At 35.7% G+C, this 106,786-nt stretch overlaps 2 protein-coding genes across 5 annotated transcripts in view; both read right to left on the minus strand.

The window, feature by feature from the left end:
• LOC149776504 (uncharacterized) overlaps window positions 1–11,511 on the minus strand; it is a 50,058-nt gene extending 38,547 nt beyond the window's left edge. Inside the window, exon 1 of the mRNA XM_089940936.1 lies at window positions 11,391–11,511. Coding sequence (XP_089797062.1) covers window positions 11,391–11,472 — 82 coding nt within the window. The 5' untranslated portion in view covers window positions 11,473–11,511. The remainder of the gene's footprint in view (window positions 1–11,390) is intronic.
• A 27,266-nt stretch (window positions 11,512–38,777) lies between these two features.
• Window positions 38,778–99,112, minus strand: LOC149776505 (uncharacterized). 4 transcript variants are annotated; one of them, XM_089940937.1, is made up of 13 exons: window positions 98,976–99,112; window positions 86,919–87,194; window positions 83,783–83,878; window positions 75,563–75,934; window positions 72,491–72,687; window positions 69,480–69,627; window positions 59,237–59,512; window positions 55,614–55,709; window positions 52,906–53,277; window positions 49,306–49,508; window positions 48,590–48,737; window positions 42,118–42,199; window positions 38,778–40,872 (listed from the first exon to the last, which is right to left on the minus strand). In XM_089940937.1, exons 1-13 carry the CDS (start codon window positions 99,025–99,027, stop codon window positions 40,809–40,811), a joined length of 2,382 nt encoding a protein of 793 aa, XP_089797063.1. In that variant the 5' UTR covers window positions 99,028–99,112; the 3' UTR covers window positions 38,778–40,808. The 4 variants fall into 4 exon arrangements, 3 of the variants coding, with proteins under 3 accessions (XP_089797063.1, XP_089797065.1, XP_089797064.1); XR_016416052.1 differs by lacking the exon at window positions 48,590–48,737; XM_089940939.1 differs by lacking the exons at window positions 48,590–48,737; window positions 49,306–49,508.
• Window positions 99,113–106,786: the final 7,674 nt, after the last annotated feature.

Raw genomic sequence — 106,786 nt, forward strand, 5'->3', positions numbered from 1 at the left:
TCCCAACCATGAAAAAAACTTTGATCTTTCAAACTGAATTTTAAAAGTGTGTTATGTGACACGCACTTAGTCCATGATGCATTAATACATTTGTTTACCAATATCCTTCAGAATTTGTGAGCTACAGGTTAGGCAGAACAATATTGATCTATGATCCAATCCGTGATGAAAAGACCATGAAACTTAATGATACATTCAGAAGTTATAATTTAAACATAAGTTTGATTAAACTATCGTCAATGACTTACAGTTACAGGCGTAATATACAACGTGAGGTAACTTCGCAAACGAATTTAATCTTGCTGTTAGGACGATGTTATTGATATAATAGGTGCGTGATACACCTTCAAGCTTTGAGTTTACGGTGAAAACATTTCATTCTATGATCTTTATATAAAAAAAATCAGTGAGAGTTGGGACGCACAACAATTTATATCGAACTGAGGAACTGAGAACTGAGACCTGAAACCTGACCTTACAGACAGGCCCATGAAAATGACAAGTGACAACATCACATTTTGGTATACGTCTATACCAGATTGTATGTCTATTACTGTATTGAAACGTTTGCAAGTTACAGATCCAAACAAATATTGTAATATCTTCCTCTGAAATGAGAACAATGAAGGTGGCAAATCGTACACCCTCATCTTACATATATGCAAACGTTTACCAACTTTCAAAACACTACTTCTATGAAATTCAGAGTTACAAACAGGAAACTAAATCTGACCTTAACCTTCACGAACATTCTCTTTTAACCTTCTGGAACACATTCTATTGTTCCGACGTGTACAATTACATAATATTATTCAGCCAATAGATTAATTTAAGTATACCTTTGAAAATAATAATTTTCTGGAAGATCCTCAGGAGGGTCTGTGCTGGAAATGTATCTAATTTGTTTCCTCATGTCCCTAAACCAATATATACTAGGAAGGTGTGGATCCCAACAGTTTTCTAGCTATGACTCAATGACAAATCTACTACATATACCGGTATGTCTAGTTCTGTCTCACGTGCTTGAGAACCGTATATGATTATTGACTGGGGATCTCAACAGTTTCCAAGTTGTGACCCAGGTGATATATACCCCCTGGGCAAGACAAGAGAGTATAACCTAAAATCCCAATGTACATGTTACAGGCCTGGTCTTGAATACATACAAACCAACATTTAGACTGGAACACACAATACTTCAATATTTTTGGTTTAATACAATGACCATCCGATACAATGGTTCCGTCCAAGAGTCATCAATAAAATTTTAAAAAGACTGTGTAGATCTAAAGACTACTCCCATTCAGATCGCAAAGTTTTAAGTCTGTCTTTGATGGTGTTGACGATAACTACATGACTAATGGAGGGACATACAGACAGGTAGACAATCAGGAGGACTTAATCCTCACCTTGTTAAAAGACGCATGGGGATCAAAGGCACGGTTATTTTTAGAAGCTTCTCTACTACATAAATTTTAAAAAAAACTTAGCTTTCGTGTTCGCTGTTTGATTCGCAATGTCGAAAAATTAAGCTCATGTTCAATCTAATAGGGTTCGTCGGAGAATCTCTGTATGCCGTCACAGTTAAGCGCATGCAAAGCTCTGGTTGGCAGAACCACGAAGGAAGGAGACGAAATATGATGCAAATGTATTATCAAATGAAGCGCATGCTAGCTACATGAGAAAGTTAAATGGCATTAAAGATCACAAATGAATGCCTGTACTGTATAAACTCAAGTCAAAATAGATACAATTTTGTCCTGTTTGGTTCCTGTAATTTATATTTTTTGCATGGTGATATTTTCTGAGTGCTTCTTGGTATTTAGTTCCAAACCATGTTATTCTTCTTTTTCTTGATACACATATGATTGCTATTAATTATTACAGAGAATTCTGAAGCAGGCTCATTAAATAATGATGATAGAGATAACATAATAGATGTGTTGCATTATGCGCATCAGGAGACTTCTTTATTATCTATTCCTGTTTATCGGTTTTAATAATTTTTAATAAAATAATATTTTTAATTTTCTTGTTATCTCCGTTTTTGTGTGTTGTTAGCAAAAGGTAAAATTTGCTTAGTTTCTTGGTAGCAACTAAAACTAGTAATTAATAACGAGTGACCAACGGAAAAACGTCGGTCTAGTTCATGTATGCAAGAATTGTTTTCATATTTTAGAGAGTTTCTAGAAACAACGGAATAGTCAATAATGTTCCATTTAGTATAATAAGATTACATTTTTTTACATATTCCTATCAGCATTTTCACAGTGGTATTAATTTCCTGATCTAATGACACTCGTTTCTTATTCAATTTATACTCGTCGAGAATTTTCGCTGTATCATTGAGAAAAAAACTTAACGTAATCGCCACCAAAATTGAGGTGTTTAAGAAGGAACGTTTATCAAATATTTTTCATGAGTTCTGAAATTAAAATCTCTTATTAAAAACATATGTATATTAGAAGTACACGTGATAGTAATTTAGGATCCAAACGTATCCATTTAATCCTTAGAATAAAACCTCGAATCTGATAGGGGAACATAGAAATATCCAAAATAAAGGTCACCGTTAGTTTCAGAACCAGTTTGATCGACTTTAAAACAAAGTATGGAGTCAGACTGAATGATATGCATAGAAGAAGATATATACAATTCTTTCGGCAACATAATAGTTAGTCATCGAATATCGAATAGGCTTATTGTCTTTGACCATCTCTATAAAGCTGAAAACTGCATTTAAAGACGGCCAAACTTCAACGTACGTAGGAATTTCCTCGTCTAAAAATAGAGCTTGACTACGCCAAGATGAGCACGTCACAATTCAAACTGGTAATCAACGGCACGAGTGTGAATGTTGATGCTTTCACATTAATTTATGCGATAATAAAAAACATTTTACTGGTGTTGCGGGCGGGATGAAATAGATCTAATTCATATTAATGTGGTCTCCCTTACTAATAGCAGTTTAATATGCATTTTTAAAGCAGCGGATAAAGCAAATAGTTTGTTGTCTAATAATTTCATGGGGTTATCTCAAAGCATTATGGATTAAAAGTGTAAGGTGCAACGAATCCTTCCTCTCTCTCTTTCTGGCTGGTAAACTAAAATCATAAAAGGATGTTTATTTATACAGCACATAAACATAATCATCTCAAATTCAGACACGCAAATTTAATGTGAACAAGTGAAGCTTTTTAATGCGATTCTTCATAAATAAGACACAAGGATCCACAAATATGCAGTATATGGATCTACTGACATAGATGGACAAATTGAATCCCGTACACCATCAACTTAATGGCATGATATTACAAGCAGAAATATTTTGAACGGGTTGTAACTCTTGACTCTTTCCAAACGGGTAAAGACAATTATGAAGGGGTCAACCAGATATACTTTATAAGAACCAAATATGACTCAATAGGCTTAGATTGAAATAATAGCAAAACATTAGTAATCTGCAGGTTCGACTTGGTTTAGAGAATTTTCTCATTTCTCAAAAACAACGTTACTATAATCATTATGTTTATCAGCATAAGAAAAAACCAGCATTATCGTCTCAAGACACAGTTCTGTAATGATAAAGGTCACCAACGGTTGAAAAAAAAAAATCGCCAAATGAGCAAGAAACGAAACTCCGACTGCCATTTCGCTAGTTGTATATATTGCACACCATTAAGTATTGTTACCAGTCGTTCTAAGCGGTTCAAATATTTTATTTCTTAAACCGTACCAACGCGATCTATTTATCATTGGATCAGGCGTGCATTCATATATGTCTATCTTAACTATACGTCTTCAACAATTTCTTTACGTCAAATTCGATGTAATGAGTCCTTTTTTAAATTTTTTTTTAACGATTATATACTGCTTGCTTGATCAGTTTTGATGGACAGCTTTAACCTTTGGTGAAATCTGAAAATATAAATTAGAAACCGAAAACATGTTGCATATAAATAACTGTATATGATCAAACAAAGCAAAATACTAATAAAGTACTTAAGTAGTAACTCTAATTAAAGTACTTCCGTTTGTTTGTATCCTGTTTCTTAACATAGACTTGTGTCCGTAACAGTCTATTTTTTAACATAAAGGAACTGCTTTTTGTTCCAGCGTTGGTAATTCTTGTTCTGTATATTGCTTCGAAACTCCGCAGTCTTCTGTTTTGGGCATTTCCCAGTATATCGCTGAATGTTTCGGTTGCCTTCGATAGCAGTACGAGGTTACAATGTATAGCCGCTGCTAGTTCTTGCTGTAAATCAGTAAAAGTAAATACTAGCCCCAAATCATGGTAGCTTCGCAAAAAATGCGCTCTAGTAAATGGATGACTCACGACACGTGGGTTGGTATGCTTGCACTTCCTCTGACAAAATTAACATGCAACGGTCACATTGGGGCGTAATATGTCAGAGAGGTCGGGTGAAGTTGCCCCAAAGGAGATACAATTTCAAAACCCCTAACATGCACTACTACCCTGGACTCTCCTGTATGTCGCTTCCTTTTGGGGCAGTGTCTTGAGATCTCCATGTTGATTTCATCTTTGATCAGGAATTTTTAAAAAATAACACAAGAATGTAAACTATGATCAAGTTAGCTTTTTGTATTAAATATCTTTGCTGATTCCGTCATACACTCTGCACATAAAGGACATTAAAACTTATTGTTCAAATAGTCTGAGTTCAAATTGGGCTTGCAAACGGTCTTGGAAACATTCTATAGATTATTAACTATTCATATCGGTCAGTTTAGCAAGTAATAGAACATTGAGATCGCAATCCTGTAGGTAAACGCCACTTCAAATTCCTTACTCCTTTATAGACAAACAAGCAAGGCCAGGAAATTCGCTTATCGTATATCATAAAGGATTTGCATTGGTGATGCCAGATTGGATAGTGCAGCTGCAGCGAAATATGGACAAAAGTTGAAGGTAAAAGAACAACCCTTTTCTGACCCGAACATAAATATTCCGATATAAATATATTCCGTCAACCTTCAAAGTTTTTGCTTTGAATATAAAAGGTACTGGATTATCCATGGGACGCTTCATAGACGGTAACTAATATATGGATGAAGGGGCGGGGTGAGGATGTGTATGCAATAAGCCATTTTCCAGTTACCAGCTGGACAATATAGAAGTGTAACCTCTCTTTGCCAGTGGTGGGGCGGTATTTTTTTTTTTTTTTACATTCATGTTATTAGTTTGTTATACTGTAAAATGTCTTCATACTGTACCGATGTCAAATATATATCAACCCTTGACACTGTAGATTTCCCTTATATAAAAGAGACGAACATTTTACATTATTTTGAAAGGGCAACAAATACTGTCAATTTGTTTACAAGAACCATTGTTTTGGTCAATGGACAATATTTGACTCACTTTATGTGAAAGGAAATAAATCATGTGGTACAAAATCTGTTCATATAAAGCTTTATGAATATGGTTAGATGAGCATTGAAGATTACGTATTTAGAGGCAATGGGAGTTAAGGACTGCAGGACCCAGGGGCATATAACAAATACAGACCGAGATTGATCTGTGGGAGGATTCAAATTCGCAAACCACTCATTGTGAAATTTGTCACCATGATCTATAGTGTATGGACCAACGATACCAAACATCATGCTAACAGTGAACATATTCTATTACATATGCGCGCAGTCAACTTTTTAAGTATGACTAATACTATCTATTATGGAGCATTTAGTCAATTGGATCGTAAGTTAACCTACCTTTCATAGACAAGAAATTAGAGAAAAAACATGTACGACAAAGAAGCAAAATATCTGCATATTCGGATAAAAAAGATAACTTAAAATGACGCTAATTAATTTGATGATTTTTTTTTTGTATGCACATTTAAAATGTTATATTTCCAAAATGACAATGATATATACAGTGTTGGCTTCGCAATGCTCGGTTGCACAGTCCCCCTCATGTGTGTTCGGATTTTGCATTTTGTGAACGCATATTAGGCTAACTCTGGTATGCAGGAATGTGAGATTTAGAGATGATTGCTGCTAAAGAATACAAGAATAATTTTTGTAACTCAATATTACTTGATCATTATATTGTGGTGTCATCGTTATTCCGTCATTTGCTAATTATATGGCTTGCCATCTCTGGGAAAGAATTGTAATTGTGACTTTTTTCTCATATTAAATAATAAATAAGATGCGGAAAGCACTAAAAGCGGTATGACCCGATTTCAATGCTTTGGCCTTTATAAATAATACACTTATCCCCACGATGCATCCGCATATCAAGTTAATCTATTCTGCACGCAGTAGTGTACAAGACAACGTATTTTACACATAGTTTAATACAGGTCACTGGATCGCAATATATAAAACCTAATTTGTACTGAAGGGCATAATATTGTTCTTGAACCATCGTTATCTTCAACCGTTTCTTCCGTGTTTTTTAAAAGTTGTTTTCTTGTTGATATTCAGTATTATAACTGCGATCAAATACTTCTGATATGCATTTAGCATATCTGTATAGATGTAAAAAAAAAAAAAAAAACACGACTAAAGTATACGAAATCTCTCGGCTGTTCCGAACATTAATGAGCATTCCGGTGATGCAATTTTGTGACCTTAGAGATGGTACAGGTGAAACAATGGCTAATCAGCCTTGTTGTGAATTTTTATGCCTGAATTAAGTAATGTTTGAAGTAAACTAGTTTCGAAAATGGACCGACATTTCCATCCCTCAGAAATTCAGCCATACTACTGTCATGGAATGGTGTAAATGTTGTTCATTAAATACATGTACTCGGGTTGCATTTTATTTGGCTGTACAACGATACCCGAGGGTGATTATATATATGGTCTATTGTATTTCGAAATCGTGAGTACGATTCGTCCTATGCCACACGTGCAAGGTGCTTTCGATACGGCAAAACGAAAAGTCTAAAGGTATAAATACGTTACTGCATGTAAAGGGTCTTTACAATACTAATGGTTTTGTCAGCAAGCGGCCTGCGTAAAGGATTCGCACAACTCCAGCTGTAGGGGTAGGTAATTTTTCGGTTTTAAGTGATAACTAGTGTATTACCATATTTATCTTTGCATGTTTGTTATAGTTTTCTTTATACAGCATAATGCGTACATTTTTTTTTTATTCTTGTTGCAACGTAGTACAGGATTTATATTGGTAATGTAAAGCTACATTTTTTTTTAAAGAATTGTTTACTATAGTCTTATCGAGCAGGGTTAGGTTTACTATCGAACTTACCATTTTGTAATTGCCATAATATAATCTTTATAACTTACCATGTATGACGTCCTTACGTTATTATGTCTGTATCAAGTTTAGTACACTGTATCGGGTATATTTTCAGCTGTTCTGAGGGTAGGAATACCCGGGGTGTCCGGTGTTGTCTGAGTGTAGAAACGTCCGTCTGTCCGGAACGTTTAAAGTGCCGGAGTGTCTAATGTTTAGTGTCCGGAGTGTCTAATGTCAAGAGTGACTAAGGTGACCCAGCCGTAGAGCCGTCAATGGACCAGGGTGTCCGGAGGGTCTAATGTTCCGAGTGATCATAGTATTCCGAGGGTCCGGAGTTTGTAGCAGTTGTGAAATTGATTCGTAGGAGCTGTGGAGCGGATATGGTGCACGGGTAACGGAGTGTATCTCCATACATGTATTTTATTAGCTGTATGCTAATTTTGAGTTAGCAAGACCCAGTGTATCATTCAGGACTGGAAAGATAGATGGTATATCCGTTCTTGTGTTTAGCAACATAATTTCGCTACCTGAGCGAATACACTTTTACTATGAGTAAAAAGCTTACATCGTTACTATTTGAGTGAACTATATTCATCTTTCCATTATTGAATCATTTGTGAATCATTTATCCTGTGGTTTTTTTGTGTTACTGAACTAATGTATTCGTATTTTTGTTTCCATCTTTGAATCTGTGCGTTTTATGTTAAATAAATCCAATATTTGGATTATAAATACGCACACATCTATATAATCTACTGCTCATATAAATCACAATAAACCATATATATGTGTCGTCAAAACGTGTTCTGTTGTGAATCCGAAATATCCCACCCGGTTATCTTGTTACAACTACTTTGAGGCCTTGTCGAACAAACTCAGTGATTTTGACATCTACGAATCAGATGACTTCTCTGACGTGTAAGACGATATCAACATACTTATGAATAGGAACTAAAAGGTGCAGTCTTTTGTATGTTTTACGATTTAAATTTCAAACACGAGTTCAGTTTCATTTTTAGTTGCACATCATATGAATTTGATTGTTTATTTATATAGAAAGGTATCCATTTTATCGTGTTTGGGTTGGAGTGGGGTGAGGCCATGCGTACAGTAATATGTCGAATATTCATTACGGTTGCTAATAAAAGTGCAGGCCATATAATTCAGTGTTAGTTTAGACTTACATTTAAGTATATAGCAGGTTTCTAAGTCAGTGTGTAAAATTGTGTTTTGTGTCCGTGTGCAGAAACGTGAGATATATCTGTATGTCTTTTTTGTCTAAGTGGCATTCGTCATTTGTAATATAGTCCATGCCATGCACCCTGTTAAGTGCCTCAGACAATGACATCATTTTTTCCATTATATATTCTTGTGTTATAACTTGCTAAAGAAACCACCAACCATTCTGCAACCAAAATGTCTTCTTTTATTGCACTTTAACAATCTGGTTCAAACAAGTCATCCTCATAAAATGGGACATTCACATTATCTTTAACAGATGTGCTGCCATTGTAGTATAACCTATGCATTAGTCATTCCTTGATCAATCACTTCTGACTTTTGTGGTTTCTGTTAGTTCGTGCTGACTTGGAAGGGGATTATCTATTGTCAGGAAGTGGATCCAGTCGAAATGAAAGCTCTAGAAGTGTCGAAACACTGCTTCATCAGTGTATCTTAGACGGCACAAATCAGCAATTTTTGTTAGTTTTATTTTAGTTCGTTATTGTTTTTTTTTAATATCCAGTCAAACATGATTCTATCAAGTCACTGTTTTGTTTAAAAAATTGTTCCTGTTTCGTGTGTTACCATGCGCTTAAAAGAAATGAATCGGTAGATTCCAGAAGCGTTTAGGCTGGTTTCACACTGGTTTTGCACTTTGTACTGTTGTTCACCAGTTTTTGTTTCATATCTATCTCTATGATAGATAGATAGATAGACAGATAGATAGATAGATAGATAGATTAGATACATAGATAGATTAGATACATAGATAGATAGATAGATAGATTAGATACATAGATAGATAGATACATTAGATACATAGATAGATTAGATACATAGATAGATAGATAGATTAGATAGATAGATAGATTAGATACATAGATAGATACATAGATAGATAGATTAGATACATAGATAGATACATAGATAGATAGATTAGATAGATAGATAGATAGATTAGATACATAGATAGATAGATAGATAGATAGATTAGATACATAGATAGATAGATAGATAGATTAGATACATACATAGATAGATAGATAGATAGATAGATTAGATACATAGATAGATAGATAGATAGATTAGATACATACATAGATAGATAGATAGATAGATAGATAGATTAGATACATAGATAGATAGATAGATAGATTAGATACATACATAGATAGATAGATAGATTAGATACATAGATAGATAGATAGATAGATAGATAGATAGATTAGATACATAGATAGATAGATAGATAGATAGATAGATAGATAGATTAGATACATAGATAGATAGATAGATAGATAGATAGATTAGATACATAGATAGATAGATAGATAGATTAGATACATAGATAGATAGATAGATAGATAGATAGATTAGATACATAGATAGATAGATAGATAGATAGATAGATTAGATACATAGATAGATAGATAGATAGATAGATAGATTAGATACATAGATAGATAGATAGATAGATTAGATACATAGATAGATAGATAGATAGATAGATTAGATACATAGATACATAGATAGATAGATAGATAGATTAGATACATAGATACATAGATAGATAGATAGATAGATTAGATACATAGATAGATAGATAGATAGATAGATAGATAGATTAGATACATAGATAGATAGATAGATAGATTAGATACATAGATAGATAGATAGATAGATAGATAGATTAGATACATAGATAGATAGATAGATAGATTAGATACATAGATAGATAGATAGATAGATAGATAGATTAGATACATAGATACATAGATAGATAGATAGATAGATTAGATACATAGATACATAGATAGATAGATAGATAGATTAGATACATAGATACATAGATAGATAGATAGATAGATTAGATACATAGATACATAGATAGATAGATAGATAGATTAGATACATAGATACATAGATAGATAGATAGATAGATTAGATACATAGATACATAGATAGATAGATAGATAGATTAGATACATAGATACATAGATAGATAGATAGATAGATTAGATACATAGATACATAGATAGATAGATAGATAGATTAGATACATAGATACATAGATAGATAGATAGATAGATTAGATACATAGATACATAGATAGATAGATAGATAGATTAGATACATAGATACATAGATAGATAGATAGATAGATTAGATACATAGATACATAGATAGATAGATAGATAGATTAGATACATAGATACATAGATAGATAGATAGATAGATTAGATACATAGATACATAGATAGATAGATAGATAGATTAGATACATAGATACATAGATAGATAGATAGATAGATTAGATACATAGATACATAGATAGATAGATAGATAGATTAGATACATAGATACATAGATAGATAGATAGATAGATTAGATACATAGATACATAGATAGATAGATAGATAGATTAGATACATAGATACATAGATAGATAGATAGATAGATTAGATACATAGATACATAGATAGATAGATAGATAGATTAGATACATAGATACATAGATAGATAGATAGATAGATTAGATACATAGATAGATAGATAGATAGATAGATTAGATACATAGATAGATAGATAGATAGATAGATTAGATACATAGATAGATAGATAGATAGATAGATTAGATACATAGATAGATAGATAGATAGATAGATTTGATACATAGATAGATAGATAGATTTGATACATAGATAGATAGAAGCAATTAGTTGTAAATCAGAATTGAGAAAGGTTAAGGTTATATTTTTTAGGGAAGATATTTGTTTAGGTCCGCAAACATATTTTAGCTTTCACCACTTATATCGGTACTATTAATACCGTGTGAATATGAATTATATATGCTGAATTAAGCTACGATAAATTATTTATAAATCCATGACCCTTATCTAAGTACATTGTACAATTGTGATAAAGGTCTACTCACCAAATGTTGGAAAGGTCATCAGAAAGAGTAGAAAAGAAATCACGACCGTCATTTTGCTAGTACGAGATACTGCTACAAACATCTGAATGAGACTGAATTCTTGATTTCATGTGACGTGCTGACAAACAATAGCTGCATAGCTGCTCGTGATTTACACCGGATATCAGTATCATTAACTGAACAAGTTTAAGTACAGTATATGATTTAGAATTTTTTTTACTATATATATCCGCTAACTTGAACACAACTCGTCGGGAAAAAATATACACTAAAAATACAATAAAAGCAAACAAAGTTGCGAATGTACTGATAAGTTATTCATCCGAGACAACAAGGTACAGACCTTGAAACGTTTGATGATGCAGAACTAGCTGAGATTCAAAGCCAGTTTTACCTGGATGCTCACAAGAGTAATGGAGATGTGTGCAAAACACCACCATTAAAATGTTTCTAAAGGTTTCTAAATTCGTAACCAATTTGTATAAATATTAAGATTAGTAATCATGTTGAATGCTTTCACGCAAATCGATGTTTTATAACAGCTTTGGCTAAGCTGAAATCCTCCGGTAAGGGCTAACAATGAACACTGCAATACTATGGCAGAATCTGATCTCTCACAAATGAATGAGAGCATATATTGGAGTCGCAATACACTTACATAATTATACGGTAAAGTACAAATTAAGATTGGGGGATGGGGAGAAGACATCGTTCATACGGACAAAAAATACCTTTTATGAATTCAGGATTATACGGCAACGTACAGTACGTTGTCGAAGAGTGGGTTAAGATGGCGTACATACGACATAATTACGTTTTTTTATGGTTCAGGATCCTTCAGCAGGGGCTAAATACGTAATTAATCAAATAGTAAACTGAGCAAATATCATCAATTAAATAAAAAGAGGGGTATAATGTCAGAATATCAAGAGTCAACTTACTGTTTAGCGAAATCGTTTGAGAAATATGTGTCCAGATTATACCCCATTAATGCCTTTTGTGGTAGCGGCCCTTAGATCCGTTCCAATAAAATGTTTGGTATTCTAAACATCAGCTTGGAAAGAATACAGTTGTAACATTCATTAAAACACGTACTAAGTGCTGTATTATTTCAAAAACCTACACAATTACTATATTCATCCACAAGTGTAATGACTCTGACGAGCAGCAGATTTTCGTCTCGAACATGGTAAGTCCGTCAGTTCATTAACAATCAAGCACAAGATTTCAGATGAAGAGAAAGCCCTGATTGGACGAGTTAAATACAGTACACGGGAAAAACCCTCAATTCTGTTTTTCCTGTGCCAATCTGGGTGTAAACGCTCATTATTTCAAATTCTACGGCAAACGAGACTTCTACCACGAGTGTTGAATCTTTTCAAAGTGTGGAAACCACTTCTGATTATTTCGGTTGTAAAATTGATATTCAGTAGCTGTTGTCTGACTTTGAAACTGATATCAAGGAAAATGCATCAAATGTAGCCAATTATAACATTTCTGTTCAGAAGAGATGAAATAAATTGATGTTTAACGGATCAAGGTAGAATCGATGCAGATCAGTTATCAACACATAAATTGTCAATCAGAACACAACTTTTTTTTACTAAGGCTGAATCTCTTAATTGATTGATAAACGGACTAACGGTTATTTAATTGCATATTTTACTGGTTTGTATATATTGCACTGTTAAATCATTTTAAAACTTTACACCTGAGCTTAATTAAAGTTTACTGCTCTGTTTAAGTGAAGCCAGTTTTTTTACTGGTACGCTGCTGAAGAAATTAAAGCTTTGTGGGGTAACACATTCGTTACAGTGTCTTTTGATGCGTCAAAACAGCGTAGGATTGGTCTTTTGTAAATCAGACTTTGTTTCTTGGGAATTGACTTTGTAATTTTAATCGATTCTGCCCCAGAAGCAAACTATGCTTGTATTGGCGTTGAGGAACCCGAAGAGAGATGCTGTTACCCTTATTCCTTACTTTTACCTTATTTATATTTCCCATCACCCCCAACTCGACAGCCAGCCTACATCTCGAAAGCAACTGGGAATATGACATGTACGGAAATATTGTTGTTAAACTATATTCATACGCCACTTCTTTTATTCTTTTGTAATTTTTGTATAAAGTTTGATCACATCTATTTCATCTATTGCGCGCGATATTCTGTTTATTTACTGGTCCGTCGATCTGTCACCTAGTATACTTGGCGTATTATCTTTTCAGGACTTTAAACTAGTACATAAGCGGCGAGTTGCTATTGATGTTAAGTTACTGGGTTGTTGCTTTTATTTCACTTTTAAGTAATCCACGTAGTCTAACTCGACCTTTTTCAAAAATACCGGTGCCAAATAGACAAAACAAATGGTTATTGATCACACAGTACTGATTAACACAAAATGAAAACATTTTTTTGTTTTTTAAAAATGTGTAGACTATGGGTTAATTACAACATTTTGAAAGCAACTATGTTCTACAAATGTTCAACTACAACATACACCATAATAAATGTCTAATGACACCTTATCAGTAATAAATAGGACAAAATGCTGTTAGCGACTACGCTGGAAACTCACCACTTTTACAATAATCCGTTGTACCGGAAGTACGCTTGATCTTCGGTGATAATTAACTGGTATAATGTAGACCGCAAGAGAGCGTATACGGTAGAATGTATAGAAGAAATCCATTATATGAAGGTGTAATCTTCTTAGGAAATAACCCGGACATGAGTAGATAGTCTTTATTTGCTTCAGACAAAACCTACACAAATCAGCTAATTTAAACAATTACATCACACTTTAACTGAGTGGCCCTATCTTAAAGTGAAATGTTGTATAAAGGAACATAACTGTATCTAATGATGAGATATATACAAGTCAATTGTCATTTTTCTTTGCCTTTATTTAGGCACAGAGAAGATTTTATAAAATTTCTGCGATATAACATTTTATGCTGATGTAACAGTTAATTTTCCTTAATTGATTCAGTGTTTTATTAATGTTTAAATAGGTTCAGATTTAGGTTCTACAGGCTAAACTATTTTAAGCTACACTTTATCGATTGCAAACATTAGTCCTAGGTAAGCACGACATGACAAGGTTCTAAAGTCTCCACTTTGAACTAAATTTTCGATTGCCTTACACACACATACATCTTATATTCTATTTAGTCCTAAATCAAAATGGTGCTGGTCTAAAGTACTCGCTTTTACCTATCAATGTCATATCGCCTTCTGTTCTCGTGGGCTCGAGTCTCGTGCTTGGCCATTGTGTGTATGTGTGAAAGCTGCCAGTAGGTTCCTTTGAGCCAGTGGGTCTTTCCAGCTTAGGTTTTCTCACAATCTTCCTCCACCACTTTTCAACATCTTGAGCTTAGACAGAGAGTCAAATATTGAGGCCATCTGCGCCAAAAATATGAAATTAATACAAAATATTTAACATTCAATTAAACCAAGAAAAACAAACTGATATTAAACAGCATGCGTACAAATATTAAAACTCATATAAATCATACAATAAGATCAATATTCAAATGAAACAAACGAGGCACGAACGAAACACGAAAATGTCAAAAAAAACCAACAAAACACAAAAGAAACAATTACATGCGACGCCAAAAAAAAAAAACGATTTCGGAAATAGAACGATCATATCTAAAATAAAATAAACGAAAAATAAAAAACTCTCAAAAGAAACAAACGAAACAATCAATTGTTAAAGGAAACACACAAAAAACAACAACCCACAAATAAAACAATCAAACGCAAAACGAAAGAACGGTATCAAAAATAGTTAGATAAAATCTCAAATAAAACAAACGAAACAGGCAAAGGTCAAAAGATACATGAAACAATGAGACACCAAAAGTAAACAACGGTATAGAAAATAATAAGATATCACAAAAGGAGTAAACGAAACAAACGAAACAGGCAAATGTCAGAATAAACAAACAATACACAAATGAAACAATCAAATGCCAAGAAAACAACGGTATTGAAAATAATACCATCATGGCTCAAATAAAACAAATCGATTACAAACGAAACAGATAATGTCAAAAGAAACAAACAAAACATACTAACGTAATATGAAACTCAGGAACAACTGAAATGAGATAACAGTGATCTGTAAAGGAGAACGTCTTAGACTACTCGGTCATCCGGGGACCCCCCCCCCCAAAATAATTAAACAATTAATTAATGTTATGCATCCATTACAATACTTTTGTTAATTACATCGACGTTATATGAGAATTCGAATACTATCTCATGCCCACTATACAGGAAGATAAAGAAGTTTACCCAGGGTTAGATAAATCTTTATAAAACAAACTTTGAATTAATTCTGTATATACCATAGAGAACGGAGATCAAATGTGAATGCTGAAATAAAACATAGTAATATTTGAGATCAAGGCAGTCTAACCAATTTTCTGTTCTATTTAGAAATGCATCAATGGGAAACAGCTGATTAATCTGTACAGTTATAGTAATGTCTTAAACTAAATGGTTCATTTTATTTGGCAGAAAAGGGAATGAATCGGCAGGCTCCAAAAAGCTTGTTCTCAATAAAAGAATATGATGTTTGTCATTGGATTTACAAAAGAAACATTTTCACAACACTGTCGTATAGTTTTACTGATTGGCTAAAGGATACATATGTACACATTTGGTATTCAAATGTTTTTAAAGCCTGTAAAATAGAACTTATCCGATATTTAAAAAATCGTTTCATTTTGAACCATTTGTACATGTATGCCACAAAAATACCGAATATTAAGAACGTTCAGTATCAAGACTGACAGGTTTCCAGTAGAAACTGGGAGGAGGAAAATTAGGATATATCTGGAAAAAGAAACTGAGAGTTGTACACCTCAAAAGATGTTTTGCTTTACTTTTTAATGTCAATATTTTGGTTAAATATGAAAAGAAAATATAAGTAATGAGCATCTCATAAATGTTAATAATTGAAAATTTAGATTAGATTAAATAAATGTATAGAACTGAAATCATTCTGTTCCAATGTAAACTCTGAGTAGTTGTGTCGATTGCCGTTTTATAACATTTTGTCTTGTACGGCCGTTGTGTTTCCGCTACACCAACACTGTTAATAATTTGCATTTTTACCTAACATGTTATGTCTATGTTATCAAATGAGTTGGAAATAAAATTCAGTTCTGTTAGTTCTCTTATAAGTACTCCATTATTTCTGTATTTTAAATGTGCAAATGACTAAAGGCTTTGTAAAATGATACTAAGAATTCATTTTGTTTTGCAAATTGTGTGTGTGTGTGTGTGTGTGTGTGTGTGAGAGAGAGAGAGAGAGAGAGAGAGAGAGAGAGAGAGAAAGACAGAGACAGAGACAGAGCGACAGAGAATGTGACAGAGAGATCCTAATCCAGTGTACACGCAAGCTACTTGTGTGCTCATTCTTTCGTGTGTATGTTCACCCAATATATTTTGTATATCACTTTGTATTTTAATTAGACTTAAAAGTACAGTTCCTTGTTACCTTTTCTCAAGATGTATTAGTACTCTAAGAAACTAATTGTTAAATTATCCAAAATCGAATTCTCTGTAAGTTTGCAACTTTACGTGGATCAAACTGTAGCAAATTACCGGTTATGTTTGCCAATTTAACATCTATATTAACATTTTTACGTCTTCTCTGAACACAGAAGAAATGAAGGCGTCTTACTGAGATTTTATATCCCACCCCACCCTAAAGCTGATATCTTCATAAATCTTTGAATTTTGTCCATATTTCAATGAATACCTATTTGCACCTCGTTTGTTTTACTTGACTTTTTATCTTATTGTTTTAGTTATTTGGTTTGGCATTTGCATGTTTCTTTCGTGTTCTTTTGTTTCTTTTAGCATTTGTTTCGTGTACCCTCTTTTGTTTCATATCAGTATTGATTTTATTGTCTGAGCTTTAATACTTTTATTTTATAAACATGTTTGTTTTATTTAAAATCTTTTGGTTTATTTTAAAGTTGCTTATTATTTATTTTTTTATGTTTTTGGCGGAGATGGCTTTCCATAGATAAACTAAAAATAACAACAAAACAACCTCAGCATAAATTGATAGTCACCAAATGACTTCTCATGTTGTCTAGTTGTTTACCTGACACGAAAATGGTGCCGAACTGATATATAATATAGCAGCCGCGCCGTGGGTATCTTGATAATTGTTGTCGCTACTCCTCCTGAGTGGATGGTCATATCAACACGGTATTTCAATAAAATACTTCTTATGATGTCTAGATGGTCCTAAATTAAAATGGTGCTGATATGTTCTCAAATATAGCAGACACGGAATCCAGTTTTGAAATACTGTTATAGCTAGTCCTATATGGATGGTTCTTTCAACATGTTGTTTTGACTAAAAGTCCTATTAACGAAAAGCTGGTACTAAATTCAAATGGTGCTGATTTAACCTCCAATATGGCCACTATGGCAGCCATCTTAAAAATCATGGTATAAAAATTCTACTTGAACCGAGTCATACTGACGTGGGGTTTTGAACTTGTACAGTTAATCCTAAATAAAAATGTGCCATAGTGACATCCAATAATCAGTATTGTGTAAACCTATTATTGGCTATATCATGCCAAGGAAATGGGAGCTAATAACATTTCCCAAGAATACGGAAAGGCAGCTGACGTAGGCTGATCTGAATGGGTATTAAACTCGCGACCAAGTCCAACACTGTACCAACTGAGCTACCGTGGCTCCCTTAGCTTTGGTGTTTGATTCCATTCAACCATATGTTAGACCCTGTAGTGGTCGATGAAACCCTACGTACAAAATGGCGTTTCCAGGTGGTCGTGTGATCATAGGCACTTTTACAGATCACTAACATGTCACCTCTGTCTCCGTGGGTTCGAGTGTGGCCTCAGCCAACGTGTTTAAGTGGGAAAGCTTGCCGGTAGTTTCCCACATGTCGGTGGTTCATCTTGGACTCTTCTTCCACCTATAGTGGTCACCATGTACATCGTATCATGTGGTGAAAAATGGCGTTAAACTCACCAAAACTAAAACCAAACGACCAGACTGCCAGTTATGATCATGTAGTATACATAATGATCTATTATTCTTACTCAACAGTACCAAAAATAGATAACACATTTCCTTCCGTACTCCACCATGACGCAGCTTCTTGGCATTTATTCTCAGCTCAGTTTGTACTGAGAAAATTGTAACTGCATTCAGATTGAAATGTGATGTTATATCCTAAACAACAATGCCTTGTTTTTAATTCCTGGCACGGGAGACTATACATATATTTTTTGATTACCTCACTTGATGACAGCAGTTACATTACATTATCTAAAAGTAAAATAGATTCTACTCTCACAAAAGAATTTGTCAGATTTTGATGATGATCAAACAATTAGTATATAAAGCTCATGTCTTAATGGCAGAACAAGCTACCTTCATGACACGGTCATATAAATGCTCCTTATCATAAAAATAATTTAAAATTACGAGTCATCATCACATCTGTATAATGTACTTATTCAATAGCCAACTTTAAATAATGGACTGAAATTGACACTCATCTATTAACTGCAGAAAGTTTTAATTTAAATCAAGTTACCATTGAAACAATATTTTTCAAGTCAGCAGCACACCATACCAATGTTTAGATGAAGATTAAATACAAATCACCTCTGTTGGGAATTCAGAAATGGAGATAACTGATTCTGGGGTAAACTCTCAGAAATATCGCTCTCTTTAGGAACCAGAACTCGAGGACTGCAATGGTCGGGATATATCAGCTAATCTTTGGAAAGGAATAATTAAATTGCTCCCACAAGACATCTCATAGACCAATAAGATAATTCCGCTGACCTGCAGGTAGTAAGTAAATAAAGTCAGTGATAATGACATAACATCCCTAATTAAGTAAAACAGACTAGTTCAGCAAGACAAAACAAATGAAAATAAAAGCAAATAAATCGTCAAAAGAAAACAAAATGCCTGTCAACATTGAATAATTATGACAAACCTGCAGAACAGCTATCAATTTTTACGGCGAGATTTGAGAGACATAGAATATAAAAAAGAGCGACACTAAAGTTCAAATCAGTGACCATTCTGTAAGTAGATAACGCAAAACTAACGGAGATAGAGATAGCTGAATACAGATGTAAACCTTGTCTGTTTTAAATGACTGAACTTATGTATGGCTGCGCTGTTTCAACTAGTGTTCATCCTGTTATTTATACATGGGCATGTAGATATCAGTAGTACGACTTCAGAATTTGTTGACTATCTGAACAAAAGCGTCAAGACAGCAGATTAATACATTAAGCAGAACAATACAAACAAACGAAAAAAATCGCAGAGAAAGAACATAAAAATATCAAACATCTATTCTACAGGAAAAAGCCAAACTCACCTAAAGAGATGGTCCACATGACGATAAATTGTCTTCTCATCTTAGAGCTAACAACATTGATAAAACTGAATAAAAAGTTCATGATATATCAGGAAGAAATATTACTCGTAATCGGAGAGAACATCATTAAATATGTTAATGAAAGTAGTTTGAAACTTTGGGTTGAAGATATGTATGTACCAGGGAAGCAACTGGTTAAAATATTTGATGCCACGAGAAAGTGACCTTTTTCAATACTGTACGATCATAGTCAGTGTTGATGGCAATGATGGCAGTATCAAACTTCATATTGACCAAAATGAATTTTTTAAAAATAAGATTCAAAACAAGTTATACTTTTATAATCCTGTTTCTTCAGTTTTGTGTGCGGAATGCAAATAATTGCCACATGTGTTCATGAGTTAAATGCTCTAATTAAACATTTCTGTAATAAGTAGAATTATAAAATGATAGATACAGGATGCATTTGTGTCCAAGTCTGGATTAGTTCTGGGGCACTCAATGATAAAAGACAGGATGAATTTAGAAAATCAAGGGCTTGTCACTTTCTTCGTGCGTGAAGGGAGATTCTCTCTATACTACTGGACTTCTCCGACAAATCAGATCCACAGATCTGTGTTGATACTGATGGATGATGTTTTTGGTCTGATCTCACCTGTTTATTAAATGTGTAATTTTGCTTCACGCAAATCTTTCCGGAACACTCCTGCGTACAGTTTAGACTCTTACCGGTATTGGGTAATAGCCATATCTAGCACGAAATTCAAAATGGCCACATGACTTAGGGATGTGATATTCGTACATATGGCCACAAAAGGACTCTTCAGCCGTTGATAGCTGAAGAGTCGCGAGAAATCTCGGTACGTGTCTAAAATGTACTCCGATATGTTGCGGACAGGTTTGTCTGCGAGCGTTTCCTCAATTTTATGAATAAGTGATATCAGGCCAACGAATAATCCATCATTATTAGCACAGATTTGGCGGTTAGATTTATCGGACTACTACATGACGATTACGACTTTTGTAAAGGTCAGGGAATCAAAGATCATAGATGCATTGGAACTATGCTAACCGTTATAACCATCATGAGAAATCACGGAGAAGTTTCTATTATTTTGAGCCAGGACACAGTTTGGAACTTTGCCGACACGCAAGCAAAACTTCATGTAATTGGCTTCAATATAGACGTAAGGGAAGAAGCTGCGGAATGTTTCACCCGATCATAAGTATAAAAACATACACAAAGTTTCCAGAATCATTGAAACAAGATATAGTACCATTCTGCATGATAATACCTGTGATAATAAAAATCAGACTATAGAGCCCTACTGGCTGATGAAGTCCATTGAATTACCTTTGGAACAATTCTTTTCATTGCTTCCATCAATCAAGCAGACAATAAGGTGTTAACTGCTACTGAGATAACAACTGAAGGTAATAATGGTTCAAGAGTTTTTAAACAATCCCCTGAAATGAAATTTCATAATCATTATTACAGACACTGTAATGAAGATATCTTGGAGGTAATGTATACCGTGGTTCAAATACTGATAATGAAATTGTTATTTGAAATATTCTATGCCATTTATCTCATGACAATCAAAACTTAGGGAAATTGGACTGATCTAGCCAAATCAGGTCACGCGCTCACAGGTGTTCCGCGCGTTTGTAATTTTTAAAAATTAATCTACAGAGAGACAGTAATTTTAAATCGATGCAAGAAAATTTAAGTTCAATATCATATAAAACTTGTTTAAAAGTTTATTTCCAAATGTCCTCATCACAGGAGGCCCAGCTAAAATGATCCAAATCGGATTCCGCGTTTACTGTGGCCAGTGCTGGGTCAATTCGCAGCCTGACAACTGATACACACAACCCTATTGCAAGAAAACTAATGTCTCTCCCTATTCCTGGAAAGTCTCATTTCATGACACTTATTTACAATGGCACAAAATTATCTCAGGGTTATTTCAACTTTGACATTTTTCCGCTACTTGAACTCCAAGTAACCTTGCCTCTCTATGTCTCTATTATCTCAATTAATAACCAATCAAGCCCCAGCAAGATCATCAAATCCATCGCAGTCTAGCGTTTTATTGTGGACCTAGCCCATACATCAGTGTTAAATGTTACATGTTAGGCTGATATCAACCAGATTCGCTCAGTGATGTGTTGCCATCTTTCAAAATTCACTCTGTTACAATAATATTACACTGAATCTAATTCTGTTCACAAACCAGAATGATATATGAAGCATTAGTGCCTTAGATCTACCAAAGTATAAGTATGTGGACAAGTCAGTTTTTCTGAAGGACACGGGAACTGTACAACATTAAGTATATATTCTAAAGTCAATCAATGCTGATAATTTAAGTGCAATGCACGTTTATTACGACGCACTGAGTCATCTCCGTTAGTCACAAGTGCATTGCCACCTTATGTTCATACTTCACAGTTCAGTGCGACATTGTATCCTGTTTTGTGTAAACAATGCCTGCACCTTTGTTTGGTTGAACATCAGAAATCCCGGACAAAAACATATCCGATGATGGTGAATTAGAGCACAGCGCAACTCCAATAAGATTGTATCTTGGAAAATAATGTGTGTGTGTGTGTGTGTGTGTGTGTGTGATTGTGATGTTTTAGGTAGCTTTAAATTTGTTCATTCATATCGCTACGATGTATGCAGTGTGTCAGTTTATAGTGATGTCTAGCACTGGGGTATCATGCCGCAGACATGTAGCATGATGTCTCACTCAGTCACATTATCCTGACACCAGGCCGACCACTCTTAACACTAACCTCTTATTGCTGAGCGCATAGTGAGGCAGATGTTAGTATCATTTTAACCAATCTAACCACTAGACCATCGGAATGGTATGTTATTGAAAGATACAGCGACGTGTCTTAAGGGCAGGGGTTGTGGAAATTCTGCTGCTCTCAACAGCTTCATAATGCGCGTCACTGTGCTAAACTACACATCAGCTTTACAGATATTAGATATTAGTATCATAACAGACTGTACCATTTCAGTAGAACTATTTTCAGCCTCGATGAGTCTTCTTTTGAAGTCAGCAGTGAAGATGAGCTGAGGATCAATTATGTCATATTGATGTCGGCAGCCTCCTACGAGTGTCTCTATGCATGATATGACATTTACATTTAAGGTAGTAAGATAAAATTGACGAATGTTCGAAATCCCGACTGACTGGGTCAGGATGAAGTTGAAGCCATCGAAGTCAAGAAATCTGCTCTTGAGAAAAGAGAATGTGCAACGTAGAAAAAAGTTCAAGAGATGAAGTGATAACCACTCTGAGTGATCCAATGAAGTTAATATTGTCGTCATTATTAAGCAAGGGGTTTGGTTACATTGGGAAGATGCGAGGGTCAGAAGACTATCTTGGAGTTACATTTGGAGAATTGTTGACCAAAAGATTAGTTTTTTTTATTACGTCAGTGTATATTCTTCTCTCCCTACAGGAACAGACTTCAAGGAATGGGTACTAACTGAGGACACCAAAGTGCAAATGTTTTGAGAGAAAAGCAGATTTAGAACACGTGCTATCATCTGCAATGTAGCTTTTACAAATGGTCTTTATCAGTAGAGTCATTACATAAATGATTGCAGAGATTGCTGCCAGTTTAGATATAACCAGGAAAAAGAAGCATCAAGTGAGAAGCGAACACAGCTTCATCAGCTTTCTGAGAAGCTATGAGATAGAGAAGTAAAATGCCGCACCAAGAGGCATCGGGACAACAGTGCAAGATTGGGAAATACAGGTAGCTGTAAACGGACAGCGGAAGTTCCTGTATGTACATCTATGATACCAACTTCAGCCCTGATATCGTAATGTTGCCAAGAGGCGCGAAGTAGGTGATTTTATTGAAACAAAGATGCCATGGGAGGCTACAATGGAGGGGGCCCATGAGGGGACGCTGTCCAAGGATCAGTCAATTATCCATAATTGGAAAGGGGAGGGATTCCCACCTAAAGACGGAACTATCCAGAGTGCCAGATTCTGTATTCATATATTTTTTATGCAAGTCCCCTTCTAGTTTTTTAAACTTATTTTATTGTCTGAGATGAAGCGTGCCATAGCTACCCGACCCCACCAAAGGGGGAGGGAGGAGGGACAGATTGTCTATGGTAAGAGTGTTTTACATGTGGAACGTTTTAAATATTCATAATGCACCTATAGCTCTTACGACAATTATTTCAAAAATATTTTTGAATATATTTTGCTACAAGAATGTAAGGTCACATAAAATTAGTAATTGGTTATAGCAACAGTCCTTGTTTGCCATTATGTTTCCTAAAATGGAACAGTATCTCTGCCATGTTGGTAAACCATAATGTACTCTTCTTGAACTCTGGATTTAACTTATTTTCATTGCTCGTTTGTTGCGAAATTAACATGGCGTGGTTGAATCCATTCCTTTGTTCCTTAATACTTTATCCTCGAATAAAACGAATGCAAATCGTTTATTGTATATGCGAGATTTATGTATCAAGGGAAGTAATTTCATTAAAATATTCTCATCGAAGAAATTATTGCTGTAGCAGTTGCTTCTCTTTAATGAAAGTAATTCAGGCTATAGCAGTTGCTTTCCTTTATTACCCGACTACTTTCTTTTAAACAACAAAAATAATTAACCTTTTCCTTTTTCAGTGCTTTATTCCTTCTCCTTTTAACATGAGCATACACAGCCAAGGTCCTTCCATTTTATAACAGTTGAAGATACAAATATTAAATATCAGATAATTGGATATTACAAATATAATTATAGTTACGACCGTTTATTCACATGTTTGACACGTGTTACTTATGCTAGCATGCGGTGGCCAAATGGAATCTTGTGAAACACATCCAGCCGAAATCCAACTTTGGGAAAAATCCGATTAAAAAATAAAACAATTAAAAAACATATCAAAAGCACATGTCATATTTCAGTTATTTACTAGCATATATGAAGATGTTAAAGATATGTATTTCATTGTAATACTGCCAGTCATCCGACGATTTTCAGGAGCGCACTTGTTTTCTGTCTTAACCTTACGCGATGCCTTAAGTCCATTAAATATTTTCTCGCTTGTTGAGTAAGTTTTTTTCTGTTTACTGGTCCTCTCTGATAAATAGCGTACCTGGGTGTTCCAATTCAAGTCAAATTTTCACTGCATAAGTGTAGCTAGAAAATTGTAGGCTTCAGTATTAACACTGTCTATTTTTATAAATATGCTCTCTAGTGTCAGCACAATGATGTTGACTGTATCAGAAATAGTGTAAGCTTAATCACCTCAGTTTAGTGCAGCTTGTAGATTACAATTTCTACAACAATTAACATATACATAGCACATTTATCAACTATATATCTAAATATTACGAATTCCAATTATCATAGATAAGCTTACCTGAATCGAATAATCGAAAGTGAAATTAAGTCGAATCTGGTAAGCAACACTATTTATTAAATGTTTCATGTATGGCTCTGATCCCTATAGTCCTTGTCGTCTTTGGAACTGGTATGTGATGATACTAGTAGTATGCCTTGGAGAGCGTTTAAAGATTCATCTTCGTACGAACAAACGGTGGAACGTGCATCATTAAGTATAGGGGCTTAAACTAAGTAACAAGACAAGGTAAAAACAACACACATTCAATTTTAAAAAATATAAATTTATTATGTTAATATATAAAATCAAACAAAATGGAAGAATGAAAAATAACTTACAGTGTATGAATTCCTAGAATGTCTTAAACTGTATTACAAATTTCACGTTGATCCGCAAAGTATCTAAAAGTATTTCGACTGAAAGTGTTAATGTGCTTACGTGATAGCACTACTGATAAATAGTTCTATTATCCAACAGTTTTACTTCAAGAAAATCCAGTGAAAGCAGAATATCACTAAAGTCTTTGAAAGTTTCTCATAACCCGATATAATTGTTTCAAGTCCCTGAATAATTTCACAATTCACATGGTACTGTCTGTTGTAGAATAAAGGTTTTTCTAAACTCCGCTAATCCGACGACCAAGTTATAAATAAATCACGATTTCCCCGCTCTCTTACAAAGCTGGAGAATGATACTGTGTGTATTTAATTTCCTTATATAGCCACCACATACACCTCGAATCAACAACTTCGGAATCACATAAAATATTCTCGAGCCTTTAAATTATTAAAATTGTGAAAAAATTGTTACAGACATTCTCTGATTTTTGAGCCAATCAGCAACTGGGGCATGAATGACATTTCTACAGGACAAACGTACTCTTAGGATCATGTGATGTGTTTGTGACTTCTATTCAAATTAATAGGTGGGGTACTTTAACCGAAATAGCTGAAGACATAACCTTAACAATCAGCGTTGATTTATGAAAGGAAATGCCATCACCTCTTTTTCATGTACTTTTACTACAATACAATCCAGCAATTGAAATCAAAGGATTAAATATAAATGTCATAAACCCAAATGACTTAAATAAAACTATATTATAAATTAATATATAATACATGTATCCATAACAGTATGTATATGAAAAAATGAATTTCATCAATAAATGCTTAAAGTAAAAGACTTTATTATGACAGCATGCAGATGTCTCCAATGTTCAGTCTAAATTTGGCTGGCGTAGAGTAATCTTCTCCTGGAAGGAAACTGATTGACTGTTTATTCTAAGATAATACCAGACTCACTCTGTGTCACAGTCGCTGAATAAGCGACTCTGCAATCTGACGAGTTATTATCCTTTTCTGGATATTATTCCTACGCCGACCAACTCTGAGGTCATGCCTGTATGTTAAGAGCAACAAAAACGTGACTCCTTTGCTTTGTTAATTTGTATGACTTACTGAAGTCACTATACTACATTCTCGGACGTAATTTTAAACTAAGCACAGTTCTTTCAAAAAAGCGTGTTAATATGTTTCTGCAAAACGTAAAATTGCCGATGCTTAATGGAGCACTTTCTTGGTAAATCTTCATTTTCACAAACTGGTAAACTTTGTAACCGACTCAGTGATCAAGAGGTCTAAGTTGTCAGTTGCCTGATTGCATAGAAATTCTAACTGTACAAAGCTATCAGGCAATGTTACGTCTTACACACCTTTGTTTGAAACGGGTGGAGAAGACATCTTTACCTGTTTGACACATAATGCCATTCCTTTCAAACACTTCCGGTGATTTGGAACTAGTTTTTTCAATAACATTTGTATAGCTCATAAATGACAAATTATTAAATGAACCGATCAATTTTAGTTGACTGATAGTAGGATTTAATCACCATTGTTAAAAGTGAACTAGTTACATCATGCTGAAGAAATAGGAGTTAAGTACCTTTCTCAAGGACAGGTCTAAGAGGCATGTGAGGGTTTCCTTGGACTATTGTCCAACGCTCCATCAACTGATATGCGATGGCTTCTCTTTGTGGCGTTAACTTGTATGAATGTAAAACACAAAATCGGTATTAACAGTATATATTTCGTAAATTTAATATAATACCGTATATCGCACACAGCGCTGCTAGCAGCCTGGACCCAGATCTGTCATCTCATATGCGCTGGCGGATCAAGCTGAAGGGTGTTCAAATGCAGGTATAGTACGTACGTTGAACCGATTAGACCCAAATCTACAGGCGCATAATAGGCTGGTCGCAATTGGTTTGGCTGTCTGCCAGAGTAAACATATTGTCTTCAAGCTTTCATCCACTTACAGAAAAGATAAAGAGAAATAAAACACTATTGAAACCTTGGAGAAAAATAAGTTGACAAAAATCATCTATGCCATATATCATATGTCACCTCTTGTATCAGGACGTTGTTCTTGGTTTCGGCCGCCAGATTCTATACTAAAATCACCGATGTATGTTTATAAGTAAATTTTCTGTATGGTTTTATTTTCAGGACTTCGAGATCGAATCGAAACTTACGAAACTTTTTCCTCCTGGGCAACAAAAATTAGCTTTTATTTTATAAATACGATCAACCATTTTAGATTTATCAGACTTTAAGTTACTATATATTCTCGAAAGTTTATTTTGCTTTGCGATATATTTCCATTTTGTTCTCCTACATTTGTACATGTTTTGTGTGAATGAGGTGCAATCGGTCTCGCTCATTCGTATGGAATATGGTGAGAATGAATTATATTAGTGCGTCTGTTGTGGGTAACGAAATATGTTTGACTGTAATGTCCTACACATATATGATGCACACCTTTTAATAGTATGTTGTCATCTACACGGAACTTAGCTTGTAGATTAAACGTACACAGAAAATCTCATTCACAAACAAAACGGATGAATTACGAGTTATGCGTGTGCACCTTTTGTAGCACAGTTGGTGCATGCGCTATGTATGCATGCATCGGAAAATTCGCTGGGCTGGGCTGGGCTGATTCATGTGTTGTTGACCGAAATGTTTAGGATTGAACAGAGTTCTTATGTGACCTAAGATCTGTGTATACCTGGAGTCTGGTAGCTTGAAGTTGCGACAGTGAGAACAAGTGCCTTCTACATGGCTTTGACAATCCATGATTAAATTATACAAATTACGTGTCAGGCTGACCGTTTCGCTGATTATTTTAAGAATAGGTGTCGAAATAGTTAATGCAAGGCACCCAAGGCTATTTACTTGTCATGTGGTCTGACTCCTTACTTTTTTCTTTCATTGAGGTACAGAGTTCTGAAGATTAGGTTTCATTATTCTCAACTATATGAGACGCCATTTAATGATTTTATTTTGATTTTGCGATTCTTTTATTACATAATTCTGTGTAAGGAAACTATCAATACATTATAGACGTTGGACTATCAACAAATCTTGTTTTGAAAATTCCTTATGTTTAGAAACTCTTCAATTGTTTGGGATACAATGACATTATAAAGCATAATTGATGTCTTTGAGTGTGTGCATGGTGCCATACGTGTAACTTCATTTAATTTTATTCTTCTATGCTTGCTTTTAACTTTACATACAGAACAATATACCAATATCCAAAAAGTAGCAGTGCAAGTATATTATACAATTTTTAGACGCTCCCATCAAGCACAAAGTGGATGAAATTCACAAGGGGAGGATTAACATTTTTGGGTAAATGCAACGGTCGCCTGACACAATTTATATTGCTGTTGTACTCGATGATGACTCTTTTGCAGTCATTGAGGTGGATCCGTTTCTGAAAGATATTTTGCTCAACACCGCAGAAGGATCTCGCTATTTATACTCTGAGATAGGCGTAGTTAATTATTTGTCAAGGTTTGATTTACAGCTTCGTGTTTGCTACGGTGAGTACGAAATTGAAATGCTGCTTACAACACAAAACATAAAATGTAGCAGTGTTTTCGCCACTAAGGTCTACGCTCGCACGTATGTATATATGAAGCTCCATGGCATTGGGAGGCAACAAATGCAAAAATATGTCTGCCTTGGTAAATACGAACCCTGCTGCAGAACATGTCATTAAGAATTTTGTAGAACACATACGCAAATATTACGCGATGGCCTAGGGGCACCACCCTTTCTGAAATGTGGCATGGGGTTGAATCACGTGATCAACTCTGCCTTCCTTGTGGATCTGTTGTGAATACTATAAAGCACGCAGAAACAAATCAAATCCACAACTACATATGGCTGCATACGCACAAGAAGATGCCACAAAAACAATAAAACATAAATATATTAGATAATAATCCAGCGCGACTGTCATTGCTGTTGTTATTATTAAATGTCAGGTCGATCTCTAACGAACAGATGTATCGAAAATGTTCCGCCACACAGGTTCACCCACAAGAACAACACCAGCGATGCAGTTTTGTGTGGTTCAGCTGCGGACACAGTGGAGGTGTTTCTTAAATCGTTCATTCTGTCTTCTCTCATTGGCTATCGCTACTGAAGCGGATTCTCAACAATACGGAATGAGGGGACATAAAGCGCATTCCAACTCTGCTAATGATGCAGCTGTGGTGGTTGCCCTAACGGCACTTTCAATGGTGGGTTTGCTCAGAAACAAGGGTAACTTCGTGGAGACTCAATATGATTTTCGTGCACAATTCCTTGCAGTCTCAAATTTGAATTTTGCAGAGATGTTCCCAAGGTTATTTTTGGAGAAAAACACAGTCACTTTCGCCCACAAGAACAACACCAGCGATGCAGTTTTGCGTGGTACAGCTGCTGCCGTAGAGGTGTATTACAAACATTATCATACCACAGACGCACACCCACCAACTGATATTGTGGGGCAATTTACTTGGCAAATAAGTACCTAACATTGTATTACTGCACCAAAGCATGTGTTTGTCACGCTTCAACACCCAAGTAATATTAAAATTATCCAAGTCAGAGGTGGCACAAATGAGAAAGACTGGTGGAATATTTTCATTCCTTGCAGCTATTCCAGCATTGTTGGCTGCAGCCGTTCCAGCGGTCGCAAGAGCTGGACCGTAGGGCTGTCGGAACTGCATCAGGGATGGCTTTGAAAAAGGCGTTTGGAGGGCATATAAAAATGGAAGAGGCCTTCTTTTACCAGGTACTAGTAGTTCAATGCCCTAGGGCAGAGCTCTTCGATTACCTATTCACAGAAGATCTCGTTGTTGATGTAAGCGAAGGTTCTCAAGTGCCTATTATACAATCTTGATTTACTCGCGATGGACAAAATCGGCCTAATATCTTCATGGTGTTTTATGCAAAATGTACTTGCATCGATGGTGCCACGCACACCCGAAACTGGCATCGTCAAACTGGATTCATCAACAGGCGTTGGTATTCAATTATGCCGCGTACGTGGTAACGCCTCAACATAGTTTGTATTTTGACTCGTATAAACTTGCGCCACCAGTGGAAGTTGTTAATTATTTATCCAGGTAGGGGAAACAACTGTTGTTTGATTTGACTATGTCAGTATAAGCACTGTTGGGTTCACTGGAGCTCACAGACAACGGTGCAATCAGAGACAGCGGTGTGTCTGTTGCGTTTGTCAAAGACTATGTTAATGATGCCAATATTGCAAGAATACAATACGTGCAAGAAGAAATTACTCACGTGCCTGCGCCACCCGGTCAGAAAGTTCTCTGATAGTATACAAATCTGCTGACTAGTAAAGAAGAGGAAACAGCATACGACAAAACAGCAGCTGGTGGAATTATTATCCTTGACGCAAATGGTTTTGATAAACCAAGATTTAACACCTTAACAGAGCGCGAGTCTGGATCATACTTATTTTTATATCTGGTGATTATTATAGTGGATGGAGTCAAATAACAGCAATTCTGTATAGGCAGCCTGGTCCACGAGTACGTAACGAACCCGACGCTGGCTGCTAAAGAGGAATTCGCAAGAGACGCACTAAGCCATAACCAGTGAAGATAGACTAAAATATAGAGGGATTTTTAGTTCTAGACAACAGTACATGTACCAGCAGTCTTGGTTAAGACTCTCAACGTGAGTGCAAAATTACCAACACCCGATTTCACCATTACCACAACCACTGGTTATCAATACCAATATCCTCAAGAGACGCACGAAGCCATAATCAGTGAAGATAGACTCAAATATCACATACCACCCAGAGTGCGACTCATTACAAATACTAGACGAGATACACTGCCGCCAATAATGTCAACCACAGAGGTGTCAATCCTCTCACCCCGTAATCAAGGTAGAGAGCTCATAGGAGGTAAGCTAAATGTCCCAGAGATAGGAATGTTACCCGACAATAGGGCCCCAAAGTGCTAAATTGACTTTGAACGTTCTGGAAGAAGCGTCCAGGATGAACATCCAATAGAATGGAAGAAAACTACCTTGGCAAACACTGAAACGAAGGAATCGTCTCTAGAAGAACCACAAAGCATCACCAACACGATGGTTAAACATATTTGAGACATTAGAGATGATTCCTACATAGCCCCAATCGAAACAACAGTATATGTTGAGACAGGAAAGGCACTGACAAAACCTTTCGCTATGCTGAGGTTACTACGGAAGCTATCTTAGGCAAACAAAAACTACAGAAGATTTACAACAGCCAAACTCCAGGACCCTCGAAACCAGCTCAACTGGATCATATATCAATGGAAGAAATATTGGATCTCAGTGAAGAACAGTGTCTAAGGTTATTTTCACCAGAGAGAAGACCGGCTCTACCGATACCGAATCCTACCCCCACAAAAGAATTGAAGGAAAAGGAAAGCAGCCATTCAAAGGGAAGAATAAGGCCAAAAACACAAAACAGTCATTGGGGAGGAATAATGAAGTAACACCGAAGCACAGAGGGAACAAAGGAAGCACTAATTACCCAATATGTGAGAAACAAAAACCAAAGGAAGGTTCGAGTCTCAAACCAACCATCAATTCAGACCAAAATCATGTAACAAGATCTATGATGAAATGCAGAAACCAATACCACCCGAAGGAATTGACCCTTTTAATTAGAATGGGAATCCGCGGATTCAGAGTATTAGTGACACTAGATTAATGTCAACTGTGACGAATATCCAAAGTGGCGAGCTAAAAAGTATATTAAACCCAGATCGGACTACATCATTATTTGGTGTAGTACGAGCCAAGAAATCTCCAAGGTGGTAAAAGATGGTCAACAATCAGCTCCAAGAAGATCTTGCTCACCACGGAGAAAACGTTGCCAAAGTCTACCGCTAAAACAAACCGGAATCCAATATAGCAAAAGTGGATTTTAATATCACTCCTTCTCTACTAGTGAGATTAAGCCAGTATGGCAAGTACCATCCCCTGGAAGAGTACAAAAGCAATGCCCGGTTCTGCAGCGGATGTAAGGGATGGGGACGTTTCACAAGCAAATGTGGCTTCAGACTAAGGTGTGGAAAATGTGGAGGCAAATATCCAGGAAAATGCAATTATACAGGACAAAAATGTGCCAATTGCTCAGGCCAACACCATCCAATGTCTAGGGAAGTCCTATAACACGTAGGGAAATATAAATCGTTGACCTAATGAACAGAAATCACCGTACTTATTAAAAAGCAAAGAGAACAAAAAAGACCATACGACTCAAGGAGGACAAAAGCAAGTCAGTAAGTGTTATTACGGATCATTCAATACCCAATAGCTTTCCACTTTCAAACAAACAGTTTGAAAAAGCGGAACGGGATGCACAACCAGAGAAAACAAATTCTCTCATCGGACGCAACACAAGGAAGGAAACCAAGAAGAACTACTTACAAACAGTAACAAAATAAATGGTACAAGGAAGAACCTCAAAAGTGATAACAACAGAAGAGCTAATTATATAGACAAGAGAAATAATAACAGGGCGAAAAGGAATAGCAATATTATCAATAAAAAGGAGGTCACCAACATAAAGACCTAATTTAATGTAGGAACAGAAATTAAAAACTCGGAAATAAGAGATTAACAAGACCCACGGAAACATTCTACAGAAGAACAAAACTCCACATCCACTGAGAGGACCAAAGATTACCTCACGGAAAAGCCTAATGGAAAATAAACAGATAACAAACAGAACCAATCCACCACACATTGGATGCGAAATTGGAAAGTTTCTTTCCCCTAACCAACTTCTACTATACGTTAGGGATTTACAAGACTGTGTAGCAAAGATGATAACAGAAGACACCATTCCCATTCAACGAACCTGCTGACTATTAAGTCACTTGTTGGATAAGTACATGATACCGATAAACTAGAAACGTTCTCCTCCCCCATTTAATTAAAACCCATGTTTAGGAATTTATATGGAATATCGCAAGCAATTTCACATTTGGCAGTGAAACTGCAGGGACGTTTAAGAAATGCTCCATAATTAATCATATAATTACATAAAGATATTGACGAACCCCATATCATATGCTTACAGGAAACCTATCGAACCCCTAGCACAACATTTTTACCAAAAGTCGCAGGTTTTTCAACAACCTTCATAAAATACCGATCCAACGGGAAAACGGAGGCGGACTAGCAATATTCGTTAATGACTTACTTCCCAACATAGTCGAAGGGAATATCTAACCAGGAATTGATAATTTTGAAACCATGGAATGCCAATCGGTGAAGTTTATTCTAGAGAACATGGACATAGAAATTGGTAATGTCTATGACCCATGTTGTAAAAATCTAACAACTTTGCGCACGTATAAATCATATATTAAAAACGTAGAATCCAACTTTATTATTTGCGGACATTTTAAAGCACATAGCGACAATTGGGGTTGGGAAAATCACTGACAAGAAAGACAAGATCATTTAAAAATTGGTATTCGAGAACAACTTGATTATCCTAAATAATGGAGAAAAACCAAGATTAAATATAGAAAACGGAGCATTATCAGCAATTGACCGTACGATATGCTCCCACAAAATAGCAGAAAAGGCATATTAGAAGGTAGATCACACCAGTACCTTAGGAAGCAAACTTTTCCCGATTATAACAACTATCAACTCTTATAGCCATGTTAACAATCGAACCAAACCATCAAAATGAGGTATAATAAAGCAGATTGGACGATGTACCGAACCATCTGTAATGAGCTTAGAAAAGATAATACGACGAACGAAAATTTAAATACCTTTAGCAATAACATTACGGAAACTCTGCTCATGGCTGCAACACACAGCATACCGAAAACTAGGAGGACAACCGTCAAACGAGTAGAGCCATGGTGGAATGATGAATAAAAGCAAGCAATTAAGGAAAAGAAAAAAGCCCTTAATAAATTGAAGCACACTAAACTTGCTACAGATTTAAAAATGTACAGGAGAAAGAAAAACACACCAAAATGGCTATCAAAGATTAAAACTTGGTCAGAATTGTGCTCATCCCTAAACAACAAAAGCAATACAGAACAGGTATGGAATAAAAGGAATACCAACCAACAATATCCCATAGTTCCCTGATGCATTAACGAGCCAGGAAAAAACCCTCAATAAACTGGCAATACGCTTTGTATGGATGATCAGTAACAATAACCATACTGCAAAAATTCAGGAACACCGAATAAATATTGAAACTAAGTTTCCATACCTATTTATAGACAAAGGGCACACATGATTACCTTAACGATGATTTTAGTATATATGAATGGCGTAAAGGTATTAAATCCAAGAAATCAACGACCCAAGAGAAGTATTCATTGGGGTACGAAATGTACATAAATATTCCTCCAAATACGGATCGGTTGATATTAAAATTAATCAATGCAATATGAAAAATAGGTGCCATCCGTAGCAATTGGGGAAAAGCAATAGTTATCAAATACTAAAAACAGGTAAAGACCCAGTCAATATCCATATTAACCCACATACAACAACCTATGTAAAGTCATGGAGATTATGATTAGCAACAGATTAAAACACCATTTGGAACGAAATAAACTAATATCTCAAAATCAAAGTGGCTTTCGCAGTAAAAGATCCACCAGTGAGCAACTGATAAGACTAGAATGGCATATAAAACTGGCATTTAATGCAAAACGCAAATGCAATAGACATATCATAGCCATTATCCTCGACCTGGAAAAAACATATGGCCTAATCTGGACAGAAGGTCTAATTGCAAAACAATACCACTACGGAATAACAGGTCGTATACATAAGTGGATAGCCAACTTCTTAACCAATCGCAAAATCAAAATCTGAATTGGCAACGATTACTCCGAAACGTATACATTAGAAAATAGGACACCTCATGGAAGTGTAATAAGCCCCAAACTCTTCAATAGTCTGATAAATGCTCTGGATCAATCAATTAATCAGAAACAAACAGATCTATCACATTTTGCAGATGATAGCGGGGTTTGGAAAGTGGGCAGTCCATGCAGCAAAACCGTTATCAGCGAACTACAGAAGGTCTTGAACACAATAGAGTATTGGTTTGATACATGGGGATTCAATATATCAAAAGAAAAAAAAACAATGGTGGTTCTTTTTCCCCCAAGGCAAAAACCAGAAGAGCCCCCCGCCCTTTTTACCTTAACAACATACCCATACGGTTTGAACAGTTGGCCAAATTCCTAGATATGTTCTTTGATGAGCATTTCACATGGAAACAACATATAGACGAACTAATTAAACGATGCAACAGAGATTTAACACTCCTCAATAACCTCAAATTGGGAAGCTGACCAGGATACCTTACTTATGCTATACAGATCTGTCCTTATATCCAAACTAGACTACGGTTGTCAGGTCTTTGCATCAGCACGCACAAACCTCTTAAGGAAACTAGACAGATTGCAATATAGGGCTCTAAAATTCTGTACAGACACTAAAAATACATCTTTAGAAGAACTGAAAATCCAAGCAGGAGAGCCACCTCTACAGCTACGTAGAGAGGAACCGTTCCATAAATACGCGACAAGGAATATCGCACCAAACAAAGAAGAGGATTGAAAGATGCAAAATCCATTTCAGCCGTCGTCTAGTGCCTCAGATACCTGTAGGAAGAGGGATCCATGATATCATAAAAGAATTAGGATTAGACAACATCCAGATTTGAAGAAATAGCTTACCTTGACCCAACACCATGGTAATTCAAAACACTCTCAATAAACTACATTGGGGGGAAAATCAGAAATAACCACAGATCTTAGAAATGGAGATAATGAAAGAAATATAAGATAATATTATGGAATTACAAAATATTCATAGATGGAGCGAAAACAAAAGAACCCAATAGAACAGCGAGAACTATCTTTATCCAAGAGAGGAACGTAATACTAGGAAACAGACTACCAACTGACTGCTCAGTCTATACTGCTGAATACTGGGCGATTACTGAAGCCCTTAAATAACAAAGCAGAACAAATCAGTCACTCGCTAAGTGTTTTACGATCACTTCAATTAAACAATTAGTTTAGCAAATCAAATTTTCAACCAGAAGTAAACATGATATTTAGAGAACTTGACAATAATCAACAAGTAGTGGAATTCGTTTGGATACCATCCCACATCGACATTCCAGGAAACAAAAGAGCAAACAAGGAGGCCAAACTCAAGCTACAAGAAATAACACCTACTGACGTAAAATACAAAATACAGGAAGTATACAGTCAAATTAGGAGAAAATGGACCCAAATGACAGTCAATCTGGGGCACTAGCAGAAAAGGAAAAACTCGATTCATGATCCAAAATAATGTGAATTGTAATATATTTAAATCAGAACTTCTAAGCAGACAGAACATAAGAATCGTCAACCGTTTAAAAACAGGAAAGACACTGCTGGCGGGCAGTTTCTGAAGGTGTCTTGAAATAAATGCCATACGGGAACCAACTGTTCCCACTTCCCAAACGTAGAAAACAAAACATGTCTTCAATAAATGTCTGCACTACGCAACACAAACGAAAAACTCCGGGAAAAACAAACCAAAATAGATGCCGAGAGAACATACCAGGAATTTATGTTACCACCTAATAAGAATCCACCCTTGACCTATCATAACATCATTTGTTTTCTCTTGAATATAGGAGAGAAAGGAAAATGTAAATGTTCATTTTTCACTTACCACTGTTCACTTTCCAAGAGGAATATTTATTTATACACATCAAATTAAGGGTAACTAATGACCCTCCCCCCCCCCCCCCCGCCAAACCATTAACAACAAATATGTGACCAATGCTGGGTCAAGAGCAATGCCGGACCTTGCGGAGTAGGCAGGGAGAGCGAGCTGAACAAGTGATGAAAGGCGAGAGACGTCGGGTCGATAGACGCAAGGGACGGGTCGATGACGCCTGGCTCACTGAAATCAGATTCAGACCTAACAATACTGGCGGGAGAAATCACTGCCTCCTGTACGACTGTGCATGCTGAAGACACCAACCAATTGAAGCAATGCACATAGTAACAGACTCGGAAATAACGCATATCTATACATACTAATAATATGAATAATATTAAGAGATGAGTTAGAAAACAATAGACTAAGATGCATCACACATCAAATTATCACGAACCACTGGTGGATATTATACATATTCAGTCTTAATACAACTATTAGGAACTGATATACCATCTACATCAAGATGGATTAAATACAATAAATTGACAAATATCCAAATAATCATTATAAATAATGTCTAAGCCCAAGGCTGATATGGTAAAACACACAAGGTGGCACCTTAAAATTGTGACATTAAGGTACATTGGGCCCCTCAATTAATAATTATAAGGTGGTAAATAGCCCAAACCACAAGGTTCCCTGCATAATGCGGACTAAAGATAATATGATATTAGCATTTATACATGGCAGGATTGGTAAACGATTAAGAAACCGGGTCCATTATATTCAGAGATATAAGATAGCTTAAAATCCAAAATCCAGCATGCCTTGCAGCAACAATTGAAACAAGTTAAAACTTAAGATTTAATGCCATGTGAATAATACGTATGTTCTAGAAAACCCACTGGCGGATGTCACGTTTGGCTCACACCATAATAATATTCACTTGTACAGAGTCTATATTCAAAATTTCGGCAGGGCGACAAATTCATATTTTAATAAGGGGGTACAAAAATGATTACCTTGGATAAACGAGCACTATGCATGACGCTAATGTGGCTCCTTCACATCCTGTCCTCCCTTTTCCCTGCTGAACATAATAGCTGATTAGGCTGTAGGGACTGAGTAATGATGAGCATGTGTGCTCCAATTCACACAGATCAATTGTCCTGTGGGGCTTTTATAACCCCGGAGTCGGACAAAACTGAACAGCACATGGTGTATGGGTTAAAGCGTGCGGGACTGTGGCTCTGATTCCTTCCCGTAAGAGTAATTAAATATCCAGCGGTGCTGGAATTAACTAGACGCACATGTCCCAACGAGCGTAAGCGTCTCTAATTGAAAGAACGATAGTGCCAGGAGTCAGCATTTAGAACTAAAAGTACATGTATTAGAGTTTAATTAAGTGTGGAAGAAAAAGCCCCCTCGTGGCTCTAATTTATCAAAGTGCAGTTATATCATTTTATGCTCTACAAGAGAACTAAAGCGAAACGAATTACTTGGACATGTATTTATTTGAACATCATTGGAGAATACAGGAAGAAAGGACACTTTTTGCAAAGGTACAAAAGGTAAACACAGAAAATCCAGGATTATTAAATTGCAATGTGGAAACCAAAACATAAGATACAATAAAAGAAACAATCAAATCATATTTTATAGAAATAAATGGAATTTGTTCAGGCATGAGTAGTAAACAAATACATACAGATACAAGACAATGGCAGTGACTGTTTTACTCGATTCTTTATACAATTAAATTCTATATACAAATTGACATTTAAATGGTCATTAAATAAATTATTCACTTTGTCTAACAATCAGTTTGAAAAATAATATTAAACGAAAGGAAATGACTGCTCTGTAAGTATTTGTGATAAGTCTAATTACGAAAATATGTCTCATTTAAATTGAATTTTGAAATGTTAGAGAACTAGTAATTTAGTTCTCATAATTTTATGTTTATAGAATTCTAGAAAGAAACAACGCTTCCCTAATACACATCATCGTCGTGGGAAACATTGTGTAACTTGATATATCGAATAGTGGTGGGATAAAATGATATTTAAATTAAAAACAAGTAGAAAACTTGAAAACAAGGTGCAAATGGACCCACGGATGCACATACATACAGACAGACAGATACCAAAGCGATCAACATTTTGAGTATCTTCCAAGGCAGGCATAACAAAACTCAACTGACTATACAAGATGGTTCGAACCAGAATTGCTGTTTGTTCAAACTGGTAATGAAAACATTTCCACATTTGAAAATATCTGAACTTGAAGAATATTTACTCCACTTGATTACTTTACACTACAAAATTTCTATACTCTACATACTTTTATCTGGAAGATGCTTCCCTCAAAGGCTTTTCCATGCTGAAATACCTTCTTGTCGCAAAACAATCACGAGTTAGACACTCCTCAGTTCGACAAAAGTATTTAGCAGAAATAATCAGAGTGCACAAATCTCTGCAATGCAACGAAGCATCATTTGTTTCCCTATGGATATATGACTCACAAATAATTTAAATCACATGAGCTTGATGTTAATATATGTATATTTTTGCAGGATCAAACACCATATATAAAAAAGACAGGGACAGCCGGAGCCATATTTTATTCCCTCTGGTAGAGTCAGTATGGCAGGCACTTCTCCCTGACAAAGTGTTGCTCTTATGTTTTTCTAGGTTAAATACAAGTAGTATATTGAAATTCACTAGCTTCTGACAAAGTTCATTAACGTTCATTGCAAAATGCCACCATGAAAACAATGCATCAACTCATAGAAGAGAATGTGAAATGGAAGTTTGCATCTGCTTGGGTCTGCTGTCTACCGATGGAAGTTTGCATCTGCTTGGGTCTGCTGTCTATCGATGTTCTATATCGAATTACTAACTGTAGGTACACTTTTAAGAGAAGGGGAATCCCAAGAACATTTCTGTTCACCGTTCTCATGTCTGGGATGCATTATTTTCATGGTGACATTGAACAATAAGGGTTCAGTAAACATAATTATAACCATTAACATCCATTCATTTTGATGCCTGGTTTAGGTGGCCACGTTTTGCATTTAGATGTATAAAATGTAACAGTGAAGATGTAAAAAGACATACATCAAATATATAAAATTATAATAAACGTTTTGCTCCTTGTGAACATGTTGCTAATCACATTGTAACATAATTGGAAGAAACTCGTACACATAAAGGCACATGAAATTACCAACACATAAATCTTGGCTAATTACTAAAGTGGACGCTTCAAGCTAGTATACATTTCCTAGAAATTGACACAAATTACAAATTACTTAGTCATACACAAGACCCATCAATCTGTGGGCAGCAGAACCTCAGAGCTGCAATTCTGGAATAGTGGGCTGATAAATCAAGTCCACATTATGTTACCCAAGTAAGATCTTCATGTGAACAGCATAGACCCTGATCTGATGTAGAATATACACCTGCATAGCTAAGTCTCAGCTGGGGATGCCTTAATGCCAATCTTTGAATTCTTGATCAGTCTATTCAGCATCAGTTCTGATATCCGTGACGTACAATTTTAGAGTATTCACAGGTTGCTCAGATCTGGAAGTTTTTGATAGGCATGATTAAAATAACATATACAAATGAACTCCATTACTGTGTTCTTCAATAGTTTATTTGCACATCTGCCAAATAAGGCATTCAAATTTATTTCTCATGATACCCTCAAATCTGCTTGGAAATAATAAAAAAAATAAAAAAATGAATTAGGACAGCTTAAAGTTTCTTGGTAATACTAGTTATTTTACCGATTATAAGTATCGAGAACTTTCAAATCTGTGCGCTCTGGTAAACTTTGATAATGAATCTTTAACGACGCGGACATTAACACAAATATTTTTGTGTCCTCAACTGATCCAGATATAGATATAGTTATGTAGATCTATGTATAGTTATGTATGAATGCAATTACAAACTGGTAAGGAAGTGTATTAACCCTGTATGTGATGTTGAAAATAAATTAGTTTCATATCCCAAATAATTATACTCCATCGGTGCTATATCGACATATCGATACTACTGTACTATAGTATTTGTTTGTAACCCCCTACCGATGTTGAAATGAAAAGGTTTCAAAGATGTAAAATATTCACAAAACTTAGTCATTATATTTACTGATGCATAAGTTCTTATTTAATTGTTGCCATTGGGTCCCTAACATTGTCATCTTGTTGCCATTTTGAATCAAATGCAAGTTTCCACAGTAACACAGACTCGCCCATATTTGTATGGGCGAGTCTGTTGTCAGGTAACAGATGAGATTTCGTTCACTGTCTTTGATATTACGAAAAGTTATCAGACTGTCTACTTATTTAAATAGGAGCTTCCGTTTGCTTTGAAACGCAAATAAGTCGACAATGTTAGTGATTCTTGGCTACAGTCAGGTTAGAAAATATAAATCAACGAAAATAATGACGAAATGTTATGCATTGTGTTATATTACAAATAAACAGGAGGGTGTGCGAATGTCAACAGACTGTGAATACCCATACCTGCACAAGGTATCATTGTCAATAATCTTCGTACGCACTATACTTTCACATTTTGTCCACATACCTTAAAAATGAGTGCAAGAGATATCCAACTAGTTTCCGGTTCTAATAACAATTTTTTTTTTTTAAAAACACTGTCCCTGAAAGAACAAGTGGAATTCAGTCTATCCATAGCATTCTGTCCGTATTTCATCTTTTGCGTTTGGCTTCTATCTAGTGTTATGTTCAACGCTATATTATCCATAAACCTGGATTTTCAGATTTTGTATATATATCCTCGTTGGATTATAGCTACCTGCTGATTCTTCGCACAAAGAAGGCAAGTAGAATACAAAGAAGAATACCCAATGACTTTACTAAAACAGCTGCATTGACATCTGTACAAAGAGAAGAAAATAAATGTTGATATTAAATGAAAATATTTCAAACTCGCCTCAGTAATAAAAACTGAATTTAAGATACCCAAGTTATCATGATAATTGGAGCAACAATTTAAGAGCTGCGATGAGATAATTGAGAAGTTGTAGAGGATTACACCAACAATAAGTTTCTTGTTCAGTACGTCTAATCATTTGATGATAAAAGCATGACAAAATTCTTCACTTTGACATAGACAGTTGTTAAAAATGTTAAAAAAATAAATTAGTCTTAAACAATCTAACTCCATAGTAGAAAAGCAGAAACATAAACCTTTATTTTCTTGTATCAAATGGCAGGACCCATTTACGTATGCTCAGGTAATTATTAATTTATATAATTATGGGCATAGTTTTGTATCTAAAATCAATGAAGACCTCGTGCATTGTGAATTTGTTCTTATCAAATTGAAATTGCTGTCACTTTATAGTATGAAATTTTACAAGCTATTTATTTTTCTAATCCAAATTAGAGTTGTCTTAAAATAACATCACGAATGTTACCTTTGGCTGCATCTAAAAATATAATAATGCACAAATGGCTTGGAAAAGGAAGTTAGGGAGTGTCTTTCATATTAGTTTCAATAATTTCATAGTCATCCTTTCCCAACTAAAGAAATACATTTTGCATTCAACTCACCCTTCCTTAATTCAAAGGACTTGTAATGTTCAAACTCCTGCCATTTGCACAGAGGGTGTACAGTGTTTAAAATTTAAGCTCGCTTCAGGTCATTTACTGGGTCAGTAATTTGTCTTCTTGCTAAAGTATCTGCATTTTTAAAATTTCTTACTGAATTTACACAATCTCTTTCAATCCGTAAGAGAGTCCTTCAGAAATATTCAGCGATAACCATGCATGATGCATTGATATTGAGGCAGTTAGTTTCTCATGAGGCGGTGACTTCTAATTACATGTGACGTGGCGATGATTGATTGATTACACAAGCTGTGTCGTTTTCAAATGAACTAGCTACTTTCATAAAGGTGCATTACTACCAAATCTATCTTTAAAACAGACAATCTTTAAATCACTATGTTTGAGGTGACATTAACATGAATGACGTCTTATTGACAAATGATTGATGGGTGTTGCCAGTACATTTACATTTACTTGATTTATGCCATTCTGGTCGACTATTAGCATATATCAAAATCAAATAATAAACGGAAAAAAATTGAGAAATCTTAACACTCCATGGGAATAAGTTGGCTTGAACTCTAAACTAATGTTTCTTAAACTTTGTGACAAGACTAATTCAAACAAGTCAAATATAATGTGTGGATTTCTGACATACTAATCACGTGAAACCGATCTTTATTATTACTTTTCTTGACATCGATAAATTTTGCAGGCTACGTTTGTATGCCAGTTTCCAGGTCATTTTATGTGAAGCTTTGTCTATACCAACGCCTTACACCACAACGATAACAACATTCGTTATTTCCCATATACATCTGCAGTTCCCTGATTCAAATCGCTCATTAGAAGTCAAAACAATGTAATTGAACAGTCATTCTGCACTTGAACAATCACCCCTTTTGCCATATAAAGCAAATGGCAGACTTTGCAAGCCAATCTTCAGAGATTATTGCATTTTGATTCAACAATATGTTCCACCAGCTGTTATTAAAGGTCAGGGTCATGTGATCAGATTTTGCTAAAAATGAACACAATGGAAAACAGATAGGTGTAGAAAACAAGAACAAGGGATTATAAATCTGCACGTGCTATACGCAAGTTCAATGGCGACAAAATATGGCCTGGTTTAATGAACAACATCCAACACTGTTTTAACGATGAAATATACAAGTTCCTTGGATCAATGGCATGACCCGTTTTGACACTCTATCCTATAATAATATATAAGAGTCAATGTTTCTTGGCTAGCGAATATGGAGCTATGCATTTTGGCGCAATGAAGAGGATAATGAAAGAAAATTGCAAACGACCTAAACGTGAAGCCTTATTGATGAAATCCGCAGATATCAAAATGGAAAGTAAGAAAATTAGAATTATAAGGATTAAATGATCACGTTTGAGTATTTATCGATGTGTAACTTGCAACGTAATCACTCATAAAGTTAGCATAAAGTCCTTCGGACTTTATTTACTTTGTGATTAGTTAAACTTTACAGTCCTATAGATAAGTCAAGAACATGATCATTCGGAAGCATTCACCAATCAAGGTTGTAACTTCAGGCCACGTTAGCCTTGAACTTCCGAGTGCGAATGGAATGCATACTGTCCATGAGTAAAGAATGGGATAAAATTACCGAATCCCATGCAAAAAGAAGTCCATTTGTCCATTTTTTCATTCCATTTGAACTATTTTTGTTGTTGTTGACGTAACACCTATAATCTTTCATAATACTATCTGAAAGCGACACAATATTGCTTTGAATTACTTAAACAGAAATATTAATGATTTGTCATTCAGTTGAAATTAAAAATAAATGCCCACCAAATAAAGACAATGCATATAGAATGAACACAAATTTGTTTAATTACTGTATTGAATTTCTGCATGAATTTAAAAAATGGACCACTTGTCCAGATTTTACATACCATATATGTTTGCTTATAAGTCGAATCAAATTGCGAACAACATATCTTGGTCTAGTCTTGCATAATGTACCAGCAGATTAGGGTCTATATTGTTTGTTCTACTGATTACTCCTAATGAACTGCATGGACATGGACCTTAACCAGCTGATCTGGCTTTTTGCAATTTTTGGTCGGACTCAACTTATAAACATGTACACACGGTACAGATTCATCATCAAATCTTGCTCAACGGATGCTTTTACTGTAGTCGCTAGTCAGATTTCTAACAATAAAACAAATGACATACCCTGTTATTTTTCTCCAGTGATAAGCTGATACACGGCTACAAGACCAAAGACAATTTCTACCAAATTTCGGTACATATTTTGTTTACTTTAGTACTGCTTAATGATACAGAGAAGCTGTTAGGGCTTTAAGTTGGGGAGGATCTCCACACTTGTCACCAAAAAAAGTGCGGTAAGAGAACATAGTTGCAGGAGGAGGCACCGTCGACCATAGTTTAATATCCACCTAACACGTAAATATGTGTCTCTCTTTCATCTTGCTCCGATCTGTTAGGGCGCTAATGAAATAAAAATTCTGGGCAACCAATCGAATACATGTAGCAAGTCTAAAAAAGCTTACCCGGGCTACCAGTCTAATACATGCAGGAAGTTTTAAAAATATGTATGAAAGGTGTGGGAGTTATGCCCAGAACAATGATGGATGGATCAATGCACGAAAGGATGATGGAAATTTTTTTTGAAACCACGAAATATTAATACAAAAGTCACATTTACAATACTAGTTCAACATGTCTACCAAGTTTCACACCCACCCACCCACCCACACATACCCCCAACTTACACACACACACACACACACATCATGAATCGTTTTGGCGTTGTGCTTCAGAAATGAATAATAAATGAATATATCAAGTGGAATGTAAAAATACTGAATCTGAAAAATTATGAATGACACAAGGCACATTTGGACCTCTAGTCTAAAATATGTATCATATCTGAAATATTTTAAACAGGTTTTAAATTTTGCCCTAGCAATGAAGGTATGGATGATGGGTGGTTAGATGGACAAACGGACAAAACATTAAATGAATGATAACAACTGCAGAATGGTGCATATCAAAAGGCACACTTGGACAACATATCCAAATGCATACTTGCACCACAATTCTAAATGCACATTTGGACCACTAGTCTAAACGCAAGCTTGGATCACTAGTCTAAACGCAAGCTTGGATCACTAGTCTAAATGCAAGCTTGGATCACTAGTCTAAATGCAAGCTTGGATCACTAGTCTAAATGCAAGCTTGGATCACTAGCCTAAACGCAAGCTTGGATCACCAGTCTAAATGCAAGCTTGGATCACTAGTCTAAACGCAAGCTTGGATCACCAGTCTAAATGCAAGCTTGGATCACTAGTCTAAATGCAAGCTTGGATCACTAGTCTAAATGCAAGCTTGGATCACTAGCCTAAACGCAAGCTTGGATCACCAGTCTAAATGCAAGCTTGGATCACTAGTCTAAACGCAAGCTTGGATCACCAGTCTAAATGCAAGCTTGAATCACTAGTCTAAATGCAAGCTTGGATCACTAGTCTAAATGCAAGCTTGGATCACTAGCCTAAATGCAAGCTTGGATCACTAGTCTAAATGCAAGCTTGGATCACTAGTCTAAATGCAAGCTTGGATCACTAGTCTAATATGAGCATCAAGTTTCATAGCAATGTGCTAAGGTGGAAATACATGTATGTTTCATATTGCACTGGTTTTAAATTTAGGATAGGTAGGTATTTTAAAAAATATTATACATTTATAATGATTAGCATATATAATGTAATAAGAATTTCAAATACTGGGCAAACAACTGATTAGATGCACAAATTAATTTCGTGAATTTTTTTACTATGTGGAGAAAAAAGTGCTTGGGTTGGCATTGCAAATCAGGGACGGTCGGCCGAGCGGAAACACAAATTTGTTTGCCAAATTTGGTTTTGAAGTTGTGTTCCAAAGACAAAAGTTTGACAGGATGATGGATGGATGGACTGAGAGAATGAAAAAATGGAACCTATTTTTGTATGTCGCACAAACTTTGTTGAGTGGGGATTATTAATAACACTAAATGTAATTAATGCTAAAAATGCCGTAATTAAAACGCTAATAGAAATTTTACTATGTCTTGACAGAAATTTGATTTTAAGATAATGACACAATTAATATGCATAGCATCTTCGCTAGCCAATAATCCGATATGTCAGCCTATCAGCACCTTGATGGATTGATCCGATATTTCATAACTTTATACATGATATATTAGATTTCACGAGTTGTCTCCCTTATTATGCAATGCCAACTAATCAGTAGTGTAACAGCTGTACATTATACACTATACGCAGGCCGAAAATGGTGGAGTCATTTGATGTAATGTCATGTCAAATAATATACAAGAATTTCACTCATAGCTGTACTCAAACATGACCTCAAATTCTGAACGCGTTTGATCACTTTTTATGAATAAAAAGTATCTTGTGAGGTCAAAAGAAATCTCCATATCGAATACAAGAACACTTCATAACTATATGCATCACTATTGACCATAATGACAAGAGTCCCTCAAAAGTGCTGACGCACTAATGACTAAACACAATTTCCAGAATTGAAGATAAAACATTTCTTTTTAACTGCTAAGCGTTGAAACCATCTTGGATATTATTTAGCAATCACAACAGTTTCAAATTAGCTGTTGTAGTGGCCATATTGGATGCAATATTTGCGCCATTTCAATTTGTGTCCAAATATAACATCACAAGTATTGTGGTAAAAACCGCATGTAAATATGACCATCAATTTAAGGAGCAGCTATACTAAGGTGTTCAAGATGGCCGTTATGCCATATTGGATTTCAGATCAGCATTATTTTCATTTAGGTCCATTTAGATACAAAAAGTCTTCTGATGCAAACCCTAAGATTTTCTATTTAGTGGTCGAGTGGTGAAAAGAATTTGAAGATATCTGCCATGGTGGACATATTTGGATGTAAACTTGCGCAGGTTTGGTTTAAGACCAACCATACATCATAAGAAGCCTACCGATGAAAACCAAATGTCGACATGCGTTTCAGTTTGGAGGGATACCCCAAAAAATATTTTCAAAATAGCAGCCATGGGGGCCCTATTGGACATCAGATCGACGTTTCTATTTAGCACCATCTAGATATCACAAGAAGTCTTTTGGTAAAAACTTAATGTCGATTGTACATCTAACTAAAATGAGTAGCAATACGAAGATTTTCAAAAAGCCGCTACATCGGTCCTAAAAGAGGTCAGATCAGGACTATTTTCAGTTGGAACCAGCTAGACATCATAAGAAGTCTTCCGGTGAAAACCCTATGTCAATATGACTACTGTTTCCAAGAAGTAGAAACAAAATTTTTCAGATGGCTACCGTGGCATTATAGTTTTCAAAGATCAATCAAGTTGGTTTGCCACCGAGCAGCACCATTTTCATATGGGACCAATTCGACCATGGATAAAGGTGTGTGTAAAGTTTAAAGGCAACGCTCCAAGTATTTTATGAGGAGCAGTGACAATAAATTTGCACTAACGGACAACAGATGACAGACAGAAAAATCCCATAGGATTATTGTATTCACATTCTGTATGCTGCTAAAGACAAAGGAAAGAAAGAATCATTAAGTTGTCAAATTTCCTTTATATAAAATAATAATAATAATAATAATAATAATAATAATAACAATAATAATAATAATAATAATAGTTATCACCTGTCCTATAGAGCTTTACAGGATAGCTGTATTCATGGTTACCATAGGAATACTTTACATAAAACACTGTATCAAAGTGGATGTTCTGAACCAAATCGATGATCAAGGTGGTCGTGATTGTTGTTGTTCTGTTCTTGTAAGTAATGGACTGCAATACAGAAAAAATAAACCTAACGTCATGAAGAAAGAACTAGAGACTAAACAAGATGTAACACTTACCTTTTAAGTAATTTCACCAGATATATCTTACTTTTGTAAGAAAGAATATACAAACTTTAAAGCAAGGTTCTAAATAATAATGGTTTAAATAACATAACAGAAATTGATTCATTGCCAGTAAAAAATTGTTGAACTAGATGATATGTCAATGGTGAAATCCAAGCCTCCTTAAAACCCAGGGGTGGGGTGCGGTATAGTAATTTAGGCGTTGTCATGCTTGTTCGTGTAAAATGTCACATGACACCATACACGACGGTAAAATATCATTTTGCTCATTGACCTGCTATTGAGTCATATTTAGCCCAGTGAATACCAACCTATCTCAAAGTCGACACAACTTGGCCAAAGTAGGTATGACAAATAATCAGAAAGTTGCGATGTTGGAGCCAAAACTGGAGACGACGCTGGTAATTTACAAAGGGATGGAAAATATTGTATGAAAATCCCATTTATGTGCGGATAACAATGTTGTGGCAGACGGCTTCGTGCATACTTACATTACAATGTGCCATAACATCACCATTGCCAGGATCCTGTTTTTCGTTTCTTGGGGAGATGATAACATTATGATAGCTATCGACCCAGTTGATGAGACTGCAGTCCAAGGCAAGCGTACTATGGAATCTGCATGTTAATTCTGCTCTTTGATAATTGATTTGTGCAGACACATTGTCACATTCCACTTCAGGAACCACTAGAACTGGAAGAACAAAACCCAGAGAAATACTTTCGCAGTGAACATAAGTATGATATGCTGGCGAATTTTGACACAAATTAATAGAACCCGTTTTGAACTGATCATGGGATTATTAACAGACATGTAATTCCTCTAAGTGAACATACTGAACTTGTTTTGTTTAAAAGATGAGTCCACTGATTAAATTAGCAGCTTAAGCGTAACGTGTTACCAATATTAAATACAGGATATACTCACTGAGCAATACTGATGTTGCGATTTTAAGAAAAGCATGTGTTTCTGCAAGATACTCGTGCTGCGTGCAAAGCAAGTTGTGATACATACATCGATGTGTTTCCGGAATATAAAGCAGTCAAGATAGATATAGAAGTGGGGGAGGCATGCAGGCAGGAGAGTGTGTGTGACCCCATATCTCTCGCCGAATGTTTTGGCCAGTGAAGGGTGGATTCGAAGTGCAGGAATGGTGTGTGTGACCCCATCAGACCTCGCCGAGCATTCTGGCCAGTGAGGGATAAATTGGAAGTATCAGAGTGCGCGTCTCCATCAGGGCCTCACTGAGCATCGTGACCGATGGAGAGGAGATTCGAAAGCAGGAAAGTGAAGATAGAGTGTTGAATTCCCGAACAAGTAATAGTGTTCACTTGTGGAAATGATTAGCCGTTATGTTGGACTTATGGATGACAAACTGTATAAATTCATGGAGCCAAACTGTGGAGTGATATTCGGATCATGTGGGAAAATTGTCTTTGGTGAGTTCCTTATGTAGTGCAATGATATAAATGTACAATTAAGAGAGAGAGCTGAATAACAGGACTTGAATCAGTTTCTTATTTAACGTTTTATTATCATCACGAGAGGTAGTGTTAGTGGGAACGTGTGAGTGTGTGCATTATTAGTGTTATATATTAATACATGTAATATTATTTGTGCATTTTCAGTTGTTTGTCTTCGTTCTTTGGGTGATTATCGCCTGTCCCAAATATTTTACCCTTCCTTATCTTACATATTTGACTAAGTGTAGGAGAGTTAATAACAGCCACACTAAAACTGATGGTAGGTAACACCCTTCCTGATGTGATTTACCAAAAAAGATTTCATCTTTCGTTTACTTAAATATTTTGACATTACAAATAAACAAGTTCCACCTACTTAAAATTCCTTATTCTAATGTAGCTTATGCTTTCTGCTCATCAAACATCGAAGACTGGTTTCGAACTTCAGCCTTTGAGCTATTTCTTGGAGAGTTAATTATTAAAAAACCCAGTTGCTGTACACACAAGATAAGTCTAATCTAATATTGCCATAGTAATGAATAGATTTCCAAAATGTTCTGTGCTTTATACTCATGTACGATGCACATGCACAATTGTGAACGGCATGTGATCATATTCAGTAGTCATGGGTTGTCAGTCCATTTCATTTTACATCGATCCCTAACAAACATACCAACTGACACAGCATTCGACACTGATGATTGGTCGCATCTAAACGATATGATGATCCAGTTAACTTGCTTGCTAAATTTACCTGACACGATATTTAGTAATAATCACAGTGGCACATTATAAACGCACATTTATAAAACAATCATGATGCAAAATTCAAACTACGACATAATGCTTGTTCCAATACCTAATGTACAAATCAAATTTATTTTAACAACCATTGATGTAAAGTCGAAAAAACTAGATGTTTAAACAATTACAAAGAAGGATATGTCGCAACAAGCGCTAAGATACCAAACTGGCGTGACTTGTGTTAAGACAAGCACTTTAAGGGTAAACTGCTGAACGAAAATTGTTAACTGCGCCGAATATATTTTCATAATGGAGACTTTAAATAATTTGCGGGACATATCACGCATCATTGGTCTTCAAGTGCGCGAATTCATACAAAATTTGCTCGATTCACGCAATCGCGCCCAAGCAGTATCTGCTTATGATAGTTCCACTATTTCTGTCCACTAACCACACCATACTCTTAAACAATATGAAAACTGCTGACTGGCAGTAAAGCATAACTTACAAAATATATTTAACTGATTAATGAAGTTTGACTGCCATTGACCTGGCAGATAGTCAAACTTGGGGAGTCCACATGTTGTAGGATCAAAACTGCTTTGAAATCCAGCCCAAAGCAGATCATTGTATCATCATCTTAACAGGCAGGCCAATGCATATCAAGTCATATAGGTTAAAAATGTTATATTTATATCACACTGCACTGTGGGGCTTGGTGACATGTATATCAACTGCTTACGCAGCAACAGACTCCACGAGGTCAAGGGTTAAAAGTCCCAGAAGAGGGCAATGACTTTGACCTTTTGTATGTGGTCTTGAACTTGCTGTGCCAAGCCATTTTCTTATTTAGACGTTTCAAAAGGCTGACATCAGACCGCCAATTCAATCGGCTCAAGCAAAGGAAATACAACTGATTTAAGCTATTTAATGGACTTAAAATTCCAGGAACATTAGTTTTCTAACTTTGAAAGCTCACATTATAGTTTCTGTTTTAATATTTATGTCAGCTAATAATGAAATGCATTTAAATCTACATTCAGGCACCCTCTAGTATAAAAGAGTGTTTTCAAGCAATATTTCCGTACCAACCATTTCAACCCGACATCAAATTCAAGCACTATTCAAGCAAGCCACCAATTATTAAAAAATGTCATGATTCTGCAAAATTTGCAATACTAGCTAATATCGCTCTTGATAGATCTCAAGACAAAATATCTTAATCCTAAAGCATTTTACCTACAGTTCAATTATAAACCCGGAAACAGTACTTATTAAAGTGCTGAATGGCACATTGTTAAAATATTGACAATAAAGTTTTGATTAGAAGGGAAGCGTTAAAAAGTCAAGAAAAAGAATATTTATAAAGGATTTTGAAACATAGACCCTTAAAACAGTTGTAGAATATTTATCAGCAAATTTAATTTTTCTTTCATATTGTTTAAATTAAGGTTGTACAGTTACACCCGAACGGACAAAGAATTATCATTCTAAAGAACTTAATGCAATATTACCATGGAAAATATCTATCAACCAAATTAATTTAGAGTCGGCTTGAAAATATTTAATTTCATTTGCGTTGATTTTGAATTCCATTTCCACTCATTCTACATTGACTGTTTCCATTTTATTTTCATTTCATAGGCAAGCATCCATTTCAGGTCTGTATCATTACAAACCTCAATTTGGGCAACCGTAAAGCATATTTGGGGAACTATTCTTTTGGGGTACTTGTCCTAGACAAAAACCTGTTGCAAAAGATAAAGGAAGAGGCAAATAACATTTTGAAGCCTATATATGGAATCATTTCTATATAATAGCATATTCCATGTCTTTGTCATCCCTTTTGCATTATTGTCTACTTATTAAAATTTTAAACATACCTGGGAAGACCATAAGGTAAAGCACTGCATATTTATCAGGGAACTGATGTCTTGGGATTCCTCCCGAACACACTATTGTCTGCTTATTATTTTTATCTGCACGCAAGCGAAACACTTTTCTAAACATTCCTTTGTACGATGGCCTGTTGCCTACTAAAGATTTCTCCATGGTAGTTTCAACTTGTTGTAAATTATTATTGAACATTAGAGCCATCTGTGGTTTAGGATTACTGCCTACAGCTGTGCAGGTAACTTCATATTCCCCTTCGATGACTTCAAGGAGATCACTATCGGCTATGATTTGGGTTTCAGAGTACATCTTACGGCCCGTCGTGATAGACAAGAGCTGCATTTCTACTTTTTGTACAGGATCTGCAAATTTAAGGAAGATAACAAAAATATACAAAGCGTACTGATATTTCAACACATTTATTTAAGTTGTGACAATCCACCACAAACTCGGACCGTGTTTAACATCAATTATAATTGGAGGCAATAATTAGCTTGGACTGAGGGACTCAAAGATGAACAAGAATTATTCCTCCAATTTTTCTCTTTTACAATTGGATCCATCATTCTCAACGATGCTTTAAGTTCTAAGTATAAAGCGTATAAAGAAGATAATCACACATGATTGTACAAAAATAACTGCGTTACTGAAGTCGACATTTCCCCAGGACATGCTTTTGATATATAAAAATCCTGAAAAAATTCATTAACACAATGGCTCCAGCCAGGTGTATTATCCAGAAATGTCACAGAAAGCAAAGTATGTAGTTGTTTATTTCACAAATGTATGCTGTAAAATGTGACCCTGACCCCTACTGTACAATGTTCAGCAAGCACGTCATTGAATGAATTATCTTAGCATGATAATGATAAAATGCCAACCATGATGACATTAGTCACTTTCTATCAATGTAGGTTAAACACAGAGATCATTTTTGCCCGAATGGCACATCTACATGAAAGCGAAGAGGACGAGTGGTATAAAATGGTTAAGAATTGTATAGTATTGTATTTAAAACATGCATTGAATTAAATGAGGCTTTGCTGAAATAATAATTATAATAACAGAAAAGGTATCTCAGACAGATTTTTACTCTACTGACCAAAACGAATATCCAGAAATTCAAGATAAGACAATATCTGCCTTTACACCGCTTACAGCTGAAAACATCTCAGATATTCTTTATCAATAATACGATTTTCAAATCAACTGCTGTAGTGGAGAGATTAGATGTTAGATTGCCACCAGATTTACATAGGACTAGGTAGGAAGTCTTTCAGTAAAAACCTTATGTTGATATGACTCCATTCATGCGGAGTAGGCACAACAAGGTTTGCACATACGCCTCATAAGAAGTCGTTCAGTGAAAACCCCATGTCAATGTGAATTTTCATTCAGGAGGAGACGTAATAACAAGATTTTCAGGATGGCTACCACACTGGATGACAGGTTGGCGACTTTTTAATTTAGCATTTGCTAGACTTGATAAGAAATTTTGCAGTGAAAATTCCATGATGATATGACTATAAATTCAGGAAGAGTAGCATTAAGATCATGAAGACGGTTCCCGTGGTGCCTGAGTGGCTCCATTTTCATTTAGGACGAACTAGATCACTGGTTCCCATACCTTTTTTCCTGCAAGCATTTTAAAAATACTTTTTAGGATCATTATAAAACTATACTATTGAATAACTTACTTTGTACAGATGAAAACGTATTACAAATTTATATTATTTTATATGACCTGTTTTTGTCAGAAATCTGTGCATTTTAAAAAATTTGACATCTAAATTTTTGTGAAGCAATGAGAAAATAATCAAATATCTTCACGCTAACACTGATAATAGTAGTCAATCGCTTAATTTCTATTATGTTAATTTTACAAAATAGATGTTTCAAGTGTTCTCCACAATGTCTATGTTAAGCGTGTAGTTAACACATATTCTTTGTGATCTCAGTGTCCACATAGAGGTTATCAGAATGCTATCCATGTTATACGTGTAACATCAGTGTCATTTTAGAACTTTGGGTTCACGCAGCTGTCCCCATGAACACGTACAATTGTTCAAATACGCCATGTTTTTTTTGTCAGATCGTGAAGTTTCTTGATTATCTATGTTCTGTACATATTATGTGCTCTCCTGCGGTTTTCTTCGTGAACACGTCAAAGGTGTGAAATACTCCATGGCGCTATATTTTCTTCAGCTCAGAGAAATTACGGAAGTCATAAAAAACGTGATGGTTGCTACCAAGGTAAGTATGTTGTAGAATGAAAATGATCCTTGCTTGATCATGATCTATCCTTACTATAAAGACAATCAATGGGTTTAAGAATGTTACGAAATAAAAAAGAACTTGGACTGAAACCTTAAGGCACACTTTCTACGCATGTGACCTTGACCCCAAGGCCAAAAGGGTGGACACACATCTTACAGAATGAATTACTTTAGCTTCCTAACGATTCATCCCCAGGAAGTATATCGTCAGGGGATTTATGAAACATAATCGAGTGAAAAGCTTCACCAAAAAGCTCGATGCAATATTTTAAATTAAAACCAAACCATAAAATGCTTACATCACCACCGCGGTCAGAAACGTAACTGTTATGTCTTGATTCCCTCTAGCATGGGTCTGACAATAACTCAGCCTGGTAAACTGACATGTAGGTTTATACTGACCTATGTCTCTCAGTACTTACATACGACTGTGAATCGAACTTCTTTAGAGCTGAGTACTGTGAATGTACTGTCTTCATTTTCACAGACATATTTACCATCATCGTCATCACCTACACCTGCAAAAGAACAGAAAACTAGAACTAGATATCGGTAGTAAAACTACAATATCAAATTCATTTTGTAGCACTTCATTTCATCCCGTTTAATCAGTCCATCGACCAGGCCCTTACCAAGGTAAAAGTGACATAAATAAATGATGGATCTGAGTTCCAATGTCATGAATATGCACATATAAGGGTTAAAAACAGAAGGTCTAAGTTTTCCAGGGTTCGCACAAGGATTTGAAGACTTATACAATTCGAAATCCAATTTCATAAAAAAACTGAATCTGCTATCCATGCATGTGGGAGAAAACAACAAATGTGTATCATGTGCTCTAAACAGAACAGCATGCAACCAGCAGACATTACCTAGTAGGGCTGGATGTGAAATAAAAGGGTCACATTGGTATTAATACATGTTGAATGGTTTGTAGCCAAATATATAGTTCATATTATTTTATCTGCAGTATAAAACCTGATGTTAAAATTTCGTTTCCTTGTTTACATGCAGATCCAACAGCTGGTCTTACAGTAGTGTGCCAAAACAGATTCCTCTCAATGGTACATATACTATTGACTCTTTTATGCTCATTAACCAGTTTTTCGAGGTTACGGACACAGACAAGGATTGTTATGTTTTTGATTTAGCAAATTGCTTCTCCACTCTTAACGTTTAAGATTAGGGGACAAATCTGGTCGTATTCGAGGCCTCTTATTAGGACATAAAATATTAAAGATTACAAAAGTACAAAAGTTTAAGTGGGATTATCCATCCCGTTTTTTATAGGTTTAAAATGAAAATCCCTATTCTCTTCGTTAGCTTATGTTTTAAAGCTGCTTTTGTTTCGTTTTTCCTTTTACATTTTCAGTAAAAATCTAATACGGCTGTATTTCTACCATAGTCAATTACTTACATGCCCGTTCTTAAGTTTTAAATTAACACTGCTAGAATTTTGCTCTCACAAGAAAGTACAACTGAAATGAAGAATTCAAATAAATACATCCAGCAGTTTTGCTTTTATTTATACGAAAGAACTGTTAGTCAACGTGCTGCTGACAATCATATGTGATGCGCCGGCATTAACTTATTTAACGTTTACACTGGTCTTTTAAATTAATTAGAAGAAAACATTATGGAACAAGATCTGCTAGTGTATTATGCGATGGGAGTCCTACAATGGTAAAACATAAAGACATGGGACACGAGTTATATGATGATAATACTACAGTGTAAGACATCAATACATGGGGCATAACATATGATGGTAGTTTTACAATGTTGGACATTAATACAAAGGTCATGACATTATATTATGGTAGTTTTACAATGTGGAGACGTTATTATATGATATTAGTCCTACAATGTAAGAGTATAATACATACGAGATGACATTAGATGTTGGTAGTCTTAGAATGTAAGGCATCAATCTAGATGAGATGAGACTGTATTATGTTATTTCAACAATGTAAGATATCAATACAGAGGTGACGATATTATATTATGATAGTGCAGCAATGTAAAACATCAATATAGGGAAGACGACGTTATATGATGGGAGTCCTACAATGTAAGATATCAATACAGGGGAGATGACGTTACATTATGGTAACTTTACGATGTAAGACATCAATACATGGAAGAGGACTTTAAATGGCGGTAGTCCTACAATGTAAGACATCAATACAGGGGAGACGACGTTATATTATGGTAACCTTACGATCATAGACATCGATACAGGGAAGAGGACTTCGGTAGTCCTACAATGTAAGACATCAATACAGGGAAGAGGACTTTAAATGGCGGTAGTCCTACAATGTAAGACATTAATACAGGGGAGATGATATTATATTATAGTAGTCCTACAATGCAAGCCATCAATACAGAGAAGAGAACATTATATCATGGAAATTCTATAATGTAAGACATCAATACAGTCGAGATGATGTTACGTGTTGGTAGTCCTACAATGTAAGACACCAATTCTTTTATTTAGAGCATGGGAGATGACATCTAACTTCCATATACTAATCATCTGTTCTGACAGCACCGACTGTAGAATTCGAGGTCAAACGTTCAAGTGTTTACAGAGTTGTCACCCAATACTGACACAGTTACAAAGTGTAACGGACTAGAATCCAATTGAATCATGTGGTCGTATTTTTCAAACACTGTTGACCACCATTTCATTGTTTAAAAAGCAACTGAGGAATGCTGAAGTCGGTTGAACTAGGGGTACATTTTCTCTCAAAAGACGAATATGTCTTATCTCATTGGGTGAATTTGATAAGACATTCATTTTTTTAAAGGAACTTAAACATTTATTTAACTAATTTTATAACTCCCCCTTAACCATCACTTTTTACAATGGTCCTTAATAGCAATGTTGCATAGGGGCAAAACGGGTAATCTCTAAATTTCCTGAAACTAGAGCCCAAGAGTCATAGAAATTTTCACCAAATCCTTATTTCTGCATGATTATGCCCACTCAGATTTGAAACTAGTGTGCAACATTTTCAATTTGAATAGGATTTGCAATTATCTCATTTTCCATATAAGAAGTACATCTGCTTTATATATGTTATCCAGACTTGTATATCCATATTAAGACTAATTTCATTTTTTTTCTTTTCTGTCTCTACCACTCCACCCCCCCAATCAGGATGAATAGATCTTAAATGTATCATGATTGTTTGCCATCAAGTATACAGTAACGTAATGAATGAGAGGACATCATAAAGAATGCACAGAAATAAACCCGAAACAACAAATATAGACTTAAAATACTTACACTAAACTTTTTATACTTAGCTTCGCATATAAATCTCGCATATTGTCAGTGACTGAACTTACTTGATCGGTTTCCATTCGATATTCTGTTTCACCTATATAATATCATCGGGCAAACGGTATACATTTCTAACGAAATTCTTGATTTCATATAGTAATACAATTGTCTAAAGTAGCGATTTTAGCTCTTATCACAGTCAAATTAATGTCAAAAGAGATGGAGAAATTAGGCATTGCTTGAAAAATAAAATTAACTGACCTTTGAAATTTCGCTGCATCATCTGTTACAGAAATAGGCTGGAATTTTGCCAACATACAGTAATTCCTATGTAAATTCAGATATACACAACAATAGTAATCCAGATCCTTACAACTAAGTCAATCAGTAATATTTTTTGTTTAAACGTGTTACTATATTACGTCTGTTGGACAGTTTTGTCTTGCTGTCATGTCCCAGGAATGCACGCTGTATCAATCCGAGTAGGTAATCAGGCAATATGTTACGAAAAGTAAAAAATCTCCATTTTCAAAGGAAAACAGTTATTAATTTTCATTAAATACACAATTTTGGATACAGTCTAAATTTGTAAAATGACGTTGCTGTCAGAAAATAATAGTACAATTTCGGAACTTCTTTTTATCGATGCAATAATGCAGTCGGCAATCACATTAACACAAAATGGAGAAATAAATCCATAGAAATGGAGGGTTTTTGTCATAAAATATATATAAAAAATTTTACATATGGACGTACCTAAAATCTTCAGCCGGAAAGAATATTTGGTATCACTATTTTCTGCGGGTCCGTGGGAAAACGAATATTTCGTTGAATCTACTTTACTATCTAAGGAAAATCCATCGGTTATCTTATGGGACCTTCCATCATTTGCAACATGCTTCCAGTTGACCCGCTTTGTGATATGCACTAACACATCTTTCGAATTCTCTTGACAATTAAACTCAATGACATCCCCGGGCTTTGCTTCCACTCGTGTCGGTTTCACTCTTAAGACTATGTTTTGTACCAAAGCTGAAAAACAAAACAAATTAAATATTAGAAATACAACAAAACAACGATATCCAGGGCACGATCTAACAATAATTTGTTTTAAATTTTCAAATGTAAAATGTGTATTACCGCAATGCAGACTGTTCATTGTATTGCATGGGATGCTTATGGCGTTGTCAAGTACTCTATTCTAGTTTACTAGTCTTAGTTTCATCTATCCTTTCGCACCCCATGTTATAGTATTTCCACAGTTATCTTGGGTAAATCAGCAAATCATGTACTGAAAACACGGCATTCACTGACACGACACAGTGGCAGCATAGGATAGTGTATATGTGTGATTAGGATTTTTAACGTAGCTTTAACAATGTTTCAGTCATATCGCTACAATGTCTGCAGTGTGGCAGTTATAGTGATGTCCAGCACCGGGGCATCATGCCGCAGACATGTAGCATGATGTCATGCTGAGAGTCAAGCGAGGCAGCTGTTAGTACCATTTTTGTAAGTCTTTGGCATGACTTGGCCTGGGTTCGAACCCGCAACCTCCCGCATCCGAGGCGGGCGTTCTACCACTAGGCCACCGGAGTGGTCGGTCTGTGGGACTAGTGTTTTACGTGCATCAATTGAAAAGTGCAGCATCTGAACCAAAGTGAACAAAATTAACTTTTCTTTTGTCGTTCTAAACTATTTTCATTAAGATAAAAATTACACCTTTCCCTCGATAAATCGCGCACATCAGGGTCCAAAAACACAGACCGCACTATAAGGGATGGCGCGAGTTACCGAGGGACCTCCAAAAAACCCACTAGACATCCATAAAACCGCTGGGTTGGGGGAACTGGGATGTTTAATGGCTGAAGCCTTGTTTTATTATCGAGTCAAGAAAAATTGTCAGTAAAGCGCCTTTTCTGATGAAACTGTTCGTTTTTCTCTATAAATTACATTAATTTTCAAAATGTCCAACGTCTGAAAGATCGATATCATGATTGCAACTGGTTTCAACAACCAAACACAGTTCGCGAAAACATTCGTGTATTATGTCATGGCTTTTTGTTTTGCTGATTAGTCTGGTTCCCGGAATGATGCACAGTAGTATTTTACGAAAGTAGGAGTCTTCAAAGCATTGAACCCGACTAACTGTTGATACACTATCAAACAAGATTCCCTTTTATCAAAAAGACGCAACATTTATTTCACGAGACAATCGTCTACATGGAAACTAAATTTTTGTATTTTTCAATTAGTAAAATATTGATGCCGTGATTTCATTGCAAGTAATAGTGAAACTTCTTATCATCCTTGAGGATATCTCTATGTGTGAATTCAGGAATTATCTGAAACTTGTTTTTCCCACAGTGGTCCGTATCTCTGAAACGAAGCTGTTTATTTTACAAAGTACTCATTTTGCTTGGTTGCCTTGCTATCTTTAATCACAATTATGACTGAGTAGGTGAATTTAAGGAAGTTTAATAGATTACGTACACAATAAAATGTATCAGTGTTCCACTGATCAACTGAAACGAGTTACCCAACTTCCGACCGGAGCCGCTGTTTGACATCTAGGATTTGCATACTTTTTAACTTTTTTTATTCCACCTCCTTAATTTGAGTCAAAAGATGTAATTACCGTGATATATAAAAGGAGACCCGCTTTTTATTTTGCGCAACAATGCGGCAAATGTTTCCGCTATTATTATATCGAAACACGTTGCTCACTTAATTAGGTTCTCGAAGAAACGCTCGCGGACATAGCTGTTACAGTAGATTGACACATTTTACGTTTAATTACAAGAGGACACACTGCATTTATGATGATTACACTTAAAAGGAACTAAAAGATAGAACTAGATCACAAATTTCTTTTGATAACTTTTTTATTTAATTGGTATTTATTTATTAAAGTAATGTCTCCTCTATGCATAAGTGACATTTTTCATTGACTGAAATATCTTTGAATATCGGTAATTGCGGTGTACTAAGAATGTCGTTTGAAAAGAAAATGTAACAAATTATATGAATTCTTATTAAAAGTTGACATTTCATAATGTTGATTAAAATTTCCAGGTCCTATCTACCGTTTTCGATGATAAAACGAGCGATATATCAAAGTTTCCGTTACCAATTTTGATCACGATTTTCTTCAAGTTCAACAAATAGTGATACATTTTTTGGCATTTTATGGTTTAAAAAATGGGATCCACGCCTTACCCCGCGTTATAAGCGGGTTTGCGAGCTATCTGGGCGCGAGTTATCGAGGGAGTGGTGTAATAATAATAATAATAATAATAAAAAGAAGAATATTCTTAATTACACTATTTCATATTATTCACAACAGCACTTAACAGTAATAAATAACAAGGACATGTATGATGAGAGCAAAAGATTCAGAATAATGGACTTTTTTTTAAAATAATGTTTGATTTTTGCCCTCCTTATTTTGGAAAAATACTAATTATATAATATTGATATTTTATGGAAACATTCAATCCGTGAAATGACATTTATTTATCTTAAATCTACAAATATTATTTTTAATAATTTTTTTATATTTACCACGTTTAAAAATGAATAAATCTGGTAATATTAATGTAACAAAATGGTATTATAGGAAATAACAAAATAATCTTCATTAACTTAATTGAGAGCTATGTTAACATAAAACTGTTTCTTGTACATGGCTACATGAAATTGTATAAAATTCAGTTTTTGGATACCCCTGTTTAAGATAGATTGAATACATCGTGCAGATGGGGCCTTAAACATTAGAATTATCCTCGAGTAATATTGTATTCCAGCTAAATGTCTATTTGAGATTTTGAGATAAATATAAGCCTGCAAGGTCTACACTATTTGCATAAATGATTAACAAGGTTCTCATGTGCAGCTTAAGAGAAGCTCATGAGAATTTTTCTGCATGGCTAACCCCAATCAACTGAGCAGAAGAAATTAAGAATAATACTAAGTGCCAATCTTGAAAATTGGCTACATTCTTTTACAGGGTTTTCAATGCTGAAATTTATAAAAAAAATAATTGCAAGACCAAACTGTCCATACTTTTAAAAGGTTCCTCATGACGAGAAAAATTCCAAGTCTAAAATGGTATTGTCAATATTTTCTATGATACTAAACCTACTAAGGTTTTCCCAGGTTGTTCCTCTATCTTGCAAAATGGCATTAAACCCAAAATAACAGCATCAGTGTAAGAACCAGTGAGATATCTATACAGTGGATGCTGCTGCACAGCAGTTAAGGCACTGGTGGACATGAAAGGCCAAATAAAAAAAAAATGTGTGGCTGTGGTTACACGAACATTGGAAACAAAATTAGGGTAGGTAGGTCGGTACAAACTTATTTTTTAAAATTTTTTTGTGTGGTCCAAGGATTTAAATGAAGCATAAACTATAAAATGGTGTAATTTACATCCTGAATTTAACTTTGATCGCAGTTACATACCTCTGTGATAAAATACTTTTAGTATTTTCTTTTTTGTCTTTTTTCCAAATGTTGTGGGCATCATGAACAAAATTCCTAATACATGAGTTTAAATAATTTCACAGCATTCTTTTCACAACATTAGGATGGACACGAAGTATTCATCACACCCTAAAATGGCAAAAGAACTCATTGTCAAATTGCTACCATGTTGTCAAATGAAAATCAAGGATGCAAAGGCTCCAACCTCCCCTCATTATTATTTCTGTTGTCTTAAACAGTTTCTTTAGATTTCTTTTCCCTTTAATATTCGTTTATTTATTATCAAGAAAAAATTATCTTTGCATGTAAAGTCACACAGGACAGTACATACATTCAGTTAAAATATAAAAAATAAAAATGAATAAAAGTAAAAATAGAAATAACATTATAAAATTATCGACTGATATTTAATCAGAATTTTACAAAGATATTTACTTAGATTTTTAAGATCAACACTAATAATAATAATAACAATTTATTATATATCTCATTTATAATTCATTTTGTGGAATTATTTTTATCTATTGCAATAGTAATACTAGTAAAGCCGACGTTACATCTTCTGCTCAAATGTTAAGTCAAATTCCTGACATGCTCAATACCATCCAAATCAGAATGAAACACCTTCTATTCTGATGTCATTATACTGGAATATTTGACATATAATAAAAGAAATCTACAGATAAATATCTAAACAACTTACATAACATTTTTATGCCTCAAATAACAATGTGGTTTCATTTTCCATTTTTTAAAATTGCACCTATTATAGTGGTAGGTATGTTGTACAGTGCATACAGTATATCTGCTTTAACTTGGGCTGTGTCCAAAGAAATTGTTTTTTTGAGACAATCCCCCAGCTGGTGACTATAAAAAAGCACAAGCCCTGACTAAAATTCCAAAAGCTGGACAGCAAGTAAACACCTTTGTCTAGAGTGGGTGATAACGCTTTATCAACATAAATCACCTGTGCGAATACAAGCATGTGCCTATTACCGTCTTTCAATCAGACGGTTTCATGCAACCAAGACCAACCTTGTCAGCACACCCAGGAAGAACGCGCCTTGACGGGAACGTGGGTCATCGTGGAATTGTTCAAAGCTCTTAGACATGCTATACCAGCTGTTAGAAGTGTACGAAATTTACCACTGTCCCAAGACACAAAAATACCACAAGGGAGACGAGACTCAGAAAGGCATTATCGCAGACTACGTGGGTGCCTTTTTGAAACTGAAACAAGAAGCCAGTGGCTATCCTTCCTGGTGCCATGTCCCGAAGACCAAATGAAATTCAAAGAGAAATACTGGGAGCAGGAAGGCATCACTTTAAACCACATTGAGAAAAACGAAGGAAGGCGATCGTTTGCCAAAGTGATGTTAAATTGCCTGTGGGGAAAAATGACACAACGACCGTGTTTCCCCAAGACGGAGTATTTGACAGAACCTTCCCGATACTTCCGGATGATTCACGACAAAGCCAAATACATGAAACGCGTGGATATCGTTCGTGAGCATTTGATCTTAGTCAATTACGAAGGAAAACTGGACTTTGTACAAGCCGACGAATTTGGAAATGTCATCATTGCGGCCTACGTGACAGCCCATGCTCGCTTAAAATTGTACGAAGCTTTAGAACTGTTGAAGTGATCACGTCCTATATTTTGACACGTACAGTTGCATCTACATCGATCGCCCCTGTCAACGTCACCCTGACATCGAAGGAGACCGTTTAGGAGCCTGGACGGACGAACACTACGACGACAAGATTCTAAGTTTTGCTAGTGACGGTCCCAAAAACTACGGATACGAATACCTGGACCCACATGGAGAAGTGCACACCGAGTGTAAAGTAAAAGGATTGACTCTCAATTATCGCAACAGTAGAGTAGTAAACTTTGGCGTATTGAAAGAAGCCTTGCAGTCTGGAGAGGATGAAAACTTTAAAGTGATCACCAGTGAATCGAACAAGATTGTACGTTTACCCACTCACCAAATCGTCAGTCGACACTTGGAAAAGCTGTATCAAATCGTGTACCTGAAGCGAGTGAGGCTTCCCAACCACTTCACTTTGCCGTACGGTCGCGTCGATATTGGTCGGCACATATAAAGGGACAACGTCCAAGACCGATAGTTCATTGTCTTTTCCAACGTCAATCAAGAAAAATTAATCCTTTCAAACAGCAAGTATCGAGCGTAAGACTTAAGTCCAACGAGAAACTCGGGTGTGATGCTATGCCTCAGGATCACATCACCAAACTAGTACCACATCTTAGTTGTTTATGTACTAACGCCATGACAAACTACGTGCAACTAGTGCAACTTTCAGACCACAAGACTTTACCTTATGGACATGCTGATATTGCCCTGTATAAAAAGGGACGACCTCCAAGAGGGACACTTCATTGCGAGGACAAGCGACGAGAAACATGAATCACTCTATGCAGATGAAAAAAGAGAAGTAACAAACATCACTGACCTCTTTCACCACCATACCGTCACAGTAAAGCGCGTCCAAGAAGGGAAAGGATTCAGTAGACCTCAAGGAGTATTTTAGCATCCAAATGACTCAGACAGCGACCGAGAGAAAATTTAGGACGACAACTTACACATACACGGTGAAATTTAAAGACTCCTCGTCTGACGTTCCAGACGAGGAAGTAGCCGGTTTCATTACATACCTACTTGAGTCACTGTTAGAGGAAATCAAATGTCATTGCCAAGTCAAAGATCGAATTCGTTTGAGCCTATGTATGTATCACAACAGTTTGAACTCGCCTGTATGTCTCGGGTTTAGCAAACCTGCAGAACTAACTTCTTCCAAACGTTTGAGGGCTATGGAAGGCGTGCAGACGATGAGAGACAAATTTGACATCACCGATGGAAAAGTGACCATTCATATGGCATACGTTGTACCTCCATGGGAAGAAGAAAATGACTGCACTTGATTTGCTTACCGATAAGTGTACCTAGCACGACAGACATAACATCATATTTACTAATGAATTGGAGTAAGTGATAGGAAACATCTACGCTGGGACACAAATGGTAGCTGACCAGATTTTTAACAACGTGTGCGACGGATGTAGAGAGAAACATGAACTTTGTCCTATTTGATTGGTTGTTCCTTGTTTTGTTTTAGCTTTTTCTTATAAATGAACATTAAATGTAATAATATGCATATGAAGGGATTTGAGAAAGGAGTAAACTTTAATTTTAAACAGTAGTTTACTAGAACGAAGAACTAAACAACAGGTAAATAGGTTTGTTTCATGTCCACATGTATATGCATTAAATGGATAGTGCTTAGACCAAAGCACAGGCCAGAGAGCCCATGTATATACTTAAATAAATGTTTTGAACCCAAACAATAGACTTTTCTTTCTTGAGTCTCTATTCTATCTGTGGGTCTTTCTTTAGAACATTTTTGTCCTCTTTACTGTGTGTTTAGCTGTGTATTTGTATGTTTGTCCCTATCAACCCTTGGTCCTTGCAAATACATTTCACCCTATAAAAGGTTTTGACCCTATTAATCTCATGACGCCACCCAATGTTCAATTCCTCTTGAAGCTAAACGTGTCCCAGTGTGATCTGAAAAGTCTTGACGCCAAAGTGGTCCAGGGGGTTTTGTAATGCTAATTCCCATTGACGCTAAAGTGGCCCCATTAACTACTAATGGCATCGTGTGCATCTTTCTCGCGCCACAAATTTGATGTAGATTGTTTAGCAACGAACACGTTTTAACAGCTAGATCTGTAAAAATATTCAATGAATTATTCTTTTAAAATAACAACAGGGGTATATTCAACATGTACTGTTTCTTGGGACTGATGAGTTAGCCTACGCAACTCAGGAATTTTGTTATCTTAAATTGATCCTCCAGTTGAAACTTACAATTTACATAATCACCTTAGTATTAGCGCAAAGTCAGTCAACTTCATATTCAAAAGAACTTTTATCAATCAGATTAATAACATAGTTGAAAAAAACATTACTTGGACATTTGTTAAATAGGTTACTGTTTATATCCTTATTGAAAAGGCTCGAAGGTTATTCTAGCATAACAAAACAATACTTACATTGTAGCGCGGAATCCTCGTCCGCCATCTTCCCGCTTGTGCGCTGCGCATGCTCAAAATAACTGGTTGTCATTCTTTCTTTGCTCGATTTATGCAACAAACGCACGATCACTAAATCATATAACATAGCTACCTAGTTAAAGGCAGGGCTTATTATAATCATAATATAACACTTCATTTCACAATACCTAGAAAGAGATCCATTAATTTGTCATGGATATATATGTGTCCTGAAACAGACAGAATTTAAATTATACAGTGTCTCCATAACGCACCTTTGTTTACATGCAGCAAATATAAGGTCTTCCATTTTGAACGAAGTATATTTACAAAACAAGTACGTATAAGTTTCATCTACCTAACATGATTAACTCGGTTCACAATCCAGATGTTACATATGATAACCATTTTGATAACAAACCCATTTTGGGGTGACAAAAATAACGTCCGAATATTAAGGAGACACAATTGTGTCGCCCTTTGCCTTCTGTCCCCTTTAGATGAAAACGATAAAAGTACTAAAACTGCAGAATTTTGAATAGTAAGAGGCACAACTAAACCATTAGTTTAATCATAATCAAAATGCCACAATAATATAGTAAATAGTTCTGGAGTTTTACCCTGGAAACAATTGGATGGAAGATAGATGTATGAACACAGCCAAAGGAATAAAATCAAATAAAAATGGATCCGAAGAATTATAAATATCCAAAGGCACACCTGTGTGATGTGATTTGGATTTTTAACGTAGCTTTAACAATATTTCAGTCATATCGCTACGATGTCTGCAATGTGGCAGTTTATAGTGATGTCTAGCACTGGGGCATCATGCCGCATACATATAGCATGATGTCCCACCCAGTCACATTATCCTGACACCAGGAAAGGCACACGTGGACAACCAATCTAATACAAGCAACAGGTCTACAAAGGAACACTTGGACAACCATTCTAATACAAGAAGCAAGTTTTAAGAAAAGGTACACCTGGACAAAAAATTTAGTCTATGTAAGAAGTTTTAAAGAAAGATATATGGTAAGATGCAGGAATTTCACTTAGGAGAATGATGGATGGATGGATTATTGAACAAAAGGAAGGGAAAAATATTGAAACCAAGAAATATGAATAACAAAGTTATCAAAGTCATACTCTACAAGTTTAACATGTCTAACATTTTTCTAGTTATGCTCCAGGAATGAAAATATGAATGATGAATGATGAACATATCAAATGGAAAGCAAACACAATGAATCTGAAGGATTACGAATAATACAAGGCACATCAGGACCACTAGTCATATATATGTACCCAATTTGAAATATTTTAAAAAGTTTTGAAGGTGTGTATGATGGATGGTATGACGGACAGACAAACAAAACGGCCAAAAACATTAAAATACTGAATACTGACAATTACTGCAGAATTGTGAATAGCAAAAGGTACACTTGGACAAATGGTCTAATATGAGTACCATGTGTATAACAAAAGGCACACTGGGACCACTAGCCCAACGGCACACTTGGTCCACTAGTCTAATGTCACATTGGGACCTTTATTCTAAAGGCACACTTCTACCACTAATCTCATGGCACACTAGGACCAATGAATGAAACAATGAAACTAGAATTTATACATCCAACAAACTGTTCGTGCGAAAATACTAATAAACTAATAATAAATAATGATAATAAAAAAATGCAGTAATTACGACATCATCTTCATTTAGGTCCAACTGTGCATCTCAAGTCTTTAGGTAAAAACCTCGTGAATATGACAATCAATTCAGAAGAAGTAACAATGCAAAGGAGTTCCAGATGATCACCAAGCGATATTTGATTTCCGGTTGAAATCATTTTCATTTAGACCCATCCAGACACAATACAAAGTGTGAAATCCCAATATTAATAAGTATTTCAATTTTGTGGCCGAGTATTGACAAGATTTTCAAGATGTCTGTCACATCTGTTTGGATGTAAGTTTGTATAAATTTGTCACAAGTTTTGTACAGGACCAACCTACATCATAATTCTTCTCTTTAAACCCCGTGGAACTTGTAAAAGCCTGTTTTTGTTTCATTTCTAAACTTCGGTTAGTGAATCTTACAACAAAATTTTCACCGCAACTTATAAGCAGGTCACAGTAAAATATATAGCCATAAAGTGGGAGGATGACTTGTAACCAAACAGGATTTTATATATATATATATATATATATATATATATATATATATATATATATGTATATGTATATGTATATATATATATATATATATATATATATATATATATATATATATATATATATATATATATATATATATATATATATATATATATATATATATATATAATGTCCCCCCCCCGACAGCTCAAACAGCTCTGTGTGTGTGTGTGTGTCTGTCTGTATGTGTAAGATAATTTTTATAACAATAATAATCACCTTTCATATTGAGCTTCACCGGATACCTGTGTTCTTGTTTACCATAGGAATACTCAACATAAAACACTGCATCGAAGAGGGCTTCCTGAACCAAATCAAACGTCAAGGAGGTTGTGACTGTCCTTGATTTGTTCTCGTGAGTAATAGACTGCAATACAGAAAGAAATAACCCTAACTCATAAACGAAGAAATCGTGGAGATTAAACCATGTTGTTTTAAATTTTAAAAAAGACCCCAAAACAACAAAAATGATTTCTTGCTGGAGAGTGACAAATTATTGAAAAAGAAGACATTTCGATAGCAAATTCCCAACCTGGGAAAATTCTAGGGTGGGTACTGTGTCGTAATCTAGGCTTTGTCATGCTTGCCCTCCTTTCAAAGTGAATGGTAATCATGGCGTTTTTTGCATTTTGTGTTCTCTCTCTCCCTCTGTCTCTGTCTGTCTATCTGTCTGTATTTTCTCTCTCTCTCTCTCTCTCTCTCACACACACACACACACACTCCCATATCTATTATTATGATTTAGACCATGACAATAGATTTTAGAGACAAGATTCAGTTACAAGTGTAGGTAGAATGGCCATTGGATTAAGAAACAAAAGTACATTACCAGTGCAGTTTAAACATACTTTCAAATTTATTTGTAGCTCGCCAGAGATGATGACTACATGTTCTGCCAAAGTAGACATGTTTTAAGTAACGATTGTTACTATTACTCGAGGAACAAATTAAAGTTATGTTTATGACAGTTTTTGTCTTATGTCAATTAAAAGACTTTATATTCTACACACTATTTCTAATGTGGTGATGCAAAGTAGTACAAACAATTAATATTTCGAATAAACCTAAGGCTCAAGTGGGCCCAAGACTACTGATCTTGTTGACATCTGCCATAATAGGATATCTAATGTAAGTAGAGCAGTTGGACAAGAAAAATTGGACATCGGGATACTTTCTGTTGAATTTTTCTCTATGCTATGAAAACCACTGTTTCGAGGTTTCTCTATATTTGATGGCATGTCATTATTTGTCCAAGGCCTTTACACCAGAATGCTCTCTGCCAATGTTTGCTTAATTCTATATAGTGGTTTAATGAGATCATGTTGTTTGCATATTTTTCAGTGCATCATAGGCTATACATGTTGGGGTGCGTGGTTATGCCATTTTTCAGTGCACGATAGGGTATACATGGTGGACAGAACACCTGTGAAGGAAGCACCCGGGAAAATCCTGATGAGAACCACCAATCCACTGGAAGCTACTAACATACCCATAATGGCTTAGCCCGAGACTTGAACCCACAAGGACAGGCGAGATGGCAATGTTTAGAAATGGCAATCTCTTTCGACCACTCATACCCCACTATTTCTGGTAACGGTGGCCTATCTGCATCATTTGCATTCAAACTAAGATGTCAAAGTTTCTGAAGTTCTGTTAAGTGGGTTTTGGAAAAAACTTTGAAAGGTTTTTCATAATTTTTTGTGCTAACAGCTTCAAGAGCTGATGGCAGATTATCATCATTTGCAGAAACTTACAACCCCGTCATGCCAGGATGCATTCTTTCAAATTAAAATGAGCATTGTTAGAGTTTGTACAGAGGTTTTTCCTCTATTATAATTTTTTGACAGTGGATAAGCAGCATTTATAAAAGTATGATTGCCTGTTCATTCCGTTTAGGGGTAGACTTTAGTTAAACCAAACTGTCCACTTGCAAAATGTGCTCAGCAAAACTCTTACAGAATGTGTTGAGATTAATTGCAGCTGTGTTCTGAAGAAAATGGTTACTAAAGAGTAAATGTGCCTGCACCATCTCTGCCAAATATTTGCTAATTGTTTTTGTAAGCATCTGCATCTGGTATTTAAAGAACATCTGCAGCAAATGCTTTCTTGTCTTGAAACATTCACCAATGCAAAGGTATTTGCATCATATTATTTCAAATTTAAAAGTTTGCACATTATGTGCAGCAAATATTTCCAGAAGTTTTACGTAGACAGCACACCTATGATGAGCCGATTTTGACTGATAATCACATGATACGAATTGGGTATACGATCTTGGGTCAATGTCACAGCATTCCTGAATGATCAACATCGGAAACACACTCATTAGGCCAGTGATGTTTTAAGTGGTTTTAATGCCAATTATTAAAATATGTGTTGACTCAAGCTCGGGTCAAGTGTTTCCAAGTTCAATGCTGTCTACCGTCATGATAAAACACGTAATTCCCCTTGAAATTAGAACTATGGTACCTCTATGAGAAGCAGAGAATTTCTCTGAGTGGTTCAGCATGTTTTCTTTTTCTTTTTAAATTTTAATTTACACTTTATTGGAATATTTTTAAATTGTATCATGCAGGTAGATTTATTTTTATGAATTTAGAATTTGTATATGTAAAAACATTTGAGAATCATATTCAGACGGAAATTACAATATTTTTGAAACCAAATAGCATAGTTTATTTGAGCATGGAAGGGCTGGGTTGGTGAAATTTGACTGTTTACAACAGGTTTGCAATCAGGTTTTCTTTAGTTTACTTGATTATTATTCCTATTTAGGTTTATATCAGCAGGGACAGAATATTTAGAACATTACACACGGAAATTCATGTAAAACGTCGTAACATCACGCATCATAATCAAAAATCGTTTTGCTCATTAGGCCACTACGGCCCAATAGGGGCCCAATGAGCAAAATGAGTTTTGAATACATTCCAACTTAGCTCAAAGTTGGCCCAATTTGTAAATGATATTAGGCCAACACTGGGCTTACAGATCATCATAAAAGTGTAATGTTGGACCAACATTAACTCAGCAATGCCGAACAGAGGCCCAGTGAAAAATGACCTTGGGCGAATATTTCGCCACCTTGCGTCAACATTGGAAACAATGCTGATACAACGTTGGCCAAACCTAGGTGTCCTATTTGAAAACAATGTATATTGTAAGCAATTTACAAAGAGAAGGAAAATATTCTGAAAATCTCCCGTTTATGTGTGGATAAGAATACTTACATCACAATCTACCATAACAATACCATATATGGGATCCTGAGCTTCGTTTCCTGGGTTAATGACAAAATTATTGTAGCCATCGTTCCAGCTGATGCGACTGCAGTCCATGTCACGCATACTGTGGAGTCTGCATGTCAGTTTTGTTTGCCGATCTCTGACTAGTGCAGACACGTTTTCACATTCCACATCAGGAACCACTACAAATTGAAGAAATAAACATATACATAAGGAACAAACATGATTAAGATATACCGGCAATTTTAGGGCAAAAATTAATTCAAAATTTGTCAAATTTGTCATTGAATTTGTAAAAGACAATCCGTGTATGTCTTCCAAGTGAACTGACTAAACTTGATTTGTTTTAAGGATTAGGTCAAGCTATAAAAGGGAGAATGGTAAAACCCCTCCTTGTGTGATTTACAAAAAAGGGTCATCTTTCATTTACTTAAAAAAATTTATACTATAGGCAAACAGATTCTACCTACATAGAAAATCGTTATTCCAATGTAGCTTATGCTTTCTATCCCTCAAACAACCAAGAGTGGTTTTAAATGTCAGTCGTTATCTTATTTACTTTGAGATTTGGTTGCTGCTCAAAAGATTCTGTCAAATCTAATGAACTGAATATCAAATGGTACCAATATAAACAATGTATTTCCACAATTTTCGGTGCATTATACCTATCTACGATACATGCCAAATTATGAAAAGCACATACACAGTTCATCTTCACTAGCAAAGAATCATCTTCAATAGCCATGGGCGGTCAGTCTGCTTCATTGGAAATTGACCCGTAGCATACATTACTGATTGACATTGCCCCTTAGCACACATAATTGATTGACATTGACCCTTATCATACATAACTGACATAGTAAGCAACAATGATGACTGGATGCAGTTAAAAGATATGAGGATCCAAATAATCTGAGTGAAAAAGTATCGAAGAGGAGATTTGGAAATAATGGCATCTGCATACAATGTAACATGTCGCAGGAAAGCACCAACATGTTGCATGCACATTGATTTCGAATTTAATCCATCAAGACAAATATTTCCTTCCAGTTAAGGCATGTGAACGTAATGAAGTTACCCTACTGAATACCTAATATGTCACCAAAAGATCACTATTCAATTGTTTTTGCTTGTTGTGAACAGTAACTCATTCATCACAGCGGGCACTTGTTCAAGACACAGTTTGAACTAGATAAATGTCTAGGATCAATATGCAATGAATTGGATTGATGATTCTTGGCTAACAAAGATGGCAACCTGTGATGAAGAAGAAATCAGAAAATACTTTGCTGGCTATGTTACTAAAAGATGTACTAAATTTTCTCATGCCTTTACACTCCTATTAAAATTTCATTTCCTTGCCTTCCACATTGTGTAGATGTTTATTCTTCATTGTAAGCTTCTGTAACCTCCATCTAAATTACCAATAACTTTTATGATTGTGTCCAATGGACATAACATGGGAGCAAAATTAATATATCCGGATTGATATACAAAATTATATATTACTTATTTTCACTATAAGCAACATTTCATATAAACCATATTTAGGATATCAAAAATTAAGCCTGCTTTGGTATGTGTGTGATTTTGGCAGTTTAAAGTGATGTTTAGCACTGGGGCATCATGCCGCAGACATATTTCATCATGTCCCACCCAGTCACACTATCCTGACACCAGGCAGACCAGTCCTAATACTAACCTCTGAATACTGAGCGTCGAGCGAGGCAACTGTAAGTACCATTTTTATAAGTCTCTGGTATGACTCAGCCGGGGTTCGAACCCCCAACCGTGCGCATCCGAAGCGGACACTGTAACCACTGGATCATCGGCGCGATGTGTCTTAAGAGCAGGGTTGTGGGAATCATGCAATTCTATTGCAAATGTTCCACTTTAAAAAGGGTATTGCATTCTTATGTGCACGTTTTAAAATCCTGACATTACTATAAATTGTCATTCAAAACTATTAACAGTGGTCCTTGCAGATCACTGCATGACATTTTGTTTTATGGTATTAGACTGGTTCCACTTTTTCTGCCTACTAAACATACCGTGCTCTTAAACAAAATGAAAACTGCAGACTGTCAGTGGAGTATAGCTTACACAATACATCTGACTGATTAAAGACGGTTGATGAGAGATAACAGAATTCGCCATATTATGTCTCAATAAAAGTTTGCTTCATGAAATGCAAATGATAACACTGAATTTATGATAAAACAGAACTGCAACTGCATTAATGATAAAAATAATCTATTATAGGGTATAATGGCACCCTGATAAAATATAGACAATACAGTACTGATTAAAAGTGAAGTTATACAATTATCAAGAAAAATAATTTTTGTAAGCGCTTTAGAAATAAAAAAAACTTTTTAACAGTTGTTGAATATTTCACTGATTATTTCATTTTCTTTACATAAAGGTTGTAGAGATGCAACCAATGGAATGAAAATTGTCAACGTAACGACTTTGACACAGGATTACTATGCAAAATGGATGAAATACAAATTTATAAATGTAAAGATTTTCAGCCACAGTAATCTGGTGGAAGCCTGAAAATAATTTCATTGTGTTCATTCTGGAGACCATTTGAATTTATTCCACATTGTGTTTCTGTTCTATTTTGAATTCACAGGTAAACATTCCCGTTTTAGGTTCTGAAATATTGCAGAACTCAACTTGGGCAACCTTAAAGAATATTTGAAGATCTTTTTAAGTTAGCTTGTCATGGAAAAACCTGTTGCCAAAAATGAAATATGTGGCAAAAAATGTTTGAAGAATTTACATGGGATACTTTCTTTCCAAAAGCAGAATCCATTTCTGTTGTACTTTTTGTATTAGTGCCTACCTATTACAGTTTACAAACATACCTGAGTAGACTTTGAGTTTAAGCCCTGCATATTACAGTTTACATACCTGACAATACCTTAAGTTTAAGCCCTGCATATTACAGTTTACATACCTGACAATACCTTAAGTTTAAGCCCTGCATATGACAGTTTACATACCTGACAATACCTTAAGTTTAAGCCCTGCATATTACAGTTTACATACCTGACAATACCTTAAGTTTAAGCCCTGCATATTTATCAGGGAACTGTTTTCCTGGGATTCCTCCTGAACACTCAATTGTCTGCATATCAATTGTTTCTGCACTCAAAGAAAACACTCTACGAAATGTTCCTTTGTAAGATGGCCTGTTGCCTACAAAAGATTTCTCCAGGCTAGTGTCAACTTGTTGTACATTATTATTCAACTTAAGAGTCATTTGTGGGCTGGGATTACTGCCTTCAGCTGTACAGGTAACTTCATATTCTCCATCCTCAACTTCATAGATCACACTGTCTGCCGTAATTTGGGATTCTGAGTACATCCTATGACCCGTCATGATTGTTACGAGCTCAATTCTTACTTTTTCTACAGGATCTGCAAGGTTAAGGAAGACAATACAATATATACAAATTGAGGCAACATTTTGACACATTTGAATAATTTGTGACATGACAAGAGTTACCAAGATATCAACCTGTATTAACCTCATCATGTAAGAAAACACAGCTACTTGACAATTCAGATAACCTTGCCTACTAGCTAGCATGGTATTTTTATGACAAACTAAAAGATTTTCTTGGGAAACTTTTACAACTATATCAGAAAGATTAAGTACTAACAGTATTAATTTGTCTATGTAAGCTGTATAATCAAAATTGGCAATAATGTTATGTATATTTAATTTGCATTTTTTGCTAAATAATTTATTCATAATTTGCTATGGAAAACTCTGTTTTGGATTTGACTTTGTCCAAAATCAAGTTCATTCTCTACTTAACCTGAATCATCGGTTTTAGGTTTGTAAACAACATGTTTATCTCAAATGTGAGTCACGAAAATTGGAAATTCCCCATGAAATGTTTGGTCTGCCTGTTATTTATATTTTACATTACAATTTTAGTAGCAAACCTTCTAATTATGACCAAGACTTTATCTTGTAGACGTTTGCAACCTGCCAGATGGAAATTTTTTATTAGGTAAGTTTAAAAAATGCTAATTGTAATTTGAGGTCAAGTGCAGAACTATGTCAGATTGTTTATCCAGAAATTATTCATTCGTGCTATAAGAACTGAGCAGAATCAGTTGTACTATTGGTGTGTCCATTATTTCATTTGGGCTGGAATTTAGTTATTCAAATTATTTAATTCAAGTTATTCTTCTCTGGAAATAAAAAGTGCTCAAACATAATATTCTTGGAAACAGAGATCACAGGCACATAAACACTGTCAGTGTTGGATTTATTTTAGAATACCACTAAAGTTTATTCAGATGTCTATGATTCTAGTTAGAAATTCTAATATTATTTTGAATTTGATTCACAATACTTATAGCTGTTCTAAAATTTTTCACTTTTACAAAACTTAATTGTTTTTGCTCTTTTCTGTTACTTTGTTTAAGATAATAGAGTCGTATTAATAGTGTCCAAACATTATTAGCCCAGAGTGAGAGTGTACAGAGGTCATTCAAAGTTTGAATAAACAAAGGCTTACTGACCTTTGGTGGTGTGAGAAAGCTTACCAGTAAATTTGCATAGGTTGTGGTTCATCCTGTGATTTTCCCAGGTTCCTCCTCTGCCAGATATACTTCCTGCTATGTCCAGGCTATCATGGCTTTAAAACCACAACAACCACGACCTTTGTTCTTAGGTAAGTAGAGTTGAACACAATCAACATAATGGCATGCACTCTGGTCTTTAGGTGACTTACTATCTAGATCAGTAGCTCCCAACCTGTAGGCTGCAGACCCGAAGAAAGCCATGGGTTTATTCGAAGTAAGCCTAAACGTACAACTATTAGCAAATGGTGGTCCATGAAGGTGTTTTTAAAGTTAAGAAGGAATCTTCTTCTTCTTTGAAAAGGCTGGGAAACACTGATTTAATTTTACCAAGTGTAAACGGTGTTAAATGTTTGGTTGGTACATCCCTATAGAGATACTTTTTAAATATCTTTCAATACATTTTACGGGGCTTCAAAATGTTTTCTAAAGTGTTTTGTCTTGCAAACAGTTTTGCTGCTCTTGTTATGGGGTTCAATGCCATGTTTCAACGCCAGATAGGCTATATATATTAGCTAGTAGAACTGTTTAGGAGAAACACAGGAAAGCCTTGGAAAGAACCACTGACCCACAGGAAGCTACTGTTAAAGAAGAAAATCATTTCCAGGTATCATCCACTTGCTTCATTTTCAATGCAGTCAAGATCACAATCCCAACCACCTAAACTGTAAATTTCCCTTGATGACAATGTTTTCCTCAAAACTATCATCCACATCCCTGCCACCATATGCCTTTACAGTCCTAACATTTTCATCTCGACACATTAACTTTGGGAAAAGAGAACTTATTTTAATTATGTAATATTACCGGTTACCGCTGCTATTCTTATCCGTCTTTTCAACCCTAACTCCCCAGTCCAAGTTAAGTATTCTCATCTTGAATTAGTATTAAACGCCACAAAAAGAAAAACCTTATCCCAGAATGACTCCATGGTAACAGCAAACATACAGAATGCCATCCTCTTCTGATATGACCTAACGTACTGGACATCAGACCAAGGTAGACGGAGATAATTTTTGCAATCATAGCACGCATTACACAATTAGAATTACTTTTATGAACGACACCAAAAACTATATATATAACAATTTCACTTAAGCTTTCAGTTCACTGCTGAAGGCTGGTAGATGGTTAAGCCACATGCCATGTCATCACTGTTGGGCCCAACGGATAAAATGGCTTGAGATTAGAAACAAACATATTTCCTACTGCATGAATCACAAAAGACTTTCCACTTTTGCATCGTAAATGCCTCCTACCCTAAACAATACTGCTGGCATAGCAGCTGGAGAACAGGTCCTGAAAGATTTTACGTGCAAGACGTGCCATCGATAATGGCAGGCAATCCGCAAGCTGAAGTGGAATAGGGATTTCCCGTGTTGCAACAAAAGGTTCTGTTTCCGTGATAATTTCATAGGTTCAGCTACCAGCAGGCTGAGTAGGTTACTGAACCATGACTGCTGGGGAAATAGGGTGGGTAACGAGATGAGCTGTGCAGTGGAGATCTTGGCTTAGTGGAGCACCTGCTAAATTGTTTTGACAAACTTACTTTCAACTAAAAGCTTTCACCACTGATGCCCTCCGAATCAGTACTGCACTACCATAAATTAGGAGTTTGTTTTCAGTGTTATAACAAACAAGTCCATCAAAGATCTCCACAGCTGGAAAAATGACTTGGCTACTGCTTGGTACCTGGACCATTCCATGACGAACACATGACCAAATCTGTCAGACTTTAACCCAGGATACTCCTCTTACACAGAGAGGAGGTTCTCAACCTCTGCACGAAGAGAGGATAAATTTTCTACCTCCCGCAATGCCCCAGGTATGCTGCTAGAGAAATGTATGAGGTGGCGTGAAAACAGTGATGCCTTATGACGCTGACACAGGCCTGTTAGGCTAGGCACATTACCCACATTTCCAAGTTATTTATCCTAATCCTGAATTTGATGCTATGGTGTACTAAAAGGAGAGTGCTTTGATGGTGTGACTTGCAGCTGCAATCAAAAACCTGTCCAGATTTAGCCACCAGTGCAGCTGGTGGTAAAAGTCAAATCCCAGGGGAATCCAAGCTGATAGAGCATCATTCAGCTATTGCGTGTTTGCTAGAAGGAACTGCAAGTAAAGTCTCTTATGGTACATAGTCCATAGTCCATGACCGATATTAGAGTTCCCAGGAGAGGAGGAGTGAGGTGAGCTGTCAAGCAACACCATCACTCCATAGGATGGTGAAGAAATTCATCCCCATATATATATATATATATATATATATATATATATATATATATATATATATATATATATATATATATATATATATATATATATATATATATATATAATAACAACAACAACAATGATAATAATAATAATAATAATAATAATAATAATAATAATAATGAGGACTTTGTATAGTGCCTAATATTTAGAAGCTCTAAGCGCTTTACAACATTAGACAACACCTATAAGATAAGAAACATAATAATATTATAACAAAAACAAACAACACGAAATTAGAAAAACATAAAATAAAAAAACATGTTGAGAATATTTTAGGTAGGAAACATTCTTAGGTCTTTAAGTTTGTTCTTGCAGTCGAAATAAGTGAGTTTTGAGACCTCTCTTGAATGTGATCACTGTGTCTTTGTGTCTAAGTTCAGTGGGCAATTCATTCCACCTTGCTGGGCCCTGGTATGCAAAAGAACGCTGTCCATATGACTTTGTTTTTATAGTGCGAATAATGAGTATACGATTGTCAGAAGAGGAGCGTAAGTATCTTTCTGTTTTGTACACATGGATGAGGTCAGATAGGTATGTTGGACTAGAGTCCGACAGTGACATGTAGCACAGAGAACAAATTTTGTGTTTGATTCTGGATCGAATGGATAGCCAGTGTAGGGTACAGAGCAGCAGGGAGGTGTGCTCTGATCGTGGTACTCTAAGTATGATCCGAGCAGCTGTGTTTTGAACTTTTGAAGTTTCTGGAGTAGATATTGAGATGAACCAGACATAATTGAGTTACAATAGTCCAGTCTTGAAAGTACTAATGAACACACAAGTGTTTTAGTGGCATCAACTGAAAAATATTTGCGAATTGAGCTGATGCGTCTCAGCTCAAGATATGCAGCCTTGCATATGTTCATGACATGTTGGTGCAATGTGAGAGTACTGTCCAGAGTAACACCTAGGTTTCGTACTGATTGTGTGAATTTAATGTTGGTGTTGCTGATATTTATTGTTTGAGGTAAAGGATGTGAATGAGAAAGTCTTTGTGTTGTGATCAGAATGGCCTCAGTTTTATCATCATTCATCTCCAGCTTGTTACATGTCATCCATGATTTCACATCAGAAATGCACCTCTCTACATCTTGTAAGGTAGCATCAACTTCAGTTGGGTGGCTAGATTTGTATATTTGGGTGTCATCAGCGTACAATTGGTGAGACACTGGATGATGATCTATGACACTTGAGAGCGGCTGAGTGTACAGAATGAAGAGAACAGGCCCAAGAACAGACCCCTGTGGAACACCACAACATAGATCAACTGGGCTGGAATGTATTCCATTTGCAGATACAATTTGTGTCCTGTTGACCAAGTAGGACTTGAACCACAGTAAGGCTGTATCATGAATGTCAAATACATGCTGGAGACGATGAAGCAATATATCATGGACGATTGTGTAAAATGCTGCAGACAAATCAAGGAGGGTGAGGACTGTAATCTTTCCTCTATCCAACGCAGAGAGAATTCATTAACTACTTTTAGAAGAGTTGTTTCAGTACTGTGGCAAGGGCGATATGCAGATTGTACATTGCTAAAAAGACTATTTGAATTTAGATGAGATACAAGCTGGGTAGAACAACCTTTTCTAAGATTTTTGAAATGAATGGGAGATTAGAAACTGGGCGGTAGTTCTTTAAATCGTTATGGTCTAGTGTTGGTTTCTTCAGCAGAGGCTTTACAATGGCAGTTTTGAAAAATGATGGGAATTCCCCAGATGAGAGAGAGAGAGGTATTAATAACATCAGTTAGTGAAGGCAATACTGGATCTAAGCACTCAAGCAGCAGTGATGTTGGAATTGGATCAAGTTCACATGACTTTCGTACACTCTTCATCATGATTGTACGTACGAAATCCATAGAGCCAGGTTCAAATGCTGCTAATGGTTGCCGCTCAAATTCTGTATCCCAACTGTATGGTGACGTCGAATCAATTGAAATTGTGGTGTCAAGCTTATCTCTAATGGTTTGTACTTTGTCACGGAAGAAATTTGCAAACATGTCCAGAAGGTCGTCTGGAGAGAAGGTAGTTGGAAGTGGTGTTAATTTGTTCCTTGACATTAGCTTGTTAGTAATCTCAAAGAGCTCTTTGCAGCTGGAACTTTCCATGATCTTAGTAGTGTAGTTGGCTGATTTCGCTGCATGGACTATATCTGTGACATCTTCTTAGCGACTTCATAGATTTGCTTATGAATAGTGAGTCTGGTGGAAAGTGGAAAGCCAGAGCCTCTCAGTTTTACGGCGGTCTCTTTTAGCAGTGCGAAGCTGGTCCCTAACACTGCTATACCATGGAGAACACTTTTGAACTGATACGCTGCACTTGGTGGCTGGGGCATATTTGTCAAGTAATGTACGTAGACAGTTATCTAGTTGTTCTGCGGTAGGAGGTAAGCAAGTTGTTAGGTTAGATTGGATGTCGTGCATTAGTTTGGTTCTATTTATCATACGTAGGTTTCTCCTAGTAGCAGATAAAGGCAGAGGGTTAGGGACTGATATGTGAAGATGACATATAATGCCGAGGTGATCTGACGCAAGGTCATGGGATGCCAGGGAGGACCGTAGAATGTTATCATCAGGTCTATGAAAAATCCAGTCTAAAATGTGTCCAATGTTTATAGGTGGGTTGGTTAACTGACTGTTTGAGGTTGAAAATATTAACAGAATCTATGAGTTTTGATGTATTTGAGTTTCCGGGAATTTAACAGCCAATAGATAATAAACACAATACCGAAGATGAAAACAGGCAACAAACACAAATATAATGAAAACGGAACTAACACGGAACAGTTGCTTCAAGCCGGTTAAGCGATAGCGGCCATCTTGTTTCGTCATACATATATATATATATATATATATATATATATATATATATATATATATATATATATATATATATATATATATATACTCGTCTTCTCTAGGCTGGGATAAGTCATAGACAAGTCACTGCTGACGAACTGGGACAGATCCTTCAGACTGATGATGTCGTACTTCAATCAGACATCAAAATAATGGAGGATGGAAATTGCAAAAGGACTGCAACAACTCCCATCACTCTGATAAAGACTGTGGTGTCGGTGGTGGGGGCAAATGGAAAAGATCTAACTTGAAGTACTTTCTTATCATAACAAAACCAGAGGTATTTTATTTGTGGTGCAGGGATCGGGATGTGGATGAACACGCCATGAAAATTGATGGAGACCTCACAGTCACAGAGCCTTGTGGCATTCTTGGTCACTGACAGAGTCTCCATCTTGTAGCATTCTTCCTGAACAACTGTTTTAGCGAGATCGATTATGAGCTGAACCTTTCTGCCTTTTTCTGACACCAAAACAATCCTGGAATAAGAACCTGGAATCTGTTCAGAGTTTGTACTTCTTCCCTTAGTTAACCCAGTCTGAACTGGAGAAAGAAGGGTGTTCCCAGAAACAGAGCCGATAACTAACATTTAAGGGATCCTCGCATCATCCGTGATGCTCAAACCATTGTAAAAGCATATAGAAAGGCATAGACTGAGACAAAAGGAAGATGCAGATTCTGCTATATGAAAATTAGCTCACATTTACTAGATTAACTGCTATTCAACTGGAATTTAGCCAGTCTGAAAAAATGGATATAAGAAAAAACTTTTACTGCAGTTGATTTTGCTAAGGGCTTATTCAGTTAAAATTGCCATTAAAATATGATAAAGGTGAGATTATATTATCGAGAAAGTTACTTGTCAAAAAGAAAACCCAAAACGTTTTAAACTCCCAATGTTTTCAAGAAAACCATACTTTCTCATCAACACTTACCCTGTAATGTGAACTTCCAAAGATTATCATATACTTGTCATTTATAAACGGTAATAATATGCACAGAACAACCTCAATGTTAACAAGAGTCTGATTCTTCTGGTGCAAACTTTGATCCTGGGGATTTGTGCATATGATAGTTTACACCTTAAGGAAAGATCAATTTATCATCTTCCACTGAGGTGAATTCATAATACATGTAATTAAAAGTTTAAGCATTTTGTCCAAAATGTCATAATAAAAAATATAGCAAATAAAGATTTACTTTGTACACATTAAAAGATAGTACAAATTTACATCATGTGTTTTTGTCTTAAATCTATGGTACTTTCAAATATCTGACATCATCTAAATGTCTTTTAAGCAAGAAGAAATTACTCAATATATTCTGATAATAATTTGTATTGATATTTTTACAAAGCGGATTTGTTTCAAGTGTTTTCCATAATCTCTATTCTGAACATGAACATCACTGCCAGAAATGTGACTGCCATGTCTTGATTCCGATTGACATAGGCAAGACAAAAACTTAGCCTTGGGGACTTAAAAAAATGACATCTAGGTTTTTACTGACCTATGCCTTTCAATACTTACTTACGACTGTGAATCGAACTTCTTTAAAGCTGAGTATTGTAAATCTGTTGACTTCGTTTTCACAGACATATTTGCCATCATCTTCATCAACTACACCTGCAAAAGAACAGCAAAATTAAAACTAGATAACTGGAGCAAAACTACAACATCAAACTCATTTTGTAGCACTTCATTTAATCTCCTTTAATCCGTCCAGTGACCATTTCCTTACCAATGTAAAAGTGACACCAATAAGGATCTATCCAAGTTCCAAGAGCTTTGATATGCCCATCTAAGGCATAAAAGAAAGATGGACTAAGTTTTCCAGGGTTTCACACAGAATTTAAAGACGGAATAAACGTTTGGTCAAGAACCTATGTACCAAATAAAAAGTTAGGTTCACAACCATTCATGTCAAGCTTAGCACCCAGAGGTGTTCAACAGAGTTGCTTACCTGAAAAATGGCACATGTCATGAGAAGTGCTACTAACTACACTGACTTGAGCCATGACAAACAATTTAAGAGTTAATGCTAATTATGGGAATCGGTCCGAGTTTCATAATCGATAAATGATTTCACTGAACCAACTGACGATCGATTATAATTGGTTACATAGAGCAAATTAATTTTTTTGTTTCTTATTCAGTTATATCTTTGCTCAAGAGTTCAAACTATTAATAAATATGCAGGAGCTTTCTTTTTGAATGACTTGTATACTTTTACCTGATAAAAATATTAATTTTATTTTCAATCGTTTGCATTATTTTGGTTCTCCAACTTAAATGAAAGAAACTTTTTATTATTGATTAGTCGTTTGTAATTGTAGTACTGTTGCAATCTCACCAGCCCCTTTCATTCATATGCGATGTCTATAATTCAAAGGATATAAGGGCATGGTTTTCTTGTTTGGCATTATTTACAAATACTTCAAAGGATTTTACTTTAAACTGAAGCAAATCATCAGAATTTGTTTGAATTTAATAACTCGACAATTTAACAATTTAATCATGATTATATATTTCTAATTATGATGGTTTGCATCTAAGAAATATGGTATTACTGAATTTACATAATTTACTATATCATAGCAAAAAATTATTTCGAAAATTAAAGGCATAATTGACATGCACAGTCTCTTGCACAATACAGAAGTGATCCAAAGTCTTGATGATAATAAACCCAAGATGTGGCTTCTGGAGTACTAACTATCTCAGCAATATGATGCACGATGACCTCAATAATATATCTGGATCTTTTCATTACTGAACCCATCCAAGCCGTAGATGATACAAGCCCACATTTCGAGTTTGATCAAAATCAGATTAGAAATCAACTTCAAGTGGAGCTACAAGCTCAGCCAATGAGATGGACGATCACCGAGCCTGATTATGTGACTCTAACTAATGAATGAATACAAAAAATATGTTTTTGATATAAATACACATTCCAAATTTCATATACAAATCACATCCTGAGTTAAAAGCTCAGCCAATCAGATGTAAGATCACCCAATGTACACATGGATCTCACTCCTTATCAAACTCATTTCTTCCTTAATGATGTACCAGTAAGCATAAATTCCAAGTCTGATAAAAGACAATTGGGTCAGAAACGTAGCATTCAGAGCATTAACAACATGGTTAACCAATCAGATGCCAGATCACCTCATTGATATGCATGAATCTCACTCATTGTGAAACTCATCAGACATACTGATAACAACCCATGAACCAGGTTTCATTTCAATTGGATCTGCAATATGGACCACACAGTAGTAACAATAGTTGATGGTGGACGCAGAATTACCAACATAATATTCATGACAGAAAAAAAAACAATGGATGCAGGGCCATTCCGTAACCTGATTAGACCGTATCAGGGTTCATATAGAATTCTGAATGATAAATTCAAAGACGTTTTCCAAACTTTCAAAGACCTCTAACATAGATTTCAAAGACCTATTTTCGCTAACATTTTGTATACAAGTTATGTTATATGAGAAAACAACTATTGCAAAATACTACAATATTATTTAATGATGAAATTCAAAATATAATTAATTTCCTAAAATTGCTTTACAATGATCTGGAAGATAGGTCAACATCCACTGTTATTTCAGAAATATGTAACTTATGCATGAGATTTAATACAAAATAAATTGTTCTCTTAACAGACATCAGCACTGCTTTAAATACATCATTGCAGTTGCTGTTTTAGAAAATGTTTTGGGTTTATTTCAATTTTCAAAGACTTTTAAAGATCTCAGCATAATCTGCTTGATTTTCCCAAACTTTAAAGGCCTAAACAATGCTATCTCATTTTCTCGAAACTGTCACAGACCTTCAAAAACCGTAAGAACACTACTTATGGACAGGCGAGTCAATGAGATGCCATCAAAAATGACTAAAAAATCCAAAATAAATAATACAGACTTCAAGTATTAACTTGATTGTACTTAGTTTCCCACATAAATCATACATATTGTCAGTGGCTGAACTTATTTGACCTGTTGCCATTCGGTACTCTGTTTCACCTATACAGTATCGTCTAACAACGGTACACATTTCTAAACAAAACTCTTGATTAAATATAGTAATAAAATTGTTTAAGTTGCGATTTTGACTGTCATCACAGGCAAAATAAATTCTGAAAATGATGGAGACATTATGCATTGAGTGGAAACTGGAATTAACTGACAATCAAAATTTTGATGCAGTATATGTTACAGATAATATCTATAAGCTTGATAACACACAGAAAGTCACGCATGAATTCAGAAATAATAATTTAAAAAAAACCAAGTCCTGGCAACAAAATTCACAGACATTAAAAAATTGTTGTTTAATGGTCTTGAGCTCTTACGTGTATTGGACCATTTGGTTATGTTGCTAGAACCCCCACCCCAGCATAACAGGAAATGTGTTAAATAAAAAATACTTTTATATTAATACTATTAATTTCTCAAAATATGCAATACGATAAAAAATGGTAATGTCATAAAGGATAAATAATTGACTTGTTATAAAATTTAGCTTCTCCATTTTCACAAGGAGACAGTTTTAACAATAACTCCAGTCTACTACATCTATCTATATTTGTGTACTGTGCCAAATTTGAGATACTTAATTAAGAGTAAATTATGCCTATAAGCCTTACTTAAAATCTTCAACTTGAATGAATAATTGGTATCACTATTGTCTGAATCTCCGTGTTGAATGTCGTATTTTGTTTTATCTGCTCCGTCATCCAAGTAAAATCCATAGGTTATCTTATGTGTTGTTCCATCATTTGCAACATGCTTCCAGTTGACCCGCTTTGAGATGTAATTTAACACATTTTTCGTGTTCCCTTGGCAATCAAGCACGATGGTCTCATGACGCTTTGCTTCCACTTGTGTCGGGTTCACTGTCAACACAATATCTAGTGTCAGTCCTGAAAAAAATTAATTGTAAATACAATGAAACTACATTATACAGGGCAGTATCTAACAATTATCTTTAAATATACAAACATAAAATGTGTATTGCTTTGCTCATTACATTGCACGTGCTGCTTATGTCATAGCCAGGAGGTGTATTCTAGTTTACTTAATTCAGTTTTCTTAGCCCTTTCGCACCCCATATTATAATATGTCGACAGTTATCTTGGGCAACTTATCAGATCATTATTAAAAACACGCAGATCAATGATACCATACATTAGCCACATAGGGTAGTAATTTTACAAAGGGGACTACATAAATTCAATAGACCATGATATATTACTTCACCGTCTCCAGCATGTATTTGGCATTCATGATACAGCCTTACTGTGGTTCAAGTCCTACTTGGTCAACAGGACACAAATTGTATCTGCAAATGGAATACACTCCAGCCCAGTTGATCTATATTGTGGTGTTCCACAGGGGTCTGTTCTTGGACCTGTTCTCTTCATTCTGTACACTCAGCCGCTCTCAAGTGTCATATATCATCATCCAGTGTCTCACCAATTGTACGCTGATGACACCCAAATATACAAATCTAGCCACCCAACTGAAGTTGATGCTACCTTCCAAGGTGTAGAGAGGTGCATTTCTGATGTGAAATCATGGATGATATGTAACAAGCTGGAGATGAATGATGATAAAACTGAGGCCATTCTGATCACAACACAAAGACTTTCTCATTCACATCCTTTACCTCAAACAATAAATATCAGCAACACCAACATTAAATTCACACAATCAGTACGAAACCTAGGTGTTACTCTGGACAGTACTCTCACATTGCACCAACATGTCATGAACATATGCAAGTCTGCATATCTTGAGCTGAGACGAATCAGCTCAATTCGCAAATGTCTTTCAGTTGATGCCACTAAAACACTTGTGTGTTCATTAGTACTTTCAAGACTGGACTATTGTAACTCAATTATGTCTGGTTCATCTCAATATCTACTCCAGAAACTTCAAAAAGTTCAAAACACAGCTGTTCGGATCATACTTAGAGTACCACGATCAGAGCACACCTCCCTGCTGATCTTTACCCTACACTGGCTATCCATTCGATCCAGAATCAAACACAAAATTTGTTCTCTGTGCTACGTTTCACTGTCGGACTCTAGTCCAACATACCTATCCGACCTCACTCACGTGTGCACACCAGCAAGATACTTACGCTCCTCTTCTGACAATTGTATACTCATTATTCCCACTATGAAAATAAAGTCATATGGACAGCGTTATTTTGCATACCAGGGCCCAGCAACGTGTAATGAATTGCTCACTGAACTTAGACACAAAGACACAGTGATCACATTCAAGAGGGCCCTCAAAACTCACTTATTTCGACTGCAAGAACAAACTTAAAGACCTAATAATGTTTCCTACCTGAAATATTCTCAGCATGTTGTTTGAATTTTTTAAATGTTTTTCTAATTTCATGGTGTTTGTTTTTGTAATAATATTATTATATGTTTCTTATTTTATAGGTGTTGTCTAATGTTGTAAAGCGCTTAGAGCTTCTAAATATTAGGCGCTATACAAAGTCCTCATTATTATTATTATTTAAGTAACAATGTATCAAACCATTCTTGCCTAAAAATTGAATACTTAGAAATTTGACAGAATTTCTTTCTCGACTTAACTTTCATAAATCCAGAGTTACATAGCGTGTGTTCTAAACGTTAGGGCACAAACTCATTGAGTATAAAATGTGTGGCAACAGAACAAAACAGTGCTCTAAATAACACGTGTGTCACGAGATAGAGCGAAGGATCTTTGGGTATTAAATAAGAGGCAATAGAACATGCTTGTTCTCAGCATTTTGTGGAAGAAAATTGTATGAATAATGTATATAGTTTGGCCAAAGCTTTCCTGCGAACAGTCAAGGTTAGTGAAGATTGAAATTTATATCTCAAATCATAGTCATGCAAAAAATATGTACATGTCGGAATATAATTCTTTGAAAAACCTTGGACACGCAGCTCATAAGAAATATTGATCTATAATTAGACGATAGCGTTTTGTCTTCTTTCGTTTAAATCGGCTTGACCTGAGTTAGTTTTCACTACATAATGATTTCAACTGACTTACTGATTAAATTTTGCAAGAGCACTGATAATTCTTCAACTATATTTTTAAACAGTTGATGACTAATTTGATTGGGTCCAGCAACTTTGTTTAGGTCAGGACTAATTTTTGTATTTATAATTATTGTTTAGGTATTGTTACGACTCTATGATCTGAAACTAAGTAAAAGAAAAAAGCAAATTCGACAAGTTTAGCAAAGTCAATGAATAAATTAATTCTCTAAGTTATAAACTGAAAATATTAGAGGAACTTACCGTATTGTAAATTAATTCCCAAATAAACTTACAAGTTCTATCACAAGTCCAAAAGTATCGAGCATCCCAGACAAATTCAAAATATTGAATGTGGGGATGTACCGATAGGCTTGAATGAGCTGATTTACCAATAGTCTTGATGTATCACAATGAGATAATACAGAATGTTTTTGAATGAATTCGGAATGATACCATAGTAATGTTTTACTTAAAAATATGAATGAGCACTGCAATTGCAATGAATACTAAAATAATTCCTCTGAACACAACTCAAAATGACTTCACAAAGACTGATATCGTTCTGATTAGAATCAGACCTCCACTGTTCTTTTGTAGATCTGACAGCGACCGCGTAGGGGTCATGTTCAGGTGATAAATGTAATGCAGGCAACAATTTAAAACTCGATGAGAATGTCGACAGTGTGCAAATAAACACATTTTGCTTTTAAAAAGGATAAAACGATAAACAATTGACTTAGACTCGTCCTCCCTCTTAAAAAGCGAAAAATAGAAATATATTTCTAACGCCATTCTCTTATATTGTGCGAAACATACATTATTCGTATACACCAATGACAATACATATATTTTCTAATCAAGTTTGCCTTCAGATCATGCCATAAACCTCACCATAAAATTTCTCGAGAAAGACCGTTTGGAATTCTACGTTGGTGAGCGCTATTTCTTACGAAATTATGTTTCTCACCTGGCTGGTATGGGGACCAATACACAAACATTTATTTCAAGATTACGATATACTTAAGATTTCATTCAATAATTTGATAAAAATATTACAAATGTATTTTTGATGGAGAACAAAATATTATTATTTCTTTAAATCTCAAAGTATATTTTTAATTTGTTATGGGAACTAAAAGTTTGCCCTCTTAAGTTCATACAGAAGAGATGATAAATAAAAAAAAGTATAATAGTGAATGTGTCATGTCTCATTCTCTATCAAAAGCTTCAACATACTGTAACACTCCTCGTATTTTAAGCCTGTTTCACAAATATTTTTATGTGAAGAGTTCTTTGATACCAACATTTGTGTCAGTGGCGTAGCTATGATATTCGACCGGTCCCGTATGCACATTTTAATGATACGCCCCTGCTTAATCTATAGTGTAAAAGTAATTCGTGGGCACCTCTGCTTTGCATACTCTTGTTATATGGTAGCTGCGCCCCTGATTTGTGTCATATTGAAAGTAAGCTATCTTTAAGAAAAAAATCTCCAAAAAAGCAGCATGTTCGCATCATCTTTCCTTTTGATGAATTATTAAACCTTTATTGCTATATAGCTGCATGGATGGAAAATTGATGAACATCCAATGACAATAATGGATACGTTGCACCTATTATTTCACATTAGTGTCATATGGGGTGATGGCAAAATCGTGTAAAAAACCTGTCTCAGAGTCTGCTGACGGCACCAAAACAATAAGATGGGAGACTATCCTGAGGCTGTAAATAACAAGAGTAGCATACAACACATTATATGCCCGTCTCGTGCCCCCTTTCATACCAATGACCTCGATCTTAGAGCTGCAAACGTGCCAGCTGCATCAGAAACCGTTGATCGAACTTCATCCAGATATACGAAGTACTTAAAATCCGACCTTATCCTTTGGAGCCGAGGATATGTTAATTATCAGACAGAATCAATTTTAGATACCCTTCAGACTAAAGTTGCTTGAAAATACCTACATTGGTTCAATGTCCTGTACGTGAACAGAAATTGTTGATTTATATTTTCCCTAGCTGTGGTCTTAGGCTTGGGACTGAAGATATGGCTATGTTATCATTAATTATAGAAGATAATTGGTTCACGTTTAATTAAAATATGTTCAGTAGTTTTAAAGTTATCCTTCAGAAAATGTACAAAATCATGTAATTACAATTTCATGCGCCTTGCTATGAGCTTAACCTAGTAGCATGGGACCTGTATATAAAATCTGACACACAGTATAGTTATGATATGTTGTTATCAGTCTATGCTCGTAAAACAAGTAACATAAAATAGTGACGGAAACAAGCTTTCTAAATTTCAACAAAAAATTTATTTCCTTAGAATATGAAAAAAGATCTTACGATGTTGAGAATTAAATCCCCCAAAATAATCCTAGAATTACAGACACAAGTACTAATAATTTAAAGTTCTGAATAAACTTTAGTAGAAATCCAAATTAAGATCATCGCTTAAGGTGTTGACTGCCTGTGGCGGCCTGTAATGTGTTATTGTACCAACGCCTTTTGTTGAAACACAGTGATATAGTTCCAGGTTTGAATTCACTATTAATCACAGCGAGTGTCTCTATCCAAGAATATTATTTTTAACGACCACCTTATATTTCCGGAGAAAATTCACTTGAATTGAACCATTTGAAGAAATAAATTTCAGTCCAAATGAACTACTGGACAAAACAATACTACAAAATTGATTCTTAAGAACGAATGAATATGTTTTCTAGTAATAAGTGTTATGTATATCCATATCAATAGCGTGTGTTGTCACACGGGGTTTATTTCGAACTAGAGTCACAATATCCGGTGTATATAAGAAGAAAAGTTAAGCACTCATTTATATTTCGATTTCTTGAGTCATTCACACTTTTAGTGTTTCTGTTTTAAGTCTGCAGATGCATTTTGTGTTGTACTAATATATTTTTCGAGAGGAAAAACATTTGTTTGGACTGTTCAGTGGTGATAGAAAATGCTCATTATTTGGATTCTAAAAATTTTCTGAACTGCTATAAAAGATAGCAGTTTTCTTGGAGGGACAGTTTATTGCCGGTACTTTTCATTCGTTTAGGATTTTCATAGACCTTTATAACGACTCACTTCATTATACTATAATTTCATTTCACATTTTTCATTTATTACTTTAATAATTAAATTATTTGTTAAATTTTACAAAACTTGATGGTTTTGCTTCTTTCTATTACTTAAGTTTGTGACCATGGAGTCGTAGCAATATACTAAGCATAAATTTATAACAACTATAAACAACTAAAGATATAGCCAACAATTTCTTTTCTATCTACCCTAATATAATGTTCCAATGCACTTCTAATTTTTCATAAAGTGTATATTTTCCACTCAATTGTCTTGACCATAGAAGGAATTGTTGCAAGTAGTGGAATACGGAAAGTTAAACGACATACAGCAACCTATGCACATTGCAGCTGATGATAATAATAATCATCATCATCATCATCATCATCATCATCAAACTGATTGTCATCATCATCACCATTATTTTCATCAGCTTAAGAAACACTAATATTATCATCTCAAGAACTATGTAATTAGTATAATTGATCACAGTGATCTATAATGATTCGGTCACCAAGGTTTGAAAAACAAATAATGCCAAAAGTGCAAAAAACAAAACTCCGACTGTCATTTTGTTAGTTGGATATATTGCATACCATCAAGTACTTTTACCAATCGATGTAAGTGGTTCTAATGCTTTATTTCTTATATATTATCAACGCGGTCTGCACGTCATTTCACCCGAACTTATTATCGTCAATTCGTCAAGACGCTCATTCATATAAGCTTATATTAACCACATCTCTTCAACATTTTCTTTATGTCAGATTTGATGAAATGAGTCTTTTTTAAATACTTGTTTATGATTGTGTACTGGTTGCCTTATAATTAGCTTTGATGGATCCTTTTTAACTTTTGGTGAAATCTGAAAACACAAATTAGAAACCGAAATACGTTGCGTATAAATGAATGTATATGGCCAAACAAAGTAATCTACTAATAAGGTACCTAAGTAATAACTCTGATTAAAGTAATTTACGTTGTTTGTATCCTGTTCCCTAACATAGACTTTTGTGCCTAACAGTCTATTTTTTAAATAATGCTTTGGTTACGCAACACTTTAGGGTAAAAAAAAATACGATGACAGTTGTCATGTAAAGGGTATTGATTATCGATTGCTTTTATAATGGACGCTTTCACATGCACAGTTTAGCTTCCAAATATATCTAATGACGTATAAAAAGAATACAAATTGCGTGGACCGTTTCTTCGATTGACAATGAAAAAATATTTCGATTTGCATTCCATACTTTTAGATTCTATACATCGCTGGTTCCGGTATGTCTAGTGTGTTGTGCGTTGCTTTTGACCAAATACGTTTTCGAAATGTCCGCAGATTCGCGTGTACACCTTTATAGTTTTGGTCGAGTACAACTTTGTGGATTGGTAAACCCACAAAATCAAACGAGGATATCCACAACGGAAGTGTTCTCTCTTCCAGCGTTGGTAGGTCTTGTTCTGTATATTGTTTCGAAAATCTTTCTTTTGTTTTGGGCATTTCCCAGTATATATTACAGAGTGTTTTGGATGCCTTCGATAGCAGTACGAGTTGACAATGCATAGCCGCTGTTAGTTCTTGTCATTGGTTTTGTATCGGCTGTATCTGAAATTGTGGACGATGGGGATTTTTCGATTGTTCGTACATCTGTTCTACAATATCTGTGGCAGTTTTCGTGGTTGCAGACCATATAGAGACACCTCGATACGGTAGATCCCTTGTTGCTGTATTTCCACGTTGCCAAATAATGTTCTCAATAGTTGGTCTCGACATTTGCAAACGTTTGCTACGTTGTTGTCATGCATTTCTCCTACACCGGCGCATTCCATCTGCTATGTGAAATTTCCACGACATAGTTTACGATTCGAGGATCCAGCAAGATCGTGTTTCGACTGCTATTGTGTTGTGTATTTCGACTGCCATTGCTGGTGTCTTTGCCTATCGTTGATGGTGTATTGCCCTATATCTTTGTCTGTCGTTGTTAGTGTATTATCTTGTTTGTGCCTGCCATTGCTGTTGTAATGCATTGTATCTTTGCCTTCCGTTGCTAGTGAATTACACTGTTCACATTGTTTATAGCATTGTCTCGTTGCCTGCCGTTGCTGGCGTATTGCATTATGTTTTTGCCTGCCATTGTGTTGTGTTTTGCCTTTATCTTTGCCTGTCATTGTTAGTGTATTACATTGTTCATATTTGTCTTTGTCTGCCATTGCTAGTATATACAAATTTTTTGGCCTGCAATTTTGTTGCGTTTTGCCTTGTGTCTTTGCTTGCCATTGCTAGTGCATTACATTGTCTGTATTGTGTATTTGACTGTCATTGCTGGTTGACTGTATTGCGTTTTCGCATGCAATTACTAGTGCATTGCAGTGTGTACTGCTTTGTGCCTGTGCCTGCCGTTGCAAATATATATTGCTTTGTGCACATTGTCTCTTTTCCTGCTATTTGCTAGTGTATTGCTTGGTGCGAATTTGTGTATTTGCCTGCAATTTCTAGTGTATTGTTTTTTTCTTCCTGCCATTTCCAGTGTATTGCTTTGCACACATTGTCTCTTTGCCTGCCATTGCTAGTGTATTGCTTTTTGCAATGCATTGTGACTTTGACTGCCGTTTCTATTGTATTGTCTTCTGTATTATATTTTGTCATCGCCTGCCGTTGGTAGTGTATTGCTTTGTTTACTGCATTTTGACTTTGCCTGTCATTACTATTGTATTGCTTCTTTCACATTGTGACTTTGCCTGCCATTGCTAGTGTATTGCTTTGCGTCTTTACCTGTCATTGCTAGTGTATTGCTTTTTCTATTGCACCGTGTCTTTGTCTGCCGTTGCTAATGTATTTCATTGAGAACATTTTGTCTGTGGCTGTCATTGTGTTTTTTTTTTAAATTTCTTTTCTTTTGTTTTCGGTATCTGTGTTTGGTTTCGATATCTGTGTTTGGTTTTTGTTTTCGGTGTTTGTATTTGCATTTTAGATTTTGTCTTTGTGTTTGGTTTTTGAGGTCAAAAATATGCTGCAAGTCAGTAAATATAAATAGTAGCCCCAAGTCATAGTAACTTCAGCAAACAATGCGCTCTAGATACTGGATCATTCACGACACGTGGGTGAGGGTGCATGCACTCCCTCGGACAACATTGACATGCAACGGTTACATAAATTCTTATTATGTCATGGGGGTAGAGTCGGGGTCGGGTGAAGTGGCCCCAAAGGAGATAAAAGGGCAAAAACCCCTAACATGCACTATTACCCTGGACTCTCATGTATGTGGCTTCCTTTTTCCTCAGCGCTTTAAGATCTCAATATTGATTTCATCTTCGATCAGAAACAAAAGATAACATAATAACGTAAGATATAATCAATGTCGTTTTTAAAATAATTAAATATCTTTGCGATTCAGTTATACACTCCGCACATAAATGAACTTATTGTTCAAACTGGGTTTCCAAACAGTCTTGAAAACAGTCAATAGAATATAAACTTTTCATGTCAGTCAGTTTAGAAAGTAATAGAACATTGAGATGGCAGTCCTGTTAGTAGAAGCAACTTCAAACTCCTTCGTAAACAAACAAGCACGGCCATGAAATTCGATTTTCGTGTATCATAAAAGATTTGCAGTGGTAAAGCCAGATTGGATAGTGCAGCTGTATCGAAATACGGGCAAAAGTTATCTTTTTTTTATACCGTAAAATGTCTTCATACTGTTCCGATGTCAGATGCATCTCAACCCTTGACATTGTAACTTTCTTATATATATAGGAGAGAAAAATATTACATTAGTTTGAACAGGCAAAAAATCGTGGTAATCTGTTTACAAGAACCATTGTTTTGGTCAATGGACAATATTTGACTCACTTTATGTGAAAGGAAATAAACCGTGTGGTACACAATAAGTTCATATTAAGCTTTAAGAATATGGTTGGATGAACATTGAAGACTACATATTTAGAGGAAATGGGAGTTAAGGACTGCAGGACCCAGGGGCATATAACAGATATAGACCGAGACTGATTTGTGGGCGGATTCAAATTCGCAATCACTCATTGTGAAATCTGACACCATAATCTCTAGAGTATGGACTAACGACACCAAACATCATGCTAACAGTGCACATCTTCCATTACTTATACACGAGGTCAACTTTTTACATATTACTAATACTATCTATTATGGAGAATTTAGCCGATTTGATTAAAAATGTACACCCCTTTCAGAAACAAGAAATTAGAGAAAAAACATGTATGACAAAGAAGCAAAATATTTGCATGTTCAGATATAAAACATAACTTAAAATGACTAATTATTTTGCAGATTTTTTTTAGTTTGTACAAACAAAATATTATATTTCCAAAATGACAATGACATATTCAGTTTTGGCTTCGCAATGCTCGGTTGCACAGTCCCCCTCATGTTTTTTTCTTCTTCGGAATTTGTATTTTGTGAACGCATTTTATACTAAGTTTGGTATACAGGAATGTGAGTTTTAGAGATGTTTGCTGTTAAAGAGTACAAGGTTACTTTCTGACTCAGTATTACTTAATCATTATATTGTAGTGTCATCGTTATCCCGTCATTTATTAATAATATGGCTTGTCAACTCTGGGAAAGAATTGTAATTGTGGCTTTTGTCTCGTATTAAATAATGAATAAGATGCGGAAAGCACTAATGGCGGTATAACCCGATTGCAATGCTTTGGTCTTTATAAATGATACACTTATCTCATGATGCATCCCTATATCAAGTTAATCTCTCCTGCACGCAGTAGTGTACAAGACAAAGTATTTTACACATAGTTTAATACAGATCACTGGATCGCAATATATAAAACGTAATTTGTACTGAAGGGCATAATATTGCTTATTAACCATTGCTATCCTGAACCGTTTCTTCCGTGGCGTTAAAGGCAAGGTTTTTGTGTTGATATTCACTTTTTTAAATGTGATTAGATACTTCTCATATGCATTGAGCATATCTGTATAGGTGTCAGAAAAACGACTAAAGTAAACGAGATCTTTCGACTGTTCCGAACATTAATGAGCGCTCCGGTCATGTAACTCTGTGACCTCAAAGCAGGTACAGCTTAATCAATGGCTAATTAGCCTTGTTGTGAATTTTTATGCCTGAATTAAGTAATGATGGAGGTAAACTAGTTTCGAATATGGACCGACATTTCGATCTCTCAGAAATTCAGCCATACTACTTTGAGGCGTTGTCAGATAATTTCTCTGACGTGTAAGACGATATCAACATCAACATACTTACGAACAGGGACTGAAAGGTACAGTCTTTTGTATGTTTTACGATTTAAATTTCAAAAACACAAGTTCAGTTTTATTTTTTGTTGCACAGTTTATGAATTTGACTCTTTATTTAAATAGTAAGATGTTCACTTTATCGTGTTAGGGTTGGAGTGGGGTATGGGCATGCATACAGTAATATGTCGACTATTCATTACGGTTGCTAATATGCGTGCAGGCGATATAATTCAGTGTTAGCTTAGACTAGCATTTAAGTATGTCGCAGGTTCTATGTCAGATAGTGTGTAAAATTGTCTTTTTTGTCTGTTTAAGTGGCATTCGTCATTTGCAATATTGAGTCCATGTCATGCACACTGTTAAGTGCCTCAGACAACGACATCCTTTTCTCCATTGTATAGTCTTGTGTTAAAACTTGCTAAAGAAACCACCAACCATTCTGCCACCAAAATGTCGTCTTTTATTGCACTTTACCAGTCTGGTTCAAACAACAGTCATCCTCATAAAATGGGACATTCACATTACCTTTAACAGATATGCTGCCATTGTAGTATAACCTATGCATTAGTCATTCTTTGTTCAATTACTTCTTTCATATGACTTTTTTGGTTTCTGTTGGCTCATGCTGACTTGGAAGGGGATTATCTATTGTCAGGGAGTGGATCCAGTGGAAATAAAAGCTCTAGAGGAGTAGAAACACTGCTTCATCAGACAGTGTATCTGAGACAGCAAAAAGCAGTAATCTTTGTTAGTTTCATTTTATTTCTTTATTGTTTTTGTAAATATCCACAGTCAAACATGATTCTGTCAAGTCACTACGGTTTTGTTATTTTCTTTCTGTTTCGTGAGTGTAATCGTCCTGCGCTTAAAAGAAATAACTCGGCAGATTCCGGAAGCGCTTAGGCTGGTTTCACACCGGTTTTGCACTTTGTACTGTTGGTCATGAGTTTTTTTCTTCATATATATATATATATATATATATATATATATATATATATATATATATATATATATATATATATATATATATATATATATATATTATATATATATATTTAAGAGACAAGGAAAATAAAGTATAAGCAATTATTTGTAAATCAAAATTGAAAAAGAGAAATGTTAAGGTTATATTTCATAGCGAAGATATTTTTTAGGTCCGCAAACATATTTTAGCTTTCACCACTTATATCGTTACTATTAACACCGTGTGAACATGAATTATATATGCTGAATTAAGCTACGATGAATTATTTATAAATCCATGACACTTATCTAAGTACATTGTACAATTATGATAATGTTATACTCACCAAATTTTGAAAAGGTCATCAGAAAGAGTAGAAAAGAAAAAACGACCGTCATTTTGCTAGTACGAGATACTGCTACGAACGTCTGAATAAGACTGAAGTAATTCTTGATGATTTCATGTGACGTGCTGACAACCAATAGCTGCATAGCCGCTCGTGATTTACACCGGATATCAGTATCCTTAACTGAACAAGTTTAAGTATATGATTAAGTTTTTTTATTTAGAAATTTGTTACGATAAATATCCCCTGACTTGAACACAACAACTTAGGGAACAAATATACACTAAAAATACACTAAAAGCAAACAAAAAGCTGCGAATGCACAGACAAGTTATTTATCCGAAACAACAACGTACAGTCATTGAAATGTTTGATGATGTAGAATTGGCCGAAATTCAGAGTCATTGTTACCTGGATGCTCGCAGGAGTAAAGGAGATGTGTGCAGAACACCATCATTAAAAATGTTCAGAACGGTTTCTAAACTCAAAACAATTTGTATAAACAAGAAGATTATTAATCAAATTGAATGTTTTGACGCAAATCTGTGTTTTATAACAGCTTTGGCTGAGCTGAAATCCTCCGGTAAAGGCTAACACCAAACACTGTATTAATATGGCATGATTGACAGCAGCAGAGAGGGCAAACAGGCTCTAATTGGTTCCTTCTCCGTTTCGCAAAATAAGCCTTCCTGGAAATCGCAAAAATAATCGCGATTGTCTCAGTACCCGGTATGAGACAACCCTGTCAGCGAATTGACTTACCCGGCTTATCGCTGATAAGTTTTTCTGATCGCGAAATATCTCAGCGATTGCGTCCGTGTCAAGTTAGAGGCAGCGCCCTCTCTGCTGCTTTTAATAATTTTTTTTTTATCAAGACCGACTCGGTATCGTGCTCGAGGATCATGTAAATTTATTGTTATAAATCCATGCGGTGATAACTGAGCCTGACTAAATAAATTTCTAAACTTATTTATGTCCATATCACCGTTACACCAGGTCTGATGAATATTTCGTAACGTGTGAGTATCAACTCCGTTAAACACAGCAAGAATATTACAATTATCCCTTTAGGAATTTGTGTGTACCGCTGGGTTACATAAATCACATCAGTGTTTTTATGTCTACCTCGAGAAAATATCCTAGCTGGATTTGATTCTTTATCTAGCATTACATCATCGGAAACGATCAAATTATTAATAAATCTGTCTAAATCATCAACACTTGGTGCTTCATCAATAGCGGTTATAAATTAATCAACATCGTCTCCGTTTTCATTTAACGATTTTGCATTTTCATTAAAATCCTTGAGTTCGTCTTAACATCGTTGATCATTAACTGATGGTGCTACCAAATACAACTTATCCCATTTTAACCATCTCATTATCAAATTAAGTAACAGTGGCGTCTTACCACTTCCAGATGGACCTATGATAATCATACGGACAAAATTTGGTAGCGCTGGATCAAGTTTGACCGGATCTTTTTTCTTGTTGCAGAAAAATCAATTACATTCATGTTATATAAATAAATTATGGATTTATATTGTGTGAAATGCAGGGCGTGTACCCCAACAAGTGATCTAACAACTATTACAACAAAAATAATAGATCATCGGTTACCGGCAAGTGTGAACGATGCAGTACAAAGAAATTTAAATTTATTCAAGCACAGTCGGGTTTTAAAAAAAAGCAACACGGAGGTGATATTGCAGCAAAATTAACAAAGTGACCAGGGATTCCGTGGGCTAAATACCCAAGAGAAAAACATCTCCCATGATATAATTACTGTGGCTCTGGTACTAGACTTGATATCAGACTTGACAACCAAGACCAACCAAATCCAGATGAGTATCCAATAAACGCTGTTGATAAAGCGTGTCATGCTCATGATGTCGCTTATAAAAATAAAGATCTGCAACATAGACACATAGTAGATGTAAAATTAATTCACGCGCTAAATTCCATTACAGATAAATCTTTCAAGGAATCATTGGCTACTTGGTTAGTAAGATCCGCATTGAAAGGTAAATTAGCGCTAGGTGCTGGTAATTGATTATAAATGGAATCAATTTATTATTCCCCAAGAGGATACTGGAAGGGTAACGCAGCGATTAGTAAACTCGCTGAAGCAGCAAAAGTTGCACGTGCCACTGCTAAAAAATGGTTATCCAAACAGGCAATATGGCAAATTTAACTACCACCGCCTAAACAAATTCACTCTGCACATTTTGATGTTAGTGTTCCTAATGAAGTTCATCAGGCTGATATTTTATTTCTACCACACGATACCATTAACATCCAAAGACGTCAAATAACATAAATACGCGCTAACTGTCGTTGATGTTGCAAGTAGATATAAAGATGCCGCCATCAACAAATACATCATCTGAAGTTGCTTCTGCGTTTAAACGAATTTATCAACGTTGTAGTCTACAATGGCCACAGCTGTTACAAGTTGATCCCGGCAACGAATTTCAGGGTGCAGTGTCATCGCTGATGAAGAAACAACGCGTTAAGATACGACGAGGACATACTGCAATCTATCGTGATCAGGCAATTGTTGAACGATTTAATCGAACACTTGCTGAGCGGTTATTTGGATATCAGTACGCGAAGGAATTCATTCAAGACAAGAGATCACGCGAATGGGTTGCACGATTACCAAGTGTGATAACCGCGTTAAATAATGAAATAACTGGAACAACTGCGTTGAAACTAGTTAATGCAATCAAAAGCGCGCGTATAACAATACAACACGTGATGTTTCAAAACAACCGGTACTGGGCAATGTGACTGTAAGATATTTATATGAGCCGGGGGAACTTAAAAGCGGTAAAAAAGAGCGACTGATCCTGTATGGAGTATTACAACACACAATATTTCTAACATAAGAAGATCTACTGGCAGACCCGCAATCTACTGGATTCAACTGCTCCTCAACGTGGATTTACACGTGAGCAATTACAAGTAATTCCCGAAGACACTCAATTACCACCGCGATCACTTAACTAGCACCCCTACGTCGATTACATTCAAGACAAGTCAGCATCACATTTTCTCGTGTATGACCGCGACTGTTATCTTTTCTATCCACGGTAAATTGTCTTGGATTATTGCTCGAGTACTGCCATAAGATTACAAAATTACAGCTCTCACATTTATTATTCTGCTGTTGTTGTAGCGTGATGATAAATTCAACATCAAGGTCAAAATCGCGTTTATGTTTTTTTGTCACTTTGTTTATAACCGGCAAATTTTTTTCCTATTATATCGCTGTCAATAACATCATTGATCACTGGCGCGTCCATGACAATCCTTCGCAGCTGAGAAAATCTTCTGACTCGAGACACTGCCAAATAAATTAAATTTGGCCATTCGATACGATCATTAACAATCCAAACTCGAGTATCAGAAATGGTTAATCCTTGAGATGAACGTATCGTCATTGCGTATCCTAGCGTCCACTGAGATTTATCCAACGATAACGCATTCTTGACAACATTGACGTCAACTGCGACAACATCATTTAATACGAGATTTTGTTTCTTAGTTTGTCCTGGTATGTCAACGTTGATATTTTGCAGTCGTGTATTAGATGGTCAATAGCACAACGGTGTTGGTAACGCTGAATACTTTTCTTTATGTAACTGAAATAACTTCCGTTGAAGTGTGTCCCTGACTACTTGCCACTATCAAATCGTTTGGTCTCCACGTTTCCCAAAAGTCGTTCATAAAAGTTTCTGAGATTATTTACGCGCCATTTCACACTGGATTTTATCAGGTTGTAATCTGATTAATTTTTTTAATTCTCTTAATTTTGCATCAAGTGATCTATGATTATCGGTTATTTCTTCATAGTAATCTACAAAATCCTTTAGCCAAAGATGTGGAGATGGTCCAACAAACGGTGGTGGTTGACCGTGATCGCCGCACATTATCACAGCTACATTTTTCAATAACAGCCAACAGAGAAATGTTTTTAATGTTTCTAGCGACACTGATATCTCATCCCAAATAATGATGCCAGGAATATATTTCTCTCCCATTCGATCAGGAGTCCATGCGTCACCTTTATATGTGAAAAAAGCTATGATAAGTACAAGAATTGACTCCTCTTTGTTTCATTTCTCGTGCAAGTCTATGTGTTCGTGTTAGTACAATCATGTCATCGCGGTTCCATTGAAATAATTTTATCACCCGAGTTGCCTTACCACAACGTCCCGGTCCGTTTAGATAAACCTTCTTGTGTCTGGATGCTGGAGCATACACAATTGGTTTCAACGCTAATTCTGATACCTGATCGCGATAATAATTATCTTTAATCGTAACATTCGCGGATTTGCAATAATCACGTCACGTTTCTTTTTTTATTCTCCACGAACCCCATAATTTATTATGATCAGTAAACCGAGGCAGTAATTCTGAATATTTTTTAGCGATGTAAAATGAGTCCGTGGCAACTCTGACTGCGGTGCGAGGAAATCTATTTATCATCGATAATAAATTTATAGACACATAAGCGAGCATTGAAGATCTTAAATGAGTATACTGAGGAGAATCTCCACTAATAAAACTAACAATTGTACCCAACCGTGTTCCGTTAGATAAGTAAGCGTCTTCCCGATTACAAAATATATCTTTGGCTGCTGCATCAGCGACCACGAATTCATATTCAGCGGGATCCATAATCAATCTTGCACAATGCCGTTTATGATCATATGCACCATCCTGAGTAAATTTACCGATTATTTTTCTGCCGAGATCCTTTGCTGTTTTTTCACTGTTGCTGAGTTTAATCTTGATAATATTAGGAGCATCATCAACGATGATATCAATATGAGTATTTGGACATTCACGCTTGTATTCTTCGATGACCTCATCAAGACTAATACGCTCCGGCGTTGGTAACCAAACTTCGGCTTGTTTTTGGTATGATATAATTGCCTCGCTGACCGTCAGCGATATTAATATTTTACTGTCAGTCATATATCGTAATAACACTATTGGAGCCCACCGTCTTTCCGAGAAGTGTCTGCCAAACCAAACATAACAAACCGGATGAAGATCCTTAGCGAATTCGAAAGACAACACACGAGCGAATCCTGTCAGATCAAAATCGGGTAGTGGTCCATTAATTGCCACTCTAGTCATCTCGTGCGTGGGATGTCCAGATCTTTTAAAATACCCAGAACACTCTCCCATCCCTAGAAAACTCCCCGGATAACATGCAATCATATCCACGGATATCATGTCGTTACGGTCATTCTTGGTATTCCACAAACCGCCATGCCACAAACCGCCATGCCCGTATTCGACACAACTAGCTTGAACATCCTCGAGAAATCGAGTTCGTTTTGGTTTCCACGAATTTTTCTCTCTGGCAAAATGAACCGCGACTGACGTATCTGTGAAACAATTACCGAGTAACGGGTTAATGTTTTCCACTGAGAATGTTTCCGCGAGTTTTCTCATCGCGCCATGAAGAGATTCCACTGGACAACAAATTTTTACAAAAGTCATGTTACTGAAATAAAATTAGTCAATTCTTATCAATTTTTATGTGCTGAACACGAATATGACAGTCAAATTGCAAAATTGGCTCTAGTTTTTTTGTAATCTGCAAGAAATTAATGTTTACATAACGAAATGCATTCCAATAGTAAAAGGTCAACTGTAATAGCCTACCTATAAAAAATCAAGTCATTGACTACATCTTAGATTTCTTCGCCTGTCTCTTGTACAGCTGTTCGGGAGCATCTCTGAGGAGTGTCCTGCAGTAGTCAGCCAGCATTGTAGTGGACCATTTTCCCTGGTATCTTTGTTCCATTGTTGCGATATCTTGATGAAAACGTTCGCCGTGTTCATCACTAACAATACCACAGTTGCTAGGAAAGAAATCCAGATGGGAATGAAGGAAGTGAATCTTTAGAGACATATTGCAGCCAAGTTTCTTATACTTCATCAACATGTCTTCTACTAGTTCCTTATAGTTTTCTGCCCTAACATTTCCGAGGAAGTTTGTAGAAACTAGGCGAAAAGCATTCCATGCTTGTTTCGCGTCACCTTCCAGCAAGTTGTTGAACCGGTCATCTTTGAAAAGCTCTCGAATCTGAGGACCCACAAAAACTCCCTCTTTAATCTTTGCTTCGCTGAGTCGAGGGAATTTTTCATGCAGGTATCGGAATGCTGGCAAAGTCCGGTCAATGGCTTTCACGAAGTTCTTCATCAAACCTAGTTTGATGTGAAGGGGTGGTAGCAAGATTTTCTGAGCCTCAACCAGAGCTGGGTGTTGGATATTCTTCTCTCCAATGGCTACATTCTGCCTGTGAGTCCATTCCTTCCTCATGTAGTGCATTTCCCTTGCTCGGCTATCCCACTCGCATAAGAAACACATGTATTTTGTATATCCTTGCTGCAGTCCCATTAAAAGGGCAACTACCTTCAAATCACCACAGAGGTGCCAGCTGTACTTGTTATACTCAATGGAATTCAGTAGCTGCCTTAAGTTATCGTATGTCTCTTTCATGTGGACAGCATACGCTACTGGAATAGATGGAAGAATGTTTCCATTGTGCAAAAGCACAGCCTTGAGACTCAGTTTCGAAGAGTCCACAAATAGTCTCCATTCTTGTGGGTCATGAGTGATTTTTAAAGCATTCATGAGGCCCTCAATATCGGAACAGAATATCAGATTACTTTCCTTTCTGAAGAAAGGCTCCAATTGCTGGTGGCGCTTTCGATATGCAGTAATTGTGACATCTTCTTCTAGAAGATTCCATTGTTGGAGTCTTGATCCTAGCAATTCTGCCTTGTTCTTTGATAAGTCCAAATCACGAATCATGTCATTTAGTTCTTCCTGTGTTATTCTGTGTGGGGTTGATGATGCACCACAGTGAAAATCTGGATCACTGCATGCTGATGGACCAGGAGAAGAACAGGTCGACTCACCTTTGTCTTCGTCAGATGAATCAAGAGAATATTCTGCTGGAGGTTCTGGAATAGGAAGTCCCTCACCATGTGGAACTGGTCTCAATGCAGACGGAATGTTTGGGTAGACTATTCTCGACTTCTTTCGCTTCGTTATTCCGCCGGAAAGAGGAGGAACCAAGCAGAAGTAACAGTCATTTAGGTGGTTGCTTGGCTCTCTCCACACCATTGGGACTGCAAACGGCATTGATGACCTTTTGCAATTCAACCACTGTGAAAGCTGTGTTGTACATGTAGCACAGCATATATGCGGAGCCCAAGGCTTGTCTTGGTCACCAACCTTGCATCCGAAGTAAAGATGATATGCCATCTTCACTTGAGAATTGATACTTTTCTTCTGGTTGGCAAATGTCACTTCCCCACAAATATAGCAAAAATTGTCCGCGGTATTAACACACTTTCGAGGCATTACTGTTCTTTATTGTACGTAAATGAATAAAATAATAAGTTTTATGTAACAGTAGCTTGAACTGTCTCGCACAACGTCTAAAATATTTTAAATGCTGAACCTATCTGATTGGGCTTTATATAGTACACTGCTTACGTCAGCTTCAGCAGCCGCCTGGCATTAGTATAATAGGCCTACACATGTATAGTACACTGCTGACGTCAACTTACTTCAGCAGCCGCATGGCATTAGTATTGCATTGCATCAGAAAATGATGCAATCAACTGTGGATGATGTGAGCATGATGGTATTATGCAATGTTACATCATTATTCCGGATGTTGCTGCAGTCCTACTGGAGAAATTTACACAGTGAAACATAGAAAATGAGGTATATGAATATCTTCAAAACGAGAGCCAATACAAATTTTTCACGGT

The sequence above is a fragment of the Sinohyriopsis cumingii genome, chromosome 18 (assembly GCF_028554795.1).
Source record: "Sinohyriopsis cumingii isolate HCF-2022 chromosome 18, ASM2855479v2, whole genome shotgun sequence".
NCBI lineage: Eukaryota > Metazoa > Mollusca > Bivalvia > Unionida > Unionidae > Sinohyriopsis > Sinohyriopsis cumingii.

Bases quoted from the DNA above. Each gene is read 5' to 3' on its own strand.
- LOC149776505 (XM_089940937.1), bottom strand. From the start codon at position 99,027: ATGACGGTCGTTTTTTCTTTTCTACTCTTTCTGATGACCTTTTCAAAA. The intron at 69,628-72,490 runs GTAAGTATTCTT...TCTGTATTGCAG, and splicing joins TTGTTATGGTAGATTGTGAT to TCTATTACTCACGAGAACAA. The intron at 53,278-55,613 runs GTAAGTACTGAG...TTAAATTTGCAG, and splicing joins AGTTCGATTCACAGTCGTAT to ATCCTGTACAAAAAGTAGAA.